Raw genomic sequence first — 144,179 nt, 5'->3', positions numbered from 1 at the left:
CCAATCGCCCTCATCAAACAACAATGCTTTTCTCCTTTTATTGGCAAGTTCAGCATACTTGCCAACCTTCTTCTCAATTTTCTTCTTGATGTCTTTATGCAAAGTTTTCACAAAAGAAGCCTTTTCATCCCCATCTTTGCACAAGACATCTCCAAGAAGGGGAATAGGAAGAAGATCAAGAGGTGTTAGGGGATTAAACCCATAGACCACCTCAAAAGGAGAATGGGAGGTGGTAGAATTTACTACTCGGTTATATGCAAACTCAACATGGGGTAGTAAATTCTCCCACACTCTAGGATTCCCTGAAATAAAGCATCTCAATAGTTGTCCCAAAGTTCTATTCACCACCTCGGTTTGACCATCAGTTTGTGGGTGGCAAGTGGTAGAAAATAAAAGCTTAGTTCCAAGCTTGCCCCACAAGGTCTTCCAAAAGTGACTCAAGAACTTAGGATCTCTATCGGACACTATAGACCTAGGAATCCCATGCAAGCGAACCACTTCTTGGAAGAAGAGGTTTGCTATGTGGCATGCATCATCCACTTTGTGGCAAGGAATAAAGTGAGCCATCTTTGAAAAACGATCCACTACCACAAAAATGGAGTCCTTTCCCTTTGATGTCTTGGGTAAGCCTAAGATGAAATCCATAGATATATCTACCCAAGGCATTGAAGGGATAGGAAGAGGAGTATAAAGACCATGGGAATGCATTTTAGACTTAGCTTTGCGGCAAGCTATGCATTTATCACACAAACTATGAACATGTTTATGCATATGTGGCCAAAAGAAATGTTCATGCAACACATCCAAAGTTTTAGCAACCCCAAAATGTCCCATTAAACCCCCCTCATGAGCTTCTCTAACAAGAGATAATCTAATAGAGCTTTGGGGAACACAAAGACGTTTTCCTTTAAAAAGAAAGCCATCTTGAATAAAAAAGTCTTTGTGTCCTCCTTTAAGACACTCTTGATAGATGGGAGAAAAATCAAGGTCATCATGATAAAGTTCCTTAATGTGATCAAAACCAAGATATTGAGAGGTTAAAAGATTTAGCAAGGTGTATCTTCTAGAAAGAGCATCCGCCACAATATTTATTTTGCCTTGCTTGTGTTTGATCACATAAGGAAATTGCTCAATGAATTCCACCCACTTAGCATGCCTCTTGTTAAGTTTGTTTTGGCTTTTCAAATATTTAAGAGATTCATGATCACTATGTATCACAAACTCTTTGGGAAAAAGATAGTGTTGCCAAGTAAACAAAGCCCTAACAAGTGCATATAATTCCTTATCATAAGTGGAATAGTTGAGATGACTTCCCTTCAATTTCTCACTAAAATAGGCTATGGGGTGGCCCTCTTGAAGGAGAACAGCCCCAATACCTATACTTGAAGCATCACACTCAATCTCAAATGTCTTAGTGAAATTAGGAAGGGCCAAGATGGGAGCATTAGTCAATTTTTCTTTCAAAGTATCAAAAGCATTTTGTTGTGCTTCTCCCCAATGAAAGACCACATCCTTTTTCACTATGTCATTGAGTGGTGCGGCAATGGTACCAAAGTTTGGGACAAATCTTCTATAGAAAGAAGCTAGTCCATGAAAACTTCGGACCTCATTCAAAGATTTCGGTGTAGGCCAATTTTGAATGGCCACCACCTTTGTTTTGTCCACATGGACCCCTTTACAACTCAATACAAACCCTAGGAATTCTATATGATCAAGAGCAAACATACATTTAGCAAGGTTAGCATACAAATGTTCCTTCCTAAGGGTTTCTAAAACTTGCCTAACATGCAACCTATGGTCATTCAAAGATAAGCTATAAATGAGAATGTCATCAAAGTAAACCACAACAAACTTACCAATGAAAGGTCTAAGAACATGATGCATGAGGCGCATGAAGGTACTTGGTGCATTAGTTAAACCAAAAGGCATAACTAACCACTCATATAAACCAAAGTTGGTCTTAAAAGCCGTCTTCCATTCATCACCCGGTTTGATACGGATTTGATTGTAGCCGCTTTTAAGATCAATCTTTGAAAAGATTTCTGAACCATGTAATTCATCCAACAAATCATCTAGTCTAGGTATGGGATGCCTATACTTAATAGTTATGTTATTGATGGCCCTACAATCCGAACACATTCGCCATGTGCCATCCTTTTTTGGCACTAAGATGATAGGCATAGCACAAGGACTCATGCTATCTTGCACCCACCCTTTCTCAATCAAAGCCTCAACTTGTTGGCGAATTTCCTTGGTTTCACTTGGATTGGTCCTATATGCTGGACGATTTGGTAAAGAAGAGCCCGGTATCAAATCAATTTGGTGCTCAATCCCTCTCAAAGGTGGAAGTCCATTTGGAGGATCTTGAAACACATCTTTGAACTCTTCTACCAAATTTTCCAAGCAATGAGGACTATCAACAAGTGAGTCTATTCTAAGAGTTCTAGGGATGGCTAAGAAAAGAGGATGATGAGCCACTATTTCCCTTTCAATATCACGCCTAGACACAAGGAGTGTAGGCTTAGAACTCTTATCTTTTTTATCTTTTTCACTCTCCCTCTTTTTCTTCATGATAACTTGGTCCTCATGGACTTCTCTTGGAGAGAGAGATTTTAAAGTAACCTTGTGACCATGGAATTCAAAAGATAGTTTGTTGGTAAAGCCATCATGTAAAACTTTTCTATCAAATTGCCAAGGCCTTCCCAAAAGAACATGAGTGGCTTCCATGGGCACAACATCACATAATACCTCATCTTTGTATTTTCCAATGGAGAAATGGATGAGGACTTGTTTATTAACAATTATTTCTCCTACTTCACTAAGCCATTGTAATTTGTAGGGCTTTGTATGAGAGATAATAGGCAATCCAAGCTTATCTACTACTCTTGTACTTGCCACATTTGCACAACTACCCCCATCCACTATCAAGGAACAAATGTTGTTTTGAATAAGACATCTTGTATGGAAAATATTTTCCCTTTGACTTTCATCAAAAGGTTGTGAAACTTGTCCAAGAAGTCTTCTCACAACTAACAAGTCCCCTTCAAGTGGACATTCACTTTCTTCCTCACTAGATGCATGAGAATGCAATGAATGCTTTGGAGAATCCGAATCATGCTCACTAACTACAATGCCCTCATGCATGTACATACTTCGTTTGGAAGGACAATTTGCAGCAATATGACCATAACCCATACATTTAAAGCATTTAGTGTTAGATGTTCTAGTGGGAGACTTAGGTCTAGAAGTAGATGGCTTAGATTCCTTGGGTTTGAAAGAAGAATCTTTGGAAGGATGTTTAGAAAAAGAAGTTTTGTTTCTCCAAGACTTGGAGTAGTATCCATCATTGGAAGCATTTTTAAAAGAGTTTTTCTTAGCAAGTTGGGTTTCCACCTTCATTGCAAGATGAACTAAAGAACCCAATGATGAATACTCTTGTAACTCAACAATGTCTTGAATATCCTTCCTAAGACCACTCACAAACCTAGCAACCATGGCTTCTTCACTTTCTTCTAATTCAATTTTAAGCACAAGCGTCTCAAGCTCCTTATAATATTCATCCACATTTAGCGTGCCTTGTTGAAACCGTTGGAGTCTCAACATGAGGTCTTTCCTAAAATGTGGGGGCACAAACCTAGCGCGCATGTGATCCTTTAAAGAGTTCCAAGAGTCCACGGGAGGACCCTTGTGATAGATAATGTCCTTTACAATTCCATGCCACCATTTCATGGCATAATCACTAAACTCTAGGGTGGCTAGCTTGAGCTTATGCTCATCTTGGATCTCATGGATCTCAAAAATTTGTTCACACTTAGCCTCCCAATCTAAATATACATTTGGATCACTAGAACCATTAAAACAAGGTAACTTGACCGAAGGAAGCTTGGACTTTGCATCATGATAGAAGCCATTGCCGTAGTGAATTCTTTCCCCTTGGTGATGATGTCTTTGTCCATGGACTTGGGGTGGAGGTCTCCTTCTCCTATGCTCATCTTCACGGCCAACATCATTTGAAGAAGCTCTTGAAGATGGTCTATGAGAATGATGTCCATCATGGATAGAAGGAGATGGTCTAGATTGTTGGACCTCCATCTTTTGCATTTTCTCCTCCAACCGTCTAATTGTTCTTTGAGCTTCATGTAATTCACCAAGAATGGAAGCTTTGGAAGGAGAATTCTGCTTGTAGGATGCATCACTTGAAAATCCAGCCATTTGTAATTAAAAAACAGCAAACACACAAAACAGCAAACAAGTTAAAAATTAGCAAAAACAGTGAGCTTTTGGCAATGAAACTGCCGAAGTGAACTAAGGCTGAAAAAGATATCACTCTCAAAGAAATAATGGTCTTGCACCAATCTGATCTTGAGGCCTTGGAATCCTCAAATGAAATATGTCAAAGCAAGCACACCAATCTTAAGAGCAATCCACCACAAAACCAAAGAAACAATAAAGACAAACAAGAAAAGGTATAAGCAAGGAAAGGTAATTGCAAAAGGAAAACTATATGTAAGACAAACTCAAAGAGTAAGAATGAAAGACAATCAAGAAAATAAAGAACTCAATGAGAAAAGTAGGCACACAAAAGAATACCTAAGGAAAAGCACTAGAGTAGATGAAGAAAACAAAAATTTAGCTACTGGAAAAATTTTTAAATGCAAACTGTGCGTGATATTCTATGATTTAACTGGAACGTTGTAGAGCGAACTGGATTATCAAATTTATACCACAGAAACTTCAAGATGTTAACTCAAAAATGGCACTGGAATCAATTAAAAACAGTAAGCCAATTGAGAGAAATAAATTTTTCAAAATCGCTGCCAGATTACCGTATTTTTTTCGGCAGGAATGTACACTTTTTTTATTTTATTTATCATTTTTTGTGTACTTCATATTTTTGAATGATTCTTTTTTCTATTCTTTTCTAACACTTTGAATATCTCAAATCCAGAATTTCAGAATTTTACAGTACGTAAATCAGTTGCAATAAGGAAAAACAGTAAGCACTTTTTTCAGAAACAGAGGAATCCTAATAGGAATAAAAAACAGGATGATGAACTATCAAAGACATAATAGAAAATGATGTATTGGAACTTGTATAGGTCTAGAATACAAGTATGAACTCAATTCTAAAAAGAAAATGCACAAAGGATCAACATCAATTCAGAAAATTATATGACATCAAAGCAAGAAACAATCAAAACAATAAAAGTATTACTAGAAGTAATGACATATATGGAATAACATGACTAAGACAAAACTTGACATGATTCAAAAATTAAAAGACACATCACAAATTGTAACAAGTGAAAGGAAGCTTAAGGTAAACTCTAGGAAGGATAATGCCATTCCAAAAGAGCAACCATACTCATAAGAATTATGAGTGCCATAAACCTTTTCACAAGCACTTGGTGTAAAAGAAAAAAACAGCAAGATAACTCAATTAAAATTCTAAAACAGAAACTTAAATTGCAAGAAAATTAAAAGAGCTCTTGAAATAAAGTGCACACAACTCAACAATTAAACAAGAATGAACCTAAGACTCATGATACCACATGATGTGATTCCACTAGCCACATAGAACAAGATTCTTGACATTCTTAGGAATCACCTTGAGCTGGAAAATATAGAGGCACTTTTCTTAGAGTTGGATCATTGTTCTAAGACAAGAACTCACCAAAAACTAGTACCAAATCCCAAACTCATTTGGATGAACCAAATATTGTCAAATTGAATCAACAAAGGGAATGAAAGCTGGAATGTCCGAACAGAATTAAACAACAATTCATATGAACCAAACAGAATTAAGAACAAAACAGAACATAGTGCTGGAAAATAGAAAAACCAAAACTGAAAAACTCAAGAACACAAAGCAACATGAACAATTGAAGAAGAAGAAAGGAAGGAGAAGAGAATGCTCATGAAGATGGAAGGAGGATGGATGATCTCGCCACTAGAAGTGTGGAATGCTCCTAGATGAGAGTGATGCCGCCACTTGAGGACTCCATTGATCCATCAAGATAAGACTAGAGAAGAAGGCTCCAAAAGCTCTCCAAAGGTCACTCAAAATTTGAGTAGAGTTTTCTTAGATTAATTCCAATCTGAATTTTACAAAGAGAGCACCTATATTTATAGCCTAAGGTGCTGAAAAGTAAGCTACACAAATTCAAAAACTCCCTCCTAAAAAGCTTCTAGAATTTGCGCCTAAAACAAAGCATGAGGAAGGTGTGATCCCTTCTCTCACTTTGGCACCTCCTTATTTACTCCTACACCTATCTACTAATACACCCCCCCTCCTAAAGCTCCTAACTAAAGCCTAAAAGATGCTAAAACAAAAGAGGTTTCTAATGTTTCCCTCTAAGCACCTCCAACTAAAGAAATTACAAAAAGAGAAAATAAATGTCCTCTAGCTCCCAAAGCTTTGAACATGCTTCTTGTAATCCTTTGAGGTGGACTTTGACCTCCATGGGCGTCCTCCATTTGTGCCTCCACCTCTTCTTGATCTTGTTGATTGGCCTCCATGTCCTCTTGAGCTTGATCTCCATCATACTCCCCGAGTTGGAGAGAATTCGACCACGAATTCTGGAGACCTACAGAAAAGGGAGTTAGATCGCTGACATTGAAAGTATGACTACCTAAGAATGTATCAGGCATATCTAACTCATAAGCATTGTCATTAATCCTCTTGAGGACTTGGAAAGGTCCATCCCCTCGAGGCATTAGTTTGGACTTCCTTTGGGTAGGAAAACGATCCTTCCTCAAGTGAAGCCAAACCCAATCGCCCTCATCAAACAACAATGCTTTTCTCCTTTTATTGGCAAGTTCAGCATACTTGCCAACCTTCTTCTCAATTTTCTTCTTGATGTCTTTATGCAAAGTTTTCACAAAAGAAGCCTTTTCATCCCCATCTTTGCACAAGACATCTCCAAGAAGGGGAATAGGAAGAAGATCAAGAGGTGTTAGGGGATTAAACCCATAGACCACCTCAAAAGGAGAATGGGAGGTGGTAGAATTTACTACTCGGTTATATGCAAACTCAACATGGGGTAGTAAATTCTCCCACACTCTAGGATTCCCTGAAATAAAGCATCTCAATAGTTGTCCCAAAGTTCTATTCACCACCTCGGTTTGACCATCAGTTTGTGGGTGGCAAGTGGTAGAAAATAAAAGCTTAGTTCCAAGCTTGCCCCACAAGGTCTTCCAAAAGTGACTCAAGAACTTAGGATCTCTATCGGACACTATAGACCTAGGAATCCCATGCAAGCGAACCACTTCTTGGAAGAAGAGGTTTGCTATGTGGCATGCATCATCCACTTTGTGGCAAGGAATAAAGTGAGCCATCTTTGAAAAACGATCCACTACCACAAAAATGGAGTCCTTTCCCTTTGATGTCTTGGGTAAGCCTAAGATGAAATCCATAGATATATCTACCCAAGGCATTGAAGGGATAGGAAGAGGAGTATAAAGACCATGGGAATGCATTTTAGACTTAGCTTTGCGGCAAGCTATGCATTTATCACACAAACTATGAACATGTTTATGCATATGTGGCCAAAAGAAATGTTCATGCAACACATCCAAAGTTTTAGCAACCCCAAAATGTCCCATTAAACCCCCCTCATGAGCTTCTCTAACAAGAGATAATCTAATAGAGCTTTGGGGAACACAAAGACGTTTTCCTTTAAAAAGAAAGCCATCTTGAATAAAAAAGTCTTTGTGTCCTCCTTTAAGACACTCTTGATAGATGGGAGAAAAATCAAGGTCATCATGATAAAGTTCCTTAATGTGATCAAAACCAAGATATTGAGAGGTTAAAAGATTTAGCAAGGTGTATCTTCTAGAAAGAGCATCCGCCACAATATTTATTTTGCCTTGCTTGTGTTTGATCACATAAGGAAATTGCTCAATGAATTCCACCCACTTAGCATGCCTCTTGTTAAGTTTGTTTTGGCTTTTCAAATATTTAAGAGATTCATGATCACTATGTATCACAAACTCTTTGGGAAAAAGATAGTGTTGCCAAGTAAACAAAGCCCTAACAAGTGCATATAATTCCTTATCATAGGTGGAATAGTTGAGATGACTTCCCTTCAATTTCTCAATAAAATAGGCTATGGGGTGGCCCTCTTGAAGGAGAACAGCCCCAATACCTATACTTGAAGCATCACACTCAATCTCAAATGTCTTAGTGAAATTAGGAAGGGCCAAGATGGGAGCATTAGTCAATTTTTCTTTCAAAGTATCAAAAGCATTTTGTTGTGCTTCTCCCCAATGAAAGACCACATCCTTTTTCACTATGTCATTGAGTGGTGCGGCAATGGTACCAAAGTTTGGGACAAATCTTCTATAGAAAGAAGCTAGTCCATGAAAACTTCGGACCTCATTCAAAGATTTCGGTGTAGGCCAATTTTGAATGGCCACCACCTTTGTTTTGTCCACATGGACCCCTTTACAACTCAATACAAACCCTAGGAATTCTATATGATCAAGAGCAAACATACATTTAGCAAGGTTAGCATACAAATGTTCCTTCCTAAGGGTTTCTAAAACTTGCCTAACATGCAACCTATGGTCATTCAAAGATAAGCTATAAATGAGAATGTCATCAAAGTAAACCACAACAAACTTACCAATGAAAGGTCTAAGAACATGATGCATGAGGCGCATGAAGGTACTTGGTGCATTAGTTAAACCAAAAGGCATAACTAACCACTCATATAAACCAAAGTTGGTCTTAAAAGCCGTCTTCCATTCATCACCCGGTTTGATACGGATTTGATTGTAGCCGCTTTTAAGATCAATCTTTGAAAAGATTTCTGAACCATGTAATTCATCCAACAAATCATCTAGTCTAGGTATGGGATGCCTATACTTAATAGTTATGTTATTGATGGCCCTACAATCCGAACACATTCGCCATGTGCCATCCTTTTTTGGCACTAAGATGATAGGCATAGCACAAGGACTCATGCTATCTTGCACCCACCCTTTCTCAATCAAAGCCTCAACTTGTTGGCGAATTTCCTTGGTTTCACTTGGATTGGTCCTATATGCTGGACGATTTGGTAAAGAAGAGCCCGGTATCAAATCAATTTGGTGCTCAATCCCTCTCAAAGGTGGAAGTCCATTTGGAGGATCTTGAAACACATCTTTGAACTCTTCTACCAAATTTTCCAAGCAATGAGGACTATCAACAAGTGAGTCTATTCTAAGAGTTCTAGGGATGGCTAAGAAAAGAGGATGATGAGCCACTATTTCCCTTTCAATATCACGCCTAGACACAAGGAGTGTAGGCTTAGAACTCTTATCTTTTTTATCTTTTTCACTCTCCCTCTTTTTCTTCATGATAACTTGGTCCTCATGGACTTCTCTTGGAGAGAGAGATTTTAAAGTAACCTTGTGACCATGGAATTCAAAAGATAGTTTGTTGGTAAAGCCATCATGTAAAACTTTTCTATCAAATTGCCAAGGCCTTCCCAAAAGAACATGAGTGGCTTCCATGGGCACAACATCACATAATACCTCATCTTTGTATTTTCCAATGGAGAAATGGATGAGGACTTGTTTATTAACAATTATTTCTCCTACTTCACTAAGCCATTGTAATTTGTAGGGCTTTGTATGAGAGATAATAGGCAATCCAAGCTTATCTACTACTCTTGTACTTGCCACATTTGCACAACTACCCCCATCCACTATCAAGGAACAAATGTTGTTTTGAATAAGACATCTTGTATGGAAAATATTTTCCCTTTGACTTTCATCAAAAGGTTGTGAAACTTGTCCAAGAAGTCTTCTCACAACTAACAAGTCCCCTTCAAGTGGACATTCACTTTCTTCCTCACTAGATGCATGAGAATGCAATGAATGCTTTGGAGAATCCGAATCATGCTCACTAACTACAATGCCCTCATGCATGTACATACTTCGTTTGGAAGGACAATTTGCAGCAATATGACCATAACCCATACATTTAAAGCATTTAGTGTTAGATGTTCTAGTGGGAGACTTAGGTCTAGAAGTAGATGGCTTAGATTCCTTGGGTTTGAAAGAAGAATCTTTGGAAGGATGTTTAGAAAAAGAAGTTTTGTTTCTCCAAGACTTGGAGTAGTATCCATCATTGGAAGCATTTTTAAAAGAGTTTTTCTTAGCAAGTTGGGTTTCCACCTTCATTGCAAGATGAACTAAAGAACCCAATGATGAATACTCTTGTAACTCAACAATGTCTTGAATATCCTTCCTAAGACCACTCACAAACCTAGCAACCATGGCTTCTTCACTTTCTTCTAATTCAATTTTAAGCACAAGCGTCTCAAGCTCCTTATAATATTCATCCACATTTAGCGTGCCTTGTTGAAACCGTTGGAGTCTCAACATGAGGTCTTTCCTAAAATGTGGGGGCACAAACCTAGCGCGCATGTGATCCTTTAAAGAGTTCCAAGAGTCCACGGGAGGACCCTTGTGATAGATAATGTCCTTTACAATTCCATGCCACCATTTCATGGCATAATCACTAAACTCTAGGGTGGCTAGCTTGAGCTTATGCTCATCTTGGATCTCATGGATCTCAAAAATTTGTTCACACTTAGCCTCCCAATCTAAATATACATTTGGATCACTAGAACCATTAAAACAAGGTAACTTGACCGAAGGAAGCTTGGACTTTGCATCATGATAGAAGCCATTGCCGTAGTGAATTCTTTCCCCTTGGTGATGATGTCTTTGTCCATGGACTTGGGGTGGAGGTCTCCTTCTCCTATGCTCATCTTCACGGCCAACATCATTTGAAGAAGCTCTTGAAGATGGTCTATGAGAATGATGTCCATCATGGATAGAAGGAGATGGTCTAGATTGTTGGACCTCCATCTTTTGCATTTTCTCCTCCAACCGTCTAATTGTTCTTTGAGCTTCATGTAATTCACCAAGAATGGAAGCTTTGGAAGGAGAATTCTGCTTGTAGGATGCATCACTTGAAAATCCAGCCATTTGTAATTAAAAAACAGCAAACACACAAAACAGCAAACAAGTTAAAAATTAGCAAAAACAGTGAGCTTTTGGCAATGAAACTGCCGAAGTGAACTAAGGCTGAAAAAGATATCACTCTCAAAGAAATAATGGTCTTGCACCAATCTGATCTTGAGGCCTTGGAATCCTCAAATGAAATATGTCAAAGCAAGCACACCAATCTTAAGAGCAATCCACCACAAAACCAAAGAAACAATAAAGACAAACAAGAAAAGGTATAAGCAAGGAAAGGTAATTGCAAAAGGAAAACTATATGTAAGACAAACTCAAAGAGTAAGAATGAAAGACAATCAAGAAAATAAAGAACTCAATGAGAAAAGTAGGCACACAAAAGAATACCTAAGGAAAAGCACTAGAGTAGATGAAGAAAACAAAAATTTAGCTACTGGAAAAATTTTTAAATGCAAACTGTGCGTGATATTCTATGATTTAACTGGAACGTTGTAGAGCGAACTGGATTATCAAATTTATACCACAGAAACTTCAAGATGTTAACTCAAAAATGGCACTGGAATCAATTAAAAACAGTAAGCCAATTGAGAGAAATAAATTTTTCAAAATCGCTGCCAGATTACCGTATTTTTTTCGGCAGGAATGTACACTTTTTTTATTTTATTTATCATTTTTTGTGTACTTCATATTTTTGAATGATTCTTTTTTCTATTATTTTCTAACACTTTGAATATCTCAAATCCAGAATTTCAGAATTTTACAGTACGTAAATCAGTTGCAATAAGGAAAAACAGTAAGCACTTTTTTCAGAAACAGAGGAATCCTAATAGGAATAAAAAACAGGATGATGAACTATCAAAGACATAATAGAAAATGATGTATTGGAACTTGTATAGGTCTAGAATACAAGTATGAACTCAATTCTAAAAAGAAAATGCACAAAGGATCAACATCAATTCAGAAAATTATATGACATCAAAGCAAGAAACAATCAAAACAATAAAAGTATTACTAGAAGTAATGACATATATGGAATAACATGACTAAGACAAAACTTGACATGATTCAAAAATTAAAAGACACATCACAAATTGTAACAAGTGAAAGGAAGCTTAAGGTAAACTCTAGGAAGGATAATGCCATTCCAAAAGAGCAACCATACTCATAAGAATTATGAGTGCCATAAACCTTTTCACAAGCACTTGGTGTAAAAGAAAAAAAACAGCAAGATAACTCAATTAAAATTCTAAAACAGAAACTTAAATTGCAAGAAAATTAAAAGAGCTCTTGAAATAAAGTGCACACAACTCAACAATTAAACAAGAATGAACCTAAGACTCATGATACCACATGATGTGATTCCACTAGCCACATAGAACAAGATTCTTGACATTCTTAGGAATCACCTTGAGCTGGAAAATATAGAGGCACTTTTCTTAGAGTTGGATCATTGTTCTAAGACAAGAACTCACCAAAAACTAGTACCAAATCCCAAACTCATTTGGATGAACCAAATATTGTCAAATTGAATCAACAAAGGGAATGAAAGCTGGAATGTCCGAACAGAATTAAACAACAATTCATATGAACCAAACAGAATTAAGAACAAAACAGAACATAGTGCTGGAAAATAGAAAAACCAAAACTGAAAAACTCAAGAACACAAAGCAACATGAACAATTGAAGAAGAAGAAAGGAAGGAGAAGAGAATGCTCATGAAGATGGAAGGAGGATGGATGATCTCGCCACTAGAAGTGTGGAATGCTCCTAGATGAGAGTGATGCCGCCACTTGAGGACTCCATTGATCCATCAAGATAAGACTAGAGAAGAAGGCTCCAAAAGCTCTCCAAAGGTCACTCAAAATTTGAGTAGAGTTTTCTTAGATTAATTCCAATCTGAATTTTACAAAGAGAGCACCTATATTTATAGCCTAAGGTGCTGAAAAGTAAGCTACACAAATTCAAAAACTCCCTCCTAAAAAGCTTCTAGAATTTGCGCCTAAAACAAAGCATGAGGAAGGTGTGATCCCTTCTCTCACTTTGGCACCTCCTTATTTACTCCTACACCTATCTACTAATACACCCCCCTCCTAAAGCTCCTAACTAAAGCCTAAAAGATGCTAAAACAAAAGAGGTTTCTAATGTTTCCCTCTAAGCACCTCCAACTAAAGAAATTACAAAAAGAGAAAATAAATGTCCTCTAGCTCCCAAAGCTTTGAACATGCTTCTTGTAATCCTTTGAGGTGGACTTTGACCTCCATGGGCGTCCTCCATTTGTGCCTCCACCTCTTCTTGATCTTGTTGATTGGCCTCCATGTCCTCTTGAGCTTGATCTCCATCATACTCCCCGAGTTGGAGAGAATTCGACCACGAATTCTGGAGACCTACAGAAAAGGGAGTTAGATCGCTGACATTGAAAGTATGACTACCTAAGAATGTATCAGGCATATCTAACTCATAAGCATTGTCATTAATCCTCTTGAGGACTTGGAAAGGTCCATCCCCTCGAGGCATTAGTTTGGACTTCCTTTGGGTAGGAAAACGATCCTTCCTCAAGTGAAGCCAAACCCAATCGCCCTCATCAAACAACAATGCTTTTCTCCTTTTATTGGCAAGTTCAGCATACTTGCCAACCTTCTTCTCAATTTTCTTCTTGATGTCTTTATGCAAAGTTTTCACAAAAGAAGCCTTTTCATCCCCATCTTTGCACAAGACATCTCCAAGAAGGGGAATAGGAAGAAGATCAAGAGGTGTTAGGGGATTAAACCCATAGACCACCTCAAAAGGAGAATGGGAGGTGGTAGAATTTACTACTCGGTTATATGCAAACTCAACATGGGGTAGTAAATTCTCCCACACTCTAGGATTCCCTGAAATAAAGCATCTCAATAGTTGTCCCAAAGTTCTATTCACCACCTCGGTTTGACCATCAGTTTGTGGGTGGCAAGTGGTAGAAAATAAAAGCTTAGTTCCAAGCTTGCCCCACAAGGTCTTCCAAAAGTGACTCAAGAACTTAGGATCTCTATCGGACACTATAGACCTAGGAATCCCATGCAAGCGAACCACTTCTTGGAAGAAGAGGTTTGCTATGTGGCATGCATCATCCACTTTGTGGCAAGGAATAAAGTGAGCCATCTTTGAAAAACGATCCACTACCACAAAAATGGAGTCCTTTCCCTTTGATGTCTTGGGTAAGCCTAAGATGAAATCCATAGATATATCTACCCAAGGCATTGAAGGGATAGGAAGAGGAGTATAAAGACCATGGGAATGCATTTTAGACTTAGCTTTGCGGCAAGCTATGCATTTATCACACAAACTATGAACATGTTTATGCATATGTGGCCAAAAGAAATGTTCATGCAACACATCCAAAGTTTTAGCAACCCCAAAATGTCCCATTAAACCCCCCTCATGAGCTTCTCTAACAAGAGATAATCTAATAGAGCTTTGGGGAACACAAAGACGTTTTCCTTTAAAAAGAAAGCCATCTTGAATAAAAAAGTCTTTGTGTCCTCCTTTAAGACACTCTTGATAGATGGGAGAAAAATCAAGGTCATCATGATAAAGTTCCTTAATGTGATCAAAACCAAGATATTGAGAGGTTAAAAGATTTAGCAAGGTGTATCTTCTAGAAAGAGCATCCGCCACAATATTTATTTTGCCTTGCTTGTGTTTGATCACATAAGGAAATTGCTCAATGAATTCCACCCACTTAGCATGCCTCTTGTTAAGTTTGTTTTGGCTTTTCAAATATTTAAGAGATTCATGATCACTATGTATCACAAACTCTTTGGGAAAAAGATAGTGTTGCCAAGTAAACAAAGCCCTAACAAGTGCATATAATTCCTTATCATAGGTGGAATAGTTGAGATGACTTCCCTTCAATTTCTCACTAAAATAGGCTATGGGGTGGCCCTCTTGAAGGAGAACAGCCCCAATACCTATACTTGAAGCATCACACTCAATCTCAAATGTCTTAGTGAAATTAGGAAGGGCCAAGATGGGAGCATTAGTCAATTTTTCTTTCAAAGTATCAAAAGCATTTTGTTGTGCTTCTCCCCAATGAAAGACCACATCCTTTTTCACTATGTCATTGAGTGGTGCGGCAATGGTACCAAAGTTTGGGACAAATCTTCTATAGAAAGAAGCTAGTCCATGAAAACTTCGGACCTCATTCAAAGATTTCGGTGTAGGCCAATTTTGAATGGCCACCACCTTTGTTTTGTCCACATGGACCCCTTTACAACTCAATACAAACCCTAGGAATTCTATATGATCAAGAGCAAACATACATTTAGCAAGGTTAGCATACAAATGTTCCTTCCTAAGGGTTTCTAAAACTTGCCTAACATGCAACCTATGGTCATTCAAAGATAAGCTATAAATGAGAATGTCATCAAAGTAAACCACAACAAACTTACCAATGAAAGGTCTAAGAACATGATGCATGAGGCGCATGAAGGTACTTGGTGCATTAGTTAAACCAAAAGGCATAACTAACCACTCATATAAACCAAAGTTGGTCTTAAAAGCCGTCTTCCATTCATCACCCGGTTTGATACGGATTTGATTGTAGCCGCTTTTAAGATCAATCTTTGAAAAGATTTCTGAACCATGTAATTCATCCAACAAATCATCTAGTCTAGGTATGGGATGCCTATACTTAATAGTTATGTTATTGATGGCCCTACAATCCGAACACATTCGCCATGTGCCATCCTTTTTTGGCACTAAGATGATAGGCATAGCACAAGGACTCATGCTATCTTGCACCCACCCTTTCTCAATCAAAGCCTCAACTTGTTGGCGAATTTCCTTGGTTTCACTTGGATTGGTCCTATATGCTGGACGATTTGGTAAAGAAGAGCCCGGTATCAAATCAATTTGGTGCTCAATCCCTCTCAAAGGTGGAAGTCCATTTGGAGGATCTTGAAACACATCTTTGAACTCTTCTACCAAATTTTCCAAGCAATGAGGACTATCAACAAGTGAGTCTATTCTAAGAGTTCTAGGGATGGCTAAGAAAAGAGGATGATGAGCCACTATTTCCCTTTCAATATCACGCCTAGACACAAGGAGTGTAGGCTTAGAACTCTTATCTTTTTTATCTTTTTCACTCTCCCTCTTTTTCTTCATGATAACTTGGTCCTCATGGACTTCTCTTGGAGAGAGAGATTTTAAAGTAACCTTGTGACCATGGAATTCAAAAGATAGTTTGTTGGTAAAGCCATCATGTAAAACTTTTCTATCAAATTGCCAAGGCCTTCCCAAAAGAACATGAGTGGCTTCCATGGGCACAACATCACATAATACCTCATCTTTGTATTTTCCAATGGAGAAATGGATGAGGACTTGTTTATTAACAATTATTTCTCCTACTTCACTAAGCCATTGTAATTTGTAGGGCTTTGTATGAGAGATAATAGGCAATCCAAGCTTATCTACTACTCTTGTACTTGCCACATTTGCACAACTACCCCCATCCACTATCAAGGAACAAATGTTGTTTTGAATAAGACATCTTGTATGGAAAATATTTTCCCTTTGACTTTCATCAAAAGGTTGTGAAACTTGTCCAAGAAGTCTTCTCACAACTAACAAGTCCCCTTCAAGTGGACATTCACTTTCTTCCTCACTAGATGCATGAGAATGCAATGAATGCTTTGGAGAATCCGAATCATGCTCACTAACTACAATGCCCTCATGCATGTACATACTTCGTTTGGAAGGACAATTTGCAGCAATATGACCATAACCCATACATTTAAAGCATTTAGTGTTAGATGTTCTAGTGGGAGACTTAGGTCTAGAAGTAGATGGCTTAGATTCCTTGGGTTTGAAAGAAGAATCTTTGGAAGGATGTTTAGAAAAAGAAGTTTTGTTTCTCCAAGACTTGGAGTAGTATCCATCATTGGAAGCATTTTTAAAAGAGTTTTTCTTAGCAAGTTGGGTTTCCACCTTCATTGCAAGATGAACTAAAGAACCCAATGATGAATACTCTTGTAACTCAACAATGTCTTGAATATCCTTCCTAAGACCACTCACAAACCTAGCAACCATGGCTTCTTCACTTTCTTCTAATTCAATTTTAAGCACAAGCGTCTCAAGCTCCTTATAATATTCATCCACATTTAGCGTGCCTTGTTGAAACCGTTGGAGTCTCAACATGAGGTCTTTCCTAAAATGTGGGGGCACAAACCTAGCGCGCATGTGATCCTTTAAAGAGTTCCAAGAGTCCACGGGAGGACCCTTGTGATAGATAATGTCCTTTACAATTCCATGCCACCATTTCATGGCATAATCACTAAACTCTAGGGTGGCTAGCTTGAGCTTATGCTCATCTTGGATCTCATGGATCTCAAAAATTTGTTCACACTTAGCCTCCCAATCTAAATATACATTTGGATCACTAGAACCATTAAAACAAGGTAACTTGACCGAAGGAAGCTTGGACTTTGCATCATGATAGAAGCCATTGCCGTAGTGAATTCTTTCCCCTTGGTGATGATGTCTTTGTCCATGGACTTGGGGTGGAGGTCTCCTTCTCCTATGCTCATCTTCACGGCCAACATCATTTGAAGAAGCTCTTGAAGATGGTCTATGAGAATGATGTCCATCATGGATAGAAGGAGATGGTCTAGATTGTTGGACCTCCATCTTTTGCATTTTCTCCTCCAACCGTCTAATTGTTCTTTGAGCTTCATGTAATTCACCAAGAATGGAAGCTTTGGAAGGAGAATTCTGCTTGTAGGATGCATCACTTGAAAATCCAGCCATTTGTAATTAAAAAACAGCAAACACACAAAACAGCAAACAAGTTAAAAATTAGCAAAAACAGTGAGCTTTTGGCAATGAAACTGCCGAAGTGAACTAAGGCTGAAAAAGATATCACTCTCAAAGAAATAATGGTCTTGCACCAATCTGATCTTGAGGCCTTGGAATCCTCAAATGAAATATGTCAAAGCAAGCACACCAATCTTAAGAGCAATCCACCACAAAACCAAAGAAACAATAAAGACAAACAAGAAAAGGTATAAGCAAGGAAAGGTAATTGCAAAAGGAAAACTATATGTAAGACAAACTCAAAGAGTAAGAATGAAAGACAATCAAGAAAATAAAGAACTCAATGAGAAAAGTAGGCACACAAAAGAATACCTAAGGAAAAGCACTAGAGTAGATGAAGAAAACAAAAATTTAGCTACTGGAAAAATTTTTAAATGCAAACTGTGCGTGATATTCTATGATTTAACTGGAACGTTGTAGAGCGAACTGGATTATCAAATTTATACCACAGAAACTTCAAGATGTTAACTCAAAAATGGCACTGGAATCAATTAAAAACAGTAAGCCAATTGAGAGAAATAAATTTTTCAAAATCGCTGCCAGATTACCGTATTTTTTTCGGCAGGAATGTACACTTTTTTTATTTTATTTATCATTTTTTGTGTACTTCATATTTTTGAATGATTCTTTTTTCTATTATTTTCTAACACTTTGAATATCTCAAATCCAGAATTTCAGAATTTTACAGTACGTAAATCAGTTGCAATAAGGAAAAACAGTAAGCACTTTTTTCAGAAACAGAGGAATCCTAATAGGAATAAAAAACAGGATGATGAACTATCAAAGACATAATAGAAAATGATGTATTGGAACTTGTATAGGTCTAGAATACAAGTATGAACTCAATTCTAAAAAGAAAATGCACAAAGGATCAACATCAATTCAGAAAATTATATGACATCAAAGCAAGAAACAATCAAAACAATAAAAGTATTACTAGAAGTAATGACATATATGGAATAACATGACTAAGACAAAACTTGACATGATTCAAAAATTAAAAGACACATCACAAATTGTAACAAGTGAAAGGAAGCTTAAGGTAAACTCTAGGAAGGATAATGCCATTCCAAAAGAGCAACCATACTCATAAGAATTATGAGTGCCATAAACCTTTTCACAAGCACTTGGTGTAAAAGAAAAAAAACAGCAAGATAACTCAATTAAAATTCTAAAACAGAAACTTAAATTGCAAGAAAATTAAAAGAGCTCTTGAAATAAAGTGCACACAACTCAACAATTAAACAAGAATGAACCTAAGACTCATGATACCACATGATGTGATTCCACTAGCCACATAGAACAAGATTCTTGACATTCTTAGGAATCACCTTGAGCTGGAAAATATAGAGGCACTTTTCTTAGAGTTGGATCATTGTTCTAAGACAAGAACTCACCAAAAACTAGTACCAAATCCCAAACTCATTTGGATGAACCAAATATTGTCAAATTGAATCAACAAAGGGAATGAAAGCTGGAATGTCCGAACAGAATTAAACAACAATTCATATGAACCAAACAGAATTAAGAACAAAACAGAACATAGTGCTGGAAAATAGAAAAACCAAAACTGAAAAACTCAAGAACACAAAGCAACATGAACAATTGAAGAAGAAGAAAGGAAGGAGAAGAGAATGCTCATGAAGATGGAAGGAGGATGGATGATCTCGCCACTAGAAGTGTGGAATGCTCCTAGATGAGAGTGATGCCGCCACTTGAGGACTCCATTGATCCATCAAGATAAGACTAGAGAAGAAGGCTCCAAAAGCTCTCCAAAGGTCACTCAAAATTTGAGTAGAGTTTTCTTAGATTAATTCCAATCTGAATTTTACAAAGAGAGCACCTATATTTATAGCCTAAGGTGCTGAAAAGTAAGCTACACAAATTCAAAAACTCCCTCCTAAAAAGCTTCTAGAATTTGCGCCTAAAACAAAGCATGAGGAAGGTGTGATCCCTTCTCTCACTTTGGCACCTCCTTATTTACTCCTACACCTATCTACTAATGCACCCCCCCTCCTAAAGCTCCTAACTAAAGCCTAAAAGATGCTAAAACAAAAGAGGTTTCTAATGTTTCCCTCTAAGCACCTCCAACTAAAGAAATTACAAAAAGAGAAAATAAATGTCCTCTAGCTCCCAAAGCTTTGAACATGCTTCTTGTAATCCTTTGAGGTGGACTTTGACCTCCATGGGCGTCCTCCATTTGTGCCTCCACCTCTTCTTGATCTTGTTGATTGGCCTCCATGTCCTCTTGAGCTTGATCTCCATCACTCACTCTCAAGTTTGTACTTATATTAGTGTTTTGCTTGAATCTTCTTAGGAGTTGGCCTAACCTCTCTTAAGCTTCATTATCATTCTCCATCCACCAATACTTCATAGTTTATTTCACCCGTTTTAGCCACCCAATCACACCAAATTCCACACCCCAAAATACAAAACAAAAGACTCATAGCCATGTAAGCCAGGATTGCGTCATTTGGTATCAGAGTATTAGGTTCACGGTTCTTCAAGAGATAAGTGTTAGAATATATGGCCTTAAACGATAGGGGAGGTGAATTGTTTAAGAGGGAGTTTTGAAAAAAATTTCAGGTTTAACAAAATTCTTTGTGTGAATTCAGAACAGGAATCAAGTTAGCCAAGAATTTAAGCAATTTATATAGCAAAGCAACAAAAATTAAACGAGTTAAGGGTAAGAGAAAAATACACCAACAATTTATACTGGTTCACTCTTAAGCCAAGAGCTACATCCAGTCTCCAGAATACCACTGGGTAAATCACTAAGCAATCAAACTAAATTACAAATTACAAAACACAAACCACAAAAGTAGTTATCTTGAACCCTTCAAGAAACACACTACCTTTGGCAAACCACACCAAGAGTATTGATCTTGAACACCTCAAGAACACACAATACTCCTTGGCAACACAACACCAGAAATACAATAGGTTTAGAAAGGATTACACTTGATCACAGTACAATCTGAATTGAATACAATTGCAATCCTATTCCATTCTCTCTTTGAAAATCCAAAGCTTAATGTGAATCTTGAAATCTTAGAATCAAATTTGTCAAACTGAATTTCTCAAAAATATTTCATACTTATTTGAAAACATAAACTAACCATTTATATTTTCCAAAGATTGGTCAAAACAATTAATGAAGGAGCGTATTCAGTAGAAAAAACATTTAAAGCAGATTCACCATTTAAAACATAATTTTGTTAGGATTTTCAAAGAAACAATCGGCTGAAACCACAATACAACGGATTGTTTTGGCTTGACAGTTAAGTCAACCAAACCAAAACAATTTTCAACCTTTTCAAAACTTCTAAGAGCAAAACAACCGGTTGATTCGACAAAACAACAGGTTGTTTTTCACTTAGTTGGAAAAACACTTGATTTCAAAAAAGGTTTTTAATCACATCAGTTTTAGATTCAAGAAAGAAGTGGATCATACTTTATTCTACCCAAATCCCACCCAAACACAACAGCAACACCAATCTTTCATCAAACACCTTGGATTTTGGATTCTTCAAAGCACTTGATCACTCTTGATCAACAATAAGTTCTCAAAAAAATTTGTTCTTCATTTTTCCATATTGTTTAAATGTTGTTTTTCATGTCTTGATTCTATTTTTGTTATAATGCTACCACAAGATGAATCATGACACTTTCTAGAATTAGGATCAAGATTCAACAAGCAATTTAAGAACACAACAAGAACAAGAAAACCAAATGGAAACCCATTTCAAGAACATGAACCGATTGAAACATGGAAAGGAAGCATATGAACCGATTAAAACTTCAATAAGAACATATAAACCATAAAGAACAACAAACAATCACAAACTACCGAACAAAACCAGAAACTAAACAAGTTCTACATATTGAAACATCAAGAAACAACAAAAGACATGTTTAGAGTTTTTGATATGGATGGACATGGAAGAAGAAGATGAAAAGTTGAAGAAAACTTATGTGGTTAAAGACAATGGGAGTGGTCACGCCACTTGGATGGTGGAAGGCTCCAAGATGAGTGAAGAATTCCGCCACTTGAGGATTCCCAAGACCCACAAGATAAGACAAGAGGAAGGAGAACAAGTCTCACAAAGAACCCACTCAATTTCAAGAGAGTAACTTCACTTTCAACTTCAATATTCTACTTGTGTTTACAAAAGCAAGGCTCTCTTTATATAGGAATAGAGGACGGTCATGAATAGGTAAGATACATGAAGTGGCATTGTGAATGAAGAGGCAAGGTACATGAAAAGGAAATGTAAATGCCGCCCCTTTTCAAGTCACTTCCTTATTCTAGAAAAGTGACTTTTCCTACTACTTCCCTTTTAATGATCTATTTAGAATATATTCTAAAGTTATTACAAAAAGAGACATTAATTGATATCCATCACCTAATGCTTGTGCCTTGCTTCTTGTAATTCTTTGAGGCATAATAGATGAAGTACTCATAGGTTGGGTTTGGGCCTCATTTTGGACTTGAGTTTGTTGATCTTGGTCCTCAAATGTCTTATCTCCTTGATCTACATTGTTAGAATGGATGGCTTTAAACTAGAGGGGGGGGGGGATTGTTTAAAGAGGGTTTTCGCAAACTTTTAAACCAAGAATGAAATTATCTCAAGAAACAATTGATAAGAAATTCAGTTTGCCAAACCAGAAAGCAAAAACAGCAGTACCAGGAAAACAATCGGTTGTTTATACCACTTAACAAATATCAAAACTGAATTTAAAGAGTTAGGGATAGAGAGAATGCACACAAAGCACCTGTGGAGCATATACCGAGGCAGGAAAATAAAAGGGTCGATGCCTTGTCTAGGTTGTCGGTCACAAAGAAGAAGAGCCACCAACGATTAGTCATACAGATATGGCTAAGACACCCAGTGTGCCAGAAATCGAATCCCTTGCAATAGTCGAGGCCGAAGTTGAAAAATGGATAACCCCCATCATCCAGTAGGGGTGGCAAAGCAGGCCAGCCCGCCCCGCATTGGCCCGCCCTGCGCTTGGCCCGCAAAAATGCGGGTCGGGTTGGCCTGCCCCGCAAAGTTATTGCGGGTTAGAATTCTCGACCCGCCGCGCTTGGCCCGCGTTCTTTTTCTTTTCTTTTTAAATTAAATGTTTTTTATTTACATTTTGTTCTTAAAAAATTGTCAAATTAAACCTATATATTTGTTACTATCAAACCTAATTTTTTTTTCTTCCTTTTCAAACATAGTCAAACATCAAAACATTAAACATTAAGATAAATATCAAATATCACTATTCTTCCACTTCCAAAAAATTAAAAATACCTAATTCCAAAACATTAAACATAAACATTATTGACATTCTTCCATTTCAATAACATTGAATGCCGCCTTAGAAGAACTTTCATCCATTTTTTTCATAATTATAATCTTCTCCGTCATCTGCACACATTAAAACAATGACAATTTTTTTTTTCTTGCGGGTTCGCAGGCCAACCAGCCCCGCCCCGCCCCGCTGCTGGCCCGTGCGGGCTAATGCGGGGCGGGCTAATGCGAGTTAGCGGGTTGAAAAGGTCAGCCCGCCCCGCGTTTTTTACCAGCGGGCCTCCCTATCATCCAGTACCTCGAGGACGGCACATGCAAACCAGAAGAAGAAAAAGTAATGAAGCAATAGTGTGCCCGGTACACAATGATAAACGAAGACTTATACCAAAGAGAATACTCGGGCCCCCTGTTGAAATGCATCACCAAAGAGCAGGTCGACTACGTCTTGGTCGAGATCCACAAAGGAGTCTGCAGAAACCACTCAGGGGCACGGACGATGGCCTCTAAAGTCCTGAGGGCAGGCTATACTGGCCGACCGTCCAAGGAGACTGTGCCAAGTACGTGAAAAAATGCACCAAATGCTAGGAGTTCGGCCCCCTCCACCATACTAAGCTAGAAGAGCTGCACAGTCTCATCTCTCCATGGTCGTTCGCCATCTGGGGGATGGATATCATCGGCCCCTTCGCGCCAGGAAAAGGGCAGACCAAGTTCCTCCTAGTTGGAGTCAACTATTTCACAAAATGGATCGAGGCCGAGCCACTCACATCCATCTCGGCCAAAAACATGCAAAACATTGTTTGGCGAAGCATCGTTTGTTAGTTCGACGTCCCGAACACGATAATAACTAACAATGACTGACAATTCATTGACCAAGGACTGCCATCCTTCTATGCCAACCTCGACATCAAGTCAATCACAGCATTGGTCGAGCACCCACAAACCAATGGGCAGGCCGAGGCCGGAAACAAAGTCATACTGAACGAGCTGAAGAAGTGCCTAGGCAAGGCGAAAGGCTGATGGACAAAAGAGCTGATAGAAGTACTATGGGCGTACAGGTGCACCCCCCAGACGACCACACAAGAGATTCCATACAGCTTGACATACGGGACTAAGGCGATGATCCCGATCGAAGTGGGCGAGCCCACCATACAAAGACAAATGTTCGATCTCACCCTAAACGAGAAAAGCCTAGTGGTCAACCTAGACTTGGTAAGTGAGCTTCGTGACAAGAGCAAGATTTGGGAGACCGCGTGCAAGCTTCGTGCGTCAAGACGTTACAACACAAAAGTTCGTCCGAGGAGCTTCCAGAAGGAAGACCTCGTTTGGAGGATGCGCAACGATATGAGAAAAAGTGAAGGGAAGTTCTCGGCCAACTGGGAGGGACCATTCCGAGTCCGAGAAGTCGCAAAGGGGGGAGTTTATAACTTAGAATGGCTTTCGAGCAAAATTGTATCAAGGACGCGGAATGCCACGCTCCTTAAATTTTATTATAGCTGAAAGAAATGAAATCACATACTCTTTCCTCACCCTACCAGGGAGGTTTTAACGAGGCGTTTCTCTCAAACTACTAGCACTGCTCTCCTTCAAAACCTCGGTTCGGTCTGGATGAAGCCTTAACCAGCATACCCTGCCGACACCGCTTAATTAGGTTTGGTCTGGATGAAGCCTTAACCGGCATACCCTGTCAACACCTCTCACTCGGTTCGGTCTGGATGAAACCCTAATTGGCATAACCTGTCAACACCGCTCAATTAGGTTTGGTCTGAATGAAGCCTTAACCGACATACCCTGCCAACACCTCTCACTCGGTTTGGCCTGGATGAAGCCCTAACCAGCATACCCTGTCGACACCGCTCAATTAGGTTTGGTTTGGATGAAGCCTTAACTGGCATACTCTGCCAACACCTCTCACTCGGTTCGGTCTGGATGAAGCTTTAATCGGCATTACCCTGTCGACACCGCTCAATTAGGTTTGGTCTAGATGAAGCCTTAACCGGCATACCCTGCCAACACCTCTCACTCGGTTCATTCTAGATGGAGCCTTAACCGGAAAACCCTGTCGATACCGCTCAATTTGGCTTGGTCTGGACGTAGCCTTAACCGGCATACCCCACCAAGACCGATTGCCACATACACAAGTTAACGTTTTAACTTGACGCAACTTGTTCCATTAAAGAATCACATTAAAGGCCGATCGCCCATTTAGCTTGTTCGAATTAAACACTCACATTAATGGCCAACCATTCAACTTGTTCAATTAAAAGAATCACATCAATGGCCGACAACCCATTTAACTTGTTCAATTAAAAGAATCACATCAATGGCCGACAACCCATTCAACTTGTTCGATTGAAAAGTCGCATTAAGGGTCGACCGCCCATTCAACTTGCTCGGTTAATCAATCACATTAAAGGTCGATCGCCATTTTAACATGTTCAAATTAAAGACTCGCATTGAAGGTCGACCTCCTAATCAAATGAGGACCGACAATTTTAACTTGTGAAATTTTAAAAAAAATAAATCAATTAGACCGAAGCCACAACATAAAAGAAGAGACCTATATATTAATAATAGCAAAAGGGGAGGCCACACCCTGGCCTTGGAGGAGAGAGATTACATAACAAAAGCTACAACACGGCCAAAGACAAATCTAATCTTGATTGTCTTCGCCCTCCTTGCCTTCAGTCGTCCCAGCCTCCTGCCTCGCCAAGGCCTTCATCTCGGCAATGGGCATGATCTGACCCTGGTACACCTCGTGATCAAGATCGAAGGCACCAGAGGCCGACGACCCTCCATAAAGCACGTGGGTCTGGCAGACAGCGCGAAGGAAGCTCTACTTCAGCAACTCCTCGGTCTGGTCAAAGTTGTGGTCGAGCTCGACCTCAGCCTTGTCCCTAGCCACTTGGAGGGTGGCCAGCTCGGTCGCCGAGGATGAGAGTTTCTCATCCCTCTCCTCGAGCATCTTCTTCAGCCGGGTGTTTTCAGCCACCACCCTCGTCATCTCGACCTCCACCTCCGGCAAGCGACGACCAGCCTCAACAGCCTCATGCTGAGCCTTCTCCTTCTCGGCCACCTCCGAGGCCAACCTCTTCGAGAGGTCGGAGTTAACAGCCAAAGACTACTTCAGATGATCAGAAGCCTTGGCCAAGTAATGATCCAACCAGGATATCTCCTCGGTATGGCGGTCTCATTCCTTACTGCCCAGCTGGATCATCACCACCGAGTGGCAAAGCATCTCCAAGCCGCCCCTCAACAAGTCTGATGAGGGGACGACTCAAATCACCTCCCAGGTGGGCTCGGGTAATGTCAGGCGCAATCCCCGAGTGAACTGCATGTCGCTCCCCAGAAGGGCCAGGGGTGACATAGAGACCTCTACCGTGCGCTCGATCTCGGGAGGGCCAGCCACCTTCACCGCACGCTTGGGTGAGGGCGAGTCCACCTCGACCGTGTCCCAACGAGGAAGAGGTGTTGGCAGGGTGCTAGAGGAGCGAGTGGTGGTGGCAATGTTCCCACCCTCCCTTGGCCTCTTCTTGGACTTGGAGGGACCGGTCGAGCCCTTATCAGCATGGGCGCTCTAGCCTTTTGTGTCTAAGGCATCAATACTTCGACGTCCCTTTCTCTCGGCCGCCCATTTTCGATAAGCGTCCAGGACGTCGGCACCAGCAGGTGACTCTTGGGCCATAATTTCTGCAAAAGAGAACAAGTGTTAGAAGACGAAAGGTAAAGACCATCTGATAACAAAAGCAAAGACTCATACCCTTAACGGCCGCCCATCGTGCCGACTCGGTATATGCACCGATCAACCTCCTAGTGGGAAGCTTCCTCGGGAGTGCATCAAAGAGCGAGAGAATCTCTAGCTCGTTCGCACCTCCCATCGGCCTCAGCCACTCCTTAAAGTCACGAGGTTGGCCAGTCCAGTAGAGAGGGAACCGGGACCAACCAGCCTTGTCAAAAAAATAGGTCGTCACCTCCGGCCGAATGATAACCTTCACAAACCTCTCTTTAAATCTCTTGTAAGAGACTGCGAAGGAGTTGAAAAGAACACTCCCTGACCGACCAATCAGGGAGTATCAGGAAATAGATTGGGCGGGGTGAGAGGTATAATAAGAAAGAAAAGAAGAGGGAGAAGTGTGAAGGCGAAGGACGTCGCACAGCAGGCGAAAGGCCTGAATGGACGCCCATTGTGAACTTATCAAAGGGAAGAGAAACATGTAAGTCTGCAAAGAGACAAGTATACATGTAGCAGAAAGGGGGACCGGTACCTGACCTCCCCAAGCAGACGTTCTCGGTGGACGAGCAGGGCACAACGCTAAAGAAGCTAGAATGCCCGCCCGCCTTTAAACTTGGGCACTCATCCAAAAATTTGGATACAGAAGCCTCAGACTTATAGGAGGACGAGATCCCAACTTCCTTAAAGTCTATCCAGCTAAGGTCCACCAAAGGAACGCCCAGCAGGGGAGAGTCCGACCGGTCAACAACATTGGCCGGATCATCTCCCCTAACTACCTCTACCTGAAGTGGCACCTCGACCACCTCGACCGACAAGGAATCTGTGGTAAAGGACGAAGAAGAAGAAGACGAAGAGGAAGGACGAACGAGAGGAGGAGAAGGAGGATCGGAGGAAGACGTAGGTCGAGACAAGGTCGACATGACTAACCTTATATATAAAGCCGAAGACCGGGAACAAAGCAGAAGGGCGAGAGAGCACTCGGTTATCAGAACAAGGGCGAGAGGTCGCTCGGTAGTCAAAACACTCACAAAGAAAAAGCACAGTATCTCGGCACTGTTGGGACCACTATTTACAGGGCCCAAGGACCTCAGAATACAAAACGTCGAAATGATCTCAATCGTTAGATCTCTTAGATCCAACAGTCCACAATTCCTCGCGCCCGAAAAAACCCTCATTAATGTGGGTCATGTGACACCGCCTGAGGTCACATCACGCCTCAGGAAGGCCAACAGTCACACACTCAAAGGGAACCGACCGACACCCACCATCAAAGACTCATCGGACACATCCATTCTCGAGCCCGAGGGGCAAGTGTACTGGTATGGGACGAGACCGAGCTGACCGAGACCCCCATGGACGGCCTAGCCGACCGACACACTTAGCCATTAACGCTCAAACCAAGGTCAATAAAGCTAACCTACCATTAAGAATTAGGTAATGCAATCATAAGTGTGATTCATTCCACTAATTAGACCCAATAAGGTAAGCCCATTAAAATAATATAAATAACACACATTCCAAGAAGGTCATTATTACTGTACACACTCGAGTGCCGAGTACCCTCTTTACTGACTTGAGCGTCAGAGTGCCTTCTGCAGGTACCTCCCCCATTTGGCATTTACCAGAGATTGAGAGACTGAGACGAGAAGGATCACAGTTAAGCACCAACAATATGTCCAAAGGAAGGAAGAAGACGAAGCCTTCAATAGTTCTCTAGGTCTCATCTTCCTAGCAGGAACAAATATATTTACTCCTCTTTCATAAACTTTGAAAGCATCTTCAAAGTAATCATGTTCCTGCATAAATCAATAAAAGAAATTGTCCATAAGCCAAAATCAGTTCAAACAAATATTATTCTGTACAAAAATAATGAAACCTACCTCCAGAGAGTAGGCATAATTGATCGGTATTAAAACAGTAAAACCTACCTCCAGAAAGTACTCATAATTCATCAGTAATTGTGGTGTGACTATTCGTAGATCTAAAATTCGCTCATAAACCGCACGCGTAGATTCCAAAGAACCTAAGCTTTCCTCCAAATCAACATAAAAATTCCACAACCTTAAGGATTCGTGTAGCCTCGTCTGGACTAGTTCATTCCCATCCGCAGCCACTAAAAGTAAAGTATAAGACAATTTAAAAGTTAGTTCACTCTCCATAACAACATTATACAATGGGGATGATTTTATTTTTAATAAATTCGATCAACATACAAACAAAACCACCAGTTTTCCAGGCTATTTTAAACCATAACCTAGTTATAAGTTTTAAGATGAACAGACTTACATATCAATAGCAACATCTGAAAATTTTATTGGAATAAATAAGACCAGATAATTTCATACATTTATTTTTTTTCATGCAACTGCGCAACTGCACAACTACACGGTCAGCATTCTAACTCACATGGTGTGGTAACTCATAATTTCATAAGCATAACACATGACCATATAAAATGAGACTGTAATGACATGGTCACACTACAAATCAATAATCCTACCCAAAAACTAAATTCTCATCCAAAACCTTTCTGAGTTAGCTAGAGCAACATGTTGTGGTGATAAGCAAACAATGACCTCATTACACTAGTGCAGACAAGCCAAACAAGTGCGTCTATTTTACATTTACAAGGGCGGTTATATAGCCGCACTTGATCAGTACACATTCTTAAATTGAAGATTTACAAGTGTGTCTATTTAGCCGCATTCGTAAATACGATTTATAAATGCGGCTATGGTAAATAGCCGCATTCTTATTTAATTTTTAAAAAAAAAAAAATTAAAACCCTAAACCCTAAGGCAGCAATAGCAGTGGCAGCAACAACAACGGAGCAAATACGGCATAACAAAAATCCAAACAGCAGGCAATGAAGCTGGTGACCTTCGTTAATAGAAGAAAACAAATAGATAAGAAACAAAAAAATATATATAAATCAATGGTGAAGAAGAAAGAGAACTCGAAAAGAACTTACAATGGCACAAAGAAGACAATGAAGGCTCGTAGAAAACGAGAGGAAGCACAAGAGCATAAACAAAAGAGAAAATGAAGTGTCAGAGAACCATTCGCCAATGCAAGAAAACAAACAAATAAGTGAAACGAACAAAATTTATAAATCATTGGCGAAGAAGAAAGAGCGAATCGAAATGAAGTTACATTGGTACGAGAACACAATGAAACTCACATAAGAGAGGTACACCAGAACATAAACAAAGAGAAAACGCGAAGCGCCATAAAGGAAGAAAGTGAAAGCGTAAGTAGCGCGCTTCAAAATTAGGGTAAAAAATGATTTAAGAATGCGGCTATTAGTAATAGCCGCATTCGTAAATCATGCGTTTTGATTTAAGAATGCAGCTATTACAAATAGTCACATTTGTAAATGAAATTAATTTAAAAAATGTCACCGCGTTTTTGAATGACAGCGACTAACCCTAAAACCGCATTAAATAAATAGTCGTTGTTTATACATTTTGTACTAGTGTTAAAACCTCATATACTATGGCAGTAGAAAAGGCCAGGCATATATGAATATATAATAATATCAATAATTAAGGTGTAAAAGAATAGAGACTCGGTGAGTAGCTTTCCCTTTAATAGAATAGGCAATAACTAAATTTTATTACAAGAAAAAAGACCACCAAAGGTAGTTCCATACATATATTTTTTATGGTGCAAGAGAATATAACTGCATTACTAGACCATTCACAGGGTCTGATATGAAACCAATGAATCAAGTAGCTCTCCAAAATACAAACCTCTCAACCAAGCATACAGGGCCTTTAAGAATGAGACCACAATAGTAAACACTATAAATAATATGGCCAAACTACAATCATTAAATCCTACCCTCGTACTAAATTCCCAATCCTACACAGCTAGCTGGAGAAACAAGTTGTGCTAATAACCAAATAGTAACCCTCATTATTCTATAATGAAACTAATAAAAAGTTACCACAATATTCTATGAAAGGTCGATTGCATTTGAACACGCAGTAAAAGACTAAAAAGCACTAAAGGTCTAAAAAGTAGTAGCCCACTAAGTAGCTTTTCTCTTTCACTTATTAGGATCAAAATAACCAAAGCAATTAAATCCTGCATACACCAAACAAGCTTATTGACACTAACAACATGCCAACAGGATCACAACAACAAGCCCTTCAAAGCCATGCATATAGCAAATAATAACCAATCACAATATATTTATCTTTTGAACATTGTCATTGAATAAAGGAAAACAGCATCAAATGCAAAGATAATTATCTTATAATCTTATTACATCATCTAAATGTAGGATTCATAGTAGGATTAGGACACAGAAAAATTACTGATCCAGATGTAAGCCGACTCTTTATGTGCCACAGATCGATATCTACTATCAACCAGTATTACAAAAGTCAGTAGAAGTAAGTAGTCACAGATCCCTTTTCATCCAAGATATCATTTCTTAGAACCACAACAAGAAAAAATGCAAAAGGAAACAGAAAAGGCAAAGATGCAGAAGAAATCTCAAAGTTAGCTGAAGAAATCCTAGTGGAATTGAATTCAAGTCATAGCTGCTGCTTTACTAGGCTTTTGGTGGCTTTACAAGGGTAACAACAACGTTATCAAAAATTATTTTCAAGTTTATGAAAAATTCTCATTTCTAAGAACTTTAAACTCAATATTAAAAAAATAAAATTTTTAAAAATTAAGGTTTAGGAAAATGACATAGACCTAAAACAATTATTAGTATTTATTATGTTGCATTCAGCATAAACACACGGGAATTGTATTTCAAATTAATTTAATTTCTTAAAAGTTTAATTGTTTTTAAATTTTAAAATGATTTTTATTCCGCAATTAAAAATATTTAAATAGATATGTATTTATTATAATTTTATATTTTATTTATTTAATAAATAAATACAAAAGAAAAAAAAATATGTTAAAATATTTATTTATATCATAATTATTATGTGGTTAAATAATTTTCTAAAAATTTGAATTAAATATTGTTATAAGTCAAGTTAGTAATAGGATTTAATTAGAAATTAGTTGTGGATGAAAAAAATATGATAAATGGAAATAATATAAATATATATAAGATAGAAACATTTCTCTCATCAGCTATAAGTTCCAATATACAATTTTAATAATTAAGTTACAATATACAATTTTAATAATTAAGTTACAGTAAAAATATATTAAACAAATTTAAATTTATAACACAATAAACATAATTATATTAAAGTAATTACGTCAACTCCTTCCTCTCAAGATTTACAAATCACTAATCTTAATTTGTTATTAATATAAACTAAAAAAATGAATATAATAATAATAAAAAAATATATATATTAAGATGAGAAACTCCTATAACAAATCCTAAGAAAATATCTATTTTCCAATTTCTTCTCCCGTCAACTAGGTAGGAAATGATTTTTGACTCATTTTTGTGTGTGTGGTAACTTCTTTACTTTTATTACTATCACTACAAGAAATAATGATGCTAGAGTCTCCAAAAGAGCGACACAAAGAGTAAAAGAGAGACACTACATGAGGTTAGTGTGTGCTTAGCGTCCCAACAGAAATGTAAGCTAATCTTTTGGTGGCTATGCATTATAGACGACCTCCAATAGGACACAAATTTATAAGGTAGTATTGGCTAAGCCTACATAAAGAAAAATATATTATTTAATCATAGCGTAGGTTTAGGGGACATTAAAATGAATATAAAATTAAATAATTATTAAGAAGTGGACTTTAATCCTAATTTAACCTCATAAAACCCAACTTATAAAGTGAGCTTTGTACCCACTTATATACTATGAAATATAGCAAGTGACCTGATAAGCCCAACAAACAATCGGTAGGATAGACTTGGAATGTTTCTGATACCATATTAAGAAGTGGACTTTAAGCCTTACTCAACTGTTGATTTTGGCTTAATCCCAAGTCCCACATCGGTGGGTTCATTGTTTGGGAAGGAGGTTTGAGGGTTATAAATTAAACTCTCCTCCTTCACTGTTATATATCCCAATTTGTAATATCTTCTCCCATAATAATAAAAGTGAGTTGTTGCAACTGTGCTCGGAGATTAGGCTAAATTGGCCGAACTCCGTTAACAATTTTCTGGTGTGTTTTTTCCTCTTTATCTCTTTTATTATTCCGCTCTGTTTATTCAATATTATTTGTCGGGTAGCTCTGTTAGGGTTCTGTTTTAGTGGGGAAATTACCCGTTTTTTCCAACAAGTGGTATCAAGAGCCGAAGGTTCGCCTTGGGTTGTTTGAAATTATTAATATTGAATACTATATTTTGAGTTTGTAATGGCAAATCAAGAAGAAGAAGCGAAGGATGTATCCAGAGTCTCAGGCTCCTCGTCATCATGGTCGAGGTTCCCGGTGTCCACTTTGAAATTGGCAGTGGAAATATTTGATGGCACTGGACATTTTGGTATGTGGCAAGGAGAGGTCTTGGACTCTCTTTTTCAGCAGGGTCTTGATATTGTTATTGAAGGAGAGAAACCAGAAGAGGTAGAGGAGAAAGACTAGAGCATCATCAATCGATTGGCATGCGAAACTATTCGATGCTGCCTGTCCAGAGAGCAGAAGTATGCTGTAAAAAACGAGACTTCTGCACACAAACTGTGGAAGGCATTGGAGGACAAGTTTCTGAAGAAGAGTGGCCAGAACAAGCTCCTGATGAAGAAAAGGTTGTTCCGATTTGACTACCAACAAGGTACTACTATGAATGCACACATCACTATGTTTAATCAATTAGTAGCAGACCTGTTGAATTTAGATGTGAAGTTTGAGGATGAGGATTTGGCTTTGATGTTGTTATCATCTCTTCCTGATGAATTTGAACATTTGGAGACTACGCTCCTTCACGGGAAGGAGAATGTGTCGTTAGATGCTGTTTGTTCTGCTTTATATAGTCATGAATTGAGAAAACAGGATAAGATGAAAACCAAATCAACGACATCAGAAGAAACATTGGTGGCAAGAGGTCGTCAACAAAGTCAAACAAAGGGGAGAAGAGGGAGGTCTAAGTCTAAAGGTTGAGTCGTTGCCAAAGATGAGTGTGCTTTCTGTCATGAGAAAGGACACTGGAAGAAAGACTGTCCAAAACTGCAGAAGAAAGGGAAGCCTCCGCAAGATGCAAATGTTGCAGAATGCAAAAGTGATGTGGAATTAGATATCTCTTTAATTGTCTCGCTTTCAGCATCATCGTATCCAGATGAGTGGATATTGGATTCAGGTTGTACCTATCATATGTGTCCCATTCGGGAATGGTTCTTTGAATTTCAAGAACTCGGTGGCGGGATTGTTTACATGGGTAATGATAATCCATGTAAGACAACTGGGATAGGTTCAATCAAGCTGCGGAATCATGATGGATCCACCAGAATTTTGCGGGATGTACGGTACGTGCCAAAGTTGAAGAAGAATCTCATCTCATTGGGGGCTTTAGAATCTAAAGGCCTAGTTGTGACGATGCGAGATGGAATTCTTAAAGCAACTTCAGGAGCACTGGTGATGTTGAAAGGCGTGAGGAAGAACAATTTGTATTACTATCAAGGTAGTACAGTGGTGGGGACAGTAGCGACAACAACTTCTAGCTCTAAGAAGGATGTCGAGGCAACGAAGTTGTGGCATATGAGGTTGGGACATGCTGTAGAGAAATCCTTGCAAATTCTTACCAAGCAGGGATTGTTGAAAGGTACGAAGGCTTGCAAACTTGAATTTTGTGAGCATTGTGTTCTGGGAAAACAACGAAGAGAGAAGTTTGGCATTGCAATTCACAATACCAAGGGTATTTTGGATTATGTGCATTCAGATGTGTGGGGACCTGCCAAGACTCCGTCAATCGGAGGTAGGCATTATTTTTTCACTTTTGTGGATGATTTGTCCAGGAGAGTTTGGGTGTTTACTGTGAAGAACAAAAATGATGTGCTTGAAATTTTCCTTAACTGGAAAGCTCAAGTTGAAAACCAGACAGGAAGGAAGATTAAGGTTCTCCGAACAGACAATGAAGGAGAATACAACAGTGATCCGTTCCTGAAGGTATGTCAAGATTGTGGCATAGTTCGACACTTCACTGTTAGAAAAACACCACAGCAGAATGGGGTGTCGGACCGTATGAACAAGACACTTGTGGAGAAAGTTCGTTGTATGTTGTCTAATGCTGAGTTAGGCAGAGAGTTTTGGGCTGAGGCTTTGACATACGTGTTGAAGATGGTTGCAGCCCCTTCAAGACATGTGTTTGATGAAGACATTTATGTACAATTCATGTATATTTCTTTTTGCTTTAAGAATGTCTTAGATAGTGTTTAGAGGTTGTTTAAGAGTAGGCTTTTTGCTGAGTAACTCACCTCCTAACCCCTGGCCATATGATAAGAGCAAGCACAAAATTTCTCAAACTGTTTTTCACATGTTTTACAAAAAACACGTTTACTGCAAAACAATAAATCTATTCTTTTCTAAATAAACATATTCTTTTTTAAACTGATGCTTTGGCTAAGTCTTGTGAAAATTAGATTTTGTGCATCAAGTATTTTGACTAAGTCTTCTACCTTTCAAAACAACTGTGTTTTAATAGTTAAGCTTTTTCTGTTATCGTTTTGAAAAATAAATCTGTTCATCTTTAAATGAATAGATTCTTTTTGACTCTGGTGCCATGTCTATCTTAAACGGTTTCGTTTTGTCCCTGCACCAGAATGGTTGACTAAGTCTTCTTCACATAACAGATTCTCTAACTGCTTTTGAAAATAAATCTGTTCTTTTTATAACAGCTTTAACTGTTTTTAAAAAATCAGTTATAAGTTGGTTTTCTATAAAAAAAAAACTTGTTTCTGAGTTTAAACATCGATCATACAATTGAGAGAGCAAGTTTTGCATCAAAGAATTAAGGATTTACAAAGAATTAGCATTTGTTCTTGAAAGATTTTGAAAATCAAAAGTGTGCTTGTTCTTGTTTGGTTCCAAAGCTTGGTGAGAGGTGCTGCTACTATTCAAGCGATCTGTTATACTGGTTTAAGGCAGATTTCTGCATCCTCTATCAGGTGTATTCGTTTCACAATTCATTTCCTGTAAAAGTGTGATTGTAAACTCTTATTGATAGGGTTTCTTGAAGAGTGTGTGTGCTGAAATAGAGTTTTTCAGCAAGTGTACCAAAGTTCTTGTAGGGTTCAAGAACAGTGGTGTATGTGTTTGTTCGAATTGTGATTTAGTGAATTTCACCTTGGATTAGGTGAAGACCGGATGTAGCTCATTGGAGTGAACCAGTATAATTGCCTTGTGTTCATTCTCCCTTAATCTCTGCACTTGAATTACTGCATATTTGTTAAACTGTCAAGAAATAAATCTGTTCAATTAAAATTAAATCTATTCTTTCTGGGCTTGTTTCATACTGTTCTTAATTTCTGGAAAAACTGTTTGTTTATGAAAAGAACATATATAATCTGTTAAAAGCCACTGGAAGAGATTGATTGTGATAGGTTACTCAATTTATTGTCAAGCTATCAATTGAACCTTAATCACTTACTTAGAATTGAAGGTTGCTGTTTTGTGACTCACTGGTTCTCTTTCTAATATCAGGGTGTGTGTGACTTGCAAATTAATCTGCATAATCTTGAAATTAACTTGGCTAATATAAACGTTTTTAAACATTAACAGTGCCAAAATAAATCTGTTCATTTTCAAATAAATCGATTTATTTTCTGTATACTGAGATAAATACTGATTCTGCGAGAAACTTTTAAAAGGTCAATTCACTCCCCCTCTTGAACTTTGACACTTTTAAACCCAACAATTGGTATCAAGAGCTAGGACTTGTATTTTAGTCAAGTTTGTTTGTAATAATGTCTGAGTTTAAAGTGCTTTTTGCTGAGGGATCTATTGTTAATAGACCACCTATGTTCAATTGAATGAATTATGCATTTTGGAAAGTTAGAATGCGAATTTTCATGGAATCTATTGATGCATTAATTTGGGAAGTTGTGGTTCATGGACCCTATGTGCCAATGCAGGTTGTCAAGGATGAAGAAGTGGTAAAGCCAAGATCTGAATGGAATGAGACCGAAAGGAGGAAGGCTTAATATGATCTTGTGGCCAAGAACATCATAACCTCTGCAACAACAATGCATGAGTTCTTCAGGATATCCCAATGTAATTCAGCTAAGGAAATGTGGGAAGTCTTAGAAGTCACTCAAGAGGGTACTGAAGATGTGAAGAGGTCAAGAAAACATTCTCTCATCCAAGAATATGAATTGTTTAGAATGCAACCCGAGGAGAGCATTGCTGATGTGCAAAAAAGGTTCACTCATATTGTGAATCACCTTACTGGTTTGGGAAAGGAATTTGACAGAGAGGAACTCAACATAAAAGTGTTGAAGTGCCTCGACAGAAGCTGGCAACCAAAGGTGACTGCCATATCAGAAAGTCGTGATCTGTCAAAGCTGGGAACTGCTGCACTCTTTGGAAAGCTAATGGAGCATGAGATGGAGCTCAATAGACTCAAAGAGCAGGAAACAGTGGAAAGAAAATCCAAAGGACTTGCACTGAAAGCAAGTGAACAGAATGAGATCAAGGAAGAAAAAGAAGATGCTGAAAATGATGATACAATCAGTCTTCTTACAAAAAGATTCAGCAAATTCTTGAAGAAGAAAAGCAGAGATAGGAACTAGCAGAAAAGAAGGTATCTTAAACCTAATGAATCAAATTCCTCTAACTATACTTGCTTTGGCTGTGGAAAAACAGGGCACATCAAAATGGATTGTCCAAACAATCAATCAAAGGACAAATCTGCCAGCAAGAAGGTTGAAAGGAGCAAGGGGAGAAGAGCTTACATCTCATGGGAAGAAAATGAAGTATCTTCAACCAGCAGCTCTTCAACTGAGAGTGAGGAAAACAATTTGTGCTTCATGATGAAGGATGAGGATTCAATCTCTGATTCAGTAAGTGATTTTTCTGTGGATTCTGATAACTATGATCACTTGCTTGCTGCTTTCAAGGAAACACATGATGAAGCAAATAGACTAGCTGTAATTTGCAGTAAATTACAAAAGGTAAATAATGTGCTTGCACCTAAAGTAAAAACACTTGAGGAAGAACTGCATAAGGCCAAAACAGATTTGGTAAGCCTTGAACTAACATGCTTGCATGCCTCTATTAAAACCTGTGAAAACTGCAAAAAATTGGAAAAACAAGTGGAGTATTTGCTGAAAACCCTTTCCAATTTCACCGAGGGAAGAGAAAACCTTGAGTCTCTCCTTGGCTCACAGAATGTTGTTTTCAATAAAAATGGTCTTGGTTATACCCCTGGAAATGTAACCAATGTCAAAAAGCTTTCAAGTTTTTTTGTTCTAGCAAAATCAGGTTTTTCAGTTTTTAACAGTGGCAAAAAGGCATCTCGTGTAACCTGTTTTTACTGCATGAAATCTGGTCATACCTCTAGGTCTTGCATTGCTAGAAAGCATCTTGTCCCTAAGAATTTAGCAAAATGGCTACCAAAGAGAAAGTTTTAATATGTGTTGGACCCTATACTGAAGAGGGTACCATTTGTATTATTTTTACTCTATTTTGCAAGTGAGCAATAAGAAGAATCAGTGGTACTTGGATAGTGGCTGCTCCAAGCATATGACTGGAGATCTTACAAAATTCACTAGCTTGAAGCTCAAAGCAGAAGGACATGTAACATATGGTGATAATAATCGAGGAAGGATTTTGGGCAGAGGCATTATTGGAATAGGAAACTCAACTACTATTGAGAATGTGCTTTATGTAGAAGGACTCAAGCATAGCCTTCTCAGCATAAGTCAGCTTTGTGACAAAGGATACAAGGTGAATTTTAAGTCAAATGGCTGCACAATCTCAAGTGATTCGTCTGGTAAAGTACTGTTTACTGGTAAGAGAGTGAATAACATATATCTGTTGAATATCATGGAAACTAACTCTTCAAATGAGTGTTTGCTGTCTAGAAGTGATGAGTCTTGGTTGTGGCACAGGAGGTTAGCTCACATACACATTAATCACTTAAATAAATTGAAATCTAAAGATTTAGTTTCTGGTTTACCTAACATTAAATTTCAGGATAACAGGCTCTGTGATGCTTATGTGAAAGGTAAACAAATAAGATCCTCTTTTAATTTAAAAGATATTGTCTCTACAAAAAAATCCATTGGATGTATTGCATATGGACTTATTTGGACCATCTAGAGTTGCTAGCTTGGTTGGAAATTTGTATGCTTTAGTTGTTGTGGATGACTACTCTAGATTTACATGGACTCTGTTTCTTGCACATAAAAATGATGCTTACATTGCCTTTAAAAAATTAGCAAGGGTTTTACATAATGAAAATGGTTGCTGCATAAAATCAATTCGAAGTGATCATGGGGGAGAGTTTCAGAATGCTAGATTTGAGAGGTTCTGTGAGAAGCATGGGATATCACACACCTTTTCAGCCCCTAGGACACCCTAACAAAATGGTGTAGTTGAAAGGAAAAACATATCATTAGAGGAACTAGCTAGAACTATGTTAAATGAATCTAAGCTTCCTAAGTATTTTTGGGCAGATGCAGTTTATACTGCAGCTTATGAGTTAAATAGAACCTTAATTAGACCCATTTTCAAGAAAACTCCATATGAATTGTATAAGGGCAGAAAACCTAGTGTGAGTCACCTTAGGGTGTTTGGGTGTAAATGCTTTGTATTGAATAATGGAAAAGAAAATTTAGGTAAGTTTGATGCTAAATCTGATGAAGGTGTGCACATTGGTTATGCTTTGAATGGTCATGCATATAGAGTCTTCAATAAAAGGTTGCTCATAGTAGAAGAATCAATAAATGTTGTATTTGATGAAACTGATCATAACATATCTAAAACTGTTGCTGATAACCTTGACAGTGATGAATTTAAATCTATTTTAAATCAAAATGAATCGATTCATATTGATACTGCTGATGCACATGCTTTGCAAGAACCTACTGTGACTGCAGGTTTGCCAAAAGAGTGGAAAACCCCGAGAGACCTAACCCTTGACAATGTTATTGGGAACATTGAGAAAGGAGTGTCAACTAGAAAATCATTGAATAACTTCTGTGAAACAATGGCCTTTGTATCTCAAGTGGAACCCAAAAATTTGATTGAAGCCCTCAAGGACAACAACTGGATTTTAGCCATGCAAGAGGAACTTAATCAATTTGCTCTTAATGAGGTCTGGACTCTTGTTCCTAGAATACCTGAGATGAATATAATTGGAACAAAATGGGTATTCAGAAACAAGATGGATGATCATGGAGTGATCACAAGAAACAAGGCTAGGCTTGTAGCTAAAGGATACAATCAAGAAGAAGGAATAGACTATGATGAGACATATGCACTAGTGGCTCGGCTAGAAGCTGTCAAGCTGTTACTTGCCTTCTCCTGCATCAAAGGGTTCAAGCTATTCCAAATGGATGTGAAGAGTGCCTTCTTAAATGGTTATATAAATGAAAAGGTATTTGTTTCACAGCCACCAGGTTTTGAAGACCATCAACATCCAAAATACGTGTTCAAACTCAAAAATGCTCTCTATGGACTCAAGCAAGCTCCTAGGCAATGGTACGAGAGGCTAAGTGATTTCCTCACCTCTCAAGGCTATGACAGAGGCACATCAGATAAGACCTTGTTCATTAAGAATAAAGGAGATGACACAATTCTAGTACAAGTATATGTGGATGACATCATTTTTGGATCAAACAATGGAGAATAGTGTGAAACTTTCGTGAAAGTCAAGAAGAGTGAGTTTGAAATGTCAATGATGGGTGAGTTGAACTATTTTCTAGGCTTGCAGGTCAAACAACTCAAGGATGGCATTTTCTTAAATCAAGCTAAGTACTGCAAGGATCTGTTGAGGAAATTTGAAATGGACAAGTGAAAACCAATCAGTACACCCTTCTCAACTAGCTGTCACTTAGATCATGATGAAGCTGGAATTTCTGTTGATGAAACCAAATACAGAGGACTCATAGGATCTCTACTGTATCTCACTGCCAGCAGGCCAGACATAATGTTTGTTGTACCGTCCTGGAAGTCGGAAGTGATGACGTGGCACCAAGCTACAGTGTAGGTATGTTGACAAGGCGCCAGATCCGCAGAAGGGAAGGAAGTCGGGGGGCTCGTGTAGTCGCCAGTTGATAAGTTGGCGTGCTCCGACCTCCAGCATACCAGAATAGGCGACCACATGATTGGCGATCGCCAGAACAAGCACATCGCCGAAGATGAAGGTGATGCAGATTATGAAGGCGGCCGGCGAGACCACAGGGAAGGTGTACGAGAGCGCCCTAACTCGCCAATTCCAGTAGAAGATCGCACTCCCAAGTTAGCTATGCACTGGACAGTACCATGCATAAGTAACTTAGCCAAATGAGAGTAGAAGCAGCGCCCAAGTCAAGGAGCCTCCAGATGATGGCACGTGTACAGTTGGATGCGAGCCACGTGTCCAAGTCTGTAACTGCCAGGAGAGAGAAAGCCACCAGGTATATAAGAGTTCTTAACAAACTTTCTGAGGTACGCACGTTCAGATATACTCTTTACTCTTGCGAGTTTCGAGAGCACACTGTGAGAGAGATATTGCACGGTTCTTGTTCTCTTAGTATTTGGTGATTCGATCACTGACTTGGGCGTTGGAGTGCGATCGGCCGCAGCGGCGCCGCTCTGTTCTTTTGCAGGAAGGACGGAGGTTCGAAGCGGTGCGCACGTCGATCCTTTGACGAGGCAGTTTCCAGCGTTCCGGTCAACAGGCAGGATCATTAGGCGCCCACCGTGGGGCCGTGTAAATCTTGCTCCCATCCGCAGCGTGAGTTTTTGGAGGTTTTTGAAGTTTCTGCGTGGTTGTGTGCTGGTGTAACCATCTTTCGCCGTTTGCTTGAGTTTTGTTCGGTAAATTCGCGTTTTACACCGTTTCTTTGGGTTTCCGATCGGTGAAGTGAGGTTTTCCTGCTGTTTACGCGTATTTTGTTCGTTGGAGCTCGAGTTCTTTCGCTCGTTTGGTTGTCCGTGGGGAAGCGGTGGTTTCTGGTGAAGTTGTGGTTTTCTTTGAAGGATTACGGTGTTCTTGAGTCTTCTTGCGCCGTTTCGCACAGTTTTCTCCGATTGATCGCTGAGTCGATCGTAGCTGAAGTAAGTGTCGTTCGTTGCATTCTGTGATTCGCTGAATTTCATGAGAAAAATGAGAAGCAATCGTTCAAGTCCGGTTGCGCCCGTCGCTGCTGAAGGCGCCGCTGCCATGACCATGGCACAGATGGCGGAGATTATGCGTTCGTTGCAGGCAACTGTGGAAGCCTCGCGCATCGAACAGGCAAGAATGCATGAGGACCTGGTCGCCTCTCGCGCCAGGAATGAGGACCTCAGCAAGGTGACTGAGGAGTTGCGCCAAGCTCTTCAGGAGCAGCAAGGGCGTTCTTCCGCTGAAGAGGTTGTGCCATCGTCGCCACCTCGTGTTTTTCCCATGCCTTTTATTCAGGCGATCACTGACACGCCTATTCCTGCAAGCGTGGTTCCGGTTAAGGCTGTTTTCACCGGCGTGGAGGATCCTAAAGCTCATCTCACCACGTTCCATACGCAGATGATGCTGTCAGGGGGATCAGACGCCGTGTACTGCAAGATGTTCGTGAGTACGCTCCAGGGGACGGCGTTGGAGTGGTTCGTGAGCCTGCTTAACGGCCACGTAACCAATTTTCAACAGTTCTCGAAGATTTTCGTCGAGCAGTACATCGTGAATAAGGCACCGCCCAGGGTGTCTTATGATCTGTTTGATATCAGGCAGTACCAGGGAGAGTCCCTCCGAGACTACCTGAATCGCTTTGGAGCGCAGATGGTCAGATCGCCGGCTAAAGATGAAGAAATGCTGGTCTATGCATTCAAGAAGGGCGTGCTGCCGGGACCATTCTGCAAGGCCTTGATCAGGGCTCACCCTGCGACGTTTGCTGAAGTCAGGCGACTTGCGATGGCTCACATCGCCGACGAGAGTGAAGTCGCCGAGAAGAGAGGAAGCGTGGCTCCCGCTAGGCCACGCGCCCAGACCAGGATCCAGCCGCAGAGGGTGCTGGAGACAGCGGCGGCGGCCAGGAAGGACCAGAGGACTCGCCATCCTTATGATAGGAGGAACAAGGGGAGGGGCCCGGGACGCCAGCAACCAGCACGCCGGGAATACAACCGCCCGCCTAAGCACAAGTTTGTCATGGAACTGGCGGATCTGATCGCCATTCCTAACATATCTACTAGGTTGAAAGCGCCTGAGAAGGTGGGCGACAAGGTGCTGGGGTCAAAGCCAGATGCCTGGTGTGAGTTTCACCAAGGCTTTGGCCACACTTTGGACTCGTGTCTATCCTTGGGATATCAGCTCGACGATTTGGTTAAGAGCGGATTCTTAAATGATTACCTGCTGGATAGAAGGACGGGGGGCGCGTCGAGCTCCCAGCCAGCAGGTGGAAAAGCCCAGCAGCACGAGATGCCTATCCACGGGGAGATCCACACCATTGCAGGAGGCTTCTCGGGTGGTGGATGCACCGCATCGCAGAGGAAGAAGTACGCGCGGTCGGTGATGACAGTGGATATGTTTGAAGATCACTCGCCGGAGGTGGACATCACGTTCACCAAGCAGGATCTTCGGGACGTTGTGCCCCATGACAACGATCCCATAGTGATTTCCTTGGTAACGGCAGGAAGGAAGGTCCACAGATTTCTGGTGGACCAGGGAAGCTCGGCAGACGTGATGTTCTGGCCGACTTTCACGCAGCTGGAGTTGCCCCTTGACCAGCTAAGGCCCTATGAAGGGTGCTTGTATGGGTTCGCTGGTGACCAGGTGGAGGTCAGGGGGTACATTGAGTTGAGAACCACGTTTACAGATGAGGCTGGTTCGAGGACGGAGAAAATCAAGTACCTCATTGTAAACGCTCCTTCAGCATACAACATCCTGTTGGGAAGGTCCACGCTTAACAGGATAGGCGCTATATCGTCGACTCGGCACATGACGGTAAAGTTGCCGTCTATGGAAGGGGTGGTGATCACGATCAAGTCTGATCAGAAAGAAGCAAAAAAGTGCTATGAGAATAGCCTGAAAAACAAGAGATCGGTGAGCTATGTAACAACCACCCCACCTCCCGGTGTGAAGCCTAGATCGACGGTAACAGAGGAGATCGCCGGAAGGGACGTAGAGATGGTGGACGCTGAGCTGGGGGAGAGGAGTGCCGGTCTGGAGGAGGAAGAGGCGCGAAATCGCCCTGAGGAAGCGAGGGAGCAGGGAATCGCCAGGGCGGTGATCGCCAGAGAATCCAGGCCAAAACCCGTTGAGCAGTGGCTCGAGAAAGAGATCGGGGGAAAGATCTTCAAGCTGGGAAGATCTCTGGAGGTCGAGCTCCAGGACCAGATCGCCAAGGTGATTGAGCGGCATCTGGACGCGTTTGCATGGTCCGCTTCGGACATGCCCGGGATTGATCCCGACTTCTTGTGCCATCACCTGGCGATGGACAATTTGGTGAGGCCAGTGCGACAGAGGAGAAGAAAGTTCAACGAGGAGCGGAGGCAGGCGATCAGGGACGAAACGCAGAAACTCCTCGCTACAGGCCACATCAGGGAGGTCCAGTACCCTGAATGGCTAGCAAATGTCGTACTGGTGAAGAAGAGTAACGGGAAATGGCGCATGTGCGTCGATTTCACCGACCTGAACAGAGCTTGCCCAAAGGATTCGTATCCTTTACCAAGCATAGATGCCCTGGTCGATAGTGCTGCAGGGTGTAAGTTGCTGAGCTTCCTGGATGCCTTCTCGGGATATAATCAGATCAAGATGCATCCCATGGATGAAGAGAAGACAGCCTTCATGACGGAGAGATCGTGCTATTGTTATAAGGTGATGCCGTTTGGGCTGAAGAACGCGGGGGCCACGTACCAGAGGCTGATGGATCGAGTACTTGCACCGATGCTGGGAAGGAACATGCAAGCATACGTCGATGACATGGTCGTGACCTCGCCGGAAAAGGGCAAGCACGTAGCAGACTTGGAAGAATTGTTCACAACGATCGCCAAGTACAAGTTGAAGCTGAATCCAGAGAAATGCATTTTCGGCGTGGAGGCTGGAAAGTTTTTGGGTTTCCTCTTGACTGAAAGAGGAATAGAAGCCAACCCAGACAAGTGTGCCGCCATCTTGGCGATGAGGAGCCCGGCTACGGTGAAGGAGGTTCAACAGTTAACAGGTCGGATGGCAGCCCTGTCTCGCTTTGTGTCAGCTAGCGGAGAGAAGGGACATCCCTATTTTCAGTGCTTGAGGCGCAACAACAAGTTTGCTTGGACGAAGGAGTGCGAGGAAGCCTTCGTCAAGCTGAAGGAATATCTGGCGAGCCCGCCGGTTTTGTGCAAACCGCTGGCGGGGATCCCTCTCAGGTTGTATTTTGTTGTAACTGAGAGGGCGGTGAGTGCGGTGCTCGCCCAAGACCAAGATCAGGCTCAGAAGCCTATTTATTTTGTGAGTAAGGTGTTGCAGGGCCCCGAAACGAGATATCAGGCCCTAGAGAAAGCTGTGTTGGCAGTGGTGTTTTCGGCGAGGAGATTGCGCCACTACTTCCATAGCTTCACCATACTGGTGATGACTGACCTGCCCATCCAGAAGGTTTTGAAGAAGCTCGACGTTGCAGGAAGGATGGTGAAGTGGGCAGTAGAGTTGTCGGAGTTTGATATCAAGTAAGAGCCCCGAGGCCCGATCAAGGGGCAGATCTTCGCAGATTTCGTGGTTGAGCTCTCATCAGAGGCGGCACGAGTAGAAGGGGACGACTTCCGTTGGGTGCTCTCGGTGGATGGATCTTCGAACCAGCAGGGTAGCGGTGCTGGAGTCATTTTAGAAGGACCCAACGGCGTATTGATCGAACAATCTTTGAGGTTTGCCTTCAAAGCCAGTAACAATCAAGCAGAATACGAAGCGCTGATCGCCGGGATTTTGCTGGCTAAGGAGATGGGAGCCAGGGTGCTGATGGCTAAGAGTGACTCGCTGCTAGTCACAGGGCAAGTAACGGGCGAGTTCCAGGCTAAAGATCCACAAATGGCGGCTTACTTGGAGTATGTGCAGGAATTGAAGAGTTCCTTTGCCTCCTTTGAAGTGGTGCATGTGCCCAGAGAGCAGAATGCCCGAGCTGACTTGCTAGCTAAGCTCGCCAGTTCAGGCAAGGGGGGTAGGCAGAGGACGGTGATTCAAGAAACTCTGAAGACGCCCAGAGCATTTGTGGCAGATCACCTGGTTCTTCAGATAAGCAAGTCGACGGAGAAAGCAGCGAGAAGTCATAAGTCCCTGACGCAAGAAACTCTGAGATCGCCGAGAATTAGAGCATGTCGAGGAGAGAAGGTAAACATGGGGCAGGTCTGCGCTATCCATGAGCCAGACACCTGGATAACCCAATACAAGCGGTGCCTGGCAGATGGCCTTCTCCCGCTGGATCCGACAGAGGCTAGGAAGGTAAAGAAAAATTCTAGCAAGTACACGTTGATTGATGGCGATCTGTACAGGTTTGGGTTCACTCACCCACTCCTGGAATGCGTACATGGTGAGAAGTGCACAAGAATCATGGCAGAGCTCCACGAAGGTATATGCGGAAGCCACGTCGGGGGTCGAGCTCTGGCCGCGAGGACTCTCCGTGCAGGCTACTACTGGCCAACGATGAGAGAAGATTGCAAGAAGTATGCCCAATGTTGCAAACAATGCCAACAGCACGCCGATTGGCATAAGGCGCCTCCTGAGGAGTTGAAGTCGATCTACAGCCCTTGGCCGTTTCATACGTGGGGAATCGACATTCTGGGACCTTTCCCGCTGGCGATCAGGCAGATGAAGTACTTGGTGGTGGCAATTGAGTATTTCACCAAGTGGATCGAAGCAGAGCCAGTGGCCCAGATCACCGCACACAAGATCAAAGGTTTCGTGTGGAAGAACATTGTGTGCCGGTTTGGAGTGCCTAAGCGCCTGGTGTCGGACAATGGGACTCAGTTTGCAAGTCACCTGTCGAAGTGTTTGCATCCGTCGAGCATCCTCAGACGAATGGCCAGGTGGAGTCAGCCAATCGGGTGTTGCTGAGAGGATTGAAGAGAAGGCTCGAGAAAGCCAAGGGAAGCTGGGCTGAGGAGGTACCCCGTATAGTCTGGGCGTACCACACCACCGAGCAGTCAGGAACCCATGAGACCCCGTTCAGTTTGGTCTATGGGTGTGACGCCATGATTCGAGTGGAGATCCAGGAGAGCTCGCCGAGATTCCAGAACTTCGTAGAGGAAGACTCGAATGAAGAGAGAAGGCTGAACCTGGATCTACTGGATGAGGTCAGGGAAGAGGCGAGGTTGAAGGCTGAAGCGGTGAAAAGAAGGATTGAACGAAGATATAACTCGAAGGTGATGCCAAGGCAGTTTAGAGAAGGCGATCTGGTGATGAGGAAGGCTCACCAGTACGAGATGGAGAATAAGCTGTCGCCTAAATGGACGGGACCGTTCAGAATAATCGAGGCGCTCGGGAACGGCGCCTACCGTTTAGAGACATTGGAAGGAGGGGCGATTCCTCGCACTTGGAACGCCACACACCTCAAGTTATATTACAGTTAAGAAGCTTTGTAAGTAAAGACAAACGTGAAGTTACATTACAATGTTTCTGTTAAAACAGTTTGAAGGGAGCACTCTTTTTTCCCTAAGGAGGGTTTTTAATGAGGTTACCCAATAAAAGAAGAGTTTTCGAAGTTCGAAGGTGTTTTAGATTGCATGATTGTTGTTTTCAGAGAGTTTTTGAAGAAAGACCTTATCACTTATACGTGATTTAAGGCAAGTAAAGATATATTACATGCTTTCTAAATAAAGTTTTAAAGTCCTCATCGTTTTTCGGCGATTGGAGGCACCAGTTAAAGTTTTGAAGTCCTCATCGTTTTTCGGCGATTGGAGGCACCAGTTGAAGTTTTAAAGTCCTCATCGTTTTTCGGCGATCGGAGGCACCAGATAAAAGACCTCAACGCCCTCGCGCGTTCTGAGGCGAGATAAAGACCTCCTCGTCGTCGAGCGAGTGCAGGCGAGGAAAAGTGAAAAGTCCTCAGTGTTTCTGGGGGCGAGGAGATGTAACCCCTGGGGCAATGTAGAGGCAAGTGAAAAGTCCTCAGTGTTTTTGGGGGCGAGAAGATGTAACCCCTGGGGCAATGTAGAGGCACGTTTCAAAGACCTTCTCGCCGTTGAGCGAGTTCAGGCAAGTAAAAGACCTTCTCGTCGTTGAGCGAGTTCAGGCAAGTAAAAGACCTTCTCGCCGTTGAGCGAGTTTAGGCGAGTAAAAGACCTTCTCGCCGTTGAGCGAGTTCAGGCGAGTTAAAGACCTTCTCGCCTATGCGCGAGTTCAGGCAAGATAAAATCCTTCTCGTCTCGAACGAGTTCAGGTATGGTGCAGAGGGTGGAAGAAGTTTGGAGGGTGGCTAAGGTAGGTTCGAAGAGAACGCCTATCCACCCGGTCTTTGTTCTGAAGGTGAGGAAGGTAGAGAAGGATCCGAAAGGCGCCTCTACCCGCAGATGAAGGAACAATGGCCAAGGCATGAAGCCAGAAAGACGCTGATATCGCCAAGAGTCTCTGGCGACCAGGAGAAGTTCAAACAGCGGCGAGAAAGTTAAAGGACCCGTTTTGATGGAGCAGATCGGGTGAAGCAGTGTTTAAGCCAATATCTGATTTAAAGTCTGTTGCTTGAAGACTGTTTTTACGATAAAGTTAATTGCCTTAAGATTACGAATTGTTGAGTGTTTGTTGCTTAGGGCTGAAGTGATTCGAAGCAGTTAGGTCAAAGGTCGTGCCTACAGTTTTCCTAAGTCTTTTCTTTGGAATTAAACAAGCAAGGAAAGTTGAAGCGAGTGAAGAAGTCATAAGAGGAAAAACGTAGACCTTTGTCATTAACAGTTAACGGTGAATAACAGTTCAGAACATATATACAAAGGGACATAAAGTCTATTACAAGTTATTTACAAAGGAAAGTATAAAGGGCGATGGATGGATTGAATTGATTAGTCTTCGGCGGGCACCATTTTTCCATCCACCACTTCATTGTTCAGCGACACCATGCTGAGATCCAGGTCGGGGAACAGGCAAGCAAATTGTTCCCGCGCAGCTTCGAATACGGCGGCCAGAATTTGGGCAGAATTCAGTTTGAGGTCTCCAATTTGCTTCTGAAGTTCCTCAATCTGTTTCTCGGTTTGTTCTTTCAGCCCCTTGTTCTGCTGCTCCAGCTGTTCAATTTGCTTCTTGAGTTGTTCATTAGTCTCTTGAGCCTGGAGAAGGTCTTCAGCAACATTCTTGGATTCCGCTTGTGCTTGGGCCAATTCAGTAACTGCCTTTCCTTTCTCTTTGTTGGCCTCAGCAAGATCAGCTATGGCGTCGTCCCTTGCCTTTTCCACTTGCCCAAGGAGTTTCTCTCGGTCGACTGACCTTTGCTCCAATTTCTGCACCTTAGCGGCGTCAGCTTTTGTAAGAGCTTCCAGGTCAGCCACCTTAACGCGATAAGGCACAATCTTGCTCTCCAGTTCGACCTTTTCTTGAGCAAGTTGATGCACCCTATGGCGGAGATCAGTGGCCTCCTTGCGCGCCAATCTGAGCTTGGTGCTCATTGCGTCTTCTAATCGGGAGTGTTCAACCTCCGCGAGTGTCAGATTGGCGGACAACTTATCCACCTCGACTCTGATGGTGTTGTTTTCGGTTTTGAGGTTGAAGAGGTCGTCTTGAAGCCTCCTGGTTGAGCTCTCCACAGCTCTGGCGATGATGGCAGGGATGTCTTCTGCTATCGTTTTTAGCTTAGCAGATAGCGGCTCCCACATCCTCGTGACCTCAAGGGGGAGGTTTGCTGCTTGTAGAGGCACTAAAGGCGTTGTGGGAGCCTGTTGTTGGTTCTCGTCGCCACCTTCCTTAGCAGGTTCTTCAGTAGGCGCTTATTGGCGTGGCGACGGAATCGGGGATTCGGTGATCAGAATCGGAGAGGTATGAGCAACCTCATCCCCGATTGGTTCAACCTCTGCAGCTGAGGCGTTTGAAGGGGGACCCCGTCCAGCTGATACATATGGTGTGGAGGCACTCGGGGGGTCCTCCATGAAGTTTGGCTCTTGGGCCTCCACTGCAGGTGGCGCAGTGGCCAGTGGGATTGCTTGGACAGGGGAAGCGGGAGCTTGTGTAGGTGGCGATGATGGAGGAGGAGCAGGTGTAGATGGTGGCGTTGATGTGGGAAGAGGGGGTGGTGCAGGTGGTGAAGAAGGTGCCACCCTCTTCCTCTTCGTGACAAGACCATCTTCAGTGGCCTCGTCGTCCTCTTCTTCCTCCTCGTGGATGACCTGAGGAGCTTTCCTCTTAGGCCTTTTTAGAACCAGTTTCTTGCGTTGGGCGGCGGGTTCCTTAGGTGGCGATCGTCTGTGGACGATGGCTTTCTCCACCACCGAGTTGGGCACTGTTTGAGAGCCCATCGCCAACCCGTGGTTTCGGGCGAGCGCCTTCAATTCGACGAGCATGCCTTTGCCCAACATGTTATCTGCATAGAACGAAAATGCATGGGTTAACTCAAGGAGACAATGAGTGCATAAGGCAGTATGCAAAGCAGATGAGTGATGCAGAAAGATAAAACCAAAGTCTTGTGCATAACGCACAAGACGCCCAGAAACAGCTAAACAAAAGCAGTATCAAAACAAAGTTCAAGTATCCTAACCTATTCGAATTTCTAGTTGGTCCTCGTAGAATTCGAAGAGTATCAGGGTGGTGGTGAGGAAAGTTATGTTGGCATCCGCCACCCTCTTCCAGAAGAGACAGAGGTCTCTGTCTAGTGCTCCCATGCTGTCAGGACTCCTGGGTCTCCTGAAGCAGCTCTTGGACTCTTTTTTCCCCTTGTCCACCCAGTACAAGGGGAAGCCGTCGAGTAAGGAGGCGTCCTTATCGTTAGGGCGCACTTGGACGAACTTCCCTTTCCAGTCCTTATAGGATTGCTGGAAGATGGAGAAGATCGACCTCCCAGCAATCCCATTCAAGCTGATCCACAGGCGGTCTCCTGGGTGCTTGGCTTCGAAGAGGAACAGGAACACGTCCACCGATGCGGGCAACCCCAGATGGTCGCACATCACTTGAAACGCTCGGATAAACGCCCAGCTGTTGGGATGGAGCTGGGCGGCGACGACGTTGAGCTCGGTGAGGAGCTCCCTTTCGAAACGAGTGAAAGGGAACTTGAGCTTCACCTTCTTGAATAGGGTTGTGTAAACGAAGCAGAAGGGCCCGTCAGCACTCGCCTTATCATCAGCGCAAACGGGCAGATCGGGGGGGCAAGGTAGCACTATCATTTTCTCATCGTGCTCCTTATGAAACGTCTGGTTGGGCTCATCCCCCTTTGTTAGCCGCAAAACTGCTCCAGCAGTATTAACAGAAGATGTCTCCCTCAAGAGGGTCGAGTTGGCCCAGGGATACAGGGTTTTGAAGTCTGGTGGGGGAACGGGGGCTCCTCCGGTGGTAGGTGGAGTCGCCTGGGCCAAGTTCGGGCGAGAGAGTGCAGGCCTCTCAGCCTGGGAAGATGAAGCACCACGCGCTCGCGGTTGCGGGTTGAGTGCTTGAGAAGAAGGGTTTCGCGATGAAGGAGGAGGATTCGGGGTGATCTTTTGGCGAGTCATTCTCGAAGCTGCAAGGGAAGAAGAAAAGGAGAAATGATCAGGGTTCGCAAAGGCTGACTCGATCATAGGAGGAGGGTGAAAAACGAACGAACGAAGGTTCGTTGTAACGATGGACGAAACCCTAAGTAACGAGAAAGGAGAAATGGAAAAACAACCCACAGCGTATGCACCAGGCAGTTACAGGATGATGCGAATCGATCAAAATGCAAGAAAACCCAGCAGAAGAAGGAAAGTAGGTACCTTTTGATGATCAGGGAGACGATGAAGGACGATGATGGTTCAGGATGTTGAAGAGCGCTGAGAGTTTTTGCAGAAGGAAGTTAGAGCGTTTGTGAATACGAAGAAGAGTGATGGAACAGTAGAGTGAAAATGGGTTTAAGAGTTTTTTCGAAATGGGTTTAGGAAGCGCAAACGACAACTGAAGAGAGTCGTTGATGAGGCCACGTGTCGAGCGATGGCTGAGGGGTTTGGTGGAGCGTCAGAGAAGCAGAAGGTACAACCGCTTGGAATTCTGCGACAGTGCCACGTAGACCGGTGTGGACATGACTCTTTCAGTCTTTTCGCTGGACAAGTCTTCGCTTAAGACTGGGGGGCTTGTGTACCGTCCTGGAAGTCGGAAGTGATGACGTGGCACCAAGCTACAGTGTAGGTATGTTGACAAGGCGCCAGATCCGCAGAAGGGAAGGAAGTCGGGGGGCTCGTGTAGTCGCCAGTTGATAAGTTGGCGTGCTCCGACCTCCAGCATACCAGAATAGGCGACCACATGATTGGCGATCGCCAGAACAAGCACATCGCCGAAGATGAAGGTGATGCAGATTATGAAGGCGGCCGGCGAGACCACAGGGAAGGTGTACGAGAGCGCCCTAACTCGCCAATTCCAGTAGAAGATCGCACTCCCAAGTTAGCTATGCACTGGACAGTACCATGCATAAGTAACTTAGCCAAATGAGAGTAGAAGCAGCGCCCAAGTCAAGGAGCCTCCAGATGATGGCACATGTACAGTTGGATGCGAGCCACGTGTCCAAGTCTGTAACTGCCAGGAGAGAGAAAGCCACCAGGTATATAAGAGTTCTTAACAAACTTTCTGAGGTACGCACGTTCAGATATACTCTTTACTCTTGCGAGTTTCGAGAGCACACTGTGAGAGAGATATTGCACGGTTCTTGTTCTCTTAGTATTTGGTGATTCGGTCACTGACTTGGGCGTTGGAGTGCGATCGGCCGCAGCGGCGCCGCTCTGTTCTTTTGCAGGTTCTTGAGATAGATCTTGAGGAAGGACGGAGGTTCGAAGCGGTGCGCACGTCGATCCTTTGACGAGGCAGTTTCCAGCGTTCCGGTCAACAGGCAGGATCATTTGCAGTGTGCATGTGTGCTCGGTTTCAATCGCTCCTAAAGAATCACACTACAATGCTGCCAAAAGGATTTTGAAGTATTTGCAAGGAACTAAAGAAGTTGGCTTGTGGTATCCAGGTAACATCTCATTAAGTTTAACTGGATATTCTGATTCAGATTTTGTAGGATGCAAAATTGATAGGAAGAGCACAAGTGGAACCTGTCACTTGCTTGGATCAAGCTTGATCTCATGGCAATGCAAAAAGCAGGCTTGTGTAGCTCTCTCCACGGCTGAAGCAGAGTACATTGCAGCAGGGAGTTTCTATGCTCAAACTATATGGCTAAGACAGTAGTTAAATGATTTTGGTATCTTACTTAACCATATACCTCTGCTGTGTGATAACATAAGTGCAATCAACTTAACCAAAAATCCTGGCATGCATTCAAGAACCAAACACATTGAAATTAGGCATCACTTTCTAAGGGAACACATATCTAATGGAACATGTGAGATTAAGTTCATTGGTACAGATTTACAGCTTGTTGATTTGTTCACAAAACCTTTGGCTAAAGATAGGTTTAATTTTCTGCTCAATGAATTGGGAATTATAAATGTTAATTGTACCTCGCAGTAGAAAAATCAAATTTGTTTATTCGCAATTAAATGTGTTTATTTTTTGTACTGATATGCATTAATGACTAGGAAAGAGAAATTCTTATCTTTGACTGATTGACTGACTTAGTGGGCATTAACCTCTGTACCTTTGACGGTTTTGGTCATGGTTATGTAACCGATTTGATGGTTTGGGTGCTCAATTAAGGTGTGATAAGTGTGCATCGTGTCCCCAAATATTTTGCTGCATTTTTCAAAAATTCTCTGCACAAATTCAGAGCATAAAATCTTCATGCATATCCATTCATAACTGCTTCATCATCTCATTCTACAATATAAATCTGTGTGAAAATCTGCTACCCACATTGGCTATCCATTTTCGGTTCTCACCATTTGAAACAAAGAGAAAATTCTGGTTCAACCATGGCTTCTTCTTCCAGACAGAAATAGAAAAATAAGGGCAAGTAAAGCACCCTTCAAGGTGTGCTAGAAGGTTGGTTCGCTGGAGATGAAGAAGGTATCAATGCCTACATCCACGAGATGAGCAGAAAGCAAATTAATATACCCAAGGTGTTGGATTTCAACTGGCTGAAATCAGAAAAATTGCCAGAAACAAAAGCTGCATTGAAGCACCAGAAACTGAAAAAGCTGCTGAAATTAACGGGTAATGTATATCCTGATTTAGTTAAGGTGTTTTACACTAATCTAACCTTGGATGGAAAGAACATTGTCTCCTATGTGAAAGGGATCAAAATGAAGGTCACAAGTGATGTTTGGAATTCTGTGGTTGGAATCAAGTATGCTGGACTGAAAGTGGGAAAAGGAAACACCAGTGGAATTTAAGAATTCTATAAACTGCAATATTATAAGAGCTGTATGAGGACTCCTACCCAGAGCATAAGCAGATTCCATGCAGGTCATTTGAACCTTACACCACGTCTTGTTGCCTACGTTATAGCATGGCAGTTCATCCCAAGAGGTACAAATCATGTTGTTTTACATGAAGAGGATTTAATCCTTCTATACTGCATTATGAACCTGATCAAGGTCAACTGGGTGTTCATCATCAATGAGCACATGCTGAAATCCAAAAGGTTAACTGATTATCGTTTTTCTTATGCTATACTTGTTTCAAAATTGATTGACCACTTTGGCATTAACACTTCAAATGAGCGAAATGAACCCATCAAAGCTGTGAGTGAGATTGACAACTCAACTCTCGCAAAAATGGGGTTTCACAAAGTGGAGAACAGTTGGGTGATTCTTAAAGGCAAGGATTCTCAAGAAGAACGTGGAGCCTCAAACCTCAATAATGAAGATGGAGATGAAGTTGTTCCCATGGAAGATGACACGGTTCAAGCTGCAGAACACTCATGCTATGTTATCCATCACTCCTACGGGCAAAAGGCATCTGTTGGTCATGTTGGAAGTCATAGGACAAGCTCTCCATCTGTAGAAGTCAGAGGAGACTCACCTACTCCCCAATCAGTGCATGAAGAAGTTGCTGCAACTTATCAAAATGTCATTGTTGCCTATCAAACTCCATAATACCGAGGTGAACCATTATCCATGTTTGAAAGGCAAGTTCTGTATCGCCTTGATGTCATGACTGCAGAACGGAGGGCATATTTTGAGACCACTCAAGCAAGGTTTCAGCACCTTGATGATCAAATTGAAGGAGTTCAGGTGCAGCTTGCATAGCTATACTACAAGGATTAGAAGTATCTTGTTTTCCGTGCTTTCTTTTATCAGTTTTCAATTATGTACTGTTGAACAATTTGTCTTTGTTTTTGGGACTGTTATGGTTATGTTTCTATTTTATCTTTCCCTATGCTTAAATGTTGTTTGATGAATCCAAAGGGGGAGAAAAATAGCTCACCATGCTAGGTGAAGCTAGCTGAAACAGGAAGTCACATTCTGCACCTTAAAACTGATTCACATGTTATGCAATGTTTCAACTTTCTGGTTTAGTATTTGGTGCAGAACAGGTTCTTAAAGCAACAGAGTTATGGGGATTTTTCTCCATCAAACAGGGGGAGATTGTTGAAGATGGTTGTTGCCCCTCCCAGACATGTGTTTGATGAATACATTTATGTACAATTCATGTATATTTCTTTTTGCTTTAAGAATGTCTTAGGTAGTGTTTAGTGGTTGTTTAAGAGTAGGCATTTTGCTAAGTAACTCACCTCCTAACCCCTTGCCATATGATAAGAACAAGCACAAAATTTCTCAAACTGTTTTTCACATGTTTTACAAAAAACACATTTACTGCATAACAATAAATTTGTTCTTTTCTAAATAAACAGATTCTTTTTTAAACTGATGCTTTGGCTAAGTCTTGTGAAAATTAGATTTTGTGCATCACGTATTTTGACTAAGTCTTCTACCTTTCAAAACGACTGTGTTTTAATAGTTAAGCTTTTTCTGTTATCGTTTTGAAAAATAAATTTGTTCATCTGTAAATGAATAGATTCTTTTTGACTCTGGTGTCATGTCTATCTTAAACGGTTTCGTTTTGTCCATGCACCAGAATGGTTGACTAAGTCTTCTTCAGATAACAGATTCTCTAACTGCTTTTGAAAATAAATTTGTTCATTTTATTTTCAATCTGTTCTTTTTATAACAGCTTTAACTATTTTTTAAAAATCAGTTATAATTTGGTTTTCTATAAAAAAAAAACTTGTTTCTAAGTTTAAACATCGATCATACAATTGAGAAAACAAGTTTTGCATCAGAGAATTAAGGATTTACAAAGAATTAGAATTTGTTCTTGAAAGATTTCGAAAATCAAAAGTGTGTTTGTTCTTGTTTGGTTCCAAAGCTTGGTGAGAGGTGCTGCTACTGTTCAAGCGATCTGTTCTACTGGTTTAAGGAAGATTTTTGCATCCTCTATCAGGTGTATTCGTTTCACATTTCATTTTCTGTAAAAGTGTGGTTGTAAACTCTTCTTGATAGGGTTTCTTGAAGAGTGTGTGTGTTGAAATAGAGTTTTTCAGCAAGTGTACTAAAGTTCTTGTAGGGTTCAAGAACAGTGGTGTCTGTGTTTGTTCGAATTGTGATTTAGTGAATTTCACCTTGGATTAAGTGAAGACTGGATGTAGCTCATTGGAGTGAACCAGTATAATTGCCTTGTGTTCATTCTCCCTTAATCTCTGCACTTGAATTACTGCATATCTGTTAAACTGTCAAGAAATAAATCTGCTCAATTAAAAATAAATAAGTTCTTTCTAGGCTTGTTTCATACTGTTCTTAATTTCTGGAAAAACTGTTTGCTTCTGAAAAGAACATATATAATCTGTTAAAAGCCACTGGAACAGATTGATTGTGATAGGTTACTCAATTAATTGTTAAGCTATCAATTGAACCTTAATCACTTACTTAAAATTGAAGGTTGTTGTTTTGTGACTCACTGGTTCTCTTTCTAATATCAGGGTGTGTGTGACTTGCAAATTAATCTACATAATTTTGAAATTAACTTGGCTGATATAAATGTTTTTAAACATTAACAGTGCCAAAATAAATCTGTTCATTTTCAAATAAATCGATTTATTTTCTGTATACTGAGATAAATACTGATTCTACGAGAAACTTTTAAAAGGTCAATTCACTCCCCTTCTTGAACTTTGACACTATTAAACCCAACAATACGCTCAACATCTCGTCAATCGTTTGCCATCATCTGCTATAGATGGCAAAACCCCGTTAGAGGTATGGTCTGGAAAACCTGCAACTGATTATGATTCTTTGCATGTTTTTTGTTCTATTTCATATTATCATGTGATTGAATCAAAGTTGGATCCACGGGCAAAGAAGGTTTTTTTTTCATGGGCTTTAGTCCTGGAGTGAAGGGATACCGTTTGTGGTGTCTAGAGGCAAAGAAGACGATTATCAGCAAGAATGTTACCTTTGATGAATCTTCCATGTTAAAGAAGGTAAATCCAGAAGGAGTTGATAGTACTCCACAACAGGTGGAGTGTGCCCGGAAGCAGGTGGAGTTTGAGCCGACAGTGGTGATCCCAATACGAAATACCACAAGTGACTCTCCTATGGCAGAAGAAGAGTCAGATGAGGAAGAGGTTCCTACCCAAGAATCTCAACAGCAATCAGCGCCAATTGCAGTTAGAAGACAGAGACGAGATATTCAGAAGCCTGCTCGTTTCATGGATATTGTTGCCTATGCACTTCCAATTGTTGATGACATTCCATCCACTTACCCATAAGCCATTCTGAGTTCAGAGAGTGGTAATTGGGCAGGTGCGATGGAAGAGGAGATGCAGTCTTTGAAGAAGAAACAAGACGTGGAAGCTGGAACAATTACCAAAAGGTAAGAAGGCAATTGGGTGCAAATGGGTATTTGTAAAGAAAGAAGGATTTCCTAATGAAGAAGATGTTCGCTACAATGCAAGGTTGGTTGCTAAAGGCTTTGATCAGAGGGAGGGAATTGATTATAATGAGGTATTTTCTCCAGTTGTTAAACATTCCTCCATTCGAATTTTGTTGGCCTTGGTAGCACAGTTGAATTTGGAGCTTGCTCAAATTGATGTAAAGACCGCATTCCTACACGGTGATTTGAAGGAGGAAATCTATATGACTCAACCAGAAGGATACAAGGTTGATGGTAAAGAAGATTGGGTTTGTAAACTTAGCAAATCGTTGTACAAACTGAAACTATCTCCGAGACAGTGGTACAAACGATTTGATAAGTTCATGAAGGATCAGAAGTACAAGAGAAGCAAATATGATCACTGTGTGTATTTGCGCAAACTTGAAGATGGTTCCTACATTTACTTACTCTTATATGTTGATGATATGCTGATTGCAGCAAAGAGCCAAGTTGAGATTGGCAGGTTAAAGGCTCAGTTGAGTAAAGAGTTTGAGATGAAGGATTAGGGAGAAGCCAAGAAGATTCTCGGCATGGAGATAAGCAGGGACAGAGAGAGGGGAAAACTTTGGTTGTCACAGAAGCAGTATTTGCAGAAGGTATTACAACGTTTTGGTATACACGAAGATATAAAACCTGTAAGTACCCCACTTGCTCCTCATTTGAAATTGAGTAGCCGTTTATCTCCGACGATTGATGAAGAACGAGAATATATGAAGAAAGTCCCATATCCAAATGTAGTTGGAAGCTTGATGTATGCAATGGTGTGTACAAGACCAGATATTTCACAGGTTGTGAGTGTTGTTAGCAGGTACATGCATGATTCGGGCAAGGGACATTGGCAAGCTATGAGATGGATTCTACGGTACCTCCAAAATACTTTAGATGTTGGGATTGACATTTGAGCAAGATGAATCACTTGGTCAATGCATAGTTGGATATTGTGATTCTGATTATGCAGGTGATTTGGATAAGCGACGGTCTACAACTGGCTATTTGTTCACTTTAGTAAAAGTGTCAGTTAGTTGGAAGTCTACCTTGCAGTCTACGGTGACTTTGTCTACGACAGAGGCAGAGTATATGGCGATTACAGAGGCTGTGAAGGAAGCAATTTGGCTTCATGGGTTGCTTAAAGACTTGGGAGTTGGTCAGAAACAACTTGAGTTATATTCTGACAGTCAGAGTGCTATTCATTTAGCAAAGAATCAAGTCTTTCATGCACGGACGAAGCACATTGATGTTCGTTATCACTTTGTGCGTGAGATTCTCGAAGAAGAGGAGATTATTCTCCAGAAGATTCACACTACGGAGAATCCTGCAGATATGCTCACCAAGGTGGTTACAAGGACCAAGTTTGAACACTGTTTAGACTTGGTTAATATGTTGCACATTTGAAGTTGGCGTCCGGAGGCGCAAATTTGAAGCATTGCAAAGTTTGTTTTTGTTATGTTTTGAGAAGATTTGTTTTAGGTGGGACTTGAAATTAAGCCAAGGTGGAGATTTGTTGATTTTGGCTTAATCCCAAGTCCCACATCGGTGGGTTCATTGTTTGGGAAGGAGGTTTGAGGGTTATAAATTAAACTCTCCTCCTTCACTGTTATATATCCCAATTTGTAATATCTTCTCCCATAATAATAAAAGTGAGTTGTTGCAGTTGTGCTCGGAGATTAGGCTAAATTGGTCGAACTCCGTTAACAATTTTCTGGTGTGTTTTTTCCTTTTTATCTCTTTTATTATTTCGCTCTGTTTATTCAATATTATTTGTCGGGTAGCTCTGTTAGGGTTCTGTTTTAGTGGGAAAATTACCCGTTTTTCCCAACATCAACCTCATAAAACCAACTTATAAGGTGGGGTTTGCACCTACTTATATACTATGAAATCTCCTAATTTCTAGTTGATCTAGAATCTCCAACGATAATTAAACTTAGCGTCGTCGTTGGGGACACTACGTGTGAAAGCAGATGTGAGTAAATTGTCGTCAATGGGAACACTACTTGGGAAACAAATATTAGTGTCGCCTACACCTACATAAATGTAATAAAATATTAACTTGCATTCAATTTGTGTCCTCATTTTCGACGCAGTATCATTTTGCAACTTATTTTTTTATTGCATCTACTTTGTGTCCTCATTCTAGACGCTAACTTATTATTATTTTAATAACTTTTAACTTACACATCTATTTTGTGTCCTCATTCTAGACTCAATATTATTTTGTCACTTAATTTTTTTCATTGCATATACTTTGTGTTCTCATTCTAACGCTAACTTATTATTTTTTGAATAATTTTTAGTGTGAGTTATAAGGTCTTCATTGTGAACACAATATTTAACATTTATTTTTGTGTCCAACTTGAGTAGACTTCACCCTTGCTAGTGACTTCTTTTTAGCGTCCTCGTATTTTGTTGGCAGCTCAAATGAATTTTTCTATTGTAGTGTATTTTTCTATAAGTATATTCTAATATTAAACATAATCCAAATGTCCCAATGCAAGCAGTGATTGCAGTAGTGGTTGTGGCGTGAACAAATCTATTACCATCAATATTGGTATTCACTCTTACAACATTAATCTCTTTTTAAGTTTTTATCATTTTTTTTATGATATATATTTGATATTTTTTAATAATTGATTTTGTGCATCAGACGTTCGTGGCGTTGTGAACAATGTGGTGATTCTTGCTTGCAACAATGTGAAGAAAAAAAAAATATTTGAGGAGATATTAGGAAATAATTTGACTTTTATATATATTTCGTTGTATCAAATAAATAAGATGGGTGATGAATAACATCTTGTGCTCATTTTTTTAAAAATAAATTGTCGTTTCATTTTCCTTATATTTATTTACATAATGAAATTTCAGTTACATTTTTACTTTGGATTAAAAGAAAAACAAAAAGATATAGGATAGTATTTTTTTTAGATAATTGGAATTTTTGTATGTCAAACGGTTATGGGTTGACATAAAAAAAAAAAGACGATTTAAACCAATTTTTTCTTCCTCGCACAATTTTGATATGATTTCTCTTTCCTTCTTGTTTTCTTTCTTTGATGGTGGAGAGGGTGTTTGTGAACGTTTTGGAGATCGTTTTATGCTCTGAATAGTGGCTGTGGGTGTTTTTGGGTGATGCATGTTTTTCTCCTATTGAATTGGAGTTTTATAGGTTCCTCTCTGTATTTTCGTGTGATTATTTTTTAGATTTCATATACAACAATGATGAATGTTTTGTTTTATTGTTTACCGTTTTATTTTTCCTATGAATATATCCATTTTACTATTCACCTGATCCTGTAAAAAAACATTAAAAATAGGTAGGAAATTATTTTTTACTATTTTTTTGTGTGGTAACTTCTCTTAGTCTGTATTTGATTTAATAGTAGAGTATCTACATTGTGATAGAATGATCATAGATTTTGAGATACACAAAGTTTGGTAGAAAAAACATCGAGAGAGCTCGAAACGTAATAAGAATGAAAGTTATTTGAAATAAAAAAAAAAATGAATGCTGAAATTTAGACCCCATAGGATATTGTAGACCAAAATCTCCCAAAAATCCTGAAATTTTTTATACCTATTTTTTCTAAATTTTTTATTATGTTATGTTTATTACACTGCTAGAAAATCATTAAATAAAAATTAATTTTAAAGACAAAAATATTTTTTTTAATTTTTTAAATTAATATTAATAGACAGTTTTTATATGTAAACTATTTCCCTCACTCTTTCTTTAATTTCTTATTTTAAGGCAAAAAAAATAAAAAAATAAAAACATACTCAGGTTCTCACACCAAATCTCACATATCAAATAAAATAACCTTCATTTCTAATTATTCTTTGTACTCTATTTTAGGCAACTCTATTATTTGGTAAAATCATTATTCTTTTGTATCTACCATCAAGTCAATTCTAACATTAAGGTGAATATCATCACACCCTCCGATCACAAAACTACCAATGAAAGAAGAGAAAAAGTTTGAAAAAAAAATATCAAATCAGAGAAGAAGAAAAAAGGTTGATTAATTAATTCATCATTTTTCTTTTACATGTTATTTTTTTCCTTTTCAATTTCAACTCATCCAAAATTATTTTTTATTATGTTAAATTTATATCATTGTGAAAGTTGAGTAAACAAAAATACGGATACAGAAACGATGTTGCGCCTTATTCCATTAGTAAAAATTGCATTAGTGGTTGTGGCGTTAACAAATCTATTACCATCAATATTGGTATTCACTCTTACAACATTAATCTCTTTTTATTATTTTTTATGATATATATTTGTTTTTCTTTAATAATTGATTTTGTACATCATGATCGTGGGGTTGTGAACAATGTGGTGGAATGGTGGATTCTTGCTTACAACAATGTGAAGAAAAAAAATTAATATTTGAGGAGATATTAGGAAATAATTTGACTTTTATATATACTCTGTTGTCTCAAAGAAATAAGACTGGTGATGAATAACATCTTGTACTCATTTTTTAAAAAAAAAATTGTCGTTTCATTTTCCTTATATTTATTTACATAGATAATTGGAATTTTTGTGTACGTCAAACTGTTATGGGTTTGACATAAAAAAAAAACGATTTAAACTAATTTTTCTTCCTCCCATAATTTTGATATTATTATTATTATAATAATTATTATTATTATTATATTATTATTATTATTATTATTATATTATGTATACTATTATATGTGTATTCATATCTTTTAAATATCATATATTATTAAGAAAAAATAATATAGAAACATTTTCTTTCATAACTATAAGTTTCAACATATAATTTTAATAATTAAGTTATAGTAAAAAAATATATTAAACAAATTCAAATTTATAACACAATGAATATAATTATATTAAAGCAATTAGGTCATCTGTTTTATTCTCAATACTTGTAAATCACTAATTTTGATTTGTTACTAATATAAAACTAAAAATGAGAAATATAATAATGAAAAAAAAGAATAAGAATAAGATGAGAAACTCTACTAACAATGACACTGTCGATGCTCACATCAACAATGACACTGTGTACTTGTGCAAAAATCTGAATGTTTTGTATTCAAATAACATTTTGGGATATTTTGCTTCTCTATCTTCTTCCTTTTCCGCCTCCACTTGTACGAAAATGAAAAATAGAATAAAGAAATATAAATGAGGAACATTAACAATTAAATAATCAGAATTTAGACAAAATGAAGTGATTGATCAAAACAAAATAAATGATAATGAAATTGGTTTAATAAACAATACCTTCAGATTAGTGAGAATGAACAAAACACTAAATTTTTGTGGTTTACATTAATTTTTTGATGTTTCTTTTTTTGGTTTGAGTCTCTTTTTCTCACACTTCTTTCCAAGTTTTCTTTTGTATTCTTTCAAATTTAATATTAATTTTTTTTAGTTTAAAATTTAAGTAATTATAAAATGACAAAATAACCAAAATAAAATAATAAAATAAAATATTGATATAAAGATAAAATAGGAACAAATTTGTGTACAACCACACAAAAAGCAGTTATATTAGGTATAGATTATTTCCAAGTTTATGGAAGAATCTCACTTCTAAAATCTTTAGACTCAATATTAAAAAATAAAACTTTTAAAAATTAAGGTTTAGGAAAATCACATAGCGTAAAACAATTATTAGTATTTATTATGTTGCAGCATAAACATCAATGTAATCCTATTTCAAATTAATTTAATTTCTTAAAAGTTTAATTTTTTTAAAATTTTAAAATGATTTTTATTTCGCATTTAAAAATATTTAAATAGATATGTATTTATTATAATTTTATATTTTATTTATTTAATAAATAAATACAGAAGAAAAAAAATGTTAAAATATTTATTTATATCATAATTATTCTGTGGTTAAATAATTTTCTGAAGATTTGAATTGAATATTGTTAGAAGCCAGGTTAGTAATAAGATTTAATTAAAATTTAGTTGTCAGATGCAAAGAAAATGAAGAATGGAAATAATGTAATTTTATCAGTTATGAGTTCTAACCTACAATTTTAATAATTAAGTTACAATAACAAAAGATATTAAATAAATTTAAATTTATAATACAATAAATATAATCTATATCTATATCTATTTTATATCTATAAAAAGAATTTTCCTCTGTCATTTTATTTTATTTCAATTTTATCCTTATCCTTATATTTTATTTTATTATTTTAAAAATATGAGATGAGATATTTGTCATTTTGTGACTTCTATATTTTTTAAAACTAAATTTTAAATTTTAAATTTTAAAATTTGAATTATGAATTATGGAATAATTGTAAACATAATTCAAAATGTTTTTATTTTTTATTTTAAAAAACTGATATTTTGTCAACATAATTCAAAGTTCCAGTTAGAGAGTCGTGAGTTATTCAACCAAACATTTTTCTTCAAACTCCATTTTTTTTCTCTTTTTTTCTCCAATGGTTCAGAAAAACCACTTACGCCGTCCAAGAATCTTTCTCCGCAACGTCATTAAACATGTAACTTTCTCAATTCATGTTGTTGGTTTTAAGAAGCGAACCCTTTTCTCCAAAAGTGTTAATGTGTGTAATGATGCAGAAAAGAAGAAGAAGAAGAAAGTTTCATGCTTTCAATAAAAAAATAACTATTTCATTTTTCTTAGATATGCATTTTCTCTTCTTCACTTTACCCAACTTCTTTGTTACACTTTTTATGATTATATATTATTTATCATTATATTTATTTGTCTCTCATCTCTCCTCTCTTTTCTCTACAAATTTGTTCTTTTCTTTGCAAAGTTTGTTCTTTTGTATCTTCGTGCACTTTTTTCCCCTCTCTACTTCATTCTCCCTAGGTGTGTTTTCGTGTCAATATTATGTGAGTACACATCTAAATATTTTGTGTAATTTTTTGTTTTTTATCTATTCTTTGTCATTCTCTTTGAAATTTTACCGAGTTTTTTTTACAAAGAGAGTGGGAGAGAGAAAACAATACAACATTGTTGGTGCTTAGATGCACGGTGGAGGTTATGATCCCATGATTCTTGCAAACGCTTCCGAATAATGAAGATCACTTTGACTACTTCCAACACCACATCGTCAAGGAGTTCATCATCTTTGTCGATGGTATCGTCGTCAAACACACCCCTCAAGGCCAACGTTAATTTGTACAACACGAAGGTTCTTTTCCCTAAAAAAATTTCTTAGGGTTTCTTTCTTTTACCCTCTTTGCTCCATTCAATAATAATAGAAATCATAATTTTGTGTATAGAATATAAACGTGTTCTTTGATCTGCGATGATTATTTTTATTTTTTTCCGAATTGTGAATGAGAAGACTCTAACAAAAATAGATAAGGGAGAATTGCTCTTCCTTTTTCTCCCTACAAAGATGGCTAACAAAATCAGTTCATGTGTCTTTGATGTTGATGGCACCTCTCATCACTCAAAAGAGCAAGTGTAACACAAATTTATTTATAAGAGTAATTTGTAATTTTAGCATATGCATAAATGTATATTTATTTTCCAATTATACTTTCATAGATACATGAGTAGGGTAAATTCCCTATCTAACACCATTTACACTTTTATTTCCCTAACTAGCACCCTTTTGTTTTTATTTCCCTATCTAGCACTCTTTTGTTTTTATTTCCCTATCTAGCACCCTTTTATCTTTTATTTCCCTATCTAGCACCATTTCAAAAATAAATTAAAAAATAATAATTTTTTTTTTATAATTTTAATTTTGAATGCATTTAAAAATAAATATTTTTAATGTTTAAAATAGTTAAAAATATAATTAATGAATAAAGAAATGTGTTTTTACAAAATAAAAATAAAAAAGTAATAAATTTAAAATGTTTAGTTTAAAAATTATTTTTTTAAGAATGAATAAAATAAAAAATTAAACTCTACAACAACATAAAAGTTGAATATATAAACATAAATTAGTATTTATTTTTATTATTATTGATGATGTAATTATGTTAATTTTAAGTAAAAAATACAGGACATAATTATAAAAAAACAAAGTTAAATAAGGACTGATATGGACATAAAAGAACAACATGATCGGAAAAAAAAATGTTCATATTGTCAAACACCAAGACACATAAAGAATATGTCCTAACATTACTGGATTGTGCATTTCTCGTCCTTAATTATGTTTCATTTCGCACAAACTATTTAATGTACCATTTTAAATGAATTATCATCTTTCATTTATTTTCATTTTTATGATCAACATATACTTATTTAGTATCGTCTTATATCTCTTATATTTATCTTATTTGGATTTATTTTTATATCTTTTATCTTTATCTTAATTTGTTTTGCCTTTATTTTATATCTTTTATGTTTTTAGTTATTATTTTTTTTCTACCATTTTTTTTTTATTGTTGGTGTTTTTATTTTCTAGACTTATTTTTTTTTCATTTTTTGCTTCTCATTTTTAAGCATTAAGGGTAACATTTGCATTAGTTTTTTTTTTAGGATTTTGCATTTAGGATAGACACTTCAATATTACTTGTGTATCCATTATTAATTAATACTAATTGACTTTGGTTTTTTTGTAATTATGTCATGTATTTTTTATTTAAAATTAACATGATTACATCATCAATAATAATAAAAATAAATAGTAATTTATGTTTATAAATTCAACTTTTATGTTGTTGTAGGGTTTAATTTTTTATTTTCTTCATTCTTAAAAAAAAAAATTTTAAACTAAACATTTTTTTTATAAAACTCATTTCTTTATTCATTAATTATATTTCTAATTATTTTAAACATTAAAAATATTTATTTTTTAATGCATTCAAAATTAAAATTATCAATAAATAAATAAGCGAAATAAAAAATAAAAGGGTGCTAGATAGGGAAATAAAAACAAAAGGGTGTTAAATAGAGAAATAAAAACAAAAGGGTGCTAGTTAGGGAAATAAAAGTCTAAATGATGCTAGATAGGAAATTTACCCTACATGAGTAAATAATATTATTGTTAGTGAGATATCAATAGCTATTTTTATAAAATACTGTTGGAGGAAATATTATTAACAGAAATTTATAATAATAAATTAGCTTAATTTTCATAATTAAATATTTCTTAATTTATGTATAAAAAATTCAAGCAACCAAACAATTAGATCAATCAAAGGAAGCATGGTAGATTAAAAGGAAAAAAAAGTAATAAATAATATGATAGGATAAAAAGATAAAAAAATCAGCAAATAAATTTATAAAATAAAGGAATACTTTTGTTTCTAAATAAGATTTTTCACTTTTTAGAATTTAAAATTATTAATTATTCTTTTAAAATGAGTGATTTTTTTAGTCTTTGTATTTTATTTTAAATCTTCGTTTGTTCAAAATCTATAGACATTGATTAATGGTTGGATCCGAAAAAGGAGAAATAAAAGAAACATGTAAAAAAGAAAGAGTAAAGTGATTTGTGCTTATTAGGAAACAATTTCATGTGAAATTAAGTTTTGTCATTACTATAAATAAATCACAGGTGCAAACTATAACTAATGTTGAAATTTACCTTCCACGACACGTTTGTAGTCATAATCAATTATATGTTGCATTATCAAAAGGTGTTTTTCAAGCTTCAACAAAAATTCTTATTAAAGAAGGATACCTTGAAGGAGAAGATAGAAATTTTACCAAAAATGTTTGTTATAATGATATTTTGTTATCTAAAAAATCTTAATTTTATTTATGTTTATAAAGATAAGTATATGTGAATATTCTACTTACACTATTTGTTATTATATATTAAAGGTAACATAATATACAAGGAACCCTTACAATTGAATGAAGATATCAACACAAAGCATTCACACGTTTATCTACATAAACATGCAATATATGTATACTGCATATATATATATATGAGTGTGTATTTTGTAATTTATTCATAATTGACATTCTTTCGTAGGAAAGAAAAGTTGTAAAGAATGAAACACTTAGAATGATGATCAATCACTCGCATTAGTTAAGCCAATTCACACCAATGTATAATAATTTTACATAACAATGATGATAATGACATTCTTTTATTATATAATTTATATTGTTAATACAAGTGTGCGAATAGTGACATTGTTTATTTGAATTTTAATATTAAACATAAATATATAAATAAAAAATAAAAATGCAGATACACATGCGCGAGAGCGCCCGTGTTCCCACCAGTTATATTAAAGAAATTAAGTCAACTCCTTCATTGCGAGAACTTACAAATCACTATAATTAGTATAAAACTAAAAGAAATGAATATAATAATGAAAAAAATAAATAGAAGGATAAGATGATAAACTCCTGGAACAAACCCTAAGAAAATATCTATTTTCCAATCTCTTCTTCCATCTTCTCTGCAACAATGTCGTATTTCAACGTCAGAACACACCCATCCTCCCCCATCGCCCACATCAACAATAACATCAAGATATTCTACATAATTTATGGTGGCAGTCCAATCAAAATGTTCCTTGTCATAGGTCATTTGATCTCTTTTTTTCTTAATCTCTTTATAAATTTGTTCTTTATTAAAAAAGAAGGTCATGACAACATCCATGTAACACATTTGACGCGAAGTATTGAAACTTTGTACCTGTACAACAATCTGAATGCTCGTGAGTTTTTGTATTCAAGGAATTCTTCTTCTCTACCTTCTACCTTTTCCTCCTCCACTTGTTGTGAAAATGAAAAGCAGAGTAAAAGAAATAAAAATGAGAAGCATTAACAATTATTAGAATTTATACCACCTGCATTGATTGATTAGAACAAAATAAACAGTAAGACATTGGTTCAATAAAAAAATACCTTTAGATGAACGAAAAAACAAACAAACTTTTTTGTGGTTCACATTCCTTTTTATGTTTCTTTTCTCTCCCCAACTTCTTTTACTTTTTGTTCTTTTCCATCTTTTTCTTTCACGCATCTCTCAAAATTTTCTTTTGTATGTCCCTTTTTGTCGGTTATCAAATTACGTTCAGTTTTGACTCATTCTTTATAAATAATAAATATAAATGTAGTACATGTCTCTCACAAACAGAATAGGAAAAAAATTGTCTCCACCAAAAACAGTTTTTTAAAGAAGAATCTCTTTATAATATTAAAATAAACTTAATAATCATTTATTTTAAATTAAAAATTTGAATTTAAAAAAATTTAGTGAAATTTGAATTAAAAAAAACAAAAAAAAACCCAGTTTTTTTATAATTTTATCCTTTAAATAGCTAATTCTTTCCAATAAAAAAATCACCTTCACAGTAAAAAAATTACAATAAATTATTAAAAACAAATATTTAATAATATATTTTTATTTCAATAATCTATATATGATTCTTCTCTTAAATATTTTTTTATACGTTTATTTTTTTCAATTTTAATTTTAAATCAATATTTATTTTATTATTTTATTTTAGATATTTTCATATTAATATTTATTTTATTATTCTAGTTTGGATATTTCAATAATTTATATGAATAGTTATTAAATAAGTAATGGTTTTTTATAAGCAACGGTTTTATGATGGATGGATCATTTTGTTTTGGAAACTGATTCTCAGTTGGAAAGTGCTTTTTTCTATAACAAGATTCAGATGCACATGGTTATTCAGATGCACATGGTTACACATGGTCACGTAAATTTCTTATGCAGCATATTTTACACTTTTATTTTTTTATTTAGCACTTTTTTGTTTTTATTTTTCTATCTAACATCTTTTTACTTTTATTTTTCTATCTAGCACCCTTTTATTTTTTGTTTCCCTATCTAACCCCATTTCAAAAATAAATAAAAAATAATAACAAATTAACTTTTTTTTGATAATTTTAATTTTGAATGCATTAAAAAATAAATATTTTTAATGTTTAAAATAGTTAGAAATATAATTAATGAATAAAGAAATTAGTTTTTATAAAATAAAAATAAAAAAGTAATAAATTTAAAATGTTTAGTTTAAAATTATTTATTTAAGAATGAAGAAAACAAATTAAACCCTACAACAACATAAAAGTTGAATCTATAAACATAAATTAGTATTTATTTTTATTAGTATTGATGATGTAATCATGTTAATTTCAAGTAAAAAATACAGGACATAATTATAAAAAAAAATCAAACACAATTAGTATTAATTAATAGTGGACACACAAATAATATTGAAGTGTCTACCTTAAATGCAAAATCTTAAAAAAAAAAACTAATGCAAATGTTACACTTAATGCTTAAAAATGAGAAGAAGAAAAATGCAAAAATAAATAAGTCTAGAAAATAAAAACAACAACAAAAAAAGAAAAACAAAAAATATAAATAAATAAAGAATGGTAGAAAAAAAATTATAACTAAAAACATAAAAGATATAAAATAAAGGAAAAACAAAATAAAATAAAGATAAAAGATATAAAAAAATCCAAATAAGATAAATATATAAGTATATGTTGATCATAAAAAGGAAAATAAATTAAAGATGATCATTCATTTAATATTTTATTATATGGTCCATTAATTAGTTTGTGCGAAATGAAACACAATTAATGACGAGAAGTGCACAATTCAGTAATGTTGGAACATGTTCTTTATGTGTGTCATAGTGTTTGACAATATGAACATTTTTTGGTTCGATCATGTTGTTATCTTATGTTCATATCAATCCTTATTCAACTTGATTTTTTTATAATTATGTCTTGTATTTTTTACTTGAAATTAACATGATTTCATCATCAATAATAATAAAAATAAATACTAATTTATGTTTATAGATTCAATTTTTATGTTGTTGTAGAGTTTAATTTTTTATTTTCTACATTCTTAAAAAAAAAATTAAACTAAACATTTTAAATTTATTATTTATTATTTTTATTTTATAAAAACTCATTTCTTTATTCATTAATTATATTTTTAACTATTTTAAACATTAAAAATATTTATTTTTAATGCATTTAAAATTAAAATTATCAAAAAAATAATAATTTATTGTTTTATTTATTTATTTTTGAAATGGTGCTAGTTAGGGAAATAAAAAAATAAAAGGATGTTAGATAGGAAAATAAAAACAAAAGAGTGCTAGATAGGGAAATAAAAACAAAAAGGTGCTAAATAGAGAAATAAAAGTGTAAATGGTGCTAGATATGGAATTTATCCAAGTGTTTTTATAATATATTTATATTTTTTAAAATACAGGAACAAATTTATATTATTATTTTTAATTACGAGATTAAGTTATTTATTTATAAATAAAAATTTCAAAAAATAATATATCTCTTTATTTAATAATTTTTCATTACAAATATTTAATAATTTTGTATGTAAATTTATTTTAACAAATTTACAGTAACAATTAAATTAACTTATAATGTATAAATTTTATTTGATTCAAATTTGATGTGAAATTAAACTCTAAACTTGTTTTTTTTTATACAGTATTTTGATGTTTATTTGTTAGGATATACCTTTGGAGGAAAATAAAGAAAATATTTATTTTAAACACAAATTGTATTTTTAAAATAATTAATTATAAATATATAAATTTTAAGATAATTACTTTCTGTACAAATAATTATATTAACATAATATATAAATATAGTTATTAATGATAGAGATATACAAAACTATTTATAATATGTACAATATTTATAAATATAATTATCAATAATATTTATATATTTTAATTATAAATTATTAATTTTCTAAGAAAAATAAATACGGGATAAGATGTTTTTATTAAATTGAATTAAATTATTTATATTCTTTTCGGTAATGTTTATAAATATATCAATTATAATATTTTATTATTTAAATGTTATAATTTAAAATTAATCTTGAAATATGATCACTAAATATACAAAACACACTTCAATAATATTTTAAAAAAAATCCACTGTAATTTGATTATAATATCACTATTTCATAACATTTCAACATAATATAAATACTGATTATAATGAATTGTAGAAATAAAATATATATCAACGGTATAATAGATATCAATCCACTATCATCCCCTATCACAGAAGGTTAAGATATTTAAAAGTTGGCAAATTAAAAAAATAACTACTCTGAAAGTCATTTCCATTTGATAATTCATTTGAATTTGATCTAAATCTAAAATAAATAAAAAATAAAATCTCAAACAACTAAATCAAACAAAATACTTTTATTCATTTCAAAATCATGGTTATCAGAAGAACCATTAGATTTTCTTTTGTGCAACTTAAAAACATGAAATTGTATAATACGTATGTGATCCTATAACATCAAAACTATTGTATATAAAATAAGCACATATGACTTCCATCATTGATGTTTGGCACATTAGACACTTTCCTCTACGTTGGTGCAAATCATTATGTAAGTGATTTACATAAGGTACAAACAAAATTATTAATTTGTTAAAGTAAGACTCTTCAACAAAGGTTGAAACTTAAAGAGATGAATATACAATGAAATCAACCTTTCACATTCATTTTTCCGTAATCAACAATAAAGAGAAGCACTCATCATATGCCTTCAATAACGACATTGAAAGTTGTCGTGGAAGTCCTTAGCTCGAGTCATAAACATTTAGAGTAACCATGTGACCCTCATGCAGCCAAATATCAAATTTTAGATGTTAGGGAGAAACAGAAAATTATGAGAACAGACAAATCAAAAACATCACTAATACCAAATACTAATGGTAAAGTTCATATATTTTAGAAATCAACTAACCTTGTCATCTCTCTTTGTTGCTTTCAGTGACATCGAAAATCACTTGAGCGAATATACAATCATCAGAAGAAGAAAAAACATCAAATATCATCAAAATAAGTAAAAATTAAAAATTATTATAGTTTAAAAAAAGTAAAAAATAGGGACACCCAACCAACCTGGTAGACAAAATCAACTCATTGGTCCCTTTCTGAATCTGCCTCCGGTTTTAACACTAAATTTTGGTTTTAACACAAAATAAAAGTAAAATTAATAAATAGAAACTTGAAAATAAATACTACATTGACATTTATAAAATTTAAATGACACATAAAAGAAAGTATTGAAGCATAACAGATGAGTTTCCAGTGAGTGATAGTGGTGGGTGCTATAACAAATTTGAGAGAAGAAGTCGTCGGAGATTCCTCGATTGACCAACGAAATGAATGAATCGTCCTATTTTTTCTTTGTGCTGTATGAGAGATTTAAAAACAAAGAAACCACAATGTCAGGTGATAATAAAGTAAAACACTTTACATGAAAATGTGTCTCTCACTGCAGTGGAATAATCTATCTAATACTAGGAAGATGCAATTTGAATAGTTTTTTTGAATATCCCAAACAATATATCATTTTCGTACAACAATGTCATCTGATGGTAGAAGTGGTGGTGTTTCAATCCTTGGTTCCCATCAGATGACTTTGGAGGTTTTTGATGAGTTCGAACATGTGAATCTTGTTATTGTATTCGAGAGACTATGTGTGCAAAAGAAAACCTATTGAAGGAAGATGACACAACAAATATCTTTATTTTTTTATTTAATAGAGAAGAAGATCAGTTTAAAACAAAAAAGTAATGTACCAATCTCTCCAAAGTAACAACAAATAAAATAAAATATTAATTGAAAATTAAAAGACTGCTTTATTAACTTCTAAATTATAAAATATCCAAATAACTAAAATAAATTAATAAAATAAAATATTAAGTAAGGATAAAATAGAAAAAGAATTTAGAGCAGTTAAAGTGGGGAATCCCTTATATATATATACTAGCGGGAACACAGGCGCAAGTGCGCCTATGTATCCGCATTTTTTATATTTTATTTTTATTATTATTATATGTATATTGATATTTATTTAAATAAAATATAGATTTATGTGTATTTATATTTTTTAATTTTTTTCATAAACTTATGTGTATTTGTATTCTATAATATTTGACAATGTATTTGTATTTTATAGTATTTGACAATGTCTATGTATCTGTATTATTTGACAACGATGAGTATCAAATATTTGACAACACTACACTTGTGTATCTGTATTTCTAAATATTTGACATCATCTATGTATTTATTTTTTAAGATTAGCAAATGAGAATACACAAAACACTGTCAATTGTTAAAATATACATATACATATAAAATATTCATATACATATTGAAAGTAAATGAAACAATTTTTTATTGTTTGTAAAACATCATCTCAAAATATCAAATATTATAGAATGTAGATACATATAAATTTATGAAAATAAAAATAAAAATTTGGATATCGACACTATCACACTTGTGTTTTCACTAATTTTATAATAATTGTGTTAAAAATCATATTAAAAATTTAAAATTATTAATAAATCAGTTTTGATTTGAAAAAAATCAAATCAAATCAAATAATATGTAAATTTGTTAATAAAATTAGTTCGATTTAGAAAGAAAGAAAAAATAAAATCAAATATAAAAACTGATTATTCAATTTAGTTTTTATTTTAATTAAATATAAAATTTAATTAACTTAATAATATTTTAAAATTCAGTTTCACACAACATGGATGGACACTAATAATTAAGATGAAGTGGTTATTCAATTTTTTTTTTACCTATTTATTTATTCTATATTTTAATGATTTAGGCATTAGTATACATGAGAGAAAAAAAGTTCATTAGTGTCTTTATTTTAATTATTAGTATATGTTGGTTCTTGTTATTAGTAGGATTTAGAAAAAACATTAGTTTAGTCCTATCGCTTTAAAACATTAATTTAGTCCCTATACAACTTAGCCTTTAAAATATTAATTTAGTCCCTCATCTTATTATAAAATATTAAAAAATAACTAATCATAATTAAGCAGTTAAGAAAATTTTAAAAAAATAATGTTTACAAAGATGTCTTTAATGACATAATAAAAGTAATTTCTCTTAACAAGTAATATTTTATTTTCCATTTTCTACTGGAATTGAGTTGCAAATGAATCATTCATCATTAAATCTACCATTGCTTAAAATAAAAATGAAATATCTTGAGAAATTAGTATTGGTATAAAGTCCTTGACTCGGAAGAGATAATAGAATTGAAACTTTTTTTTTAATGAAAGTTTTCATGTTAGGCATCACTATGCAACTTGACATCTCAGCTAGGTTGACACCTCAAGTAACAACAATCATCTGCCATCACATGAAAAAAGTATTATTAAAAAAAAGGAAAAAGAAAGAAAATACAAAAATATGGGGGGACTAGACCAAAACCCACATGTTAACAAAAATGATACATAGGTAGACTATACTTATTCATAAAGAATTCTAAGAACAGACTAGATGGAAGTCTATTATACCAATGAAATGATTGTCTATGAATGAACCCTATATTAGACAACTTATCAGCACATGCATTTCCCTCACGAAAAATATGAGTAACCCTAAACCTGATTGTCCTACAGAAATTAAGACAAGTATTTCATCGATTACGAAGTATCCACGGAACAGTAGTCCTAGCAGTAAACGCAGCACAAACCAAGACAAAATCACATTCAAGCCAAACATTAGTAAGTCCCATCTTTTGAGTTTCCTCCATAGCATGTATAACTCCATAAAACTCAGCAACCAAAGCAGTCTGAACTTCAAGAAACCCTGAAAAAGCACCAATAAATTCTCTCATACTCCCACGAAAAATACCTCCACAAGTAGCAAGACCAGGATACCCCCTAGCAGCCCCATCAGTGTTAATTTCAACCCAGCCTGGTGAAGGAAATTCCCATCTAACTGGAAGAGGATGAAGAACTTTCCCACTACGAGTCTTAATACCAAAAAACTTAATCACGTTGAAATCCAACATATCATTCTTCATTGAAGCTTTAGACGAATTTCCCACTAGACAAGTTAAATCTTTAATTACCGAAATAGCCTTAGAAACCTCAATCTTATCCTGAAATCTAGCATAATTCCTCATACGCCATATCATCCATATAGAAAAGGTTGTCACAGCAAGTTTAATCAATTTAACCAAAGGACTACCATCACTCTTAATAAAAGAAAGAAGATCATCCTTATTAGAGAAATGAGAAGTAAGAAAAATCTGTCGAACCCAACTCCAAATATGTAATGCATTAGAACATTCAAAAAATAGATGTTGAATAGATTCTTCATGCTTTTCACAAAGCGTACACATAGAACATATATGCAAACCCTTATTCTGAATATGCAGATCTGTAGGAAGTCTCCCATGAAAATTTTTCCAGAGTACTAAAGTTTTGGAAGGCGAAATAGATGAAGACCAAATGAACTTACCCCAACCACCTGGAACTCCTGGTTCCAAGAAAAAAGTCCTAGCCGATTTAAGAGTGAAACGACCAGACTCATCTAGAATCCAATTAGGAATATCTTGTTCCTCTCTAACCATTTACTTTAAGTTGCAAATGAATCATTCATCATTAAATCTATCTCACACAAAGTACTTTACATTCACCTTAAGCCAAAAATTTAGTAAGATAAATGCAATGTACTAAGATAAAAAAAAAACACATGTCTCCAACCACAATACACACAACAACATGACATGATTATATATAGTTATTGTGCATCATGTATTTCTTTATTTGAGTGAATATTTAAAATATATAAATTTTTAACAAAATAATAATATGTAAAAGTAAAAGTGAATCTACTTTACACCATAAAATGGAAAGACCAATCTCGGTAATATTGGTAGCATGTCCATTTCAATTGTAAATGTTGTTGTGATTCTACAAACAACTTTTTCGCCCAAACATCTTCATCTCAATTTGGTCAGTTTGGCTTTCATCACGACTCGCTGCAATCAAGGTCTTTTCAAACATTGAAAAGCAAGTAACTACAATGACCGCACACCAAATTAGTTACAACAAACAAATTCACCTCTCACGATATAAACAATATTAAAATTGCAGTCACAGAAGGAAGGAATGAATAAGGTGCAGACGCTGTTTTGTGTTGAGAATAGTTAGTATAATAAACTTAAAAGATTGAAGGAGAAGTAAAAGTATGAGCGGAAAGTGACCAAACAAAATGAAGAAACGACTAAAGAAAAAGGCAAAACCATAGGGAAGGGAAATCGAAGGGATAAGGGAAAACCTGGGTTGTGTAATAAGCGATGACATGATCATATTAATGTTGCTCTTATCCAAATGCACACAGTTTCAAAATCTGCACATCAGAACAACAAAACAACGCATCTTTATCTTAAAAGCATAAAGCTCCAATCCAGTCCACCCATAAATCCCATATTTGGTATGTACACTATTCAAAACAGAAAAAGCTACCAAATCGGTCATGTTGTTACTATAGTAAATACATATACAATAGTAATAGAAAAACCAAGATCTCTATAATTCCAATTGAAAAACTAGCAAAACAATTATCAAGCACAACCACATAAAAAAACATTTTGCAATGAAAGAGTAAACCTTGAGAGAAAGATCTTACAGGATGAGAGGAACCAATTCAAAGCTTCAAGGCCTTACCAGTGGCCTTGTTGACCGAAGAGGCAGGGCACCCCTCGATCCTTCCAAAATACTCAAAGAAAAATATCACATTTTTCATGAATGTGGGTTGTAAGGGAGACACATGAAGCCACTGATACTCATTGGTGGGATTGGAAGGTGCAAGGATAAAAAGTGACCAATGCTTCTTCCTGTTCCTTATTCTTTTTTTTTTCAACACTTCCTTCGTATCTTCTTTATTATTTTCTCTAATATTTTTTTTCTCTCCAAATTTGAATAGTTACTCCCTTTATTTATGCAACTGATTTTGAAAATAAACTTCCTTTCTTTATGTAACTGATTTAGAAAATAAACCATCTTTTTCAATTCATAACTGCTCATTCACCTCTCTTTCAATTCATAACCGCTCCTTCACCTCTCTTTCAATTCATAACCGTTCCTCCACCTCTCTTCCACCTCTATTTCAATTCATAACGATTCCTCCACATCTCTTTCAATTCAAAACCGCTCTTCCACCTCTCTTCCAATTCAAAACCGCTCTTCCACCTCTCTTTCAATTCAAAACCGTCCCGTTACATATACCAAATATTGTAGAAAAAAAAATAAGAAATGACACAATGACCATAATACAATAATAAAATTAAATATTAATATAAGGATAAAATGGGGAAATTTTTTTTAAAAGCATTTAAGAGGGAAATCCCCTTTATATATATATATATATGTATAGATGTATAGATAAATTTACAGTTCATTTTAATAAATACAAATACATGTAAGAAAACACATAAATTTTATCAAAACATAGCTAAATAGTAGTAATATATGATAAATTTACCGATTATTCAATTTAGTTTTATTTTAATTAAACATAATTTTTAATCAAATTAAATAAATTTTACAATGCATATTGTCACCAATAAAAGTAAAAACATAGTATGGAACACTAATAACATAGTATGGAGCACTAATAACATTTTTGTTACCCGCATTTTTTATTGATTGAGGCAAATGTCAAATAGATGTCAATCTCATTTCTGAATATTGTTGTTTCTCTATAAGTTCTTCTTCTTGTATTCATTTCTCCTCTCTATTTCAAACATTTAGTCTTCAAAATTGTGTTCGTCGTTTTAGTAATGATATTTTATCACTTATATTTTCATTTTGTTATGTAATCTATTAAAATGTAGAAAAATAATAAACAATAAAAAGTATTTAAAAAATTATAAAAATTAAATATTTATATTTACTTTTAATTAGACATTTTAAAATTCTAAATATTTTTTTAAATAAGATTATATAATTTTTTTAATACTATTTTTTGATAAAGTTACAGTAAACAAAACTAAGTTAGTAAATATTAAGATAAACATAGAAGGGTATTGATGTATTAATTTCAAGTAAATTTTATATTTGCTAACAATATTAATTTTATCTACAAAGTAACTTATGTGATATTTTTTTATCATAAAATTTTAAAAAAAAATACACCTAAAGTAAGAAATGGATCAATTTTAAATACAAATGATAATATTATAAAAGACTTTCTTTAACTGATTTCATATAAGACTGTTTTTGTCTAAAAAAAAACTCACGACACAATAAAAATTAAAAATTTATAACTATTAATAAAAATTGAAAAACATACTATCATTTTATTCATAATCTTTATTCATTTTTCCAATTGTTTTCTTTTTTTTCTTATTAATTTTATTATATTTTTTTTGAATATATCAATTTTCCACAAAATCAAGGGTTTAGGGTTTATTTAATTTCTTATTAAGATGTTGTTACAAAATTTTACATTAGTTAATTATCATAAAACAATACACCACTGATGTTATCAATTTTCTTATAATCTTTATTTATCTTCACAACAGTTTTTTAATCCAAAATATATCTTTATTAAATTATTTTGATTATACGATTGTCAAAATAAGTATTTAATTTAATTTTTTACATCTTATGACTAATCTCATATATATATATATATATTATTTATAATGTGTTATATTTTTAAGATGTATTCTAAAGTTAATTTTAGAGTTTATAGTTTATCTTTTACTTTCACTATTTTATTTGAAATTTTTTCTTTCTTCTTTAAATCCCACGGTACATCATATAACAACCATAATTACATTTTTTTTCAAAAGTTTTGTTTATTCCAATAATTATTGTTAAAATTATAGTATGAAGAAATTTCTAAATTTTTGTACGTAAAAGATAAACTTACAATTTTTTTTTATGTTTCATTGTTACTTATAATAAAACCACTATGATTGAATTTTAAATAAGAATGAAATTTGAAAAATGCCAGAACACTCTTCTAAAAACAATTTTTTGCAATGGTTTAAATTTATTTAAAACTAATTAAATAGAATTTGAGTTTCATATTTTTGTATAATTTTTAATATTTTATTAATTATGGGTAAAGATATATATCTTTGGTAATAATTAAAAGTTATTTAAAACTACAAACTCAATTGAGAAAACAATTAAATAAAATTTGAGTTTCATATATTTTTAATATTTTACCAATTATCGAAATCAAACCAATATTTTCCATTAGGTCTATGTACAACGAATAATATATGACAATCATTGCAACACATGTGACACCATTAAATAATAAAGCAAAAATTCATTCTCAATTGTTCAATCAACTTTAATCATGAAAAATATTATATACCAAAGAAGAAAATGCAATGAAATCTGCTATCTTTTCTTTGCCTTGGACCCGTATAAAGACTCATTTAAATTGTTTCTATCTTTCGCACTAAAATTGTTAAGAAAAATAAATGGGGAGAAGACTTGTTGCTTCTTAAGTTTTTCTTTCTCTCATTCCTCTATTTTGCTATGAATATTAACTCTCTACAATTAACAAATAAAGAACAAACAAAATATTTGTATAGTATGTAAAAAGTAGAGTTAAGAACACAATGACATACCTTTTTTACATAATGCTATCTAATGACCAATCCTATTTTGAAGGTGGTGTTTAAAATCATAAATTTATGAAAAATTAAGATGATTGTAATATCGAAAATCAAAACCTAAAAGAAGAAAATATAGAGGAAGAACAAAGATAGAAAAATAGTAATGACAAAAAACTAAAAAAATCAAATTAAAAATAACTTTTCTGTAAATATGAAAAAATGAAGATATAGTTTAGTTAATGTTATGCATGATTTTATTTAAATTCATAAAATTATTAGTGAAAAACGTGTCTTATGAGGACTTTCAAATTTAATCTCTGAAAAAGTCATTAAATCTTAATATTTTAGAAAAATATAAATTGATAATATAATTTATATGTTCAAAAATATTATTTATCACACATTTCAATTATGAAATTATTTATATATTTAGAAGTAATTGTTTATTATAATATTTATAGTTATACAAAATAGTATTTATTTTGTGTGATTCGCATGCTAAAATATTTATATAATTAATCCTTAGAAATATTAAATATATAGCAATCTACCTCTTAAGAATATTCTTAGTGGCAGAGTGTTTAATGAATAAAACTTGTTATCTTGTTCCAGACGTGTACCTTTCTTCATTTCAGAGTCTTCTGATGCCCAATGCAGATAACAATTTGCTCCAACCTGGAAGAAGTTCTAACTCGCAAGTTTCTTGCTTTAAACCTTTTTATTTTCTTTTATTTCCCTCAGTATTCTATTTATCTATAAAAAAAAATATGCTATTGCAATTTAAGTTAGATTAAAATCCTAGTATGATGGTTAAGTTGGGGGGAAAAGGTTGAAGATTGAAGCCAAATTGTATGTTTTTAAAGATGTGTCTTGCTCAAGAGTAAAGTAGAGATAATCAAATGGGAGAAAATCATATAAGCTGTTTGATTGAATAAAAATAAGAAAAGGAATAATTTAACTACAATATACATAGAAAATGAAAAGTATTTCAAAAATTAGACATGTAATAAACATAAATATTTTTTTCATTTTCTTATATTTTTCTAAAATAAAAAAAAATCAAATTACATATTTTTAGTATTTTCCTTACTTTGCGTTTTTCTAAAAGAAATAAATTTTGCATTTTTTTTCATAACACAAAACAAATGTAATAAATTAGCATTGGATTTAAAATGAAGTAGAAAAACAATTTGACAAAAAGTAACCAGGTTTGATGAGGTGATAAGTATTACAAAAGACATGATAAAAATGTTAAAGTTCTTACAAAAACGTGACATTTACGTGCAACACACACAATGTTACACCACAATAAAATACTTATAAATAATCAAACATAAAAGTAATATTAAGTGATTATTCTTTAACATGAGTATCCGTATTTTTTATTTATTATTTATATATAATTATGTTTAATATTAAAATTGAATAAACAATATTATTATTCACACACTTATATTATCATATTATCAGTATAAATTTAAGTTCATTTTAATAAATTCAAATATATAAAAAAACACGTAAATTTGATAGTTTTTCTACCGCGTATTTTCTATTTTATTAATTTATTTTGGTTATTTGAATATTTTTTAATTAAATCTTAAAGAAGAGAAAAATTACCAGTTTTATGTCTCTTCTTTGTACTCCCACATGTTCTTGACCTGGTAGTATTTCACAAAATACTCTAAACAAAATGATGATTACAATCACCCCAAACATAATCATAGTAGTCAGCACATTGGTATCAAAACTCATTGCCCCTAATCAATCTTCAAAATGAATCACAAAATATCACAGCAGAGTGTGCACATGTATTACATAAATACATGTTTCAACTCTTGAGAAAAAAAATAAAATTATTGTGACCCAAAGGGAAGATGGATGGTGGGGAAGAGAGGACATCATAGTTTTTTAAGGAAGTTTGAACATTTTGGTTTTCATTTATGTGATCCACCATTTAGCTAATTAATTGAAGTTAGACTTCTATAATTATTTCTATAAATATGACTAAATATAAGCAATTGATTTTAATAATTTGCAGTGATGCTAATTTCTTCCTGTTATCTTGAAAGTACAAATAGTAATAATAAAATAATGTTAAATTTGTTTTTCACTCTTTTCAAGTTGCAAATCAAATGTTACCTCTAAATTCTACTAAAACATAATAAACATATTAAATGTTATACCTTTAATTATGTGTTCTTAAAAGTCAACTTCTAAGTTTCACTAAATGACATAAATATATTAATTGTCCTTACCTCTAATTATGTGTTCTTAAATAAAAAAAAAGGCAAACCAAGTTAAGAAAATCAACAACTCAAAAATAGAAAATATGATTACTACCTAAACTAGCATTCATCTAACTCATTTCATATGCATATCCTAAATCCCTATAAGCAAACCCAAGACTTGAAGAAGAATTTGAGATATAAAAAAATATTTATAACAAAAATATGTTTAAATCAGATTGTTCTATTCGTCATATAATAGGCAATTTCTGATAATAAAAAAAATTGTAGTAAAAAATAAATATTCATAACTTAAAATTTCAATCTTTATTATTTTTAAAAACCATTTTTCTTAAAAAAAAACTTTCAATTTAAAAGATTTTAAATTTTTTAAAAAACAACAACAAATATATTTCACTTTTTTTTTATTTTTAATTTAAAAATAGCTTTTAAATAGGAAGCACACTGAAAAGCACATTCTAATAAAACGTTTGATACAAGAAAAATAATCGTACTACACACAAAATCAATACTGACGAGGTTGATAAATCAGAATAATTATATTTTTTTTATTGATAAAAATTTATATGGTATTTTTTGCTGTAAATTTATATTTACTTGAGAAAAGTTAAATTCTCACCTTTATATAGATATAGTTTTAAGCAAAACCTTAATTAAAATTTACATAAAAACTATTTTTCTCTAAAAAATATTATATTTAAAAATTAAATCAGATATGGAAACACATATTTCAATTTCAAATTCTAAATATATTAAATAAAATTTCATAAGAAAATTTCCACCATCTTATATACCATTAGACATAATTGAATTGAATTGTTGGTTCTTGGCAATGTAACACATGGGAGTATTTATAACGGTTTGAGGCACAAATAATTTATGTTTTTTTGTAGCAGGACGTTATTTCCGTTACTAATACTTCAGAGGATTATAAAATAATTACAGTTAACAAATATTACACTGAATCAGATACTTTCAGTTTGCTACTTTCAAACATTCTCAAATCTCTAATCACTTTTGGTTTGTTTTTTCTTTCTCTCTCTTACCCAACCGTGTGGTCCAGATTTGTCCTTCGGTCACCGACTGCGCAGGTAACATTTTAATTCAACTTTTTTAAAACCATCAAAATTAACTTAATTTATTATTATTTTTTCTTAAAACAAGTTGAATTATTGTTTTAAAAATAAAATTATATTAAGAGATAAATTAAGTTAAATAAATATTAGAATAAATTTAAAATTTAAAATTAATTTTAATTAAAACTAAACTTTTAAAATCGTCTTTATTGTTACATATATACGCTAAATCCGTTTGTATTTTTTTTATGTCCAATTCTTACATTTTAAATCTAGTTTATCTACAAAACTGAATTTAAGGTTACGATCAATTTTATTTATTTTATAAAATAAACATTATTAAACCTTTTAGGGTTTAGAATTTCGGGATTTAATTTATTTAATTTAAATTTTAATAGAATTAATATGATAAAATTATATTTTAAATCAATCCAAATTACATACCAAGTTTTAATTAAAAGTTTAGCAAGTTTGAATAAATGATTGGAAACGAAAAATGAAGTTTATACTCTCTTTGACGTTGAAGTTTTTCAGAACGAAATTAAGAAATGTGATTTAATTTTAGATTTTCATTTTTTAATCTTTTTATATTAATTAGATTTGCTTATGTATTTTCAAGTTCTGTGATAAATAATTGAAGATATAACAAAAATATTTCATCGATGTTATAAAATGACAACTAAAAATAAAATAAATAAAAAAACTAACTTTTTTAGTAAACTATTAAAAGAAGTTGTAGTAATACACATTATTTTTTAAACAAAGAAAGAATTAAATATATTTTTTTTTATCTTGGAGATAGTAAATTTATTTTTCTCATTTAATAATAGCTATGGAAAAGAAAAAGGTTCCTTAACTTAACTTGGTAAAAGTTGTCAGTGGGAAGAAGCCAAGAGAGATCCATCTTCATACCCTGCAATGCAATGCATGGAAGCCATTTTCTAAATTCTAGGAGAATCGGAGCATCTCATTATTTTGAAGGATTACTGTAATTTATTTTACACTTTATTTTTATCTGTTTGTAATTTTGTAATCCCTATTTAATTGAGAATATGCTATTTATAATTTTCTTTTTCGTTTTCTTCCTTCTTTCTATAAAATGTATCATTTCTCATATGAAATAATACCGAGATGAAATGGCTTTCTTCATACTCTGCTCATAGTTCAGTTCCACTTAGTAAAATCTCTGTTTTTGTCTTTCCAATGGACTGACAGAACTGTCTGCAAATCAAACTCTGTTTACAGTTGGATATGGGTGGGGCTTCATATTATTGGCTTGTGATATTTCTTTTCCATATACAATTAATCTGTTATTAAGTAATACTAACAATAGGTAAACCTTGTCTAAATGATTATTTCTATATGGTATGTGAATGTTATGTGAGCTTGCAAAGTCATTATTTTGTCATGTGTTGATAGCATTTCTAGCTTCATCTATATGAAGTATACTTCATTTTTATTTTTATTTTAAGACTCATGAACAAATTTTTCTTTTTGATTGAAATCATAGTTTTATGATATGATTTTATTTTAATTATGCAAAAAATTTCTGTTTTACATTCAGGATGGTGTAATGGCAACTCATGACGAGGAAACTAGACGATTTTTCAAGCACTCTTCTGTGCAAGTGCTGCTTTGTCCTCGCATTGCTGGAAAACGACACAGCTGGGCCAAACAAAAGGTTTGGCTTGACAATGATTCTACCCATTAAAATATTTTTATTTACTGGAACAGTTGATTCATTGTCTTAGAATATTTTAAACAATCTCCTCCTGTTCCCAGTTAGGTATACTTTATGGGGACCATACTACTACTGATAGGGTGGATCCATTTGGTAGTTTGCCTAACTTTTTGTCATGAATGTCAGAATTTATGACAAGATTTAGTTTCTCTAGCTGTTTCTATATCTACATCTTTTTGCATTGGATCTCTGTTTATATGTTCACATACTTCTACAATTTCAATTCTAGAGTTCCAAAATAATTATTTTCTTTCTAATTATCAGGAAGTTGAAAGAATATATACACATCATCAGAAAACTGTAATTGTGGATGCTGATGCTGGAAATGGCAAAAGAAAAATTGTAGCATTTGTTGGTGGACTTGATTTGAGCTATGGGCGATATAATGATCCCCACCATCCTCTCTTTAGGTCACTGCAGACACTGCATAAGGATGACTATCACAACCCTACTTTCACGGTAGTATATTTCTGTTTGGTTGTATTATCACTAGATTTTTCCATCAATCATTTCATAGGCAACAAAAGTAAATGTGTAAATTAAAGCCACTAAGGTTTATAATATAACTCCAATTTTTAGTAGTTCTTGAAGAAACCAAATTTCGGCAAATAAATATTTCCATATTCTTGTGTAGGGAAGATTAAAGGATTAGTTTTAAGTGTATGTTGTGATAAGTTCAACACACTTTGAATAGTAAATCTATCATTGCCAGTCGTGTAGAACCTCATATATAATTAGAGCTATTAAAATGGGCTACCCAGCCTAGCCCACCACTGGTTGGCCATTTGGTGGGCCAACTGCTCACTTATCAGTGAGTTGCACAAAAATTAGTTCGGCTCTGCTCACCACAAGTTAGTGGGTTAAATCGGCCGAAATTCACTTAATTTAAAAATTGCAAATTTTTAGTTTTTTTTTTCTTCAATCTCTTTTTAATATGAAAATGGGAACCAAAATACTGGAATAACCATAACAAAAAAAAGCATCACATTGATATGCACATAAATGACCATGCCATATGTTAATATGTATAAAAGACAATACCTGAAAATGATAATTCTAAATATCATACTAATATGCATACAAAGTACAAACACTAAATGATAATTTTAAATAACATCCAAGTAATTATCACTGGTTGGTGAGCCAGCCTGGCTAACCATTGGTTCAACTCAGGTGAGCTGGGTTCTTAGTGGGCCGGATCTCACAGGCTTTGACCCACTTTGACAATTCTATCTATAATGTGTTGTTTGTTGCTATTTAGATGGTCTTTGAACATGTAAATCTATTCCATATTTCTGGCACATCTAAAATTTTCCTGCAAATTCATAGTAGAGTTGTTCTCCTATTTTAGCCTTGCAATAAAAAATAATGGAAGTATGTAGCTAAGAACTAATACTTATCAATTCTAAAACGAAGTTTGTAACTAGAAGACCATATTATTCTGATGATGTGGATTTTACAATGATGGGGTAATGCTGGTGGCTGTCCACGGGAGCCATGGCATGAATTACATTCTAAAATTGATGGTCCAGCAGCTTATGATGTTTTGACCAACTTTGAAGAGCGCTGGCTAAGAGCTGCGAAACCTGAAGGAACTAAAAAATTTACAAGTTCATATGATGATGCATTGCTTAAGCTAGACAGAATAAAAGATATTATCAGTTCAACTGATTGTCTTAATCTTAATGAGGATAATCCTGCATCATGGCATGTTCAGGTGCTCATTTGATTAGTGCTGAATAGAGATTTAGAATTTCTAGAAGCAGTTTAATTTCTTCTCATTTTATCAAGTTAAAGGAAACCATTGAATATGCATGCTTTTGGAATGCAGATATTCCGTTCAATTGATTCAAATTCTGTCATGGGATTTCCGAAGGAGCCAAAAGATGCATCAAGTGTGGTAAGTGAAAGGTTTTAATGTTTCTAAGTTTTCTTTCTCATGCTAGATTTCAATTCATCAGACATGAGTCACCGTATGTGTAATGAAGGGATAGTTAAATATTACTGTGTTTATGCAGAATCTAGTATGTGGGAAGAATGTTCTGATTGACATGAGTATACATACAGCATATATAAAGACCATTCGTGCTGCACAACATTACATTTATATTGAGACTGCATTTTTCATCGGGTCTTCATATAATTGGAGTCAATATAAAGACCTTGGTATGCAACTCTTCTTTCTGAATATGTTTGCCTTTTGCTTCAAGAATTCCTTCTTTTACTGTGCTGAAGATTTTGAAGAGCATAAATTGTTATGGTATATCAGTTTTTATAAAGGATAAAGCATCCTAAGCGAAAATTCATTATGCAGAATTTATATTTTACTAATTAAACTTGATGATCTACGAATTATGTAAAAGAAAAAAGACCAGTTCCTTTCAAATCCATGATATGTTATTTTGGTGCATTTTATATGGATCAAAGGCTCTGGAAATTACACGAGTATCTAATAGCAGATAGTGTGGTACATTTTTTCTATTTCATTAAATTGTTTGTAGCCAAATCTTACGAAAATATAAATCCCTGTCGTTCCTCTAAAGGTTAATAATTGAATATTTAACTTGTTCTAATTGTATTTTCAAGGTGTTATCAAGTGTTTAGTTCCTTTTATACATTCATGACATATCAACTGTATCTTTAAGTTGTTAATTTTCTTTGGCCATGTTGTTGCAAGGAGATTTGAACCTACAACCTGTAGCGAGTTAGCACGTACTTGAACTTCTCACCACTAGACACTCCTGGTGGATTTTCTATAATCACATACTGGGTGAAGATGAATAACGAGGTTGATTAGATTGTTTCAAATATGTCATTTTAACGGTAATTCCATGTTTTTGCAGGAGCTAATAATTTAATTCCAATGGAAATTGCGCTCAAGATTGCAGCAAAGATAAGGGAAAATGAGAGATTTGCAGTGTACATTGTTATTCCAATGTGGCCAGAGGGTGTTCCAACAGGTGGTGCCTGTTAAAGGATTCTTTTTTGGCAGGTATGCTTCAACTCACAAGATAAAGGCCAGTATTTTTTGTCTGACAAGGATTTGATTGAACTTTCATATTATCTACCTGGATTCCTGCTTTATGAATCGTGATTTTGAACACCCAGATGACCTGTTGATTTCTCGACTCATCAGAAAAAAAGAAAATGACTAAAACTTATATTAGGCTGGAACAACCTTTAAGTTGATAATAGTTATGCGACTTCTCGCCCCATAAAGCAACCTGGCTTGATCACTAGTCTGACTGTTTTAATAAAAAGTGTAAAAATGCTGTAAAGAATCGAGTATTAGTTATTTTATTTTATCGAAATGATAAGGCCTACGATAAATATTCTTTTCAATTGCGTTCTATTCTGGCTTTCCTTTTATGCAATGTTTGAAATCCTGTCTTTTAGGTTTTTGATTGGTCACCCTGGCCTCTAGTTGCATATAAGCTCCATTTTAATCATAGACCAGTATTACATTTTTTTCTCCTATGCTTTCTGCTTTAGACCACGTGGCTTCTTTTTCCAACAACTAAGCCTTTTTCTCATTACATTGGAGCAGCTGCATGGATCAACAATTCCATTTGGCATCATAAAAAACCAAACTTCCATCGAAATTACTTACCTTGCAGTTAGATAGGGAATTTTACAATTCCTATAATATTCGAGTACGTTGAATTTGAATTGATCTCGTTTTGGGCTTGAAGCAGAATTTTCTCCACAAGACTATTTGAACTTCTTCTGTCTTGGCAATCGTGAGGCAATAGATTTGTATGAGAATGTCAGTGTGTCCAAAACTCCTCCGCCAGCGAATAGTCCACAAGTATGAATGCTATGCTCCCATTCCCTCTTCCCTTCTCAATTACATTTTTCTACTTGCACAGTTTTATGTTGGCTAATGCCTATTGACGGCCTCCCCTGAAAGATTCTAGTGTGTAGTTAAAATTACATTTTCAGAAAAAAAAAAAACGGAAGAGCATGGAGGCTCAGAAAAAATTTCAATTCTGCTTTCCCCATTCCCACTTTCCTTCTCAACTACATTTTTTCTGCTTGCATAGTGTCGTGAAATAGTGGGTTCGTATAAAGTTATAGATATGTATTACCAATGAATACCAAAAGTTTCATGATTCTGTTAGCATGTAGATTGCCCCCTACAACACAAAGGGTGAAAAACTGTTATATACTCTATCCAAGTGTCTTAATTGTTTTTTTTCTTCATCTGTCAAATGCAATCTCCCTTTAATGCAATTTTAAACTTGTGCGCCGGCGCTCTTTGGCCAGGAAAATAGTAGAAACAATCGACGATTCATGATGTATGTTAATTCAAAAGGTATGATAGTTGATGATGAATATGTCATATTGGGGTCTGCAAACATCAACCAGCGCTCTATGGAGGGAACGAGGGACACCGAGATTGCAATGGGAGCCTACCAACCTCATCATACCTGGGCAAGATTGTCGGCTTATCCACATGGGCAGGTTAATTTTATTGTAAAGTTAGTGGCTTGATTGAAAGATCATTACTTGAAGTTGAGATAAATTACACACACATGTCTAATAATATATTGTGAAGTTGATCAAATCTACACCTTTTTTATTTTTCTGTCAACAGCTATCTATTATTGCACACTCTAATTTCTAAAGTGCCCTCTTTACTTTATTTGAGTCAAATCCAAATAATCAGGCCCTTGCACAAAACAATATCTTTGGGCTTATTTTTGGTTTCTCTAACTGCCAGGAAAATTAATATGCATTTCCCAATATAATTTCTAAGGTACTAAAAGTCTGAATTTAGCTTCTGGTTTACTAATTTTATGTTTTTGTAATGTGTGAAGTGAAAGAGTAATAGTTGTAAATAGCTTCCATGTTGTTTTGACAATGTTATTTTTACATTTGACCTGGCTGTAATTCTGTGAAACTATACATGCAGATCCATGGATATAGGATGTCACTTTGGGCTGAACATACGGGTACTATTGAAGACTGCTTCTTACAACCAGAGAGCCTTGAATGTGTTAGAAGGATTAGAACAATGGGTGAAGAGAACTGGAAACAATATTCAGCTAGTGATGTAACAGAGATGAGAGGGCATCTTCTGAAGTACCCGGTAGAAGTTGATGAAAAGGGTAATGTAAAATCCCTTCCTGGCCATGAAGAGTTCCCAGACGTGGGAGGAAAGATTATAGGATCATTTTTGGCCATTCAGGAAAATATGACCATTTGATTATTTTTTACCTTCACATTGTTGCAATTAGGATGTAGGATGAATGTAAATTAGAGACAATCTTTAAATGCAAAGTAGTTGAAGAAACACCCTGTTCAGTGTATATAGTAATAAAATATTTTTCACTCATTTTTACAGTTGGATCGTTTTTGAATCTCTAACTATTTTATTTGTATTTTTACATTCACATTAATGGATACAACGTGGCATTCTTCCACTTTACAACTGCTAACCTGGTACAAGACGCTTTTAAAGTTTGTTGTTTACTAGTACTGACGCGTGCAACCCAGGGACTTTTACAAAAAAATCAATTTTAAATTACAATATTATAGAAAATAAAAAATTATAATTTTTTGGTATTATATTAAATCTGTAATTACAAAACACAATATAAGTCCTGTAATTATTAAGAATTTAAAATAGTTAAAAGAAACAAAAATTAGATACAAGTATAATTGAAATTAATAAATATGAAATTGACAAAATTTTTAAAAAAATGCAATAGGACATGGTAAATAATAGTATTTTAGTATGTCTGTCTTGTTTTCATAAAAAGACAGCGAGTCAAAATAGAAAAAAAAATATTCTATATATAGGAATGAAAATAATGAGAAAACATGTTTGAGATTATTGAATAAACAGATTTTGAAAGAAGGCAATAGAGTATCAATTGGAACATAGTATTGAAATCGAAATTTATTAACTTATGAACAAGTAAACGTAACATGAACCGTATACAACATATTTGCAATAAGTGACATTAAATAATATAATTTATTGGCAGAATAACAATATGTACCTATTAGATTTGCACTATATTATATTTACTACAACCTTTGTAAGGCAAAAGCTAAGTTTTTAAAAGGACTTGCACTTAGTCACACAACATAACAAAATGAAGAAATAATAGTAAATGGAATACATAGTTGTTTTTCTTTAACTACCATAATTTTAGTGTTGAGCAATATCACATCTAATGTCAACACATCTCAATTAGCACAACACATAACTTAGATGAAAAAAATGTGGAGGAAAAATAATAGACCTACAAAATAAATGTAACCCTAAATAACATAAATTACACAAAGAATAACATATCATATATGAAGAATGATTTTGTACCTATCATAAATTTTGTTTTAATACTTTAAAACAAACATACTGTTGAGGTTAACACTGTAAGAAAACATAACATTAATTAAAATGAATTAAGATATATACTACAAGACCATCATGAAATAGAAACCAATTTTCAGATACCAAAATAATTAGTTGCAATAGTAACTAAATTAGAGACCATTTTAGAAACTAAAAAGAATTTTAGTTTCTAAATTAGTTTCTATTATTGTTAAATAGTTTCTAAATTGGTATCTAATTAGCAACCAAGGTTTTAATTACCAATTATTTAGAACCTCAATAAAATGCTCCAGATTTTTCAAACTTCAATAAATAAATATAATTATATTTATTTATAAATAAATATAATTAAATTTATTTATAAATAAATAATTAAAAACTACATAGTTTTATTATATTTTATAACTAAATTCTCTAAACTTTTGAAAGTGTAACTTTACATTACAAATAATTTTTCTAAAGTTTAAAAAATTTATTTTAAAAACTCACCAAAATAACCTTGGATAACAAGAATTTCAACAACTAATCTTGGATAATAAGTATTTCAATAGTATTTACTGGTAGTAGTTGGTTTATAAAATTTCTAGTTTTTTTTTTGTTACAAGCTCATTCTTCGAAAAAACTTAACTTATTTTGTTTTAGCTTTTGATGTACATATCTTTTATGTGCAATTTTAGTTTTAGTTATAATTATTAATATTTAATTCTCATAATTTTGAAATATTTTAAATTAAGGTCTTTTTATTTTAAAATGCATCTAATAATTAATTCACTGTGAAAGTGAAAAGTGATAAAGTTATTTTTTCCTCGCAATATGTTCTTGCAATCTTTGAAGCCCTCGAAGCCAAGAACACACATGGCTTTGAAGCCCCACATCTGATAGATAATGCAATTATTTAGGATATATAAAGCAGTAATAAACACCAACTGTTGTCAAGCTAGTTAACGGTGGCTTGTGACCAAGTTGGGGGGCAGTAAGGTGATGAAAGAAGCAATGGTAGTGCCTTATTTAGTGTTTCTTCTCCTTAGATATAATAGATATAAGTGTGGCTGAATTGTGATTCATTGTTAGGACTGTCGTCAGTGACCATTGAGTCTGTGCAAGAGAGAGTGTGTCTATGATGGAAGAGAGAAGTCATAATGATTGTTAGAGATGGTGGAAAATGGGGTGAAAGTCATTTTACAAAAATTTGGAAACTCATGGTATTTTACTAGGGTTCTTAAACCTACGGTATTTAACAGAGGTTTTGAAATCCATTGTATTTTAGGACGGTTTTTAACCCTATAGTATTTAACGGAGGTTTTTAAACTCATGGTATTTTACGGAGGTTCTTAAACTCATGGTATTTAACAGGGGTTCTAAAAGAATTTTCTTGAGGTTTAAAAAAACCCCAACGAACACCTTTCTCATGGATGGTTTAGTGGGGAAAACTGCAACCCTGGATAAATGACTTAATAGAGGTTTTAATGTAAAAATAAAGCCCTTAAAACCATTTTTCTTGTTCTGTTAATGTGAAGTTATCTAAAAAAAAAAAGTTTTATATCCTCTCCTAAAAAAGTTATTCTTATATTTCAAATAATTTATCTATCTGATAGTTAGGAATGAAAATTATAAAATCCTCTTAAAAATTATAAGTGATTTAAAATACTTGTAAACTTTATCTTTTATTAAGAGATTAACAAATATGCACTTTATGTCTTTTATTAAGAGATTAACAAATATGCACTTTATGTCTTTTATTAAGAGATTAACAAATATGCACTTTATGTAATCAATAAGAAGTAAACTGAGATTAGTTATATATAATCATTTTGATTATAGTGAAATTATAAAATTGTTTTGTGAGGAACTATTAAAATATTTTGTTTGAAAATAGGTTCAAATAGAATTAATTTCAATTTTATTAAAGATTTTTTTTAGAACTAACATTTTGTGAGGTTTTATAGAGGAAGTCCAAGAGTATAAATTGTTCTTTTATAAGTTTCAACATTCAGTTTCATCCAATAATTAAATTTTTTATTGCAAAATATTAAAAGAAATATAGTGTAATTGATTTTTAAAAATACAAAAAATAAAAAAAAACTAAAAAATATTAAAGAGAGAAGGAAATAAAAGTTTAGAAAAATATACTTTTACAGTAAATATATGTTTAATATTGATTTTTAAAAAAAAGTATAAAAATGATAAGTATTTCGGTTGCTTTAACTTTAAAAATGTTTAGAAGATTTAAAAAATAGTGATATCCGAAAACAAAACAAAATAAAATAATTACAATGACTTTTAATATAAATATGGATAGTTAAAAATAAAATAAAAACTACTCATTTATCTTATAAAAAGTTATTCTGAATTAATATGTTTTTTTTCTCTTCCACGAGCTCATCATATTTACCTTTCCAAAATTTCATTTTTCTTACTTGGTGTTTTATTCACACGATGAAGGAAAGACAAATTTGAATATTCCTCTAACCTTCACTAACAAATATACACTATGTTTTGCCAAGTTGGTGCTTTTATCTTCTTTTTTTTCTTCTTCCAAACACCATTGAAGACACACTTTTCATATTATTTATTTATTCAATCTTTAGATGAATTTATTTCACTATACCTTATACCATTTTTTAATGCTACTTCATAAGTTGTTTTGTTCCCATTTTTATCTCTCTACTATTTTCTTTTATCTTATTATAATCTTTCCTTCACCCTTCCGTTTTAAAAAACCTTAATATAACATTATAATAAAAAATAATCAAATTATTAGTTAAAACACAATATCATGTATATAATCTCATTTTATTTAATAACAATTTAAATATGAAAACAAAATCATAATTTTACTATCTCTTTTAAGATGTATTATTTGAAAATGTAAAATGTAATAATTGTTTAAATGTATGAGTAGTTACCAAACTTAATTTATAACTAAAATTTCGTTTTATATTTACGGTATAATTTAGTTATTAATTTGTAAACACTTTTAATTTTATTAGCTAGTTTATCATCAATTTTCTATACTTTCACTTAATTTTTTCCAACTTTAACAAACTAATTACATTTGAAGGATTTTTTATTTTAGAAGAAAAAATAAAATAAAATAAAATTAAAAACATTGAAATATGATTAAAAATACAATTAGAGCACTTCTAACTATTAAGTTAACTTTATAGGATCTAGAATTACAAGAAATGTTCTTTTACATAGACATAATATTAAGCACAAACTTGCTCAGTGTTTACGGTCCTTTCTAAAGTATTACTGGACTCTTGCTCAGTGTTTATGTTCCTTTCTAAAGTACTACTGGACTCAGCCAGAGAATATCTAATGGTAATTACATGTTCTGATTCGGAAGAATTTGATACTGACAATCGACATACTGGACAGGTTGAATTTTTTTTCAGCCACGTATGAATGCAATAAATGTGAAATGTGTGACCACACTTTGTGATCTGCAGTACTTCGTTGTCTTTAAACTCTTCCAAACAAATCACACACCTACAAAAAAAATTCACTGATTTATCAACATTTTGATTCTTTAGAAAATGTTTGTTTCAAAATAAAGGATAAAATACAACAATCCTTAAGAACATTGACTATAAACTAGACTAACTGTGTGCTTCCCGTTGAAACGAAGTGTTCATGGTTGAAACTCAACGTGGGGGTTGCAGCAACAATACCAGGTTCAGGGTCATTATCATGAAATTCTTGCTGGCAAGTAAACAGTGCAGAAGTTAAAATCTGAAGCACCCAACATGAACAGAACACAGGCAAAACAAAAGTTATTGGCTTTAAAAGGAAGTATACATGCTAATTAATACCAAGCATCCATTTCTTTATCTGATTAAAAATTTTCATCACATATTTCCTCTACAAAATTGAATGACACCTGAATCACAATAAAGATTTGACATAACATTGCTATATATCATTTTCTCAAATGAAGTTTAAAAAATAAGCACAATTGAAAGCCATAACTTTTAAGTAATAAGAGTTTAATATTTTGTTTCATTACCTATCACTAATCATGTTACTTAACTATCTAAATGAACTCAAATGAAAAAAAGGAAAAATATCAGTTCTACGTTAGTTCTTGGTATTTCGACTTGCTCTTGATCTCGCAGTAATTCACAAACTAATTTAAGTGTAATGAAGACAATAAAAATTACAAACCCCCCAAACATAATCATAGCAACAAGTGGATCGGTATGAAAATCCATTTCCTCTGATCAATCTTCAAAATTATGAATGACAATATATGTGTACACAAAATTAAATCAGAATATATATGTACACAAAATTATGAATCACAGGTATTTATGGAAGAAAACAAATATGATTTTGTTAAGAAAAATTTGAAATCCGTGTTGCTTTGCTTTGGTGTGGGAAAATCAGAATATATGTACACAAAATTATGAATCACAGGTATTTATAGAAGAAAACAAATATGATTTTGTTCAGAAAAATTTGAAATCCGTGTTTCTTTTGGTGTGGGAAGATGGTGTCGAAGAAATCATAGCATGTCATTTTAAGAAATTTGGTAAAGAGAAAGGACACCTTAAGTTTCATTATTTAAGCAAATTACTTGACAAAAAATTAGGCTCTTGTCAATCAAACACGTTGCCAACACATGTATTTCCTTTGGTATTATATAATAAAAAAATGGTAATGATTTTGTAATTATTTTGGTATGCATATATATTTTTTTTTATCAATTTTACTCTTATTAGTATATTTTATTTTATTATTATTTTGTTTTATTTTGGTATACATATCTTGTGTACACATTTTGATTACTTTTATCTTTTATATATAATATTAAAATATCAAAAACTGGAGAGTTTTTTACTTGAGAAACCAAAAATTTGAATTTGAAATATATTATGATAATATTTTTATAACAATATATAATAAGTCCTGATAACTAATATATAATTAAGATTCTCTTCATAAACTGTTTTGTAAGTGTTATTTTGGTATATATATTATTTTAGCAATTTTACTCTTATTAATATATTTTATTTTTATTATTATTTTGTTTTATTTTCGTGTACTTATATACATATGCTTTTTTCTACTTTTATCTTTTATATAAAATATTAAAATATCAAAAACTGAACCATTACTTATTTGAGAAACTAAAAATTTGAATTTAAAAAAATAATATATTTTTAGGATATATTATTATGATAATATTTTTATAAAAATATATAATGAGTCCTCGTAATATTTTATAACTCTTATTATGGCATATATATTTGTTTACCAATTTTATCATTATTTGTATATTTTGTTTTATTTTGGTGTACATTGTGTGTACATTTGTTTTACTTATATATTTTATGTATAATATTAAAATATCTAAAACTTGACATTTGCTTATTTTTTAATATATTATTTAAAAAATTTGGATGCAATTTTTTAAGATTTTTTTTTTCTTTGTGATTCTATCTATCCTATCAAACAAAATAACCATTGTACTCTTAATATTAGATTTTATACACATATTTTATTTATATATTAATATAAATAATAACTAGTTGAAAAATTCAAGTATATATGGACAATTCAAAGTGTAATATCTGACGCAATAATAATTCATTTTAGAAGTATATTAATTTGTTGTATTATATCGTATCTTTTATACCCAAACATCTAAAACACAAGATCATCTATATCTAATAAAATTAGCAGGGATGGGGATTTGAAGCCAAGTTCCTTCAGCAATCTTTCAATAACCAAAGAAAATTTAACCACTACACCAAACAAATTCTTTAGTTTTATTATGATTTTTATTATACTTATTATTATTAATAATACTAACAATACTAACAATACTAACAATACTAACAATACTAACAATACTAACAATACTAACAATACTAACAATACTAACAATACTAACAATACTAACAATACTAACAATACTAACAATACTAACAATACTAACAATACTAACAATACTAACAATACTAACAATACTAACAATACTAACAATACTAACAATACTAACAATACTAACAATACTAACAATACTAACAATACTAACAATACTAACAATACTAACAATACTAACAATACTAACAATATTAATTATTATTTTACGATCATATTGACTTAATTAAGTTCATTATAGGTAGTTGGTTTTACTTGTGTTATAGTAAAGAATATTGTCAACAAACAATATTATCTTTTAACATAAAATGATGACTTTTACATTAACTATTAATTAAATCTCTAATACATATTACTAGTTAGCATATCATTATAGTTTAAACTATATTAATTATTCCATAAATCTATGTAAAAAGTTGTTACTAAATAACCCTTTCTACTAATATATAAATCATAATGACAAAGTGATTAAATAATTTATAATTTAAAATATTTTAAAAATTATACATTATATCAATTTTAATCTATGTAAGTAAATATTTGAAAATAAGATTTTTTTTATTGACAAAGAATAAAAAAAATTAAAGGAAACATTTTAAGGATATTTCAATCATTATACAAGAATCTCAAATCAGAAAAGAAGTGTAAGATACAAGCACCTATATAGCCATCTAACAAAAACTTCACAACTACCTATAATAACCTATATTTGAAAATAAGATATCAAATAATTTTATATTAATATATATATATAATATGAAAGTAAATTTAAATTTAACCATGAGTTTTAAAAAATTAATGATTAAATAAAGAAATATATTAATCAATATATATGTATTTATAGTATTAAAGTTATATTAATATTATATAATTTCTTCCTTTTTCTCTCTATCTATCTATATCCGGATAAAAGTAATATTACTCAAGTCAAATAAAACTACTATACACACACAATAAATATCTAAATGTATATTTATATCAAAATTAATATTAATAATATGAATATAATATTGATAATATGAATATAATATTAATAATATGAATATTAATACCAATAATATTAATAATAATATGAATATTAATACTAATAATATTAATAATAATATGAATATTAATACTAATAATATTGATAATAATATTAATAAATATTAATAATATGAATATAATGTTAATAATAATATTAATTATAATATTAATAAATATTAATAATATGAATAATATTAATAAATATTAATAATATAAATATAATTTATTTTATTATTATTATTATTAATAATTATATTAATATGTATAAATTATATTAATATGTATAAGTATAATAAAAATGATAATATGACCAAAGAACTTGTCTGGTCTAGTGGTCAATGCTTCCCCTGGTCACTGGAAGTTACCACATAGGTATCAATACTTAATACACATCAAATATCAGTCCATACATTATCCCAAATGTATGAATTTAATTCCATACCATTCCATCATACAATATCATTCAAACACCCCAGAAAATACACCTAACTATTATAATACAAGTTCTACCGATTTTTATACAGACTTGGGGTTTTTCAAAATATTTCTATTATAAGATTATGACTTACAAAAAATACAAATATTAACAATATAAGGTTTAAAACTACATCTTAAAGCCCTCTAGACCTTCCAACACCTGTATGATCATCTGTTTGTGTACGTAGTACAGTTGTTGCAGTTCAAACACAACAAGAAAAACAAGGGTAAGCTAATGAAAAAAAATTCCAATAACGTATTTAATTCATGCAAAAAGAACCAATCAAACTAATCATTTATAAACATTTATTTAAATGTTGTCATCTAAAATTTCAATACCAACTCCATAATCATTCATATAGGCCACACATGGATCTATTTTCAATCATAATAATTGGATTTCATTTCAATCCCATAGTCTTCCGGAAGATTTATTAAGTATGCCCCTACTAGAGACTAACACTTGATCCAAAGATTACCAGCAAATCCAATAGAAAAGATCAAGGTAAGTTCAAACATCCAATATCGAATGTCTACAACGGGACCCAGTTTGTATGAACTCCCTTTCAGCTTCTCACCACTTGATATCTTAGTCTATATGACTTAGATCATCGGTGAAGTTAGAGGATCTCTATTAAATGTAGGTTTTTCATACTTAATGTCATCAAACAACAACTTATACATTATCCCAAATGTGTGACATAAATTTCATACAATTTTCATCATTCATATTCATATTAATACATATTATTCAATCATATAACATTTAAAAATTCATACCATTCAAAAACTTTTCCAACATCAAAAATAATATTTAACTTTCTAACTATCAAAATATAATATTTATCAAACAATTTTATCAACTAACATCCCTGCAATAGAAATTGAATATTGGGACAACGTCCCCTCCATGTACAAATCTTCTAGCCTAGGGTGTTATGAAAAATTAAAGTTAGCTTCCCTTACCTTAAATTCCTTATTCTGATGGAAATTCTACCTCAAACAGGGGAGAGCTACTCCAAAATTTAGGAACCTATAACAAATATTACCAAATTTTAGTATGAGCTTAATCAAGTTGAGAGAAACACTTTTCTCAATTGGGCCTGCTAAGTTTGATGACTAATCTGATAGGGTAGAAATGTAGCCTGACTCCTCAGCTACTGCATGGTGTGATTAGATTTAGAAATAGATGAATTATGAAAGAAAAAATTGAAGAGAGGAGGAAAAGGGAAAGAGAGAAAAAAAATAAAAAGAAAAGAAAGAAGGTGAGGGCAGTGGTTTTAGGTTTGACAATTATCCCCCAACAACAAAAATTTTCGTCCTCGAAAATTAGCTTACCAAGAAATATTATTCTGTTATCTTCTTTTATTTTTCAAGTGGAATCACATTACATGAGATTTCACAATACTTTGACTATGTTGATATTTCTACCATGAAGTTACCTTACTTAAGAACCCAAAATTTTAACTGACTTCACTTTAAAAGAGAGATCTTTTATTTAACTAAATCAGAAACTAGGAGATGATTGTGACCAATTATATATATTTCCTTAGTTATGATACACGAAGAACATGATGAATGTTGGTTAACGGAAGAGATAAACAATTTTATAAAAAATAGAACCTATTCTCTTGAGAATCTAGTAAGAACCTATGAATTTTGGAGTCATCTTCTTAGATATGATTGCTCTCCTTACACCAAGGAATGACGTAACTCTCATAAAATCATGCTTACCCAAGGAGAAACTTAATGGTCTTCTTCATTTATCTGCATTAGATTTCTGCCAGATCAAAGATGACTTCAGTCATCATAGTTCTCAAAATTTGGCTCACAGTTGTTGATAATTGAGGTGATGAAAAATACACTAATTGTTTTTTGAAACTTTCTCCTGGTGCATGTTAATGATTGCTTCAATGTCTTTTTTCTCCATTTCAAACAAATCATATAGGTCAACCCCGTGATCTTTGAGTATTTCGCAGTATTTGTGCTGAAAGGTTCTTGTCAAATTGCCTAAGAAATGTCACTTAACTCAATGATACACAACTTTGTTGTATTCTAACATGAACAAAGACATCTCACACCAACCTCTTTGCAAGCATATCTCTAATAACACTCATGTTATCCAATCCAAGCTTGTCCTAATATAGGTAACAAAAAATTCCAAAGAAATGGAATCCATAGAAACCCAAGATAGGTATAATTAAATCAAATGGATTCTTCCCATATTTATTGGGAGAACCTCTTTTACTTTCTAATGGTCATATGTGGTGACAACATCACTAGCTCATTTTATTCCTCTGGAAATATTCTCATATTCAGAAGGACGTGCAACATCAATTACTAGAGACCTCTACTTAGAACTAAGAGTAAAATCTACCACCATCTCACTCCACCCAATACCATGTGCTAAAGGATTCATTCCCAAGCTTATGAAAAATAAGAATGACGCAATCAAACACAATCTTCCTTAACATTAGTTACAATACCTTATGTCACTTCTTCACCACTTTTGTTAAATTGAAACCTCTTATCTCACCCAATTAATTGCATTACCTCAAGCATATCATTATCTTCCATAGGTAGAACATGCATAGTGTTTATTAATCCATACCATATTACTCATAAAATTATTTTTCTTCACTGTATGTGACAAGTAGGTGATAAACTTCATGGAAATATTATTACAGGGAATGTCAAACTATGTTAACATACTTCTTAGTCATTATTTTTCGGTCTTTGATTTTATTTTATTTTTAAACAAACAAGTAACTACATACTTGACTATATCTTCTTTCGTACCATGTCACCAAATAAACTTCCTTAAATCTCAATACCCTTGGTTCATACTTAGATGTAGAATGAGTTTGCTTTCATGACTCTTAGATAACCTGATGGAAAAGGGCCAAGCATCACTGCTACTGATCATGTCATATTGGGCCAATCACAAGGGCCATGGCTAGAAGGCTTGAAGAGCATTGGAACACTGCTACTGATGGCAGAAAGACTTATCTCTACATGCTCCAAGATGTCCAAATTCAATCGTAGAATAGCTTTTACATTTTTGTCAAAAGTAGCATAGTTTAATTCTTTTGTATTTGTGTTGAAACATGCAAAGTGGTACCTAGAAGGCTAACCTAAGTTTAATTAGAATTTCCTAATTCTAATTCAACCTAGGTCCGACCCACATTTAACCTAAATGAGCGTAAGGTTCTAGCACATGGAAGCATTTTAGAACCTACCTCACATGTGCTGAAAATAGGCGCCACTTTCACATGTGCAAACACTTTGAATTTCCCTCTCTTTTTCACTTTGTAAACCGGCCTCCTAGTGCTATTTAAGGAGTGCCCTGGCTCTTAGTTTTGCAAGATTAATACATGAGTGAATTGCTGCCAAAATTGTGCCAATATCACTCTTTGCCCAAAACCTCCTAGGTTAAGCTCTTAATCTTCCTAAACCGTCCCTTTCCAAGAAGAGTTGGCCTCACCACTCTCAGATCCTACTTCTCATGCACCTTTAAGGTCACCATCACTCTTAGGAGGACCTTGTTCCATCTTCAAACCACGAAGCTTCCGCAATTCATCTACAAAACCAAAACTAGGAAGGCACAAATCCATCATTTGGTATCTAGAGCCATGGTCTTCAAGAGCTAAGTGCCTTATTTCGTTTTAATTTTTGTGTTCATCTTGTTTCCGTGTTGTTCTTCAATTTTCCATATTGTCTTGCTGTTTTTGACATTTTAATTTGATTTAGGTGTTGTTTGGAGAAATCCAATCGGTGCATTGTGTTCAAATTGTTCTTGAGCTTCTAATTTTCACATTTGTGTAGGAATCCATATAGAATTGTGTTGTTGTTCTGTTTTTAGTTTAGTTGAGTCTTATTTGCAATTCTAATCGGTTCATATTGTGTGTCTTGAGTCATTTTAATTTTTTAATCCAATTGTGTTTTGTCTAGTCATGTTTCTCCTAAAATTGTCATCAATTCCATGTAGTTCTGTTTTTGATAATTTTGGTTTCTTGATTTGATTTGAGTCCAGATTTATATTTTGTGTTTGTTGATCCTTTGGGGCATTTTTATTTTTAGTTTGAGTTCATATTTCTGTGTTAGATCCATACAAATTCATATACATCCATTCCATTGTGTTTTTGAAGTTTCTTCAATCTGTTTTTAATTCTAGAATTAGGATTACTTTGTTTTTCAATTTTGTGCTGGCTATTTTTTTTGTTATGAAATTAAAATACGTTGAAGAAAAATTATGAAAATTCGGATCTATACAGTTTGATGTATTAGAAAATCAAGAAAAAAAAGAATCAGATCAAAAGACAAAATAGAAAAAAATGATAAATCAAACAAAAACAGTGTGCATTCTGGCGCCAAAAGAAACAGTAATTGGACAAGAATTTTGAAACATTTATCACAATTATTTGGTGCATAATTTTGGTGTGATTTCAGCGCCATAAGTTTTCTAGGACCTTGAATTATTTGTGGTTCAATTTTCAGAATCAGATTTCAAATAGCCAGCTCAGCATAAATTTTATAAGTCACGTTTTTTGGACCTAAAATTTCCAGTAGTACTGTTTTGGTTTTTCTAATCAATTCTAATGCCAATCTCTAGGTTCAATTTGTGTGCTACCTTTTGTTGCTTTTCCAATATTATTCAATACTCCTTCTAGTGGTATCTTATAAATCAAATCCATTTGTTGTTGTCCTAATTTTAAATTTGAATTGTTCTGTGCTTTCATTTCTTGACCTCTAAATTGTTGGTGGACAAAATTCAAATTGGTGCTTGATTAAGTGGAATTAATGTTGTGGTGAGTTCAATCCTACTTAGTAGGTACTATTTTGAAGATTTTAATTGGCTAACCATAAGAGGTTAAGGTAAGGAGCTGCAGCAAATACAAATACAAATACATACATTTTGTAGAACACAACAAGGAAGATCAATCACAAGACAATGAGTGCATAGTTTAGGAAATTTGAATTTTATTTTGTGTAATTCAATTTTATTTTTTTTGTATTTCCTTTGAGTTGTAATTACATTTAACTTTGATTAATTAGTGGATTAATTACGTATAGACGGTGAGTGTGTCTTCAATGGCTCCAAGTGTCTAGAAGCCTCACCTTAGGAATCGTCTAGCTTAAAGCTTTTTAGTTAGCAATCTTTAAGTACTTGTTTTGTATTGTTAATTGCTTTGTATTGTTTTCTTTGCATAAAATTGTGTTTACATTCTACTTGTGACTCACGTGGTTTACTTAGAAAAAGGTGTGAGACAAGTTTTGAGGGATAGTTTTTGGCAAGGAAAGACTTGGTACTTAAGAAGTCCTAGTGACTCACCTCTCTTTCCTGGAAAGTTACCTTCACTACTATCTTTATCTTTTTTGAGGTAAAATACTTAGGACACAAGTCTTTAACCATGTTTTCTCCATCTCGCAATTCTAATGAAAGTGACATGACAACTTTTAAAAACCTTTTGGAAAAAGTTGCCCAAGATGTCCAAGCACTTTCATTTAGACAATTGCATCATGAGGTTCCCTTAATATCTTTAATATATAATTATTCATATATAAGACTAACATTGGATCAAGGATCCACCACACTAGATTGAACACTAGACAATCTAGTGAACGAAATATAGAATATGTAAAGATAAGAAAGAATAATGTATTTTACACTATCTTCCAAAAGTCAATCAATGTTATAACCGGTAGAACATATGACATCAAACTTGAGACCATTTCAACCATGTTAAATTTTAGATAATGTTTTTTTTTTGTGATTTTATCTTTAAACCAAACCATGCAAGTCTTGTTATACTCCATCATCATTCATTTTTTTCAGTTGTCTCAGGTTTTTTTGGCTAATCTCATGTGTTATTAAGTATATTTATTGTACTTGCAACACTTTTTAATGAGATTTGGTTATCATATTTATAGATCATGTTGTGCCAAGATTTGGTGTGAAATCCTACAAAGTTAGCTTTCAATATGTACATTGAGTAAAACTTAATAGTTTCTTTTATAATGTAACTTTCAATTGTGAAAGCTTTTGGATTATATTGATTCTACACACACTTTTCAAAATCTTCACATAACAATTAATTGAATACATGCATCTTAAGTAGACTGGTCAACAAAATTTAATTTCTCTTATCGGATAAACAAGTAAAGTCACCATGACATGAAAAAATGATAGAGAAAAAAAACATATATAATTGACACGAGATGACATTCAACTTCTAAGTGTTAATGACTACTTTTAATTGAATTGAAGAATGAACACAAGTGAGTTCTAGTATGTCACTTTGTGTAAGATTTCATGAATAGTACAAGTAGTAATTATTACATAAAGGTGTGACAATCATCAAGCTTTAAGCCAAAGCTTCAAGTCCTACATAGACACAAAGTTTTTAACATTTAAAGAGTATCCTTACGGGTACCATCACACACTTTAGACATGACAAAAATTTATTTTCTCCTTTTTGGACAAAGTGTAACTTGTGCAAGCAAATATGTGCATTTACCTACCTCCCTTAGTGTCAAATTCTCTCGTATCTTTATTTCAATCGAATCAAAATGAGAATTTACATCATTCTTTATTTTCCATTTATTTTTAAGAGCAATTAAACTATTACATACATTTTGTTCTATATGCACTGTATTTATACAATATCTATCTTTTAACTTGCGCCAATACAAAAGATCAAAGAAAGTGAACTTCTTATTTCACATGTCTGACACAAGATTTGACTTCTTTTTCCATTTTCCAAAGACATTTTGCATGTTCTTTACCTTTTTATAAATTTAATTAGTCAATGAAATTGGCATATTGTCATTCTCTTGATGTCCATAAAAGGTTTTTCTCAACATGTAGTATGAATGATAACTTTTAAAAATCTTCAACGTTGAACGTATATTGTTTCAATTGTTGATATATAATGTCTTTTTCACGTACATATCATAATTTATGATCATTTGACAAATTATCATACATAGAAAAGTTATTGATAATACATGATAACATGCATTTGAAAAGATTCATTGTCAAACTCATCAAAGACTCCAACTCCCTCATTCACAACATCTTTAAATTTTCAATCAATGGACTTCGTAACCATTTTTCATTTTTCGATTGTTATGTATTAAAGATCACCATAGACAACATCATGTATTTTTCACTTTATACAGAACCTAAAAGGTAAGTTGTAAATAACAAGCAAAGCAAAAGTAAACCATGTACTGTGATTAGTACTAAAATTACCAAATAGATTCATTCCATTTGTATCTAGACAAAGCTTAAAATTTAGTGACTCTTCAAAATTAGGAAAACTTATAATCAATGTTCTTCTACTGCATAGAATTAATTGAAAGACATAATAGTTTATCACATTTCGTCTTATTTGCATATCATCTTAAGCTTTTAATATTACCTGGGTATCCAAACAAAAGATTAATCCCTTGAAATGATTAGAAGATACCACAATCTTCATAAGGGTACATCATTTGTCATCTCATCACAACTACTGTTTTGATTTTTGTCCTTCACCTTGTAACATTTGTGACATTTTTTCAACCATTCAAACTCTTTTCTATATGATATGCAATAATTAGAACATGTGTGTATCTTTTTATATGTCATACTCATCAAAGAAAATACCTTCTTTGACTCATAATTATGATTAGGTAATTTATTTTTTTAGAAGTATGTATTTCAACAACTGAAGCAACTATGTGAAACTTTATTAGTCTACCTATTAATTTCCTTCAAATTGATCAACCTTAACATCGCTAAAACCTATGTCAAATTAGTTGAACCGAGATACAATGAAGTTTCTGCATCCCTGAACATATTCTCATATACATGCATTTGAAATGAAATAATGCTCCAACATCACAAATTGTGTCTTTGAGTTGTTCGTCCACGGTTGAATCAACGAACTCCTTAGCTTGACACATAATTGAAAAATATAATTTCAAATAAAACATCACATAGAAGATGTTCGTTAATTTTTGTAACAAGTAGTCACCTCATATTCAAACAATTTACACAAGGTCACATATAATGCAAGCATTATCTTGCACAAATTGTATAAACTCTTATACTCCTTTCTTATAGTCATCATTCAATCCATCTTTATTTCATGCATGTAATTATCATTTTTTAATCAAAGTTGTGACTCTATTCAAATGAGGAAGTTGTGTTATATTGCACAAAATTTTGGCAACATTTAACATTTAAGTGACATGAAATGAAAGAAGTGAAACAAAACCAACCATAATGATATATGCAACCAAATATCAACACAAAATACAATCGACCAAATTTTATGAAGTATATGAAATGTAAACTATAATATATGTACTAAGGAACTATTAAAAAATTATTATTTTTCTTAAGTTGTTCAATTAGGCAATTAAAGATTCAATAAATTGACTATAAGTACACCTTCTTTTTATTTTTATATAAAATAAATCGTACAAACATTTTAATTGGAGGTAATAATTAATCTTTGTATTGAATTTTAAATGAAAAACTAAGATTCACTTAATATAATATAATATAAAAGAAATTTCATTAAAATAATACTTAATTATGAAACTAGGTTTACTCCTTTAACAAATCAATCATTACAAACAATTATATTAGAAACATGGTTATCAAACTTGCTATTTAGAAAATTGAAAATGCAAACATGAGAAAACCTAAAAAAAACTTCTATGTTATCATAATTATTGAGTTCCTTTCATTTTGTAAAAGTGTTTTACTATGCAGTCTTTTTTTATTATCAATTTATTTCAATATATCGTTTTATTTTTATTTATCTATTAAAAAAGTTATTTTTTAAAAAATTGTCAATAACTAAAAAATTAATATCATAATTTAAATTATTCATTTTAAATATTATATTATAATTTATATATCCAAACATATTTACTATGAATTTTAATAATAATACAAGGGAATGCAACTAGTAACATATTCTTTTTCATGTGATTGCGCTCTAACTTGTGGAATTCAACAAAAGGATCATCTTGCCTGGTCATCCGGGTCTATCTTGGATAATACAAATTTTAATATCGAACTTAAGAGTTTATGATATTATGAAACTCTTTCGTATTTACATAGACTATTGAGTTTGATAATTTTTCCAAGATTTTGGCAAAATAAAAAGTAAAATACAAAAATCCCAAAAATAAAACAATGTAATTTGTCAAGAGTCGGACATCCCTGAACCCAGTACCAATGTGTTAAGAAAAACTAATCAATACAATTCAAATATATATGAAAACTTTACAAAAACATGTTATCGAAGTTCAACAGACCTTTTGTTTGGTTTTGATTGTGTGCTTAAATAACTGAGTGTAAAACTTAATTTTATGTGTATTAAATAATGTCAAAAACAATGGATTCAGTCTAACCCAACAGACACAAGTTGTGTGGTTGAAAAATTGCAAGTGCTACTTAAAATTTGTTTTGTCTAATAGACGCAAGTGTTGTGCACATGCATCGTCTGATAAACTTTAGCTCGAACAATTGCAAGAGAGCATACTTAGTCAAATAAACTTTTATTTGAATAGATGATAAGTATATTTCATTTGATAGATGCAAGCCTTAAATATTTTATAGTACATGTTAAACTTTAATAAATGTTTATTTTATGCTTGCAAGGATTATACGCTTCTCTATTTATTCAATAAGATCTCGCAATGTCTTATCAACATCAAGATATATTGAAGAATGTGTTGAGAGTTGTTTCATGCAAACAACTTTTCTGGAAAAGGAAAGATGTTAGTGGTTTGAAGTCAATAAACTATTTCAGGCCTTGCACTCCGCACAAAAGATGAAGAGAAGCAACATGTCCAAGCTTGTGAAGCTTTGCCATGTTTTAAAGGTGTTGCCAAAAAACCACACACATTCAATGGTAAGTCAAGAGTATTTAATCCGTCTTGAAGCTATAAAGCAGGTTTAGATGCAAGAAGAAGTAGTAGCCAAATAAGACCCTCACATTGACTACAAATGATGTTCAATAACTTTTTTACTCTCAAGCTCTCTATAAGGAAGGTTAACAAAAGTTTTGCTACAAGAATAAGCACAAGATCTTAAGCTTCTTAGCCTTCTAATTGTGAGGAAGAACGCGATAATGCTTGTCTTGTAAAACAACCTAAAATAGTGAATCTATCTTGTATTTGTCATGAGATGTAACTTCTATTTTAGTGATCAATCCAATGATTTTTTTATCACTTTCTTTGTAAGCTTTTTGGTTTCAACAAGGAGCGGATATTATCCATAACATACTTAGTCTTAGACATGAGTGACACGTTTCAAAAAATACTCCATGAATTGGTCAAGAGTGATTAAGTTCCAAATAATACATAGGATTTTAGCTACAAGTGGACGCAGTCAAAATAATACTATGTGTCTATAACCAAAAGTTATTGTTGTCTATTTTTATCAGGGGTGACCGAGGTTAAATAATACTCATTTGTATTTACACATCGTTAGTCTATTTAGAGCAACTCAATATTAAGAATTAGAAGTGGTCTCTATGAAGAGATAAATATGTATAAAAACTCATTGTAAATCTCTTTCATCCTTTTATCTCTAGAGCCTGCATGTTATTAATTTTCATCTAACTTTATAAGAAGAGATTTTATCAAATTAAAATTCCGAAAAGTTGTTAAAGAGATCTTCTGTATAATTAAGTTGTATCTCAAACATTATTATTACTAAAACAAAAAAAAAACATCTTTCACAATTGAAATCTTTGAAAATGTGTTCATCGACTTATTAACATATATTGATTTATGAAAATTTTAAAAGGTTGAAAATATAAAAATTTAATCATTCTTTACATCATAATATTAAGACACGATTAAAAGAAATTTTAAAAATTAACACATTTTTTATATATAGAACAGAGGAGATCACATTTGTACAAAGAGACTGACACTGTAAGTAAAATGGGAGAGAGAGAAAAAGAATATAGTGAGAGAATAAGTGGGAAGAGAGAGGCTTTGTATTATTTTTCTATGTAAAACCAATTACACCAACAGTGCCATGCATAGTTATATTTATATATGGGTGTGAGTACAGTGGTTGGTATAACAGAGTAACAGAAGCTGTTACAGAGACTAAGTAACATCCCCCCGTAAACTAATGGTGGGATTAGAGACAACCATTAGTTTAGCCATAAACTTGTGAAAGGAAGACCCAGTGAGAGGCTTGGTGAGAATGTCAACAAGTTGTAGATGGCTTGGAACATGAGAGAGTTGAAGTTGATGTTGTTGAAGGGAGTCGCACACAAAGTGTAGATCAAGGTCAAAGTGTTTGGTCTTGGAATGCATAATGGGGTTAGCAGCAAGAAGAACAACTCCAAAGTTGTCACTAGAAATATTTGGTGCTGGAAAAGAGATGCTCAGTTCTTGAATCAGATTGGAAACCCATTTGATCTCTGCAAGGGCAGCGACAATGCTTCGATATTCGGCTTCAGTTGTACTGCGGAAGACTGTCTTTTGCTTATTGGAAGACTAGGCAACAGGATTGGATCCGAAGAACACAGTATAACCAGAGATGGACTTACGATCATCTGGATCAGACCCCCAGTCAGCATCGACAAAGGCGACAATGGTGAGATGAGGTGAAGGCTGCAGAAGAAGACCATGAGACCATGTTCCAGCTAGGTATCACAGAATGCGGTTTATAGCTTTCCAATGGTGAAGTTGAGGATTATGAAGATACTGGCAGACTTTGTTGACACTGTAGGATAACTCAGGTCTGGTGATTAGGATGTATTACAGTGAACCTGTTGGGAAAAACGGGTAATTTCCCCACTAAAACAAAACCCTAACAAAGCTACCCGACAAATAATATTGAATAAACAGAGCGGAATAATAAAAGAGATAAAGAGGAAAAAACACACCAGAAAATTGTTAACGGAGTTCGGCCAATTTAGCCTAATCTCCGAGCACAGCAAAAACAGCTCACTTTTGCTATTATGGGAGAAGATATTACAAATTGGGATATATAACAGTGAAGGAGGAGAGTTTAATTTATAACCCTCAAACATCCTTCCCAAACAATGAACCCACCGATGTGGGACTTGGGATTAAGCCAAAATCAACAAATCTCCACCTTGGCTTAATTTCAAGTCCCACCTAATACAAATCTTCTCAAAACATTACAAAAACAAACTTTGCAGTGCTTCAAATTTGCGCCTCCGGGCGCCAACTTCAAATGTGCAAGATATTAACCAAGTCTAAACAATGTTCAAACTTGGCCCTTGTAACCAACTTGGTGAGCATATCTGTAGGATTCTCCGTAGTGTGAATCTTCTGGAGAACAATCTCATCTTCTTCGAGAATCTCATGCACAAAGTGATAACGAACATCAATGTGCTTCGTCCGTGCATGAAAGACTTGATTCTTTGCTAAATGAATAGCACTCTGACTGTCAGAATATAACTCAAGTTGTTTCTGACCAACTCCCAAGTCTTTAAGTAACCCATGAAGCCAAATTGCTTCCTTCACAGCCTCTGTAATCGTCATATACTATGCCTCTGTCGTAGACAAAGCCACCGTAGACTGCAAGGTAAACTTCCAACTAACTGGCGCTTTTGCTAAAGTGAACAAATAGCCAGTTGTAGACCGTCGCTTATCCAAATCACCTGCATTATCAGAATCACAATATCCAACTATGCATTGACCAAGTGATTCATCTTGCTCAAATGTCAATCCAACATCTAAGGTATTTTGGAGGTACCGTAGAATCCATCTCACAACTTGCCAATGTCCCTTGCCCAGATTATGCATGTACCTGCTAACAACACTCACAGCCTGTGAAATATCTGGTCTTGTACACACCATTGCATACATCAAGCTTCCAACTGCATTTGCATATGGGACTTTCGCCATATATTCTCGTTCTTCATTAGTCGTTGGAGATAAACGACTACTCAATTTCAAATGAGGAGCAAGTGGGGTACTTACAGGTTTTGTATCTTCGTGTATACCAAAACGTTGTAGTACCTTCTGCAAATACTGCTTCTGTGACAGCCAAAGTTTTCCCCTCTCCTTGTCCCTGTTTATCTCCATGTCGAGAATCTTCTTGGCTTCCCCCAAATCCTTCATCTCGAACTCTTTACTCAACTGAGCCTTTAACCTGTCAATCTCAACTTGGCTCTTTGCTGCAATCAGCATATCATCAACATATAAGAGTAAGTAAATGTAGGAACCATCTTCAAGTCTGCGTAAATACACACAGTGATCATATTTGCTTCTCTTGTACTTTTGATCCTTCATGAACTTATCAAATCGTTTGTACCACTGTCTCGGAGATTGTTTCAGTCCGTACAACGATTTGCTAAGTTTACAAACCCAGTCTTCTTTACCATCAACCTTGTATCCTTCTGGTTGAGTCATATAGATTTCCTCCTTCAAATCACCGTGTAGGAACGCGGTCTTTACATCAAGTTGAGCAAGCTCCAAATTCAACTGTGCTACCAAGGCCAACAAAATTCAAATGGAGGAATGTTTAACAAATGGAGAAAATACCTCATTATAATAAATTCCCTCCCTCTGAGCAAAGCCTTTAGCAACCAACCTTGCCTTGTAGCGAACATCTTCTTTATTAGGAAATCCTTCTTTCTTTGCAAATACCCATTTGCACCCAATTGCCTTCTTACCTTTTGGTAATTGTGCCAGCTTCCACGTCTTGTTCTTCTTCAAAGACTGCATCTCCTCTTCCATCGCACCTGCCCAATTACCACTCTCTGAACTCAAAATGGCTTATGGGTAAGTGGATGGAATGTCATCAACAACTGGAAGTGCATAGGCAACCATAGGCAACTCAAAATACTAATATGTGACATCTATGTAGGCCAAACCATTTGCGGCGAAATGGCGTGTGAATCCCATTCGCCATTATGACCTCATGGAGGAGTTGTGGTCTAATGATAGAGCCACGGGAAGTCGGGTCAGGAAAGCCCGTGACATCAATTCACCTCCTGACATGAGCAATTTCAGTATCAACCTTAGGGAAAATAATATGGATTATATCCCAAGCAACCGAACTATGAGGAGGCAGATGACTATGTCCCACGATCACATGCTCCTCACTTCCAATCTAGTGACACTCCTTCAGACACCCCGTCAAACACTCATTCTATGTCGTCTGTTGGCTCTGCGGGCACATCCTCATCTCGAGGATCAAAGAGAAAAGGTCCTACTATGGATGACATTGATGAACATTTCGCAATGTTGAATACTAATCTTCAACAATGTGTGTCATCAATGAAGGATGGAAATGAAAATGCCTCTCAGTTGGTGAATATTGCTCGTGCACAGGCAACGGCAGCTCAAGATATAGCTGTCGAAATTAGACGAAGAAATGACCTATATGTTGAGCATGTACACCACCATCGACGCCATGCCTCATACCAATACTCAGAGTCTGATATTTGGGCAATGCTCGTGGAGCTTAACATTCAGGATGAACACGTCATGGATCAAAGCTACGAGTTTTTATGTGACCATCCCGGAAGAGTTAAGCAACTATTTGGGATGCCATATGAGCGTTGCATGACAAAGTTCTTTGGATTTATGACCAGGCGTTGATTTCATATCTTTGCGTCGGCGTTACCTTTAATTATTGGACATGTAATATTTGACTGTGTTTGTTTATTATTGGACATGTAATATTTTGCTTTGTGAACTTGTACTATTGTGTTTGAAAAGACCTACCATTATGTTTATGATATTATGTTAACTTCTGTTTAGTTATTTATTGTAGTAATTGCATTATACATGACATCATTATCCTAGAAACGTAACAGAACCCATAAGGGTAAATCTCCAGCAGAAGATGTTGTCGTTCCTCCTCAGCCAGCAACGAGGATTGAACAAGTTCTTGATTATTCAAGATACTTTAGTACAAGACGTCAAATGGTGGTGTTTGAAAAAAAGTTTCACGCAAGACTAATATTACCACCAAAAGTTATGCATACTCCATTTTTTGCTGCTCCAGGATTTGAATTCCAAAATGTTTTGAATTGGCAAGGTTTACAACCTTTCCTTAGAATTAATCTTCTGTATTATGAGGACTTCGTAAGAGTATTTTATACAAATGTAAAGATCACACTTGTTGGTCACCTTGCCATTGAGATTTGCGGAAGGATGATACATATTAAAGAAATGGATTGGATGACCATTGCTCATCTCAAGTATGACAGTGTTAAGTTAACCCCTGGGACGATCCCTGAGGAACTGAATTTTGATCGAGTACTGGCATTATCGTCCATGATTCGTGAAGATGTTGAAGGTGAAAATCTCAGAAATGTCGGTAGTTTGAAAATGAATGACCGACTGTTGCATTACACTTGGGTGCATATCTTGTGCCCTCGTGGAAGCAACTTCGCACAACTACTAAATGAAGATATTTTGATGTTGTGGTTAATAAAAAATAATGTAGTCATTAATTGACCTCATTACATCATGCAGCACATTATCAAATGTCGGGATAACAACATGCCTCTCCCGTATGCAAACTTGATAACGAGCATTTTGCAGGTGTATGGTTTCGACTTGTCGAATGAACAACCAATAATGCTAGGATGGAATCATTACTTTGGGAAAAAGAGTATGACAAAATTAAATATGTTCCAGTTCAATGGCGTATGACAACTTGGTAGGCCTCACCAATCAAACGAAGAAGATAATGAAGAGGATCAATTGCACAACATGTTGAAGGTGGTCAACCTGATCCGGCAATCCCCAATCAAACTAAATTGCTAACCCAAATTTTGTCCAGGATACAAAACATGAATACTCACATTGACAGGGTTGATCAAAGGATGGACCGAATTGAGGATACTCTGAATGACATTCGACGTTATTGTCATTGTTATTTTTATTTATAACTTTCATGTTGAACATTAATAAATTGTTATTGTTATTGTTATTTTTGACGTTGAACATTGACAAATTGTTATTTAATATTAAGGTTTACGCTACTTTTCATGCTACTTATTTACATAATCATATTGTTTTTTAATGTAACTTTTTTAACATGTTATTTATATTATGCATAAATCATATTTGGGTTCCATTACCTAATACGGAACTTCGACAACATTGGTTAAGTGCCCTTCAATGTCTGCGTATCAGAACACATCGTCATCTAGTTGTACTGGTTGCAGTGTGCAAAAACGTGGTACTTTTAACCATGCTACTGGGAGCACAAGTGCCTTCGTTGCTCTTATTTGTGATTGTGGACAGTTTGTTGTTTTGAGAATAACAACAGAAAAAAAATGCTGGAAATTTTTTTTGGGGTTGTCCCAACTACAAGGTAAAATTTATTCAATTAGGTTTGATACAAACTTAACAATGTTATTTTAAACTTATTCATTGTTCAATTTTATTCTTTTCTTGAAAACAGATTAGAAGTGACATGGTTCTAGGCTGTAATTTTTTCAAATGGTACATTGAAGACGTTGTCGATGAAAAAGATGCAATTATTATCATAGAACGGAATAAGATATGTGTTTTAGAAAACCGTTTGAAGGTCTCCACGTGAAGGATTAAAATTTTATTACTGGGGATGTCTTTTCTTCTTCTAATTAACATTATTATGTTCTTCATCTTTACATAATTTCTAAATTACAAACAAATTAAAATGTCTTTAATTATATCGTTTTCCGATCAAATGTAATGACTTTATATTATATATTTTGACAACTAGTTAATATTCATGTTTTGTTCTAAATATCTATTTTCTTTTTAAAATATATTCATTTTGTTATTCATAATAATGGAAATCTTTATTAAAATTAATTTTATATATTTATATATATACAACATAACATAATTTAAAGAATCATAAATAATATTAAAATTATGTAAATAAATTAACTTAAGTAAAAAATAATTTTCAATTAATAAAATTATAATTCATTATTTCTTTCAATTTAACATTTTTTTTATTTATAACTAAAATATGAAAAAAAATTAATCATTATTTATTCTTCTTTTATATACAAGGGTAAATTTGTAATCTTACAAATTTTACTATTCAAAATAATTTATAATATTGTTACAACCATCGCATCATTCACCAATTTCAATAAATTTTCCTCACACATCCACTCTAACATACCCCAATCCAAACAACCTCAACTTTCTTCACACTTCCACTCCCCCACAACCTCAACTTTCCACTCCCCCACAACCTCTAATCCAAACAAAGCCTAAGAGTGAAAGAAGGTATTTTCTTTGATGGGTATGACAAATAAAAAGATACACACATGTTCTAATTATTACATATCATATAGAAAAGAGTTTGAATGGTTGAAAAAATGTCCTAAGTGTGGGTTATCATGTTACAAGGTGAAGGACAAAAATCAAAACAGTAGTAGTGATGAGATGACAAATGATGTACCCCTATGAAGATTGTGGTATCTTCCAATCATTTTAAGGGGTTAATCATTTGTTTGGATACCCAAGTAATGTTAAAAGCTTTAGATGACATGCAAATAAGATGAAATGTGATAAATTGTTTTGTCTTTCAATTATATCTATGCAGTAGAAGAACATTGATTATGAGTTTTTCAAAATTTTGAAAAGAGTCACTAAATTTTAAGCTTTGCCTAGATTCAAATGGAATGAATCTATTTGGTAAATTTAGTACCAATCATAGTACATGGTTTGTTTTTGCTTTGCTTGTTATTAATACCTTACCTTCTAGGTTGTGTATGAAGCGAAAAATACATGATGTTTTCTATGATGATCTTTAATACATAACAATCGAAAAAGGAAAAATGGTTATCGAAGTCCATTGATTGAAAATTTAAAGATGTCCTGGATGAGGGAGTTGGAGTCTTTGATGAGCTTGACAATGAATCTTTCCAAATACATGTTATCATGTATTATCAATTACTTTTCTATATATGATAATTTTTCAAATGATCATAAATCATGACATGTACATGAAAAAGACATTATATATCAACAATTGAAACAAGTAAGTAAGACAATATACACTCAACATCGAAGACTTTTAAAAGTTATCAGTCATACTACAACTTGAGAAAAACTTTTTATTTACATCAAGAGAATGACAATACGCCCATTTCACCACTAATTTTCAAATTTATAAAAAGGTAAAGAACATGCAAAAATGTCTTTGGAAAATTGAAAAAGAAGTCAAATATTCTATAAGACATGTGAAAGAAGAAGTTCACTTTCTTTGATCTTTTGTATTGGCACAAGTTAAAAGTTAGACATTGTATAAATGCAGTGCATGTAGAAAAAAAATGTATGTAATAGCTTAATTGTTCTTAACAATAAATGGAAAGTAAAGAATGATGTAAATGGTCATTTTGAGTTGATTGAAATAAAGATACGAGAGAATATGACACTAAGGAAGGTAGGTAAATGCACATATTTTGCATGCACATGTTACACTTTGACCAAAAAGGAGAAAATAAGTTTTTGTCATGTCTAAAGTGTGTGATGGTACCCCTAAGGATACTCTTTAAATGTTAAAAAATTTATGTCTATGTAGGACTTAAAGCTAGTTGACTTAAAGTCTGACGATTGTCGCACCTTTATGTAATAATTACTACTTGTGACTATTCATGAAATCTTACACAAAAATGGCACACTAGAACTCACTTGTCTTCATTCTTCAATTCTATTTAAAGTAAAGTCATTGACACTTAGAAGTTGAATGTTATCTTGTGTCAGTTATATGTTTTTTTTTTCACTATCCTTTTTTTATGTCATGGTGAATTTGTTTATCTGATAAGAGAAATTAAATTTTGTTGACTAATCTACTTAAGATGGATGTATCCAATTAAATGTTATGTGAAGATTTTGAAATTTTGAAAAGTGTGTTTATATAATCCAAAAGCTTCCACAGTTGAACGTTACATTATAAAAGAAACTATTAAGTTTTACTCAGTGTACATATAGAAAGCTAATTTTGTAAAATTTCCCACCAAATATTGGCACAACATGATCTATAAATATGGTAACCAAATCCCATTACAAAGTGTTGCAAGTACAATAAATATACTAAATAAGACACGAGGTTAGCAAAAGAACCCAAGACAACTGCAAAAATAAATGATGATGGAGCATAACAAGACTTGCATGACTTGGTTTAAAGATAAAATCACGAAAAAGTCAACAACATCTAAAATTTAACATGGTTGAAATGGTCTCAAGTTTGATGTCATATGTTCTATCAGTTTTAACATTGATTAGTTTTTAAAAGATAGTGTAAAATATATTATTCTTTTTCATCTTTACATTTTCTATATTTTGTTCACTAGATTGTCTAGTGTGTTGGATCCTTGATCCAATGTTAGTCTTATATATGAATAATTATATATTAAAGATATTAATGGCACCTAATGTTACTATTGTGCCAAATTAAAGAGATCAAATGCTATTAAATTATGTTTGATAGTTAGGTATCTAAAATTTGATGGGACCTTTAATGTATGTTCATTAAGGGGTAATTCTACTTTGTAATGGGTAAATAGAAATATCAAAGGAAGATTTCATCTGTTTATAAATCGGTTAGGTTTCCAAATCACAGTACATTGTTTACTATGATATCTCATCATCAATAAGAGATGGCGGAAATTTTTAAAGGTTTTTTCAGCATAGTACATGTTAGATGTGGAAGGCAAACCATTCTGCTCTCTCATCTTCATGAATTCAAATATGCTTTCGCATTTAGGTATAATGATTAACGTGATTATATAATTGATAGTTTTTTCATCAAAAGTTTTAAGTTTGCTTCTAACAATAGGTATCAAAGCTTGGATTATAATCTTGCATGCCATATCCCTATAGAACCCTTTTAATATAACCTTTTTGAGATAATCCAAGAATACATCGAGAAGAGCTCGACATATTTATGTGCCCATTGAAAAAGATGAATTACCAATATCTTTCATCCCAAAATTCTTAGCTAAAAATATCATGTTTCATGCAATAAATTTATATCATTGCTGACAAGAAAATCATCAACATACAAAATAAAAAATATACGTACTCCCAAAAGACTTATGGTATATACCGTCATTAACTAAATTCACTTCAAAACAACACGAGGAAATCACATTGTGAAACTTGAAATACTACTATTGAGATGCTTGCTTAAGCCCATAGATGAATTTATTATATTTGCAAATCAAATCATTTGAATCTTTTGCAATAAAGTTATCTGGTTGCACTATGTAAATTGTCTCATCGATGTTACCATTGAGAAACACTATCTTTACACCAATCTGATATAACACAAGATCGAAATGTGTCATTAATACCATTATTGTCCAAAAGGAGTCTTCAAAAGAAATTGAAGAAAAATTTTCTCTATAGTCAATGTTCTTTTTTGTGTAAATATTTTTGCAAAAACATGAGCCTTGAACATTTTCTATCACCTTTCGAATCCCTCTTGATCTTAAATATCCATTTGCAACCAATAGGTTTCGCTCCTTTTAGAAATGAAACAAGATCCCACACATCGTTGTCCCTCATGGACCTAATTTTTTCCTTCATGGCACCAATTCACTTTTGAGAATTTGAACTTTCCATAGCTTGACAAAAGTTAACATGATCGTCTTTCGTCAATCCAATTTCGACCTCATGTGATTAGAGATATACAACATAGTCATTTGTTATTGCATTCTCATTTCTCTAGTGGATTTCCTTAATGACAGAGGTTCTTGAGGAGTAAGAGTTGATTCTTCTGAAACAACTTCTTGCATAGAATGTTCTGCATTGTCTTGATTTGTTGTGTCTTGAATAAAGTTTAAAAAATGACCTTGAATAATGCCAATAACACATGTGGGAATATCAACATATTCCTCTCAAAGAAAAATTCTTTAATTATATCTCCCTTTCCCAAAGAACCGAGCATTTCCTGATTCAAAAATCGACTTAGGTACATATAAAACTTGTACCCCTAGATCTAGATCTAACAAAATAACAACTTATTGTTCTTAAGTCTAATTTCTTTTCATTTGGCCAATAAGGCCTTCCTCAATTGGACAATCCCAAACATACAAGTGTTTTAAACTTGACTTTTTGTCTGTCCAAAGTTCACAAGGATTTTTTTGAGTTGCTTTTGTCGGTACCCTATTAAGGATCTAGGCTGCAATTTTAAGCACTTTTCCCCAAACTGATTTTGGAAAAATAGAAGGACTAATCATACTTCTTATCATGCCTTCAAGCGTTTTGTTTCACCTTTCAACAACATCATTCAAAGTGGGTGAACTCGACATAGTATACTGTGGGATGATACCACGTTCCTCTAGAAATTTAGAAAATGATCACAAAATTTGCTCACCTAAAGTGTCATATCTACCGCAATAATCACAACCACGGTCAAATCTAACAAAAAAAACTATTCTGTTGCGTTGGTTCTCAACTTCAGCCTTATAATTCTTGAACACATCTTAGTGACTTTTCCTTCTTATGAATGAGATAAATATAGTCATATCTTGAACATTATAAAGTATTGTTGACCATAATAACCAAATTTATCCAGAGCAAAAATAGAAATAAGTTTCGTCTAAAAACGGTACAAATGTTCTTTTATTCAATAAAGTTTAAAGATGGTAACAAAGTTACAGTAATAGTGTGCTGCATCATAATTCATCAAATAAAGTTCCCCTACTAGCTATGAGCTTAAAAGTTATTGTTCTGCTTTTCTCAAATACCATTAAAAAGACCTTTCCTATCATTGCCATGTCACTGCTATAGGACTTCTAACAGCATATTTACCTGATACCCAAGTAATTGATCCAAAAGATGAACTTCCACTAACTGTTGTATTCTCATTTGAAACAAAACTCACCTTATAACTCAGTTTCTCACCAGTTTTTCTGAAACTAATATTCGTTGGTTCAACCCTGACAGATACTCCCTTTGGTTCTTCCACTTTCACTGCGTAAGAAATTTTTGGGTTCCCTACATTTGTAACTATCCTCTTGTATCTCACACTAGCATTTAGAGCACTAGTACCAAATAGCACAGCAAATGAGGGGTAGTTCAAGTCACCAGCCCGAAGAGCTGATTTTTTGGCGCATTTAAAATTACCTTTTGACAATAAAGCAATCTGGGAGGATGTGTATTTCAGGCTGCACAAGTAATTTAAGTAATCTTTGGTGGTGATGTCATAGACTAATCCTGGATCAGAAGCTCTTTCAGGGTTAACATGGCCTGAACCAAATGCAAAGGGGTCTGCAAATGCTGAATTTTTTGAACCATAATCAGCAATTGCAGAACCTTTGTTGTTTGATATAGAAGCAGTAGTCATCAGAGCAGATTTGATGGCTGCAGGTGACCAACCCTTGTGCACAGATTTGATCAATGCTGCTATACCACTAACATGAGGACAGGACATTGAGGTACCTGAGACTATGTTATATAGTGCACTTCTTTTGTCGCTCTTGAGCATGCTTGGACTCGTTGTGGGAGGCCAAGCAGCCAAGATGTTCACACCAGGTGCAGTAACATCTGGCTTGATCACATCTCCTCCTACTGCACTTGGTCCTCTGGAAGAAAATGCTGCCATAACCGGTGCAGGGTCTCCATATGCTGTCCCTAGGAAGGAAATTGAAGCTGTTGGTGCTTTTTCTGAGTGAATGTAGCTTCTAATTATTTTACTTGCTGAGGCCCCTAAAGATGTGCCTGGCAAAACATGAGGGTCAGCGAAAAGTTCTTCTCCCTGGTTTTCTGAGTTGAGTAGTATCATTCCTGCTCCACCTGCCATCTTCACTTCTTCTCCCTTTCCAGTTCTACTGTTTATTCCACGTTCGCAGGCAACTATTTTTCCTTTGACAAACTTTGGATCAAGTGAACCTTTGGTGCAATACTGTGCTGTCCTTTGTGCTTTTGAGGAATTTCCATATACAAGAGGCAATTGGTTTGTTTGCTTGCCCTTGTACAATGATGACCCTTTAAAAAACTTTCCATTTCCAAGCTTCACTTGAGTTGGAAAGCTCCTGTCAGTGTAGCTAGCAGCAACAGTCATGATCCACGGGGCAACATTTCCAACAGTGGAACTAGAGGGGCCTGAATTGCCGGCTGAGCAAGAAACAAAAACACCTTTTTGTGTTGCTCCAAATGAGGCTATGGCAATGCTATCGTTGTAATAAGGTTTGGCAATGCCACCTAATGAGAGTGATAACACATCAACACCATCAGCAACAGCTTTATCAATAGCTGCTAATATGTCAGAGTTAGCACAGCCTAAACGCCAACATACTTTATAAGCAGCTATTCTTGAGGTATACCTCATTCCAGTGGCTGAACCACTGGCCAAGCCGAAAAAGCTGGCATTATTCACCGTGTTTCCAGCTGCAGTTGAGGCTGTGTGTGATCCATGTCCTTGAGCATCTCTAGCAGAACGATAGTCCAGTGTTTCATTGATTCTTCCTGCAAATTTTTCATACCCTTGTAGAAAGACTCTTGCACCAACAAGCTTCTTGTTACAACTTGAGGCAGAGAAATTGGTGCCTGCTTCACAAGCTCCTTTCCACCGAGAAGGTACTTTGGACAAACCCGTGTCTTGGAAACTGACATGTTCAGGCCATATTCCTGTATCAAGGACTCCTATGATCACATCTGAAGCCAAGTTAGAAGCACTCCAAAGTCCTTTTCCCTCCTGTAGGCCAAGAAAATGTGGGCTGTACGTTGTGTGAAGGGTTAATAGTTCGTCAGGTATGGCTGCAACGAAGCCATCCACTTGGTTCAAGTACTCAAGCTGCTTATTTGAAAGTTGAGCAGCAAAACCAAAAAGGCTGGTTTCATAAACATAAAGGAGTTGAGGGGCTCTCTCTTCTTCTTCCAACGAAGCTTCAGAGATGAAATCAATGACTGATTTGAACCAAGGTTTTATGTTATCTTGGGAATGGACCGAGGCTTCGATCTTGGTCTTGTCCATGTGTACTATGTATGTCTGCTTCTCCATTACAGCTACTGATTTTACCACCATAAAGGCCAGGAAGAGTAGGAGTGCCCTGAAGATCATGTTGCCTACACAAAAGTGACACAAGACAAAAAAGAATGAACACTTTATATAATATTTTATCTAACAAACAAGAGTAGTATACCATATTCAAACTTCTATGAACTCTTTATTCCTTATTGCATATTTTTTTGTTTGGCCTTTACAGACATGATTCTTAGCAATTGAAACATATTTCCTAGTCTAGAAACATTGATAACTTTCAGTAAAAATTTCCCTGATTGTGTAAATCATACTTTATAAGTATACTATGCAAGGAACATTGTAAACCATACTACTCAAGTAAATGATACATAGCTAATTAGTGTTTACTCAAAAACTAGAGGCTATCAATAAATAGTGACATAGAGAATACAGGTAGAGGGCCAAACCTATGCTGTATTTAACACAAGAACACTAGAGAAAAAGATATGGGGAGTGAACAATGCCAGTAGCTGCTAACACTGAATCTTTAATAAGCACAAGAAGAAGCCAGTTCTGAAAAAGTGAAAAGCATTAAAATGTTGTGTTCATTGAATTGCAGTTCTGCAATGGCAATGAGTTTACCTTTTGTATTCTTATCTTCTACTTCACGACTGCACCATTTAAGTTCTTATATACTTATTGTGATGGGCAACAGGTCCAATCATGGGCCATTGTATATTAAATGGTACAAGTATTTTTCTACATTCTGTTGTAAGTTATATTATTGACCATGATGGTTGTTTCCACTTTTAATTTTTTCATTATTTTATCCTCTTATGAGAATCTTTTTAATTTCAAATTTACATTTATAATTATGACATCATTTCTTAATTATAGAATATTGTGGTATCTTAGAGACAGTTCTAACAATGTTCATGTGGGCCAAAAACAATCTTATTTTACTTAAGTCAAATAGTAAGCTCTGCAATTGGAAATGGCTCTACCCCATCATTGTCTTGCCAAGAGAGGATGTTGACACAATAAACACCAGTTAATTAAGTTCTAGCTAACAATTTACATTATGTTGACTAACCAGATACACCTCAGATTGCAACAATGAGTAATATTCATAAAAAATTTCATCTCTTATTGTCAAGAAAGAAAGAAATAATATAATTAATTAAATAAAATGTATCATTTACATAATAACTATATATAATAACAATAACAAACATACTAATAAATTAAACAGAAAAAACAAAAATGGAAAACATGGTTATATATAATATCTAGAATACCTAAACACTAAATAACTAATTATATATAATACTTAATTATATTTTATTCTAATATCCCAAATTAGAGAATGACTATAGATGATTCTCAACTTGTCAATGAAACAATCGAAGGTGGTAATAAGAATAGTCTTTATGAATATATCAGTTATTTGATATTTAGTTCTGACATGAATAAAAGTCAGGAGTTTCTTTTCAACAAGTTCATAAATTAAGTAACAATAAATATTTATATGTTTGGACATCTCTTTGGTAAGAGAAAAGGGATTAGAAACAATGTGCATGACAAATCTGTTGTCGTAAAAGAGTATAGGTGTGTATCTATTGAAACATCAAAATGTTTGAGTAATCTTTGTAGCCAAATTACTTCACTAGCCACTAAAGATAAAACACGGTATTTTGATTCTACTGAATACTTGGACATAGTAGTTTGTTTTACATATTTTCAAGCAATTAAAGAATCACTAAGAAAAAACACAAAAAATAGTGGTTGATTTTCTTGTGTTTAAACAACTTCCCTAGTATGCATCAACATATGTTGAAAGATGAAGTTTGTTCTTGGTCGTAAGAAAGAGACCTTGACTTGAAGTGAAATTCAGGTACTATAATAAGTGACGAACTGCAACTAAATGTGTGGTTAATAGATTTTGTATGTACCGATTAAACTTGTGAACAACAAAAAAGTAATGTTTGGTCTGGAAATAAATAAGTACACAAGTCTTCTAATAATATTCTATACAAAGAGGGATCTTAATAGGGTCATCATCATTGAAGCTAAGTTTAAATTGAGATCCATAGGTCATTAAGGATAAAAAGTAATAGAAATTTGATTGATAAAAGTTTTGTACTCATAGTCAGAAAAATAAGTTTTCTTCAAAATTTCCAATGCATACTTGATGAGAATCAACTAAAGGTGGCTTTTTATAATGAAGAACAAGATCATTCGCCTTCACATTTAAAGTTTTTCTTGTTAATCTTTTCAAAAGATAAAGCCCAAGCCCAAGCCCAAGCCCAAGAAGGCCAAAGCCCACAAAAGCCCAAAGACCATCCCATGAAGGGCAAGGCCAAGTTTTAAATAAATATTGTTTAGAAAGGTGCTTAGAGGGAAACATTAGAAACCTCTATTGTTAAAGCATCTTTTAGTCTTTAGTTAAGAGTCTTAGGGGGGGTGTGTTAGTAGATAGGTGTAGGAGTAAATAAGGAGGTGCCAAAGTGAGAGAAAGGATCACACCTTCCTCATGCTTTGTTTTAGGCGCAAATTCTAGAAGCTTTTTGGGAGGGAGTTTTTTGAATTTGTGTAGCTTACATTTCAGCACCTTAGGCTATAAATAGAGGTGCTCTCTTTGTAAAATTCAGATTGGAATTAATCTAAGAAAACTCTACTCAAATTTTGAGTGACCTTTGGAGAGCTTTTGGAGCCTTCTTCTCTAGTCTTATCTTGATGGATCAATGGAGTCCTCAAGTGGCGGCATCACTCTCATCTAGGAGCATTCCACACTTCTAGTGGCGAGATCATCCATCCTCCTTCCATCTTCATGAGCATTCTCTTCTCCTTCCTTTCTTCTTCTTCAATTGTTCATGTTGCTTTGTGTTCTTGAGTTTTTCAGTTTCGGTTTTTCTATTTTCCAGCACTATGTTCTGTTTTGTTCTTAATTCTGTTTGGTTCATATGAATTGTTGTTTAATTCTGTTCGGACATTCCAGCTTTCATTCCCTTTGTTGATTCAATTTGACAATATTTGGTTCATCCAAATGAGTTTGGGATTTGGTACTAGTTTTTGGTGAGTTCTTGTCTTAGAACAATGATCCAACTCTAAGAAAAGTGCCTCTATATTTTCCAGCTCAAGGTGATTCCTAAGAATGTCAAGAATCTTGTTCTATGTGGCTAGTGGAATCACATCAATACTTCCCCTCAGAAAATAACAATACCAATGTTTAATTGTGCTACCTCAATCCCTAAGAAATATTTGAGTTTGCTAAGATCTTTGGTCTGAAAGTGTTGATAAGGTGTTGTTTTACTTATAAGATGTCATGGTGATCACTGCTTGTAAGAACAATGTCATCAACATATACTACGAGATAGATGCACCCAATACTCAAGTGACGATAAAAACTAAATGATCCACTTCACTATGAGTCATACCAAATTGTTGAACAACTTTGCTAATTTTCTAAACAAAGCCCTATGAGACTGCTTGAGGCCATAAGGATTTGCGGAGACGACATACCAATCCAGAAGATTCCCTCCTGAGCAACAAAGTCGGGAGGTTGCTCCATATAAATTTCTTCCTGCAAATCCTCATTAAAAAAGATATTTTTGACATACAGTTGATACAAAAGCCATTGTTGAAGAGCAGTCATGGCACGAATAAGTGAACTGAGGCCGTCTTTGCTATTGGAAAAAAAGTATCACTATATAAACCAAAAATTTGGGTACAACCCTTAGCCACAATGCGAGCTTTGAGACAATCAATAGTACCATTAAAACCAACTTTTATAGCAAAAATCCACCTGCAACCAACAACAAATTTCTCAGAAGGTAAAGGAACAAGGTCTCGAGTTCCATTATTTTGAAGCACACTCATTTCATCAATCATGACCTGACGCCAACCAAGATGAGCTAAGGCTTCACCTACAGACTTTGGAATTGACACAGAAAAATATATGAAAGGCAGGCATAAAAATGTTGAGATAGTCGATGCTAGCTTAAAGCATTATAATGTGGGGAGGGATTACGGGTATAATGCATACCTTTACGGAAGGCAATGAAAATATTAGGTTTAACTATCGAAGCCGGAAGGGACGGGAGATCTGACAATATAAAAGAGTCATCATGTGGACGATGGAAGACTGACAACGATTGTAAACTTGGAAAGGTGGTGGAGGAGGAGAATCTTCAAGTATACTAGACATAACATAAGGATCAAAGACAACTGGAATATGTATTTGTTCATATGGAGACACATGTGGAGAAGATAAAGACTTACAATAAAAGAAGACTCAGTGAAGGTGACATCTGCAAAAATGAAATAATGATTAAGAGAGGGTGAAAAAATGTATATCCCTTTTTAGATCTGTTAAACCCTAAGAAAACACATTTGTGTGACCTAGCAGATAATTTATCAAGACCAGGACAAAAATTGTGAACAAAGCATGTATACCAAAAAAGTTTATGTGGTAAGGGATATAGAGGTTCATGAGGAATTAAAATAGAATGATAAATTTTATTCTCTAAAGCCAAAGATGTCATACGATTAATTAGATAACATGCACTAAGAAGTTGACTTTAAGTCTAACTCAACCTTATTAAACCAACTTATAAGGTGAGATTTGCACTCACTTATATACTATGAAATGTCCTTATCTCTAGTCGACGTTAGATCTCCAACACACTTCTTTACGCCGAGACCCCTAACTCGTGCGTGAGATTATATATTTATGGGTGATCCGATAGTGGGTGACACGATAGACCTAACAAACTCTTGCTATGATAGACTATAAATGACTCTAATACCATATTAAGAATGAAGAAAATAAATATAGGATTATGGGTGTTTATTTATAGATGAAAATAATAACAAAATCAATAACAGAATAATATAAACTATGGACTAAACCCGTTACACTCAATAGGTAACACAAAGGTTTTATTAGTGACACGTCTCAGAAATTGAGAACATAATAAGGAATGAGTAACATGAGTACTAACACCAAAAAAAGAACTAAAACATTGAAAAATTGAATAACATCTAAAATAGACATAATCATATTACTAGGAGGAAATGATCCTGAGACATTAGAATTTCCATCCATGACATCCATGGTAGAAAATAAAAAATTATTGGAATAAATGTGTAAAAATAACTTATAATAATATATCAAGAGAGAAAGAAATACTATAAGTCATTAATCAAATGTATCATTTACAAAAACAAAATTGATAACTATATATAACATCAAACATATGTTGAAAAAAAAAAGGGAATAATTATTTATATATAGTATCTAGAAACTTAATAAAACTTAAAATAACTGATTATATATAATATTTATTGTACCTATATAGGCAAAAGAGGACCTAAATAATACTTGGAATTGATTGTACAATTGTTGATGTGTCGGCGATCTTCCTAACTCCTTCCTTCAAGTCTTCTTCCTCAAGAGTTGATGCTTGGTTGGGGTTGGAAAAAGGTACTCCGACGATCAAGTAAGTACTCTATGTAAAGAGTGTGTATTATAAAATTGATTAAAGCGTACCTTACTCCTCTACAAAGGGTTTATTTATAGAGTTGGTCATGAGTCCTTGTGATGGGTTAAATATCAGTTATTCACTGATGTGTGTCGTAATCCTTGATTTATAGGGAGATATATTGGTATACAGGGTATGTTGGTATATATGAAGAATATCTTTAATATCTTTCGGTTAATCAGTATTTAGCTGATTTCTCATATATAATCTCCGCATAATTCGGGACATGAATATGGCTCATAAAAGACTCTCATAACTGTCATTGTTGTCATTTATTAAGTGTCTTGAAATATGTCATGACACGATCGGTCAGTCACCGAGACTGAGACTGACTCGTTTGGTATCGAACGGTAAATTTATAATATCTAATTATATTCTAATACTTATTTTTGGCACGAATTTCTAATTGACAGATATTTTAGGATTTAAAATCTATGCTTCTAAGTATTTTCAGTTTATTATCCTCTTTATCAATTATATTTTGTTTACTTTAGCTTAAATATCATATGAAGTTCCTTATATTTTGTTATTGGAATTTCACCTAGATAACCTATGGTTATAACTTGAGTTACCAAAGTGAAACTTAACTCCCTAACTCAGATTGAATTACATATAATAAACTGTATCTAAATTTAATATTTCATCTTAATAATACACTTGCACTCCTAATGCCACACTAAAACTAGTGTGCTTCAAACTGATCCATTATTCTGTGTATCTAAACTCAGATACATTAATCTTACACTTCATCTTAATACACTTGCACAGCTAATAGTGTGCTTCAAACTGATCCTTTATTCAGTGTATGAAGGTGAAAAAGGAGTTGATTTGATGGCATTATGCTTGCCCATTTAGTTCAATATTTGTAGTGGAATCTTATCAGATACACAAGGATGGTGAGTCTGAAATTTCATTAGGAGATTTCTAAGTGGGTTGACAACACTTTTCATCAGCACGCTCATGTTACAACTGTTTACTATTATTGTTTGCAGTTCTAGCTTTCTGAATAAGGGAATTAGTACGTGTCAGCTAAGCAAGAACCGAAGACTTTTTTAGGGACCACAGCTTTAGTGCTAGGTAAGCCTTGGAATGTGCTTATCAATCATATGCACTCATTGATGTAAGAACTTTAAGAGCTACAGATCCAAGGAGTTTTCCTTAGTTAGTGTTCTTCAACGTGTATCACGATCACCTTAAAACATATCTGTAAAATGTATAGCACTGGTGCATATACGGTGAAGTGGGTGTTTAGTGTGGAGTTTGAATCCCAAATATATTAAGAGAAGTGGATTTAAGTATAATTCAATTTTATAAAACCAATTTATAAAAGGAGGTTTATATTTACTTATATATTATTAGTTTAATCAGTTCAACCAAATTTTGATAAGATAAACTTTATATAAAATGTAAATTTTAAATCTAATTTAATTTTATAAAATCATTAATATTTACACTAAATTATTATATATTATGAAATATTTTTATTTATAGGATCTCAAATATTTACTACTTTAAATAATTTTTGTTTATTTGATATCACCTGTGTTAGTTCTATGCTTACAGTATTGTGATCATTAACATGTTGACATAAGAGTCTCAATTCTTCCTTTGAGTCAAATTTAAGGCATTCCTCACTCATTCATTCATATGGCAAATGAGGAGAGTGTTAATTGTACTAAGAAATTTGTGAATCAATTAACAAATTTTTTTTTTCTATGCTTGAGCCAATCTGAGAAGTTTTATTTACATGTATTCTAATTTTTATCTTGATACCTTATCAAATTTTTTAGAATTGTTTTTGAATTTGTTCACTACTCATCTTTAATCTGTGTTATAAATTTGGTGGAGAATCTCTAAAAAATTTCAAATAATATTTAATCGTTTGGGAAAAGTGTGATTTACTTTTTAAAAGTCAAAGTTTCTTAATAAAATAATACTATAATGGTTGTTATCATATCATTTCTTATTAGAAAATCAATAAATATAAACAAATTTTAGAAAAAAAAAAAGTAATTACTTCATTAAATTAAATATTATTTATAAAGTAAAAAATTATTAGTTATCTAAAATAGTTTTATTATTATCACAAATTTATAAACTATTCCAAATTAAGTTTATAAACTATTTTAAATATTAATAATTTTTAATTTATAAAATAATATTTAATTTAATTAATATAGTAATTAATTATTTTTGTTTAATAATGTAATATAGTAATTAATTTTTTTAAAATTATTTTTTAATACGTTTTTAGTAGTGATAGATAGGATAATGTTTACCATATTATCATGTAAAAACGGAAAAGAAACAAAATAAAATGCTGCAAGAACGACAATAATGAAAAGACTTATTAAATAAATCACCAATAGCTAACATAAAAATAACTGAAAATATTATGATACATTTTATTAATTCTTAAAATTCAGGAAATTATAAATGTTAATAGTTTTCAATAGTTAATCTAACTCCTTAAATTTAACCACTTACTTTTACTTTTATTATAGACTAATTTAATTGACGGATTACATTTTATGAAACTTATTTTTAAAAATATACCCAGTAAAAAATACTAATTCTACAGTGTTGCAAGCTTTTAGGAACTAAAATATAGATTATCATAAACATAACACATTTGATAAATAAAAATAATAGATTAATATTACAATATAGCGATATCATATATAAAATACTAATATTATATGTTCTAATTTTTTAATTGTTTTTTAAGTACTTAAAAATGAAAATAAATAGTTAATATCACTATAATAATTAAAAATATAAAATAATTTATAATTCAAATAGATTAGTAAAGAGAATAAATAAAATAGTATTATGAATTTTTTAAAAAAAATCCCAAAAATAGTATATTTTAAAATTTTCAATATTAAATAGTTTCTTAATTACAAGTTTTTCAAATATTTATTTATAACATAGTAAATTAGTAAGAAAAATATTAATTATTAAACAATAGTTCAAAATTTAATTTTATATATTTATATTTTTTATTTATATATATGAAATTTAATTTATTTTTAAAAAGATTAGTTTTTTAAAACTTATACTTTTGGTGCACTCATTTAAATCGAATTTTTTTATTTGAATTAATATTTTAGTGTGTAATTTTATTTGAATTGTATTCTAAATTTGTTTTATTTGAGTTTGTATTTGAAAGTTTGTTTCTAAATATTTTTAAATAATTTTATTTAAAACTAAAAATGATAAAAAAATAAAAAATATTCACAGATATTCATGGGTATTTGCAAATGTAAAACAATATGTGATATTTCTTCGTGGATACCCAGCAAACAGTGGGACAAGTATTGAAATAATTTTTTTTAAACGGGACGGAACTTTTATTAAAATTTTGTCCACTCAATCTAGTATGCAAATAATGTTGATTGTTTTATAATTTTAATTATTTGGTTTTAATTTATATATTTAAAAATGAAGAATTTCAATATTAATTATAACATATTTTTTGTCTATTTTAATTGAAAATTTATTGTGTTCACAGTACAATTCATATAAAAAATTGTATGGTTTTAATAATTTTGGTTCACACATTTTATTTTGAAGAGGAAAAAAATTATATTGAAACACAAAAACATACCAAAAACTTGTTCACCCTTATTTGCATTTGGGAACAAAGTTATCATAACCATTTCAATGTAAATTGCCATCTCAAACCATAAGCTCATGTCTCTATATTATTAAATTTTATTCCATGAACATGACACTTAATTTTATCAAGTTAAGTTATTTAATACAAATATCAATTTAATATTGAATAAATTATAAATAAATTTAAACAATAAAATCACATAATTTCACTGTTGAACTTGAAATAAATTAAGTTTTAATTGCCATGTTAACAAAATTATAAAAAATTGTATTATAAATTAACGGACTAAAATTGTCTATTTTTATTGTAGGATCAAGATCAATAATTTAAAATCATAAATAAGTTTACGTGTAACATTCCAAAAATTAATTACCCATAATTTAAATCTATTAGATAGTCTCTACAAACTTTATATTAAATTAAAAAATATATGTAACCTTAGTAATAATAAAAACACTCACTAAAAATATCATGTTTAGAAAACTCAGTAACAACTCAGAGACACAAAAACAATATGACTAAGATATAAAAGTACGACGATTTTTAAAATCATAAAAATCATAGGACATGATAAATCACTATATAAACAATTCATGTTTGTCCCATAATTGAAGTTTTAAGCAATCCTCTCATTAATACATACTAAATGATATCTTAAAGAACACTTTCTATCATTAGTTGAAATTTCTATATTAGGTGAGACTCACCCTCTTTATTTAATACAAATACTTGTGCTTTCAATCCGTGTATAAAGTGTCTTAGAAAGTGTTTTTTAGGGTTCTTCATCTATTAAAGATTATAAAGTAAATATAAGAAACTGCATCAAATATCAAAGGAAGTTAAAGCAAAGAGATTTCATACTTCATCAATTCTAGCAGAAGGAGAAAACATTCTTAATACCAAAAGGGAAAAGAACAACATACATGAATACATGACATTGGAAAGATTTTGTGGCTTTTTGTTGCAATAGATATGGAAATACACTTTTAGAAAGAGCTATAGAGATATCTAACATGAATTTGAGGCAAAAAAATATTCCTATTTTTTAGTTTGATGACTTTATCTCACATTTTGGAGCAATTGTGAAGACCCATCTAAGTTGAGTAAAGGACTCTAGTAATACCCAACCAATATTCAATCCTACTACCCAACACTCATTTTGGTCCTATTTACAGCAGAAAAACAAAATCTCCTAACCACATCAAATAAAAAAAACACAGAAAAATTCAAATCAAAATTAAACCAACCAAAACAATAAAAAAACAACTTTTCAACTTTTCAGAAGGTGTAGCCCACATAACAACATCAAGAGCAATAATTTCCTGTGGGCAGTCCAACTATAATGGATTGAGAAACTGACAAAGGTGATGTCTTCGAAGCAAATTGAATTGTAACCTGAACTTGCATTCACAGTTTTTTCTATACAATAGAAACAAAAATAACCATACATTAATGAAATCTTAAAAATATATTTACATATTTAAATACATGTAAACAATAACAATTATCATCCTTAATAATAATTAAAAATAAACACACCAGCAGAAGTAAGAGTGACAGAAGATAGTTCATCTCATCCCAACGTGACCTTAAAATTTCAAAAGACAAAGATCTAGCGGTTAAAAGAATCTTTAGTCCATCATAAGTCGGCATATGATTTTTCAAAATCGTTTTAAAGTATTCTTGGATTTGCAAGCCATAACTTCCTGATGTGTTGTAGATGGACAAACATCTTACCTTATAAAATGTATGAACTTTAACTAATTTTAAAACTGAAATATATTTTCGAAGTTGAAATTTTAAATTTTGAAATTGGAATGAATGTGTGGTGCAAATCTCACTAATTGTCCTCCTCAAAGTTCATATCTTTTCTCTTACTGTGATTATTAAAGTCAAACAACAGTCACAATACCAAATGTAATGTATATCTTTGACAACATATCAGAGTGGTAAGAGTAGGTAGTATGCAAAATAGTGTTTCACAAAGAGGGAAGTGTTGTACGTTTTAAGATATAAAAAACAACTTTAAACTGCAATGTAACACAATTTGGGAAACCTTGAAACACCCTATTGTACAACACCACGATAGCATGTTTAGGTACGATAAGATTGAAAAGCTTTGTGAGTGTTAGAAGCTTGGTGAATGACACAGAGGAGGAAGAGAAAGGTAATTTTGAGAGACACGGATGTGGTGTGTGGTGTGTGGTATGACTATGGGAGAGGAAGATGAAGATAATTCTGAGAGAGATAGGATATATAGAAAGAGCTAGAGGAGTATGAGTGAGAGAGACAGAAATGGGACACAAGTATGAGTGAGAAAAAGGAAACATAATGTATAAGTGAGAGATGATATAGGCACGAGATTTTTTTTTTTGCTTTTGAAAGTAGGGACGGTTAGAATTATAGGGCTAAAACAAGAGGGGGTGAATTGTTTTTGAAAGATTTTCGCAAGTATTGAAGATAGAGTGAAAGACTATGAAGAATTAATCAATGAAAAATCTGTCCAGTCAAATATAAAATTGTTTTTAAGCTTGATGCAGAAAATCAACCGGTTGTTTTTACGAAACAGTCGGTTGTTTTTATGAGCACTTTATAAAAACAAAGTTAAAGCAGTTTAAAAGAGTGTAAGGATAGAGAGATTCACACAAAATGTTTATATTGGTTCACTCAACACCTGAGCTACATCTAGTCCTCAAAAACCACTGAGAATTCACTATGTAATCAACCCTAGATTACAAGCTACACACACCAAGAGTGATGATCTTGAACCTCTCAAGAACACACACCACTCCTTGTCAAAAACCACAATAAGAATGTTGATCTTGATCCCCTCAAGAACACACAACACTTCTTGTCAACACCAGTACATAAATACAATTATCAAGAAAGAATGAAATATAATACACCTGGGTAAATCTCAAGATCAAAGTTCAAAATACAAGACCCAATCCTATTCCACACTTGAGATGATCCAAAAGCTCTTTGAAAACTTGAAAACTGTTTTTGATTGATCTCTCTCACTTAGTTAATGCATAGGAGTGTAAAACCACCTTTTTATCTTTCAATCAAATGGTTAAAATAGTTACAACTAAAAACCAGAAGTTGTTGGAATCATTTAAAACAGAAAAACCACTTAACAAAATTCTATTAAGGATTTCAGAAAAACAATCGATTGATTTTTCGAAATAACCGATTGATTTTTGTTTGACAGCATTAAAATTCACTAAGTGTCAAACAACTTGTTGTTTCGAAATTTCAACCTGTTGAAATTTGTTTGACAGCAAAGGCAAAAACAAAGTTTTTCCAAATCATTTTAAAATCCACTAAGTGTCAAACAACCTGTTGTTTCGAAATTTCAACCTGTTGAAATTTCACTTCCTTTTATAAAACCCATCTTTTCACTGTTAAATATTCAAATGAACTTTGATGATCTTAAGGAGTGAATTAACAAGTTTCAAACAACTAGACACACACACACAACAACAGTAAGGTCTTCAAGCTTTCCACTTGCATTTCGAGACATCAAAACATCTTGTTCAACAGGGACATGCGACATATGATAAATGTGCCACATGTAGGTCACAGAGGAGGCTACATCGCATGTATAAAATGTGCCACGTTTTTGTTTGTAGATATTGGCAATTTTTTTTTTCATTTTTTTTATTTGTTTTTTCCAAATTTTCTTTGAATGACACATGGCAAAAGTTTCCATTTGTACTCCCTAAATTGTATATATTTATAGATAACAACAATTCAATTACCAAACCACAACATTGACATATAAATGACACATGGATCTATACATAAAAGATATTCAACAAGCGAAATATCAACTAATGTCTTCCAAAAAAACTGTATTAAGTATGTCTTACTATAGACTAACATTTGATCCAATCCAATACTTAGATTTACAAGCAAATCCAAGAATCACAATACCAGGGTAAGTTCAATTAATAAAATTCATGTTGTGTATCTACATATGTCACGGTGTGCAAGAATTACCCCTTAGCTTCTCACCACCTATTGTATTAGTCTATATGATCTAGATTATCAATGAAGTAAGGAGATCTCTGTTCAATCATAGGTGTCAATACTTAATACACAAATCATACAATAGTTCACATACTCTCTTACGTAGCCAACTCACCCAACAAATTAAGCACATAAATTCACCCAATCAACATGATGCTTGCCCAACCAAAGCCATCAACACAACCAATAAACTTTTAGTCATCCAACAAGCAAACTATTAACCCAATGACTACAACAGGAGGAGTTTTTCATAAAAGACCTATCGCGCAACGAACAAAGCTCTTAGGTTTTCAATTAAATGAATTTTGCTTGATGAGCAAACCATTGAGAGTTTTTATTTAAGCAACTTGCCCAATGAATTTGGATTTCCCACGACCAAAGCTCAAGCCAAAATGGAGTAAAAATTTGGCTTGCTCTCGGGTTTATTTTTGCTTAGGTGAAATTCTCGCTCAAGCGAAATAGTACTGGAACTAGACATGTTAATTTCTCTCAAACGAAGAAATGTTTGTTCAAGCGATGCCATTTTTTCTCAAGCTAAATTATTTTTGCTCAAGCTAAAAAAAAATTAAACTTTGAAATTTTCTTTTGAAAGACTGTTTGATAATTATTTATTGTTTTAATTAAAACTTATGTAAATTTATTTATATATGCAGTTGAAACAATTAGTTTATGTGATTTTCTTTGATATCTTTGGATTGTTTAAAAATATAAACTTTTGTGTGACTGAATTGTGTACTGATGTGTGATATGAAATATGAATGATGTGAAATATGATCGAAAAATAGTATTTTTCAGAAAAAGAAATATTGTGTTAAGAGTGTTAAGATGTGTATTGACTAGGGATTCATCTAGAAGGAGGTATCATAACTCCACTAGTATATTGAAATCATATAGATGAATAATATTAAATGTTGAGAGTCGAAGAAGGTTCATATTGTAGGTACAATTGACTCCGGAAGAGAGGGTTGAATGGAGTCTGAACTCAATTTTCCTTTTCTCAAACACGATAAAACACAAGTTATAAGAGGTAAGGTAATAGCATCCTCTTCCTCCGAATTGGTTTAACCACCAAAGCATCAATGTATAAGCTCAATATGGGCGTTAGAATTTCACAAAGACAATGTGCCAATTAATTGCAATAATTTTTTCAAATTCACTGCTCAATTCAAATTTTTGGAGACAATTATTTTGAAGAATGTCCATTTTTCATTTGTCATTTTTTACTATTTTGAATTTTGAGGTAATTATTGTTTTCACTTTTTCTTAACACATCAAAGTATTCAATTCCAGAGTTTCATATTTTTTTATCAACAACTCAAATTATGATAAACTTTTTCAACCAACATAGAATTTTGAAAAATAGAAGAAAGCTATTTGAATTTAAAAATAGAATTGAAAATTTGAGACATAATAGAATTTAGTGAAATTGGAACTTGTATGGAACTAACAATAGTATAGAACTCAATTATGCAAAAAAAATAAAATGAACCAAAGCTCAAATACATTTAGAATTAAGACTCAAATTAAAACAAACAACAAAAATAAATTAAAAAAGGTAATACACGAATTTAATGACAATATAGGAAGGACATGACTAGACATTACTTGAACTTGATTTCAAAATGAAAATGACTCAAATTAAAATGACTTATACCGAATAAAAATGGAATAAAACTCAAACAAAACTAAAAGCAACACGATATATTCCATAAAAATCATACAAAAATTAAAATGGATGGTTTAAGAACACAAATCATTTGAACCAAATAAAATTAGCACAAACATCATTAGACGGTTAAGAAAATGGAATTGAAATAATAAGACACTCAAGAACATCAATTAACACACAAAATTAAGAGAAGAAAATATTTAGCTCTTGAAGAACCAAAGCTCTAGATACCAAATGATAACATCCTCTTCATTGGTTTTCTTTGGAATTTGGTGAGAGTTTGATAAGCTTAACGGAAGTAGTGAGTCAAGGAGAGCTCCATTGGAGCCATGAATTCCTTGTAGTTGCAGTGAGGCGTGGGGAGAGTGATAGGTTCAGTCATATCACTTGGAAAAGATGAAAGAAGAGACCAAAGATGTCTATCCTAGAGAGGCTAGACAAGAGAGTGCTTAGGCTTGCAATTTGGAAACATAACACTCGTATATCTGATCTATCTTTTCAAGAGCCAAGCAGTCCAATTTATAGATTAGAGGTTCGACCATTTTCAAGCAAAAAGAGTGGGAAACTCAAATGTAAAAATGTTTGAATTAGGCGCCTAAACTTAAGTCACAAGGCATGCATGATCAAATGTGCACCATGACCTAATTAGGTCGAATGATCGACCTAGGGTTTAATGTGAGTTATAATTAAGCCCAATTATACCCTGGGTAGTTTTATGAACCTAACCATAACCCTAATTTAGGGTGTTTTGTGGTGGTGGACACTTTATTTTCTCCAATTACATTGGAGTCTGATGGTTCAAGTGCGTCATTAAGGTAGGTGTTTTATATCTTTATGGTTGTTTTTGGGATCTCAATCACAACAATGCATGGATGTCTCCACTAATTTTGTGTTTCTAATTTGTTGTTGTTATTGTTTTGCTTTGTTTTACTGTTTACCATTTTGTTTTTCGTATTCACTTTTAGTATTATGAATTTATTGTGTTTTGGTGTATTTTTATGCTTTTACTAATTACCTGATTTTGTAAAAATTATTAAAAATAGGTAGAAATTGATTTTTGACCCAAAAGTTTTTTTTTAATTTCTTTTAGTGTATATTTGATAGTAGAGTTCTTATATTTGATAAATTAATCATAGATTTTGAGATGCAAAAAATTATTAGAGAAAAATTCTAAACGCTCGTAACTTTTGATAGAGAACTCGAATCAAAACTCAATAATAAAGAAAGTTTTTCAAAATTATAAGAGAAATTTGTTGTTAGAGCAATTACGAAAGGAAATTGGGAGGCAAAAATATCCAAAATTCCTCCATTTACTACATGTTTTTAATTGTTTATAGTATTTTTGTGTTATTTTTCTAGATTTTTACTTTTTTGGTACATATCTATACTTCCTAGAAATTTTTTAAAATTTGTGTGGTTTTTTCTTATACCAAATTGAGATTTATTAAACTTTTACCTCTTAGATATTCTATACTTCCATCTTAAAAAAATCATTTTATGATTTTGTCATGCATACTTTTGTCATTTGTGTATAATGTATGTAGAACAAAGTCATTACAATTGGTATTTTTTCGGTATTTCAGATTTTAAGTTAAAACTAATTACATTTAAAAAAAAAACACCAAAAGTTTATGTTACGAGAGGTAAAAAACTTTTTTTTATGCTATACTCAGGTGTACGTTAATCATAAGTTAAATGTTAATATTATTAAATGTAAGTAGCTCAATATTTTCTCCTAAAGATTCTCGAGTTGTGATTTTGATTGCTTTTGAAGCAAGGAATGTAATTAAGATAATTATAAATGATATAGTATAATTATTAAGGTTTAGGGTGGTGGAAGTGTATATTTTGACTCTTTTATTTTTATTTGTAATGTATCTCTTGTATATTATTTATGTTCATACTATAATAATAATATATTAACATATAAGTAAAAGATGGTCATGGTTCAAGATAATCACTTCCAAGAATATCACTACAAGAAAAAAATATTTTAATGAAGGTTATTTAGTGGAGTTAATATAATCTTAAGAATTGAAGGTTTTTTCTAAAAGTTCTGCAAAATAACAAAGATTTTTTAAACCTTTATTAATTTTCAAAGGTTTATTTTAAAACCTCCACAAAATAACAAAAACCTTCATTAATTTTCAAAGATTTATTTTAAAATCTCCGCAAAATAACGGATGTTTTTTTAACCTTCGTTAATTTTCAAAGGTTTATTTTAAAATCTTCCATAATAACGAAGGTTTTTTCAACATTCGTTAATTTCCAAAGATTTATTTTAAAATCTCCACAAAATAACGGTGATCTTTTAACTTACATTAATTTCTAAATATTTATTTTATTTTAAAACCTCTTTAAAATAATGGAGGTTTTTTAAACCTTCATTAATTTCTAAAAAAATTATTTTAAAATTTTAACAAACTAACTAATAATCTTTCTTAAATTTCAAAGATTTATTCTAAAACATTAAAAAAAATAACTTAGTTCTTTTCGTAACTTTGATTAAGTCTAAAAATTTATGGTAAAACCTCAATACAATATTTTATATTTTTAAATCTCAAAATATAAATATAATTACCATTTTTTATATATAAATAATTAATTTTTTTTTTAATATTTTGATAACTAAATTATTTAAAGTTTTTTAAAAGTGTAAGTTTAAAACAAAAATTTAACTTTTTATCAAAGATTAATATAACATCAGTAATAAATTTAATTAAGGGAAGTTAACTTTTTAAACCTTCATTAGATTCCTGAGATTTATTTCAAAACCCCAGAAAAATTCTCCATTTTAAATTTTATTTTACTTTTAATTTTTCTTTCCATCGTTCTCATTCCCTTATTTCCTTCTCTTCCCTCTCATATACGAACTTCTTCCCTCGCTGCAATTGCGTGACTCCCATTTTCGCCGCTCACAATTCCGATCTCCGAAACTCGTGCAACACTGATAGAAACAAAACAGGATCTAGGGTTCCTTGCAAAGGGCACGGAAGATAAAGATTGCAGGAAGAAAACCCAATTGGGGTTTCTACACAGAGAAGAGGAGCATAATCGAGAATCGGGTTCGCACAGAGAAGAGAAAACAAAGGAAGAATCTAGAGGTGAGTAAAATCTGTATTATAATATTTCTTTCCATGATTAAAATATGTATTTTTATGTATGTAGCTAAGCGGTGAAAGCGGAGGATCACACTCACCGCTCACTTTACATCTAAAACTCACTTTACTTTATATGTAATAATACCTCTCCCATGAAAACATTCTTGTCCTCAAGAATGAAATGAAGGGTATTTTCTTTTGAAGTCATAGTAAAACTCCCGTGTAGCACTTTGGTTATGCTTCCTTTTCACAAGCACTTTGGTGGCTGTCATAGGAACTAGGCAATCCTTCAATGAAATCCATAGTAATATGATGCCAAATATTTTCAGGAATGGGCAAAAGGGCTGTAATAAACCTGGACTCGCAGCTGTATCACTTTTATTTTGTTGGCACATTGTGCAGCGCTGTATAAAATGTTTTATATCTCCATTTAACCCTTTCCAGTAAACCATTGCTTTAACTCTCTTTATAGTTGCATTTACTCCCAAATGTTCCCCACTAGCTGAAGCATGCAACCACTGCAAAATTTCTTTCCTCAATAGGGAGTCGTTTCCTACCACCAATCTTCCTTTTCTTCTCAATTCATCATGCTGCCATGTATAATGCTTGTGGGCAGTTACATTTTTTTGCACCTCTTAATCAATTTCTGTAAATTTGAATCAGCAGTCCAAGATTGTTTTATTCTAGTTAGCAGATGTGACTCTAATTGAAGAGTGATAAGGCTTTTGCATTCCACATTTTCCAGTCTAGAAAGGGCATCAACTACAACATTGTCTTGCCCTTTTTTGTACTCTATTGAGAAGTCAAATTCCATCAATTTCACTAACCATTTTTGCTGAAAATCAGTGGTCCACCTCTGGTCCAGGATGTATTTTAGGTTGTAATGACCTGTCTTGATAATAAAATGCCTATTTAATAGGTAATGCCTCCATTTCTGTACCGCAAAGACTACTCCCAACAATTCCTTTTCATAAGTTGAATAAGATTGTTGTTGCTTATTAAAAGCTTTGCTAATATAAGTTATAGGATGACTTTCCTACATTAAAACTGCCCCAATTCTGTATCCAGAAGCATCTACCTCGATAACAAAATTTTGTGTGAAGTTTGGAAGTTCCAGAACTGGTGTGCTACTCATTAATGTTTTCAGCTTGTCAAAAGCTTGTACAACTATATCAGTCCATGTATAATTGTCTCTTTTTAACATATCAGTTAAGGGTTTAGTGATGACTCCATAGCCTTTAACAAATTGCCTATAATAACCAGCTAGCCCCAAAAAAACCCCTTAACTGCTTTAGGGTATGAGGTAAAGGCCAGTTGACAATGGCTGTAGTTTTATTAGGATCAGTAGAAACACCTTTACCTGATATGATATGTCCCAAGTATTCCACACTATCCACCACAAAATAACACTTGGATCTTTTAGAAAATAAAGAATTGAGTCTATGGATTACCAAGACTTGTCGCAGTTGTTGGAGATGTTCCGTCAAATTCTTACTATAAATGAGAATGTCATCGAAGAAAACTAATAAAAAATTCCTAAAAAATTGTTGAAATATTGTGTTCATGAGTCCATGAAAAGTAGCAGGTGCATTCGTGAGGCCAAATGGCATTACCAAGTATTCATAATGTCTTGAGTGTGTTTTGAATGTTGTTTTCCATATATCTGCAGGGTCCATTCTGACTTGATTGTACCCTTCTCTCAAGTCAATTTTCGAAAAGATTGTGGAGCCTTTAAGTTCGTCTAACAAGTCATCAACTAAGGGAATAGGAAACTTATTTTTTACTGTACCCTTATTTAACTCCCTATAGTCCACGCATAACCACCATGATCCATCTTTCTTTCTCACCAGCACTACTGGACTTGCATAGGGGCTACTACTGTTATGAATGATTCCAGACTTCAAATATTCCTGTATAAGTTTGTTAATAATGTCTTTTTGGGTTTTCGCATACCTATATGGTCTCTTATTTACTCGGTCTACTCCTTGACTCAAGGTTATTTGGTGATCATGTTCTGTCCTGAATGGAGGTAATTGAGTGGGTTCTTGAAACACATCTTGAAACTCTTCAAGTAACTCTTCTACTTCAAGCGGTAATCCTTATTGGTCCACCTGGGCGTGGGCATGGGTTGTTAAGGACTGTAATAAAGTTCCTGTTTCATCCGCTACTTGCATCAACGAGAGGTGCACTCCATCGATAAGTGTTTTACAAAACTGTTGTTTCTTAACATTTTTTACCTTATTTGTTGTCGCTCCTCTTAACACGTGTCTCCTTCCTTGGACTCTAAACTCCATAGTAAGGTTATCAAAGTTACATATGATATCTCCTAGTTGTATTAGCCATTCAATGCATAATACCAAGTCGCAACACCCTAAGGGAAGTAACAACATATCTGTTGTCTGAATAGTCCACTTGAAATTCTTGACCATAGAAGAAATTGAGATTTTAGATCCATCTGCCACCACAACATTCAAAGGTTGCATTTGTTCAATTGTACACCCATAGTTTTTAGCAACTTTGAGCATCCAAGAAATCTTGGGTACTGCCACTGTCAATCAAAATGTGCATTGGTTTTTTCTAATAATATCTCGTAATTCTCATGGTTCGAAATCATGTTACCCTCGTTAAAGCATTAACAAAAATTTGTGGTTCAACCGACTGTGTTGGCTCCTCCTCCTCACCTGCAGTGTCCTAAACGGTAATGTCATCGTTGTCCATCTCCATCACATGAATTTGAAATTTCTTATGAACCAAACTATGCTCCATGGAATAAGGATCATCACAAAAATAACATAGTCCTTTCGCTCTCCTCTCTGACATGTATGTCGGTGTAAGGTTTCTCTGAAATTTGGGCTGGGTATGTGAATTTGGTTGAGACCCCCTTGGAGACGTCAGTGCAGGACCCAATACTCCTCTTGGATTCTTGTTAGAATTAAAGACAGGAGTAACAACCTCATACATCCTTGCAAGGGCAAAAGCCCGACTCACAGTTGGAGGCTGAAACATTCTGACAATCATTTGTATATCTTTCTTGAGACTAGTTTAAAGCTTTCTAGTTAGAATTAAATTTCAATTGTGATTAATTGCTTTTAGTATTTTTGTTTTCTTGTATAAAATTGTGATTTCATTCTTGATTGTGCTCTAAGTGAATTACTTAGAGAAAGGTTTGTGAAAGTATTGAAAGATAGAATCTAGTTAGGAAAGGCTTGGTACTTAAGTGATCCAAGTGATCCACCTCCCTTTCCTTAGAATCTACCTACATTACTCCACCTATCTTTCTTGTGGTAAATTGCTCTT

The 144,179-nt window shown here is 33.9% G+C and overlaps 1 protein-coding gene, 1 long non-coding RNA gene and 1 pseudogene across 2 annotated transcripts in view; 2 read left to right on the top strand and 1 right to left on the bottom strand.

The window, feature by feature from the left end:
- Positions 1-58,696: 58,696 nt before the first annotated feature.
- On the top strand, positions 58,697-90,575 carry LOC137817952 (phospholipase D beta 1-like; annotated as a pseudogene).
- A 29,970-nt stretch (positions 90,576-120,545) lies between these two features.
- On the bottom strand, positions 120,546-123,577 carry LOC137819265 (subtilisin-like protease SBT1.1). Its single transcript, XM_068623059.1, has 2 exons — positions 123,383-123,577; positions 120,546-123,019 (listed from the first exon to the last, which is right to left on the bottom strand). The coding sequence occupies exon 2, from the start codon at positions 123,012-123,014 to the stop codon at positions 120,720-120,722; it is 2,295 nt and encodes a 764-aa protein (XP_068479160.1). The 5' UTR covers positions 123,015-123,019; positions 123,383-123,577; the 3' UTR covers positions 120,546-120,719.
- A 17,037-nt stretch (positions 123,578-140,614) lies between these two features.
- The window catches only part of LOC137819009 (uncharacterized), a 9,404-nt gene continuing 5,839 nt past the window's right edge, over positions 140,615-144,179 (top strand). Inside the window, exon 1 of the long non-coding RNA XR_011082214.1 lies at positions 140,615-140,885. This is a non-coding gene — a long non-coding RNA (uncharacterized lncRNA). The remainder of the gene's footprint in view (positions 140,886-144,179) is intronic.

Source organism: Phaseolus vulgaris, chromosome 10 (genome assembly GCF_000499845.2).
Source record: "Phaseolus vulgaris cultivar G19833 chromosome 10, P. vulgaris v2.0, whole genome shotgun sequence".
Taxonomy (NCBI): Eukaryota; Viridiplantae; Streptophyta; class Magnoliopsida; order Fabales; family Fabaceae; genus Phaseolus; species Phaseolus vulgaris.
The sequence above is the reverse complement of the archived record's forward strand: the minus strand, read 5'-3'. Positions and strand labels throughout refer to the sequence as shown.

Bases quoted from the DNA above. Each gene is read 5' to 3' on its own strand.
- LOC137819265 (XM_068623059.1), bottom strand. From the start codon at position 123,014: ATGATCTTCAGGGCACTCCTACTCTTCCTGGCCTTTATGGTGGTAAAA.